Source organism: Eulemur rufifrons, chromosome 19, assembly GCF_041146395.1.
Source record: "Eulemur rufifrons isolate Redbay chromosome 19, OSU_ERuf_1, whole genome shotgun sequence".
Lineage (NCBI taxonomy): Eukaryota > Metazoa > Chordata > Mammalia > Primates > Lemuridae > Eulemur > Eulemur rufifrons.
In genome coordinates, this window is record NC_091001.1 from 27,758,956 (window position 1) to 27,880,851 (window position 121,896).

Consider the following 121,896-nt stretch of genomic DNA (forward strand, 5'->3'; position numbering starts at 1 on the left):
GTCCCCTTCATTGTAGAAATACCTGTGCAGTGGCATTTGATGTTTTTTTTTTCCTGCCAATCACTTATTTCCTCTTCTTCTGAAATAGCACCCCAATAGCACCCTTTCAGATAATTTGTCCTACCCTGGCTGGGACTATCAGCCAAGGATCCTTGCCTCCCCTCGCTGTGGCATCTACGTGTCTCCTGAGAGGGTCAGCCCAGCCGTCTCCTACATCCTGTATTTTCCAAATTCAACCCCTTCTGTTTTTTTCCTCTGATTCTGCAGCTGTTCTGTGTCTTCCAATAAATTCCTTTTTTATTGCCCATGGACAATGGGAAGGTGGAAGAAATATGGGAGGTAATTTAGCAGATTGTTAGCAAGTTAAGTTAGCAAGATAAGTGGTTTCTATTGTTGCAAGCAAAGATCCTTAGCACATATATCATTGGCAAGAGACATTGTAACCATTCTTTTTATAAACAATGAAACCAGTTAGCATTTACTGATTCTCTGTCTGGACTTTTACTATACGGTGATGTTTGACATATCTCTGCAAGAGTAGACATCATTAACCCCATTTTGCAGATAAGGAAACCGAAGACCTAGATTTTCGTGCAGGTTCACCCAGTCTGCAGTTGTGCGTCCTCAAGCAAGTCTCCAAACCTCTCTGAGTCTCAGCGTCCTGATGTATGAAGTGGAGTTGGTGACATTGCCCACCCATGGAGTGGTTTTGAGAATCAAACAAGAAGATGGACGTATAAAACACTCTGTAAACTGGTCAAGTGCCATATAAATGTAAAATTGCATTATGATTTCCTTTGACCAAAGGATACATTTTAACTCCTCTTCTTGGTGACTAACTTAAGACATTTGTTGTTCTTTCTGCATCATAATAATAATTAGCTAATTATGCATGTTTCTAAGTGAAAGCCCCAGCTAATAAGTACCCCAGGATAATGAGATCCTTTTTCTTGGGAGCAACATTACACCTATGTGGATTTCCTGGCTGGCCTTTTTCCCTGGCCAGCCCAGTCATGGCTGAAGCTTGCGTTCTTTGCTTTTCTGATCAAACTTAGAGCCCTTTTCTCTTCTTTCCCTTTATTTCCCTCCTGCCTTTCCCGATCTCGAAGCTCCCCAAGGATGAATAAATTCCAGCAGTGACTACACACAGCCTTCTGAGGGTTTTTATTATATTAGGAATAAGATCCAACTTCCTGTATTAAAACCAGGATTTAAATGAAGGTTTTCCAAAGTCTACTGAGGATTATATAAAGAGTAAGCAGGAATCATAAAAATTAGGAACATTATTTCCAAATGCCAGCATTTTTAATAGACAAATAATGCATAGGATCAGGCTGCAGTATATTAGCAAAGGATAAAGAAAAACGAGTGGAAGGTAAACATATTTCACTTGTGAAAACCAGATGAATATTCTTATTAGCCCACAGTGCCATCTTGTGGACCATTTTTAAATAGGGCTTAGTTTTCAGTTGTGATTGCATTAGCTTGACTGTTTCTAATCATGTAAAGCTACAGTCCCCAATCCCTGGGCCATGGACCTGGACCTGTACTGGTCCATGGCCTGTTAGGAATTGCGTAGCACAGCAGTAGGTGAGCTGCAGGCAAAGCTTCATCTGCATTTATAGCGGCTCCCCATCACTAGCATCGTCTCATAAGCTCTGCCTCCTGTCAAATCAGCTGTGGCATTAGATTCTCATAGGAGTGCGAACCCTACTGCAAACTGCACATGCAAGGGATCTAGGTTGTGCGCTCCTTATGAGAATCTAATGCCTGTTGATCTGAGGTGAAGCGGAGGCAGTGATGCTAGCACTGGGGAGCTGCTACAAATACAGCTTATCATTAGCAGAGGGGTTTGACTGCACAATAAATGTAATGTGCTTGAATCATCCCAAAACCATCGCCCCCCACCCTGCTCCATGGAAAAATTGTCTTCCATGAAACCAGTCCCTGATGCCAAAAATGTTGGGTACCGCTGATGTAAAGCATCCCTTAGAACTTGCAAATGATTTCCAGATAGCCCAAGAGAGCACAGATGATCACACCTGGGAGAACCCATATATTTGTTAATCTCATTCTCATCAGGTGTGGTGGAGCACCCCTCCCATGCTTTAAATAACTTTTCTCTCTTTGCCCTCTATAATAGTAGATGTGCATGGCTCTTCTCTCCAACCATTTTCATCTAGCCTCTTTCACCCAATCTATTTTATCTGTCTAACTCGTAAGGTGTGTTCTTTGCCTTTTTTTCTGCGTGTAGTGGTTCTTCACTTTTCTGTAGGTTTTTTAAACTGTAGAGAACTGGTGGTCAGCTGTGGTCCATGAACCTTCTCCCCAGAAAATGAGACTCACATGACTGTTCCCACCACACACACACACACACACACACTCCCACACAAATACCCACCTGTGCACACCCACACGCACACCTACAGATACATACCTGCTCACACATTTTGACCAACAATTTCAGGGGGTTCACAAAGCTCCTGGCTCCATGTTTAGAACCTTTGCTTTACAGTATTTCCTTCAGTGATGTTATAGAATCCCAGACTTGTAACTTTCACACCTATGAAGATGTATCTCATGTCCTTTTCTATATTCAGTCCTTCATTTTCAACCACCCTCACTATTTCTGGTGTAAACACCCTGCCCTTTCCTGTGGCTAAGCCTTCAGGCATGTTGATACCTCTGGGACATTCAAATTCTGTTCATAATCCAAGTCGGCTCATATGCTAGCATGTCTGGGAAGCCAATCTCTAAGCAGAGAGAATTAAATTTTTCTTTGTAATCTCTTAGTCCATTTTTAAAATTATTCATATATGTGGGGTGAATGAAAAATTTCCCCTTCACCCTCTGAAGGTTTGTTGAAAAATCAACTCACAAAAGGCAGATTAATTGGCGAAAAGCCATATAAATGTATTTAATCATAGTTTTACATATGACACTGGATTCTTCAGAATGAAGACCCAGAGCAGAAGTTTATACACCATCTTGAGGTTGCAGAAAGAATGGGGACTTGGATCCTGGCAAAACAAGTTATAGGAAGAGGGAGAAGAGGAATTCTGTTGGTAGCAACAAATAATTATGAAGCCCATTGAATTCTCCCCAGTAATTCTCCCATGGTTCTCCCAAACCATGGTCTGGGACAATGTCTGTTGGACCCACAGTTTAACAAAATTCTGCCCAGTTTTGTTGACAGACTTTAGTCTTCCTTCTTGCAATGTGGGTTTAGTTAATGAAAACTCAGGGAAGGTATCAGCGGTAATTATTGTTTTCTTTGGTAGGTCTAGACTTTAGGCAGATAACAGAACTTTAGCCTAAGCTTTGAGAGAGGTAGAGGATTGAGGGGAGGGGAGGAAAAACAATCGTTCTTGGTGGCTCTGTCTGGTCTTTATGTACATAGAGAAAAGTCTCTTCTATCAACTGTTAATTTCTGATGACACTTAATTCAAAAACTCATTACACCAGGGAGCCATATTTTGGGGTAAAGTTCCCTGCCCTCCTTCACACAAAATATTTCAGACTTCCTACTCTTCATAACTGCCTGAGCATGTAAGTTCTTAAGGAAAGAGAACATGTCCAGTTTAGTTTTACAGCTTCTGTCGTAACAGGGAAGGGCCTTACCTTGTAGCTGTTCCTTTAAAGTCTTTGAAGCTGGAAGACTTGGTTTAATTTCTCACTCTACACCTTACTCTGTGGCTGTGAGCAAGACAGTTAAGCTTTCCAGGCCTCAGTTTTTCATCTGTACGTAGGGATCTGATGTTTCCTATACGTGGGGTCTGTGGGAAAATTCAACGAGGCAGGGCATATAACGCACTTTGTACATTTTCTCGCACACAGTTGGGGATCGAAATATGTTTCTTGAATAAAAGGCTTCTCAGAGAACAAAAAAGCAGCCCATGTGACTGTCTCCAAAAAATGTCTTCCTATAATTTTGGAATCCAGGGGTTTGTCTCTTCTTTCCATAAAAGTAATTAAGAAGTCCCCTAAATGTAAAAGTTCCTGAGTTAACTACTAAGGGTGCAAAGATGAGTTTTCTCTAATAGGTCCAATCTTTGAAACCTCTCAACCAATATTGGGATGGCAACCCAAGTAATTTTTTAAAGCATTGTTTTATTTAGGCCTGTGAGACTGGCTTTTTAGACTGAGCTCATGGTTAGAAAGTATAATCTACGACAGTTGGCTTCAGTCTTCTGGCACTAATGGTTTTAACAGCAACAGCCAATTGTCTGTAGTGCAGTAGAGAGAGTACTGAAGTTGGAGGTAGAGGGTCTGACCCAAAGAATGGGTTCTTTCTTCCACATTGCCCAGAGAATAAACATAAACTTCTACCGTTCATTGAGGTGCTCTTGCTTATTGATAGATATAAATTCTTTTATGTCCTCCAGCATGGTTTTGTGCAAAAAAAAAATTGTTTTTATATAACTTTATATTTTTAATTAAAATCTTTTTATTTTAAAACTTAAAAATAGTATCTTCCTGGATTCTGTCATATGACTCGCCAAACCACTCCCCAGAATGTTGATCTAGTTACCACTCCCAGGGGCTGAAATGTGAAGCGTCCTGCTTTCCCTACTTCCTTGCCATCTTTGTTGAACTTAATATCCTCCAACAATCTGATTTTTGTTAATCTGGTAGGTGTCATGTGGTATCACGTTGCTATTTAAGTTGGACGTTTCTATGATTACGAGAGCAGTTGAACTCTTTTTCTATACTTGTAAACCGGTGGAAGTTCCCATTCCATGACTCCGCTACTCTTGGCCTTTGACCATTGAGTTGGTTTTCTTGCTTTTTTCTTGTTGCTTTGCAGGAGTACTTAGTACATTCTAAATACTAATCTCATTCAAAAATTCTCCCATTTTTTAAATTAGTGGATGTAGTGGTACGCGCCTGTAGTCCCAGCTACTCGGGAGACTGAGGCAGGAGGATGATTTGATCCCAGGAGTTCCAGCTGACAGTGAGCTATGATCGCACCACTGCACTCCAACCTGGGCAATAAAGCAAGACTCTGTCTCTAAACAAAACAAAACAAAAAGCCTCCTTTTTATTATTAGCTTAGCTTAGTTTACAGCTGTATGTTTCACATCGAAGTCTCCAATTATCTAAAAGTTCTTCCCTTTGTTTGTGGTACAAGATAGAGATCTCTATTTTTCTCCTTAACATGAGTCTATTTCCCAATATTAATTTCTTAAAAATCTGTTCTTTATCCATTGACGTGTCTTGCCACCTCTATCATATATCAGGTTCCTAGATATATATGGATCTGTTTCTGAACATTCTATTTCATTTCGTTATTCTGGTTGAATATTCCTGCAACAGTACTGTTTATGTTTTCATGGCTTTGTAGTATGTCTTCACATCTCCTAAGGAATTCCTTTTATTTGCTATTTTTTTGAATTAACTAAGCTATTGATGGACTTTTAGTATTAACAACAAATTTGAGTTGAGTCTGTTTATCAGAAAGTAATGCTGGACTTTTTAAAATTGCATTTAATTTATAAATTAATTTTTAAAAGATTGACTTAGTTACAATTTTAAATCATTCATCTATGAACATAATGTTATATTCATGTATTCAGGTCTTTATCTATTTCCCTTAATAAAGCTTTAAATTATGCTCTGTAATTATGTGTTCTTTGTTAAATAAATTCTTTCTTAAATATTATTTTATTTTCCATTATATTTCTAGTTTGCTGTTGCTGGTATAGAGAAACACTATTGATTATAATTTGATATAGTCTCTGCTACTATTACTCATATGTCTTATTAATTCTAACAGTTTGTGACTGAGTTTTTATGTAGTTTATCATATCATCTTCACTTAATGTCACTTTTCTCTTCCCTTCGGTTCTTAAAACTTTTATTGGTTTTTCTTGACTGCTAGGAGCACACAAGACCTCCACAACCACGTTCACAGCAGCAATAATAAAGGGTTGCATTCTATTTTCCTGGTATTAATGAGAATGATCAAAGATGTTTCCATTAAAGATAATCCTGGCTGGCTGTGGTGGTTCATACCTGTAATATCAGCACTTTGGTAGGCCAAGGTGAGAGGAACACTTAAGCCCAAGAGTTCAAGACCAGCCTGGGCAACATAGCAAGACTGCATCTCTACCAAAAAAAAAAAAAAAAAGATAATCTTTACTGTAGGGTTTAAGTGTGTATCCTTTATCAAGTTTAAAGAGTTCCCTGCTAGTCCAGGTTTTCTGGGAGATTTTAACATACATATATGTTGAATTTTATCAGATTTTTAAAAATCTATTAATCATATGATTAGTCTTCTTTAGTCCATTTATTTGAATAATACCTAATTAATTTTTGTGAATATTTCTTGAGTGCTCAAGGAGAATGTTATTCAATTATGTTTTTATTTTTTGGTTATTTATCTGCTATCAAATTGTCTTCTACTGCTTGAAAGTCATTCTTTCTACTTTTACAATACTTACCCTAATTACTAAGACCTATACTTGTGTTTATTTTTCTCTATGAGTTTCTTTTTTTTTTTATTTATTTATTTTTTTTTTATTTCAGATCATTATGGGGGTACAAAAGTTCGGGTTATATATATCGCCCATGTCCCCCCATCCCCCCGAGTCTGAGCTTCAAGGGTGTCCATTCCCTAGACAGTGCACAGCGCACTCATCATGTAGGTGTGCACCCATCCCCTCCCCCCACCCCATCCCCCCTAGTCAGAACTTCAAGCGTGTCCATTCCCCAGGCAGTGCACATCGCACTCATCAAGTAGGTATACACCCATCCCTTCCCCCCAGTCCCCACCTCTGTCCAATACCCAATTGGTGTTATTCCCAAATGTGCACTTAAGTGATGATCAGGGAAACCAGTTTGCTGGTGAGTAGCTTTAACTCTATTTTCTCTCCAAACAAGACAAGGACTTTAATATTCTCTTCACTCCTTCTGATTCTTTTTTGTTTTTTGACTTTATAGCATCTACTAACCAACTCATCTGTTGGGTGCCCTTACTTCAACTATCTATTTCTCATATTCTAGTTTTCAAGCTGTTTATTCTTTACAACTGCTTGTTCTGGCCTTTATTACAAATTCCCTTGACTATCTCTTTGAGATATTTATCATATCTATTTAAAATTCTTTTTTTTATTTGCTCCATTCATTCTACTTCATCTGGTATAGATTATTTCCATTTGTTTTTGTTTTGTTAATATTGATTGAGCTGTCAGATGTCTCATTATTCTCCCTGTGCGCTCATATCCTCTGCAAATATGAATTGCTGCTCCGGGTGATCTGTGCCAGGAGAGGCAAAAGTCCAGTCCCTGGTTGCCTTCCTGTAAGTCTGAGGAGGAGAAAGGACCATGCCTCAGGTCATTGAACCTCTGGCATTACAATCGAAACAACTCAATATACACCTCAATATACACCAGGAGCGTGGTTTCAGTGGGATGTAAACATGAAAACTTGATCATTTACTTTTCTATAGTCATTGCTTTCAGTTAGACTCTTTATAATGTCCTTTGATATCCTGGAGAGACATCTCAGGCACATGCCATAACTTTCCATATATATTCAGTTATTAAAAGTCCAGACCAGTTTAAAACTTTAGACTTAAAACACTATTTAAATCTCATCTCCTCTCTTCCCCTCCTCAACACTACCCATTTCAGGCTGTTTTGATGCCATAAAGGATTAGGATAGAGTTGGGAGCTTTGTCCTCAGCAACCCTGGAGCCCTTAAAGAGGAAGGAGAGGTGTGGTCAGCTCTGAAACACAAACCTCCTTCTGCTCCCTCTTTTGAGTCTAGCTCTCCTGACGTTGGCAGAAAGTGGGGAGGAGAAAGACTTATTGGAGGGGGTGGTGTATGGTGGATACCTTTTGAGGTAACTACTAACACATGGTGACATGCTGGTGGTGCAGAGATGTCCCCATTTGGATCAGAATGGACTAAGACTGACTTTCTAGAAGACAGTGGTTGGCTTCATCATGACACCCTCTATTAATGAGGACATCGTCAGAAAAGTGCCTGTCTTTCCCTTGGGCCCTGCCTATGATTCTCTCCCCAGCCTCCTTTCTGGATGAGGAATCTTCTTACTTCACCAGAGTCCTGGGGATCCCCTCTGCACCTGCTCATCCTCCAATTCCTGTTTCCCTCATGCAGAGCCTAAAGGGCTAAGGGTCCTTATTCTGCATCCTCTGGGCCACCCGTTAAGGAAACTGGGTGTCTCTCTCATTCTTTTCTTCCTAGGTACAGAACACTCCAGACCCTACTTGTCCAAAAAGCAGTCAATGGCATCTTGGATCATGTGTGCCTCCAGGGGACACATCATTGTCTCCCAAGAACGCCTTACCACTGTCCACGCCACTCTTTGATGGCAGCACCAGGTGGGCCTACAGGTGCTCCTACACCTCAGCAAGCTACCAGGAGCAGTACAAGATGACAGTCTGTCCTTCATGCAGACAGCTCTATGCTCCACACATATTTTCATCTCCTGTCTCCTCTGCCGCCTCCCATGTAATTGTTGGAAAGCTAAGAACTCACTTTTCTAACTTTCCTTGCAGCTTGGTGTAGCCATATGATAATGTTCTGGCATGTAAACAGTTTTCTAGAGTTGGAGTTAGCCTCTGGGAAATGTATTCCTTTCCCAATTAAAAAAAAAAAAAAAAGAAGAAGAAGAAAAAGGACAAATGAAAGAAGTACCATCTTTTTCTCCTTCCTCTTGCCTTGAATGTAGACTTGATGGCTGAAGCTGTAGGAGCCATCTCATAACCATGAGGAAACAGCCAAAAGAATTATATACATGTCAACCCTGACATTGTTGAGCTCCTGAGTCAATACCAAACTTATGTGAGAAAAATAAACCCTATTAGTTTCATCCCAAAGTCAGGTTTTCAGTTTTTTATAGTTAAAAGCATTTGTAAGTGAAACAATTGATTCTCTATCTGTAAAATGAGTTTACCTAATTCACGTGGATATTGAAAGATTTAAATGAAATCCTGTATGTAAATCACTTTAAAGTCAGTAGATGTTCAGTAAGTGTGAGACCCCAAAGACAAATTCTTTGCCTTTCTTCTCACTTCTGCCCCCATGAATTTAGGGAGTTTTATCTTAGCCAACAATTGCATCATCTACCACAGTTCTCTACTCTTCTTGCCTTTTCCCATTCATAGTTCCAACACCTAGAAGTGACACAGCAGAGTGGATAAGTACTTAGACTTTGAGTCAGTGATCTGGGTTCAAACCCCAGGTCTGCCACAAATCAGCTATATGACCTTGAGCTAAGTGATTAATAATTTTTGAGCCTCAGTTTCCTCATCTGTCAAATAATATCAATATCAGAGTATTATGGGAATTATTGTAAACAGTAATTTGCTTAGCACAGTGCCAGGCACATGGTAAGCAGTCAGTATGAAGGATGGCTGTTTCTGGTCCCAATAATGTGTGAGGGCCAAAAGGATGGGACCATGTCTGACCATGTCTGACTTTTGACCCCAGGGCCTGACACAGAGTAAGTACCCAGTATGAATGGGCCCAGTGAATAAACAAATGAGACACGATGCTGTGGGAAAGTAAGTCCCATCCATCCTAGATGACCCACATCCAAGACGGTTCTCGGGAAATCATGAGAAACCAGTATTTGCTGAGTGAATTTTTGGCCTTTAATCAAAGTGAGTCTCCAGTTAAATAATGGAAAGCACTGAAAGATGAGATTTAATATAAGAAACTTCATTTTCATGGTCCTTTCAGAGATCAACCTGTTTCATTAATCTGGAGATATTCAATCTTGATGTGTCTTCCTTTGGAAATTAAATGTAAATAAAACTCTGGCATATAATTTCTTCCCTATAATGGAGACAGACAATAGCAAAAGTCATGTTAATAAGTTACATTTGGTCATTTCCTCCTATTGGCATAAACAAATGTCTCTGTGATATAGCCTGAATTTTTAGACCTATATTTCAAATATTGCTTTCTTATCCACTTAGTTACTGCATTTTGTGAGGTTCATAATCTTATATAAAAGACTTTTCAAATTCACTAATTTTTTCTGCCTCTTCATTTAGTAATACTATGTGCATATCCCCCTTTAGGCCCTTCTAGTAGATATTTCATATCTGAAATGTTAGCAGGGCACCCCATGAAAGGTAGTATGACATATCACCAACATCACTATTCTCTGTTTATTTGAATTGAATCATTGCCACTGGCTTTTAAAATATACTGAGTCTTTTATAATGTTTAATTTTTCTACCATTATGTCTCTTGTTCTAACATAACTGATTTTGCTTTCTCTTTAATTTTCCAGAACCCATCCTAGAATTTTCCATTGCCTTTCAATTGCTCTGAATTAAAAATAATATTAGTGATTCTCCTTAATATTTTATGAGAATAAAAAGGAATGATTTATTTATAGCCTTCAGTGTTCACATTTTGCCCAAAGAAGTAATCATTTTTATTTAAAGAAGATTGTTGCCATTAATCATCTCTGAGTCATAATTCAAGATGCCTATAATTTAATCACATAAAATTTAAATTATACCTGAAACTCACTACTTATGCCAAGAAGTTTCCAATATTTAATATCATTATAATCATAACTCATATTTGTATACCCTGTTTGAATTTACAAAAGCATTTTCACAATCATTATCAAATTTAGTTGACAAAACCACTCTGTGGGGTGGGAATTGTTTTACCAATATGGAGATAAGAGAACTTAGGCTGAGAGAGGTTATCAAAATACAAACAGAAAAGAGACAAGCCAGTTTTTCTGACACCAGCTCTGGAACTCAGTCCACCATTATTCTAGAACTGCTTCATGGAAACTAAAGAATGGAAGGAATTTAGAGAAAGTTGGTGGAGGAAAAAATGGCTACAGAACAAACAGACCTGGTGCTGAAGTTAATTTACTTATTCTACAAGAATTGATTGGAAGTCTACGAGGTCCATAAAGGGATGGAAGTCGGTCTATAAATGATCCAGCTTCCCTGTCCCTTAGTGGAACAATTTTGCAGCACGTTCTTCATGGTTTCTCAAAGAGTCCCCGGCAGAACCGAGACCCAGTTGCTCGAGCGGCACCTGCTGATTACCTCACCTTTGCAGTTTCCTCAGTTCCAGCTTCAGCTGTCTGAAATTATCTCCCAAATAAGCTAGAGGCCAGTATGAGGGAGATTCCAAACTAGGATCATTTGTATCTTTACCTTTTCTCTCTCTGATGGATAATTCCCTCCACAATCATGTGTGTTCTACTTTCTCCAATCTTAAAACAAAAACTTTCAGCATGAGGCCAAGTCTTCATCCAGTTAGCAATCTATCTCCTCTAGTTCTCAAACTTCTTGAATAAGTTGTCTACTTTTATTTTCTCTATCATTTTCCACCTTCCACATACTCTCCAATCCATACCAATGCGACAACTTCCCCAATAACACACTGAAATGGCTCTTGCCCAGATCACTGATGACCTACAGGTTGCTAAATCTGAGATACTTGTAATTCTTGATCCTCCTTGATCCTTTGGTGGCATTGGACACTGTTGAAAATTGCCTTCATGAAAACTCCCTCTTCCTTTGGCTCTTGTGACACTATACTCTTCTGGTTTGCTCTTTTCTCTCTCTCTCTCTCTTTCTCTCAGCTACTTCTTCCTGGTTCCTTTTGCTCTTTGTTTAGATGTTTATATTTCTCATCTCTTCTCAGAACATTCAACCCAGGCCAACGGTGTCAACCCTTCCCAGGGTGTTAGTTACCATTTATATTTGTTAGTTACCATTTGTATTTCTAGCCCACATTGCTCTTCTGATCTTCAAACTCATATATATAACTATAAAATGGACATCTCCATTCAGGCAAATCCTCAGCCTTGAAGCACCATCTTTTCTCCCAAACCTGCTCCTGCTTCTCATCTCAGTAACTAACACAACTCAGGAAATAACTGCTCTACTCAGTTACTCTATTCAGGCCAGAAACAGGAGAGTCATTCTTGCTTCGTCATCTCCTCCCCCCCTCCATATCCAGCCATCAGTAACCTGATTACACCTCCTCACTTCCCTCAGTCTGCACCACTGTCCACCCAGTCCATACCACCACCCTCTCACACCATGGCTACAGCCTCCTACCTGCTTTTCTGACTGGCATTGTACTTCCTGTATCAGTTTCCTAAAGCTGCTGTGTGACAAATTATACAAACTGAGTGGCTTTAAACAATAGAAATTTATTTTATCGGAGGCTAGAAGTCTAAAACAAGGTGTTGGTCAGGCCATGCTCCCTCTAAAGCATGTAGGGCAGGATCTTTTCTTACCTCTTCCAGTTTCTGATAACCCCAGGTGTCCCTTGGCATGTAACAGCATCACTTCAACCTCTGACTCCTTTTCACAAGGTCATCTTCCCTCTGTTTCTGTGTGTTTCTGTGTCTTCACATAGTGTTTGTTCTCTTCTGTGTCTCTGTTTTCCCTCCTTATGAGAGTATCAGTCATATTGGATGTGGGCCCACCATCATTGAGTATGGCCTCATCTTAACTTGGTTACTTCTGCAAGGGCTCTATTTCCAAATAAGATCACATTTACAGGTATCGGGAGGTAGGAATTCAACATATCTTGTTGGGAAACATAATTCAATCCATAACACTTCCCTTCAAATTAGCTTTCGTAGTGCCTCAAAGTCATCTTAGCAAAAAGGAAGGTATGATTCCATAATTTAGCTATTGTCTTTTAATTCTCTTGCTGAAAATGTTAAACAAAAGAAATGAAATCTGGTGAGAATAAGGCCAAGTATTTATACTTATCACAAGCTTCTATTTCTTAACTAAAAAGAGAGTTAGTCACAGAGCATTGTACCTGGAATCTGCAGATGATGGAACCTTTCATCATCTGCCCACATTTGGTGACACTCAGCAGCTTCTGCCAAAGATGGGTAAACCAAGGAGGACAGGACTACGCCTCTGATTTGGACAAGGCTGCAACAAACCCAGAGGCCCATGAATAATAATATTAAAGACAGCAGCTGATGCATAGTGAGAACAATGTCCCAGGGACCACACAGTGTGTCCCACATATGGTATCTCATTTACTTACTATGATAGAAATAATTGTCCCTACCCAACAAAAACAACAGAAAAAGGAAACTGAAGCTATTTGACTCTAAAAGCTGTTCTCCCTTCATTATACGTTCCTAATTACCCAAAGAGGGTATAGTATGGCCCTAAAGTGCCCCCCAAAGACTAGGTTCACTTGAAGGAGCCCCAAATTCACAGTCATCCCTGGTCCACATTAAAACACGCACCCAGTCTTTCTGCAGATGTCCAAGATGAACCCTTAGACCTGTGTAGTAGAGGCTGCACATTTGCTCACTGGACTCAAATGTGCAGAAAAAAATAACTTTCTTCCATCTAATATCTGTCTTCAATATAAAACTTCACCCAATGGATAATAGGAAAATCTAAATTTGCTAAGTCTCTTGCAGTTTTAAACAATGCAATTTCAAGTAAATAGCCCAAATTTCATATGCCAAAACACTGAAACACTTCTAATCCAAGCTTCCCATCATTAAAACTTAGCCATGGAGCTGAATTAAGAAAAAAGAGAACGTGATTTAGGGAAGTCAGATGCCCAGTGCCTGCCTCCTCTAGATGGAGTATACCAGAGGGAGTCCTGGGAGAGGGGAAGGAAGAGAATAAGAAACCCACCCTCCATTCTGGTCCCAGGGAATACAGGGGGACGTGAGGGGAGACCCACAGCCAAAGAGACGGCGTGGGCTCTTTCCCCTTTGTGGGCTCTGGGTGGGAGAGGGAGGATGCATCCAAGAATCGGGGGATGCTGAGGGAAGAGGGCACTTGCCTCACTTATATCTGGGGCTCTGAGAGGCGATCACCTCCCAGGATGTCCACCACAACAGCAGAAGAAGCCATTTCCAAGCACCTTCAACATGTACTGATGCAACACATCAGAGAACCAGACGACCTTATTTTAGTGGCATGAACGTGTGTGTGCACATGGATATGGATCATTTTATTCAATTAACCTTTCCCCCAAAAATAAAAATTTTAGAGATTAAATAATATTTTAATTGCACCAGGGGACTTCAGGATTTAAAGATAGTTTTAAAGAAGAATCCTTTTGTAAAGTGAAGGTTAAGTCCCCAGTGGTTTGTTTTGTTTAGTTTTTAATGCAAACTCAGATTTTTCCTATACTCCATTTGGTTTACTTAGACTACACATACACAGATACACACACAATATGTCTCAATTACCTTGACAGCCTATGATATTTGTTTTCAGGCTTCATTTATCAGACTAGAGGAGGGAGAAATGTAGAAGAGAGAAGGACAAGATGGGTAATTTGCACTGTTAAATTTTTAGATGAAACTTCCCTAGACCGATCACAGTTGCAGTTTACATTGTTTTTCTGTCCTATGAGTGGTTTCAAAACTAAAAAGAAAAAAAATCAGAAAGATGATGGAACAAACTGAAACATTGGTTTAGAAAATGACCATGAGTTTAGTGCAAGTGTATTACTATACTTCCTTAATTCTGCCATCTGGCAAGGTTTTCCATGGGATTAATGAGTCACCACTGCACAACATTACCAGAAGGCAAACAATTCCAATTACCGAGCGAGCTAAACCATAATTACCATGCAAATGATTTCAATAATGTAATAGAATGGAATATCTGGTCATTTCAGGGCAGACAATTCACAATGTTAATTGGGGTTAGTCTGTTTTCAGAGAGTAAATAATATTAACAGTAAAATAAATCCAAACTAATATTAGGTTTGACTTTGCTTGTAATCAAGGGGAGTAGTCTACTTCAAAAATTACATTTACATTACAAAGGCAAACCATACTTGCTTCAGTCTCTATCATAAGGAAAATAATTTGAATCAAAAACACTAGGTGCTGACTCGGGAAAGGGGGGGTGGGGAAAAAATATGAAACTATTGTTTTTAAAAAAAAATAAAAATAAAAATAAAAAAAATAAAATAAAATAAATTAAAAAAAAAAAAAAAAACACTAGGAAACAAAATGATGCTGAGATGAGATTGAGGACTTGAGAGGAGAGGTCAGCAATTGAAGGCCTTTCTGCCAGAAGACAGATGTGGAAATGGACAACCTTGGTTTTCCAGAGTTGCCTAAATATATGTGGGGCAAGAGGTGATGGTTGAGAACCTATAGAATAGGGGGGAATAAAGAACAAGGAAACTGCTGGTAAGGAACCCTCTTAAATCCTATTTTTCTTCCCCATTCTCTCCTCTGTTACCGCAGTTTAAATATTATATTACCACCTACCGCGTTTGTAATAATGATTTTCAAGTCAATTTCCTTCTCACTTCCGCCCCTTCCGCATTCACATTTATCTCTTCCCCGTTCTGTGCTGTACCAGGAGTAAAGCATGAGGTTCTTCCCTCCCACTGCTAAAGTCCCTGCTTCCTACCTCTGCTCAGAAGTACCAGAAGCTCCTTCCACCAGAACTTCCCTCTCACCCTCTGCACAGCCACCCGGAAGCACGTGACCTCGACTTGGCCATTCAGATTCATTCTCCCAAGACACCCCAGACTCATACAAAATGCGGTTTATTGCTCCGGCAGCAGTGCCCTGAATTTTTGTGGCATTTCTGCTGCTTATGCTGCGACAGCAGACACGGTTTCTTTTAGGGGCTCCTCTCATCCTATTTTTAACCCAGGTTCTCTAGTTTCCCTCCCATTCTCTGATCCACACAACCATCCCTCTAACAAACTCCCCTTTTATATGATCTTAGCCAGAGTTCATTTTTGTGGCTTTCCCAAGAGGAACCTTAACTGATACAGCTCTCCTAAGAAATTTAAGCCAGATCCACATGGCATCCCTCGGGGATAGCGGAGGGAGAGCGTCATGATTATCTGGTAAACTGGGGCTGTTTCTCAAGATTGCTTGTGGTCACTTTAAATTTGAACACATCCTGTGAGCAGATGACATAATCGAATGCAGACGAAGTCGTGGTTAAGAACCCAGCTCCAGAGCCAGACCATGTGGGTTTGAAGCTTACTCCCTCCACTAAATAGCAGTCTGACCTTGGGCAAGCTGCTTAGAAGCACGATGGAGAAAGCAAGAATACATTCCTTCTGAGATTGCTATGGGAATGAATGAGTTGTACATGTGGAATTCACAAAGCACAGCCTGAAACCAGCAAGCATTTGTAAGCATGCAAAATGTGAGTATAAAGGCTTCTGAAAAAACAGCCTACTTGGGTAAGCAAATAAGACGTTTAGATTCAATGAACTACCTGACACTTGTTTACAAGTGGTTGTGTAGCATCCAAAGTAGTCTCCCTGGAGCTACAATTACTTCTATGATATTGCAATTATTCAATTTTATTTTAGAATTTCTCCTTCAGAACTTTATTTAGAGCCTGCCATACATAGGTGTGATTGTCTTTCTTCCAGCTAGAAAGGGATTTAGTTATTAAATGTCAAATAAAGGAATTATTAGGATAGCAAACTATGTGCAACCATTCCTCCTTCTGGTCATCCAAGCCTCACCTTAAAATTGGTGCTGCAGGTAACTGCAGAAGTGAGGGACTGTGAATCTTTTGCTCTCACGGGCCCCACTTGCTTGGGGAAACCAAGTCTGTGGAACAATCTCAAGTGCTTGCCTGTTCCCCAGCCCTGTCCATAGCACTCTCTCGGGCTCTCCAAAGGTAGCCAGAGCCTGTCATTCATCATAGCCCCTGACACAGGTTAACTTGAACCAGTTCCCAGGAGCTGCATCCATGGGGTATCTGAGGGCCCACTCTGTGCCTTGCCAAGGTTTAACCCTCTGCACAGTTCATGATTTTAAGGTAGTGCTATAGTCAATGCTGTGAGCGAGATACTTCAGCTACCAGCTGCCAATAAGAACAGGAAATTAAAAAGTCCATAGGCCTCCAGTACAGGCACTAGCATATGCTGTGCTTTGCAATCAGAACTCCCTCGTTTCTACAAATGCCTTGGCGGAGGTGTAGTGGTGGTGGCTGTCATCACGGCACAGGTGCATTTCAATGCATGTGTGAGTCAGAGAAACAGTAATGGTTGAATAGAAACTGGCCTTGACAATCCTGTTTTGATCTCAAAATATGGTCCAAGTCACCAGGTCCTACCGTGGACACAGGTGGTGGAGCCATCCTCCAGTAGTAACCACTCTTTAGGTGGAAGCGGATACTGGCCCTGCAGGGCTGCAACCTGGGAAGGCTCTGAGCCCAACTGGTCAGGCTCCTAAATGAAAGCTTCTGTGGTTCCCACACATGGGCACCAAGTGCAGCTCCATGAGTGAGGAGAGGCTTGGGAACACATGAGTGGCTAAACCCCTCAGTAAAATCCAGGACTGCTCAGAAACAAGGCCACAGCTGGGGCTCTCCCGTAGAAGGCACAGGCTACAGGGAGATCCATCTCTGCTGGTAGAAGCCAAGCAGGCCCTGAAAGGGAGGCAGAGAGCCATGGACGAGGCCCATTCCTAAGGGACTTTGGGATCAGTGTCCCCACCACGAGACTCCTTAGAGACAGATGCAGCACTTAGGAGCCAGAGCCCAGTGGGTTGCAATGGGAGCAGGTGGCAGAGGTCTTCCTCCACGATGTGCACAGAGCGCCTAGCACCACCTCAGCACAAGGTGCCCGGTAGCCAGCATTCTGAGTTCTGAGCGCTGCCAGGTGTCGGGATCAATGGTCTCTGTAAAGTGCCTACTGAGCAAGGTCATGTCAACAGAACGAGCACCACCTCCACCTCCACACATCCGCCGATACAGACATAGGATAGGGCCAGGGAAGAGGGTAATTTTATGGCTGGAATAAAGGAAAATTTAGATTTTGTGGCGTGCCAACCTGTCCTCTTTCCTTTGAAGACAGGGACAATGTCTCTTATTCACCATTCCTCTCCGGCACCTAACGCAGAGCCTGTCATCCAATAGGAGCTGGGTAAATATTTGTTCAGGAACAGTCTTAAAACAGTATTAAGTCTTCAGCAAAAGACTCTAAGAGATAGAAAGTGTAGTTGGTTTTTTTTTTTTTTTTTTCAGTACTATTAGTCTCAGTCCATTTCTAAGTTGAAACAAAATGACAATCAGAAGCTCTTTTGTCCTAACTTTTAAAACATCAATCCCAAGAGATAAAATGTATAGTTAAAAAATGAACAACACAAAAGAGGACATGATTAAGTGAGCTCCGTTGTGTTCAGAGATAAACAAGAACAGGGAGGCCTTGGTTGTCTCTCACCCATTTCCATCGTATCCAGCCTAAAAAGACCCATCTCAAATGAAACCACTTCCATGACGTTTTTCCCTACGCCTCCTCGTTCCTGAAATAAAGCCTGCACCCTGTCTGAATCACCAGATCTCCATGGTACAATCTGGTTTGGTTGCTTTGGTTTTCTGCTTTCTTCTATTATTTTTTAACACTACAGAAAATAAAAGCAATATAGAAATGGATAAGATAAAAACTCAAAGTCCTCCCCATCCTCAACTATTATTTTTATTACTCTTATAAGATTTCTTTACTTTCCTTTTTCCTGTAATACATTAAATTTTGACTTGCCTCCCTCTGCCTTTCAAGCACTTAGAAGTTCATGGAAGGAAAATAGTGTGTTATAGTCACCTTTGATCTACTTCAGTAGTGATAAGATTTGAGTTGAACCTTAAAGAATGGATAGGTTTGGGTATGTGGAGAGGACAGGGCGAAATATTTAGAGCTAGCAGTGTCTGGCACTTAGGAGGAAAGTTATAAATGTTTGTTGAATGAATAAGTGAATAAGAGGTCCATTCTCTGTATAGTAATGTGATGGACTAGATAAATTCAGGATTTATAAAGTTTATAAATATAACGTTTCCCAAAAGAAGCAAGAGGAGAAGAAGAAAGTAAAAAAAAAAAAAAAAAAAAAAAAAAAATCAGTCTCAGCGACCAAGCCTTCAAAATGTTGCTAAATTTAAACTAGTACAAATTAGGAGTTTTTATTTTCTAACTTTTGATACTTTCTCCTTCTTGAACTACTAAATCTTGTTCACATGTATACATTGCTAACTATATGTATTAGTGCTTTCCTTTAAATTTTAAAAATAGATATTCTTAAGGAAGATTGGTCAATATATTCACTTCTCATATTGTCTTTGTTTTGTTTTCTGGGGAAATTAGCCTTATAAAATGAATTTAAGAGCTTCCTGTCTTTCTCTAGTCACTGGGACAGTTCGCATAAGCTAGTGAATAATCTTGCTTCATGATGTGATAAACTTAGTCTTGAAAATTGTCTGATCCAGGTGAATGAGTAAATGTGTGTGTGTGTCTCTTTTTGAACTCCAATTCGATTTTTTAAATATTAATTGGACTTTTCAGATTTTCTATGTCCTCCTAAATTCTTTTTTGTACTGTACATTTTTCTACAAGCTTAATGAACTATTTCCAAATTTTTTGGCATAAAGTTGTTTGTGATATTCTCTTGTAAACATCTATAATCTTCTGGAGCCCATTCTTCTAAGTGAAAACACCACATGTACTCACTGGTACTAACAGTTGAATTGGTACTAACTGATCAACACTAATGTGCACATATGGGAAGTAACATTCATAGGGTGTTAGGCAGGTGGGGGCGGGAGGAGGGACGGGTAAATCCACACCTAATGGATGTGGCATGCACTGTCTGGGGGATGGGCACACTTGTTGGGTGGTGCAAAGGCAATTTATGTAACCAAAGCATTTGTACCACCATAGTACTCTTAAATAAAAAATTTAAAGAAAAATCTATAATCTCTTCTGTATCTGTGGTCATGAAACCTTTTTCATTCCTCATGGTAATTATCATTTACCAATGACAAATGACTAATATCAATCACCATTTCTGGATGTTTGGCTATTTTGTTAGTCTTTCCAAAGAACTAGTTTTAATTTTTGTTGATTGTCTACTCTTTGTGCCTCCTTTTTAATTAATGTCTGCTCTTTACTACTGCCTTCTTCTCTTGCTTTGAGTTTATTCTGCCATTCTTTTTCTAACTACTTGGAGTAAATAGTTTCTTTTGTAATTTTACATCTTCTTTTGTCTAATAAATGTATTAAGCCCATAAATTTAAAGTATTGCAATAGCTAAATTCCATTATCTTTTATGTGTACTGTTTTATTGTTATTCAGTTCTTAATATCTCATAATTTTTATTATAATTTCTTCTTGAGATGTACATTATTAATTGATAACTATGAATTTTTTAATTTCTAAAACTGTGGGGATTGTTTTTAGTATCGATTGCTAGTTTAATTGTATTTTAGTCAGACAACTTGGTCTACAGTATATTAGTTTTTAGGTAATAAAACTTTTTTGTAGCCTAGACTTTTCTGTGGCTTAGTATATTATGGGTATTTTCTAACTGATAGGATCAGGGCTCTATTATATTCATTTCACTGTATTGTTCAAATTGTCTAAATCCTTGAAAAACATTTTGTGTATTTTGTTTACTAGATTTTGAAAACATACATTAAACCCTCCCATATATAGTAAAAATATATCCATTTCTCCTTGAGATTCTTTCAGTGGTTACTTCAGTATTTTGAAAGACAATGTTCTTAGGTACAGATGAGTCAGAACTACTTTAGTTTCTTATTTATTGTATTGTTATGTGGTGACCTTGTTTATCTCTAACATTGCTTCTACTGCTATGAAAAAAGTATAATAAACTAATATGAATAATTAATAATTAATAGTAATAATTATGCTACTATTTATATTGCTATCACAACTTTTAGGGGCGGAGGCTTGTACAGAAAACTCTTTGTTTGCAGAGTCAAGGAAGATGGTTCAGACTTCCAGCCCGTGAGCCCAGCACCCCTCTGCTTAGGCCAGCCCCTTGGTGACAGGGGACAGAAGCCTGTCCTGGAAGTTCAATATTGTCTCTCCGTGCCCTGCACGCCCTGGGCGGGGGCCGGGGAGCCCCCACAAGGCCAGGTGCATAAGACTTTGCTGAAGATCACTGCTTCATGGGCCACCGACCCCTGCAGGCACAGGTGTTCCAAAGCAGAGGTGCCCTGCTCCGATCAGGGTCGTCCTACTTCTCCTACTGTATCGCAGCTCCTCTCTCTCCCAGCCTTGACCAGTTCTCTTACCTAGGACAAGGACACATTCCAGTGTCTAGAACACTCGGCCATCAAGACACTTCAGCCTATTCTCAGCTCTGCCATGAAGAAGCTCAGAGACAAGGGAAAACCACTTGGCCTGTCTGGGTATATGTTTCTTCTGTAAAGTGAGAGGGGTACATTTTTTTAAGTCTGGGGTCATTGCTAACTGACTACGAATCTATAAATCTAATTGTAATAAGTGACCCTGCTTTTCACATATTGGGAATTTCAATTCCTAAGTGCTTTGCTGAGAAATGAAACAGTTCTCCAGAACCAGGCAGGAGAAGGCTTGGTGATGAGGACCAGCAGGAGGAGCCACAGAGAACAGAAAATACTTACTGGGTGGATCCTGCTGGAATAGGAGCAACTTTCTTTAAACAATCTAATGATAACTTTTTCCCCAGGAAATTTCCTTTTTTCTGAACTTCCACATCTCTGAAAAAAGAAACATGACAATTTTTCAAAAACAAAGCAGCTATAAGTATGTATTAAACAAGTTAAAATTATACTATGCCTTTGAATTTTATCTTGGTCCTCCAAAAATCTAGCAAAGTAGCTACCTATTTAAAAAAAAAAAAAAAAAGACTGAGAACATACATATCTTAGAGACCTCCCATATTCTAGGAAATCTTACATATATCAGTGTTTTCACCCTAGAGTATTACATAATTTGGGAGAATCATACCACTTACCAAAATTCAGATACAAAAAGCACAAATCTGAAATCACCAGCATAGCTCTCCTTCCTATCGTCACACCTATGACTTTCACTAGGTGGCAGCATGGAATAACAAATAATGACAGTGGGCGCTTATAAATAGTAAACCTGAAATGCTACTTTAATAGTAAATGTCAGCCACACATAAAATAACAGAAAGAGCTTTAGTCCTTTTTCAGCTTAACCTTAAAGGATGGTGGATCTGTTATAGGCATTTTTTTCCATCACACATTTACACATTCTATTTTAAGTAAAAATTCTTGAAACTAAAAAAGTATAGTGGATAGGAGGACTGGGATTCTTTGAGACATCTTTTCTTCATAAATACTTAAATAAAGGAAATGAAAACTCACCTCTAAGCAGAAAGAAGTTTTAATAGATGCCAACAACCAGTTATAATTAAGTGTTTCTCAAGGGCAGATCTTATTTGGCAAGATCAAGATTTTATTTGGCAATTAATGATCTGGAAAAGAAAACCAAAACTTTAGCTCTACAAGAAACATACCAATGCAACTGAAATATTTAAGGCCATAGGTAGCAAACTGGTATTCTGCAAATTCAGGGCATGAACATGCTTTGCGTGGCCTGAACTGTATGTGTGTGTTTGTACATTAAAAACTGTCCACATTCAAATTTGAACTGCTTCATACAAAACGGAGAGAAATTAAAGAACAGGTAAACTGATAGAGCGTCACTTACATTATCAAGATGTCAATTCTACCCAATCAAAATCCCAGCAGGCACTTTTGTAAAGATTGACAAGCTATTCTACAATTTATTTGTAAATCCAAATGACATAGATTTGACAAAATTCTTTCGATAAAAAAAGAGAGCAAAGTTGAAGAACTCAAACTTCCTCATTTCAAAACTTACTTTAAAGCTGCAATAACCAAGACACTGTGATATTGCTACAAAGGTAGACATACCAATCCATGGAAGAGAATAAAGAGTTTAGAAATAGATGCAAACATGTACGGTCCATTGATTTTTGCTGAAAATGGTGAAATAAATCAATGTGAATACAATAGTCTTTTTAGCAAATCATGTTGGACAACTGACTATCCATATCCAAAAAAACAAACCTCAATTTTTAACTCACACCACACATTAAGGTTAGTTCAAAATGAATGAGACCTAAACATAAAAGCTATAACTATAAAACTTCTATAAGGTGAAAAACAATTTCTATAAGAAAGAATAAAAGAAAATCTTTACAACCTTGGAGATAGGCAAAGATTGCTTAGGTAGACCACGAAAGGCCACACTGTAAAAAAAAATTAACAAATTTAACTTTATCAAAATTTAAAACTTTGTCCTCTTTAAAAGACATGATGAGGAAATGCAAGAACAAGCCTCAGATTGGAAGAAAACATTTGCAATCCATATGACAAAGTACTTGTACTCAGAGTATATAAAGAACTCTTCCAACTCTATAACAAGAAGATAAACACACACCCAATAAAAAATGGGCAAATGATGTGTACACTTCACAAAAGAAGATGTATGGATAACCAATAAACTCATGAAAAGATTAAACAACATCATTAGTCATTAGGGCGGTGCAAATTTAAACCAAAATGAAATACAACTACACACCTTTACAGTGGATAAAATTTAGGGATCGGCAATACTAGGAACTGGTAAAAATATGAAGTAACATTGCTGGTAGAAAACAGTTTGGCAATTTCTTATAAAGTTAAAAATACTTACCATCTCACTCCTCAGTATAGACCCAAAAGAAAGAGAAACCAAAAGAATACTATGTCTCTGTACATGAATGTTCAGAGCAGCTTTATTCAAAATAGCCAATTGTTAGAAACAACCCCAATGTGTGGTTTGATTGAATAAATAGACTGTGGCATATTTATACAATGAAGTACCAATCAGGAATAAAAAAGGAAGAAATTACTGAGACACAAAACAACATGGATGAATCTCAAAAATATTATGGTGAGGAAAACAATCCAATCTGGTACCATTGACACAAGCAGTCAAAACCAATGTGACATTCTGTTCTAGAACAGGCAAAACTAGTTTCTGCTAACAGAACCCAGATCCATGGTTTCCTGAGATTGGAGGTGGGAAACTTTGAATGCAAAGGAGCATGAGAGAATTTATCAGGGTGATAGAATCAAAATTATGTCTTACTTGTGCTGGTGATTACGTAAGTGAATACATTTTTTTTTAAACTTATCGACCTGTGCATTAGAAGGGGGAAGAGGAATTCTTTTATGTAAATTATACCACAATAAAGACAACCAAGTTAGTGGCCTGGCAGTGAAAGCAAAGGGACTATAGAAGGAGGAGCCCTCATAATTGTACCAATGCAGCTGTCTGCAGCTTGCCTTCCATGCATGATACATGCACAATTCTGGTCGCCATGCCTCATGCTTTCTGCACTAGAATGTATTAAGGATTCAATACAAATAGCAAAGAATTCTCAGTCTCTCCACCTACAAATTTATCATTCTGCATTTTTGCACATCTGCTTTTCTTTTTGTCATCCTGACTTTTGCACTAGTCCAAACACACCACTGCTGTGTGTGTCTATGTATATTTTTTCAACTGGCTTAACCTAAAATCCAAGCAAACATAAGCCTAACATAGCAGAAACTGGGACTATAAAGCCTAACTTCCATAAAATTAAGTGCAGAGACTGTAAATGTTTATTTCTAAGAAGTTGTACTTTCACCAGATGAACAGGGCGAAGTACACATGCAGGGAAATTGGCCTTGGGAAAAACCCAGGAACACTACTCATTGAGATAGGAAGGAGCAAGGACTGAAAATAGAGATGTTTTGAGGGGGATGCTACAGAATTGACAGCCTTGTGTCTCTCTGTACAGCAGGAGTAAATGGGGTTGGGGTGGAGGTGAGGCTGGAAGGAAATAAGCAAAGTTCGCAACGGCCACAGTGAGGAATTGGAAACAAGATGACCACAGAAGCGTGGTATTGGGACTGCTTAGTGCCAGATGTGGCCAGAAGTCACTCCTTCGTGACTATGTCAACAAGTCTTCAGGCCAAAACGTCTGGTCTGAGAGTCCTGGTTCTGTTCTTTCACATGTAGGCATTTGAGCATTTGGAAAATGAAGATTATATATATATAATGTGTGTCTGTGTGTGTGTATATATACACACACACACAAAGACTGTCCGGAAAGTATCCAACCATGTAATATGAAAAATATGGGCAACAACGGCTGGATACTTTCCGGACAGCTCTCATATACATATCTCACATTATACATCTCTGGGTAGTGTGAGTATGGAGGTGTCACTGTCTTTGTGTTACTATGTGCCCCAACTCTTTTCCTTTCCAGTTTAACATCTCAACCTACAACCATTCCTCAAAGAGCACTTATTTTGCCATCTTGGTAGTTTTCTCTTGGAAATAGATAAACAACAACAAAAAAATGAATAATTCTTCATATTACTTTATGTGATGGTTCACTTTATGTGTCAGCTTGGCTGACCACAGTGCCAGATGTTTTACCAAACATTATTCTGGATGTTTCTGTGAAGGCATTTTTTGAATGAGGTTCACAAAATAAATTGGTGGACTTTGGGTAAAATAGATTGCCCTCCATAATGTGGTGGGCTTCATCTAATCAGTTGAAGGCCTTACTAGAACAACCACTGACCTGCCCCAAATGAAAAGGAATTCTGCCAGCAGACGGCCTTTGGACTGCACCTGAAACTCTCCCCTGGGTCTTCAGCCTGCTGGCCAGCACCAATAAACTTTGGACTCACCAATCTCTACAATCACATGAGCCTAATTCCTTAAAATAAACCCAGGTAGATAGACATAGATATAGCAATAAGGACAGATATAAACATAGACATAGGTGCAGATATAGACATATGTAGATACAGATATAAAATCCTGTTGGTTCTGTTTCTCTGGAGAACCCTAATATACCTTTTAACAAGTGCTTTCACATAAGCTATCCAGCAGGTGGATCGTGGAAGCCATTGTGCCAACCACCTTATAAAGCGTTTTCACATTTCTTTCACTTGGAAAGAGACATAAACATATAATCCCTTCTCCATTTATTCTCACTAACAGTAACTTCCAAACTCCCAATCCCACAGAGGCCACCAAATTTTTGTGATATCTAGTCTATTAATAGAGATTAAAAGAGTTACACAGAGATAGGTTAAGCCTCAATTCCATAGTAGCATTTCAAAAAAATAATTAGCAAGCAAGAGCTTGTTTATATACCAATTTTCTCATTATCTTCAAATAAATTACTTTTATGCCAATAATACATTGTTTCCAACATACCAATTGTGAAGATTATTCCTTAAGTGGATTTGAAATTTAGCATCTGATTTTTCTGGAATAAAGATGACTAATAATTGTTATCAAGACAGCAACAGCTAGGCTGATGCCATTGGCAACTCGCCCACATATTTCCAAAAACGGCCCCTCTTTTAGAGATCCATGGTATAATACTAGCACCCTTTTCCTCATGCTGAGCTGCTGGGTCTTTTCATTGATGCAGTCCATTGACAGATCATTACTTCCAAGCCAACAAACCCTTGTGCCTGTGTTTAGGATGGGAAGTGAATTGGGGGACAGTACACATGGGATATATTCTCTCTCCTTTCAACTCCAGTTATGTAGCATTTTGTTTTGGGAGTGGAGCTGCTTTAGATCATAAGCACAGCACAGCCAACCCGGACATTAAAATAGAGAAACTGTTTCGTACTTGTTGGAAAATGGCTGCTACCCTGCGCAAATCCCTCCACCTCAGACACCACTTCCTCTTCCCTGGCCCATCATTAGGATATCTCTGAGACCTTCCCACCATTTCTAACTAAAGGGATAATGCACAGTAGAGTTGGGGCCTTCGGAACCCTAATATGGAGCTATGCCAGCATTGATTCTGGTCAGTGTCCATGCCCTAGGGATTGCTAAATATTCCAAATATCATACTTGACTGCCAGAGAAAGTTTTGAGCATCTTTCCTTTTTATTTTAGATCATAGAGAGGCTTTTTATTATTCAACTGTTTCTGTTGAAAAACTAATATTAAAATAAGAAGCAGAGCATTTTTACAGCAATCTATACTTTGTGGCTCTTCCAATACATTGGCCTATTCAATAACTATTTATTGAGCCCTGCCATGTTCTAAGCACTGCAGTTGGAATTTACACAAACACACACACATGTACACGCACATCATTTACTCCTCATGACAGTCCTGTGACTTAGGTAGTACTATAAGAATGTTTACCAAAAACCATACTAGCTTAAATTATTCTGTATGTTAGATGACAGGCCGAGAGCACTTTACATGGATTGGCTAATTTAATCTACAACAATGTTATGAGATGTACTCCTTAATCATTTCCAATAGATAGATGAGTCAACTAGGACTGTAAAAAGTTAAGTCACACCCTTAAGGCTAAAGAGCTGATAGGAGCAGACCAAGGACCCTCATCCAGGTTTTCCAATTCCAACTTTCCCCTGCTTTCTCCACTGTTCCATGCTCTCTTGCATTAGGAGTTGATATTGGCAGAAGTATTGAACAAGTAGCTTGAGCTCTGACTTTCAGCTTTAGCGTTGGCATCTTATATTTTTCACATTAGAAAAGTGGCAAATTCATACTGAACCCAGCTGATTTCTAGACAAAGCTCTGTTGTAGTTTCATTTTGCTAATTCTTATCTTTAAAGGATAGGCAGGTTCCTAGCCCCTAGAGACTTGTTCTGTGTTTTTCTTACAGATTGTATTTATTATTTAAAATGGAGATATCTTTCTCTGGATATTATAGAGCAGAGGGGGAGACTTGGCCTTGTCCAGGGCGGAATGCTACACCCTAACCTCTGAGGACAGGAACTATGTCTATTTCACTGTATCCCAGGCCACCAAGCCAGTGCCTAGAACATAAGAAAATAACAAATATTCTTTGAATACAGGAATAGATGTGAATGAGAGGTGGTACTTTTTAAATGTCTCCAAAAGATACAATTGTCCTAAATATGATAACCACGTGTCTTAGCTCCCACAACATTCTTCAGGTTAAAAATTCACCATACCCAGTGTATGGTACCTAGCACTCGGTTCTCTCTTTATTCTTTTAAACAAATACTTACTGAAATATTCATTCATTTATTTAACAAATATTTGCTGAGCACCTGTTATACCCAGGCAACGTGCTGGCTTCTGGGAATGCAGTGATGAATGAGAAGGTAAGCCAGGTCCCCTCCGCGGGGAGCCTCCGTACTAGCTGGGAAGAGGGGGCAGGGATGAATACATCCAATAAACAAGTCAAAAATAATAAACAAAATAATCACCGATTGTGTGAAGGGCTATGAGGAAGGTAAACATGGAAAAGAGACGGGGTAGCTGGGAACAGTGATGAGAAGGTGACCTTTCAGTTGAGACCTAAAGGATGAGGAAGACGCAGCCGTGCAAGGAGAGGAGAAAGGAGCATTCACGAGTGAATTCACGGAGAGAAGCGAGTGCAGAGGCGGCGCCCCGAGAACAGAAGGGAGGCGGCTGCTGGGGTCCAGTGGACAGTGGGGAATGAACGGGAGGGCTCTGTGGTGGGGTTTGGATTTTACTCTCAGAGCAGTGTAAGGCCAATGAAGGGGAACAAAAAGAATTGACTCTTTACTTAAGAGTGGAGAGAGGGAAAGGTAAACAGACTTTTGGCAGGTGGCAGAGGAAATGCAGAGAAGTGGATGGATTCCGGCTCTGCAGCAGCTGGGTGTATCAGATGAGGGGAGGGAGAGGACCTGGCTTAAGCTACCTCAACACGGAAGGGGAAGGCGGGAGCAGGTTGCAATCAAGAACTTTCATTCTGTGCACGTGGCTTTGTTTTTCATTGCCTGTTAAATACCCAAATGGGAATACCAACAAGCGGTTGGATATACAAGTCTTCAGTTCAGGATAGAAAGAGAGCAGAGCTAGAAGCAGTAAATTTGAGTATCAACAATAGGATGGTATCAAAACCAAGCTGCTTCTCTAAACACCATTTATGAACCATGCTCATTCTATTATCTTGAGCAAATAATCTCTTCACATCTCCATTTTCTTGTCTGTAAAATGGGAATGAAAGTACCACTTCTTAGGGTTGCTGTGAAGATTAGTAAAATCATCCATGTGCACTAGTACCTGGATAAGCACTCCTGGAAGGTTAATGTAACTTATATTTTTTCCCACAGCTGCCTCCACACGCACTCTGGGTGTGACTGTTATAAGACAAATAAGGCCTGAATGCCTTCCATGGGGTCCCCTCAGACATGCTTGCTCCATCAACCTCTGGAGGTCCTGGCTGGTCCCTTTGCTGGCCTATGTCTTCACTGGCCATCCCAGGCAGTTCAGCCAGCTTTGCATGCTCAGAATTCTCCAGGCAAGAGAAAGCCATCAGTTTCACGAAGAGATATGTTAATATTTCCTCATGGCAGACATCTCCCTTCTAGGTTTGCTTTGAGGACTGCCCTAACTTGGCATAAGGGGACAAGCCTTCTTTTCATCTCCCAGAGTGAGAAGCCAGGAACTGTCAAAATGCACTTACACCTATAAATCCCCTTGAAGTACCTTCCCAAGCCTTCTATTTGATAGTTAAAGGTGACTGACAAAGTTGGCAGTCAAAGATTCTGCTTGGTCATCTCTTAGTAAGTCCCAAAGAAATATATCTAGTGTCACTATTTATAATGTGGAGAACTTGTACATGTAATCAGCTTTGGGCTTCAGCCAAAATTCAAAAAAAACAGGAAACATCCCTTTTCCCATTATATATATGTTATTCTAAATTTTTTTCTTAGCATCAAATTTATTAACCCATATGATCCCCATGCAAATAAATACTGGTCCGGGAATCTGAAGTTTAAAGAGATTTAGGATGACTGACAGTATATGATTTTGCCTCTTCTTTCTATATGCTTATGATATTGAGTTACAAATATGAACAAGGCATTATAAAAATCTGTATTATAGAGCAGTTTGTAAAAAAAAAGTCATCTGGTTCATTTTTGTGTTGAAGGGAAGGTGACAATGAACCAATCCTTCTCTTCAGAGTTTAAAACTAATTTAGAAATAGAGTCCGATGCATGGAGGCCAAAATATCAGCCTTATAATTTATAAAATCTAGGCTGGAGGATGTAGTTTATCTCATAGTAAAATGTAGGCTTCCTACCCCTGCCCTCCACTACCAACTTAGAAATGCAGGCACCATGTTCAGCAAGATTAAAACTGGTCCTTGGCTACCACGCAGAGGTGGGAGAGGTGAATGCATGCTTATTGTTGGCAGATGGTTCCCAGAGAGGGAGCCACATGACCTATTTTGAAGGGAGGGACAATCAGAAGCTTGGATCAAAAATGTTAGACTTTTCCCGCCTTCCAAATCAAAGTGGCAAGAAAGGAGACAGATGCTAAAAGAGTTCCTTGCATCTTTTTCTTTCCTTTCTCTTCTAAGGAAAGGAAGGATGGGGGAGAAGAGAACCCCCTCAACAGGAAAAATGAAATGCTGTAAAAATAGAGACTAGAGAAAGATCACCCAGAAGTGGAAAAACCCAGGAATAACAGCATCCGTGGACGCTCATTTGCTCTGAGCCTGGAAGGTATGATTTTTTTTTTTTTTTTTTTTAAGGAGAAAGTATGCAGGAAGCAATCTGTTCAGAGGGAAAGTGTGAATGAAGGACAGGTAGGGAAAGGCAGCTGGGCTCAGGGAAAGATGAGTGGGCTACACGGACTTGAAAATCCAGGGTTTCGATGGGGTAACAGTGGGAGACAGTGAAAAGGCAATCTGGAGCCAGGCCAAGGAGGGTTTGGTCACAAGCCAAGGAGTTTTTATTAGGTCATTAAACATGAAATGTCCAATTTCACATCAATAGTTTAGTTTATTATATCTCAAACAAGAAGCAGTACAATTAATCAAAGTATGACCCTAAACTATCGACACAGTTTTGCCATCTTAAGAGTAGCTTGTTTCTGCCAGCAGTGAAGAAGCCTGGAGAGTGAATGGCAATGAAATCACAAAAGGCATTTTCCACAACTTGTTGAGAATTGAATATTTTTCCTTGTGAAACATGGTATCACAAAGCCTGGAAGAAGTGGTAGTCAGTTGGTACAAGGTCTGGTGAATACAGTGGATGACAGAGAATGTCCAAGTCCAGCTTCTGTAGCTTGAGCAGCATTGTTTTTTTCGATGTGTGGTCTTGCAAGAGGATTAGCCTGTCTCTGTTGACCAGTCTCAGCTGCTTAATCACAAGCATCCGCATCATTTCATCCAATTGGTTGCAGTAGACATCCAATTGATGATCAGGTTTTTGTAATTGATTGACCAGGTTTCATGAAGCTGTAGTGGATAATACCAGTGATGGACCACCAAACAGACACCATTAGCTTTTTTTGATGAATATTTGGCTTTGGACTGTGTTTTGGCACTTCATCTTTGTCTGATCATTGTGCTGAATGCTTGCAATTGTCAGAAAGAATCTAGTTTTCATCATATGTAACAATATGGTGTAAAAATGGTTCAGCTTTATGTCATGACAGCAAAGAAAGGCAAGTTTCGAGTTGATTTCTCTTCTTATGCTGGTTTAATTCACGTGGAACCCATCTGTCTAGCTTCTTTACCTTGCCCATTTGTTTCAAATGGTCCAATATTATTGAAATAGTAACGTCAAACCTTGCTGCTAATTCACATGTAGTTTGAGATGGATTCACTTCCACTACAGCTTTCAGCTCATCATTATCCACCTTGGTCTCAAGTCACCCATATGGCTTATTTTCAAGATTAAAATCACCAGAATGGGACTTCTCAAACCGTCAACATACCGTGCATTCATTAGACACATTAGACACATCCTTCCCAAACACTTTGATGATATTTTGAGCTGTCTGCACTGCATTGTTTCCAGGATGGAACTCATGTTGAAAAATAACATGAATTTTTGACTTATCCATGGTTTCACAAATATTGCTTTTAAAAAAATGTGAAATATAATCACAAGCCAAAACATGTGTTTGAAAGACTGAGGATGTTCCTTCACAATAAGGAAAAAAAAAAAAAACCCAAGAAGTGTCAGAGTGAAATGTCAGAGACATCAACTGTCTTAGTACTTGAGGAAATCGGACATTTCATATTTAATGACCTAATATATTATTTGGCCAGGAATTGGAAAGCAGTCAAAGTTTTTGAGCAGGAGAGGAACATAATTAGAACAATGCTTTAAGAAGATTAAGTGGGAAGCAGGGTGTAGAATATATTATCTGGGGAGGCTTTGGAAGCAGGAAGATCAGTTAGAGGCTCCTGTACAGATTGGAAGTGGAAGTAACATTAATTAGTGTCATTGCTGTGGGACTGCAAAGCAAGTGACATTCATGTAGTGCTTTAGAGTTTACAAAGTTCCTGTTGCATTAATTACCTCATTTGATACACCACTTGTGGGAAGTACCTCAAGGATAAACACACTGTAAGACAGTTTGCAGTCAATAAAAGTTAATTGAATAAACAGAAGGAAGACTCTAAAAGACCTGATGACTATACATAGGAAGGAACCTGAGTGGGGAGTCAAAGATGGCTCATAACCCTCAATAACTATTAATAGCATAATTCACTTATTCTCCAAATATTTAATGTTTACTGAACTCTTACTGTAGGTCAGGAGCTGTTCCAGGTGCTGGAGTTGCAGCAAAGAACATTAAAGACAAAGACCTTATCTTCAGGGAGCTTATGTACTAATGAGAAGAGAGAATGATTAGATATATAAAGAAATATAAACATCAGCTGGTAAAGTAAAAAACAAATCAGAATAGGAGCATAGAGGGTCATGGAGGTGCTTTTTGTAGATAGTGTGTCAGAGAAGCCCTATTTCCAGAAGTGACCACTGAGCAGAGGGCAGAAGGAAGGGAGGCAGTGAACCACGTGAAGTTCTGGAACAGAAGTGTCTGGCGCAGGATGAATAACAAGCAGAAGCCCTAAAGTGGGGACCTACCTGGTGTGTTCAAGAGGCAGCGAGGAGGCCTGTATAGGCACAGCGGAGTCAACAAGAAGGAAGTGGCAGGAAATGAGTACAGAAAGACAGCCAGAAGCCAAATCCCGAAGGGTCCCATAAGCCAGGTTAAGGACCACCTTTGTATGGAGGAACCATCTGGAGAGGGCGAGAGTGGACAGACAGAGACCAGTGAGAAGTCACCACAGGAGTCGAGGCAAGAGATGATGGTGGCTTGAACTAATGGTTTTGTTAAAAAAAATGAAAAATGGCCAGATTGCAGACCTGTAGTAAGGTAAAGCTTATAGGATTTTTTTGTTGGATTTTTTGTAGAGTGGGAGAAAAAGAAAACTTAAGGATGCTTCCAAGGTTTGTGCTCAGGGCAGCTGAATAAATGGTGGTGCCCTTACTGAGATGAGGAGCAGTGGGCAAAGGCATCAAGGGCTTGACTTAGCACCTGTTCAATTTGATAAGCCTGCTGTACATCCAAGTGGAGAGATTGCAGAGGAAGGATATGATACTAGAGTTTAGGGGAGATGTCATGGTTAAAGATATAAATTTGAGATGGCTTCATCATCATCAAAAATAGAGAAGCCAGGAGAGAAAAGTTGGTTCACATACTTATTTAGTACTCATTAAGTATGTACTATACGTAAAGCACTTTGCTAGGCCCTCGGGGTGCAGAGATCAAAGACATAGCCCTTCCCTTCAAAGCGCTCACAGTTCAGTTGGGAATCTAAGCAGGTAAATCCCCAGCTACACCACAGTGTGAGAAGTTCTAGAGCAGAAGTTTACAGGGAGTGCTACAGGAGACAGCAGGGGGACTCTGGATCCATGAGTTCAAGGAAGCCTTCCTAAGGAAGGCAACACCCAAGAAAAGTTTTGAGAGTTTAAGAAGGGTTGTCTGAGGGAAAAAAAAAAAGAAAGCCAGGCCCAAGGAGAAGGGTGTTTCGGGTAGAGAGAACATGGTTTTCAATAACATAGAGGCATGTGAAACATGACGTGTTCATGCAACTGCAGTTATTTGATATGGCTGGAAAAGAGGGTGCTTGTGGGAGAGTGGCAAGTGATGAGCATAGAAAAGTAGGAGATAGATCAGGAAGTTCTCTTGAGCCCATCCTAAGGAGTTGGAGGGGGAAAAAGACAAGTTCCATTTTAGAAATTCTGACTTTGAAATACAAGTGGGATATGTCTAGAAGGTAACAGAAAATGGAAGACCAGAACTCCAGAAAAGGTCAGGGCCAGATTTCTATTTCTATTCTACCTATATCTGTGACATTTCAGAATCTCCCTCGTGAAGATCATTGTTGAAGCCATAGAAGCAAATTAGGTATCCAAGACATAGAAAATGCAGAGAAAAGAGGGTCAGTAAAAGAATAGAGGTGTGGGCAGAATCCACAATGAGAAGACTAGGAGAGGAAGAAGAGTCTGGATGGAATTCTTGAGGAAAGAACAGTCAGGAGCATCCAGCACATGGTCACCATAGCCAAGGAAAGAGAAAGATGCACGAAGGAGACAGTGGTTGGCAATGTCAAACGCTGAGAGGTCACGGAGGGTAAAAATGGAGAGAAAATCACAAATGTCATGATCAAATGGTCTCTTGGGGAGAATACTTTAGGAAGAGGTGGGGGTAAATGTCAGCAGCAAGGGGGTAGGGTAATTAGGGTGAGACTGAGAAAGCGAAAGCAGAGAAGGCAGACTTCTAAGCCTTCTTTGTCAAGCCTGTTCCATTTTCCCGCCTGCCTGTGGTACTCTACCTTGACTTGCCCTTTTCTCCGGGCATGTTGTCTTCTCTCTCTCATCCCCACTGTCTTCTGTCCCAGCCTGACAGCATCTCTTGCCAGCAACAATTCTAGCATTCAGCTAACTACCAGGTTATGAACTGAATCAAGTAGACTTTATCAGATAAGGAAATAGGTGAAGGGTTATCATGATGTAACAGCTATCATAGATTCTGCATAATGAACGGAATCTCTCTAAGGACACTTTCGACTAGAAGAATCCCCACTAGTCTGTTAAAATTGGTAACCCCCCAGGGTTTTGGCCAGTAAGAGGCTGTGGTAAGAGAGGTATTTTCATTCTTACCATACACACCACTTTATTATTTTAAGTGGTGGTGGTGGTTGTTTTACAACAAAAATGTATTGGTTTTCTGATTTTAAGTATTTTGGTTAAAAAAAAAAGGCATGTCCTCTATTCTTCTAATCTGCAGAGGTACCATTTGGGTAAAATTGTAATATTTCTTCTTCTTGTCTCATGTTCTCCTCCCATAGTTCTTTGGCAGCCAGAATTAACTCAATGGAAATGTTGGCAAACTCTCGAGTCAGTCATTTGTTCTCTTTAATGTCATGGCCATGTCTAGGTAATTGTTCTTCTATATCAATTGATATCTAGCTTTTAATGTAATTGGATATTTGAATATCCAAAAGCCACTTATGCAAATTAAAACAATGACTCCACTCAATAAGCCGGGAAGGATAACCACAGTTATTATTAAAGTAAGTGAGGCTAATCAAAGCCCCATCTTCATAATTTTCTTTTTAGAAACCAACAGCTGAAATAAGTGGAATCAGGAAGGGAATAATTGGTCACTTAGCCTAATCCCTGCTATTTATAACAATAAACAGCACAAGTAGCAAACAAATGAACGACTGTTCCCCCTGAGCCAATCAATTACCAAGTTATGACAACTGTATCTCCTACTTCTTAAGTCTTTTTTTTCTATCACTGACTCATTCAGGCCACCTTTCCTCTCTCATGGACCATAATGATAGCCTTCCAGCCTCTATTTTTGTTTCTCTTAAATATATCTTCCATACTGGCCACCAGAATCTGTTCTCAAATACAAAAACTAAGCCACTGCCTTGCTTGAAGCCCTTAAAAGGCTCCTAAAGCATCATGGCATGGCTGATTTCCATATTGGAACATGCGAGATTGTTGGTTTCCTGACTCCGACCTGTGAATCTTATGGACTCGGATTCATAGTGCACCATACTGAGCTCTGTCACCAGGAGTGGGGGCTGTGGTGTGGAGTTCAGATCACCGCCACATTCCATTTCCCCTCGTGGTGAGTTGCCCTTTGGGGACCTTCCTGTCCCCTGCTATCATTGCACCTTGGTCAAGACTACCAAGTGCAGACTTCCCTAAGTTTAACATTTGACAGAAGGGATTAGTGCCTCCCTTCCTTCTCTTTCAGAAGGCTTTTAGGATCCATACGCAGAAGCATTCACTCCCTTCCCAAACCTCTGCAAATGGAGGAGAAACCTTTGCTAAGTTAGAGAATTTTTTTTTTTAAAAAAGGTAATTGCACACCATTTTCCAAAGTCAAGACATGCCTCAGTTCTTTACATAAAGGATGCTGCTCCTATATGACTTTCTATGTTCACCTCTAAATAAAAATTCCACCTCACTAGGCACACTATTACAAATATATGATTGGATCTGTATAAAATTCAACTCACTATAAACATGCACATATATCTTAAAACTTCATATCTTTGCTTAGTAAATTACTATTCCGACAACATCCTATTATTATTGCAGTTTTGTAGATGGCCTAACAGATAATTTCCTGGTGTCAATGGCACTAAGAGCAGAGTCTTCTCTGACTTTAACCAGAACCCAAATGAATGAACCATTTCAATTAACTGATTATTATTTCTTCTGCACCAGACTTCTGAAAGAAAAAAGGAAGAAGCTAATGACAGATTTGTCAGAGAACATTTCAGGAGCTGTTGAAACAGCTTCTGCATCTATAGACCTCAAACATACATACACACACAAAAATGCCTGTAGTTCTTGGGATCTGTTGACATTTTGGAGGGCAAGGTTTTCAAACTTGGCCCATTCAAGCCCTTTCATCATGTATAACCCCACCTCTGGAAAATCTTACTCAGGCATGTAGAAAATGGTGACTGCAGAGATAGGATTTTCCACTGAAGAACAGATGGAAGAAAACTTTAGTGGAATAATGCTGACAGCAATAGAAATATCTGTAGGGTCCCACAGACACACAATTAAATAGCAAGCGATGGTCTTTTTTAAAGATCCTTAACATATAAAAATACAAAAGTTGATCACAAATATGTCTTTAAGTCTTGCAGCTTTCTGAGCTCATCCATTCTTAAAAGCCCAAGTTAAAGCCAATAAGGACCTAATTTAAGGGCATTAGGCAGCTCTAAAGCCTCTGGGAGGGCCCAAAGCAGTCATGTCTGGAAACCATCCAGTGAGGAACAATGTAAACCAAGTTATGTAAGGAGTCTGTTCGTTTGGCTCCAGATTATTGGCAGAGATTAAGAAAGTTTTGGGTCCTTATTCATATTATAGCTCCTTTTTTTCAAATAGTAAGAACCTTATAACTCAATACTAAGCCTCTTTTTGCCTTAGCTCTCAGGGAACACAGAGCTCAATTCAGAGCTCCCTGCAGTAGCCCCCCAACCAAAGGCTTGGCAGCATCCACTTTCCTTTTGGAATCACCTTGTTTATTGGGTTAAACTCTATAAAACCAGGGTAGACATTCCAAATAATTTAATTAAGTAGAAAGCACAATATCACCACAGTTAATTGCTGCTAGCCCAAGATACAGACACAGTATGGCTATGGCCTGTTAAAGAGACCCTAGATTATCAAAAAACAAATGTCTGCTGCTTCACTTTTGCTAAGTCCTCCTGTCTTCCAGAGTCATCACTCCTTAAATATCCTCATAAGATTGCCTGAGCCCCACACCATTGGTAAACTCTGTGACCACCTTCTCCCAACACAGACTCCCACATACAGGCACCACATGCACATACTCAACCCATCCTCATGTCAGTAACTCCAAGGTGCCCCAAGGAGGTTATGTTTTGAGTAATCGGTTCATCCTCTGGGGTGTCCTCCTTCCCCACTTCTTTGCTCCAAGATTGTTGGTGTAGTGCATGCTGCTGGTTCTCCCTTCGTGAGAGAATTATCTCAACAAAACAGGAACTGCCTTGTCCAGATTATGCCTCCTCCACCCCTTCAGAGAAGGCAGGAGCCAATGGCTGACTGACACAGGGTCTGAAAACCACACCCTTCATGCTAAGAGGAGGCCAACCCTGTGGTGCAATTCATGCTTCAGAGAGCTCTCCAAGGGAGCCTGCCCAAGTTAGTCCACAGCCAAAACCACATCTGTGCTTGGCTTTCCTCTCTGCCCCTGTTCTCTCACTCCCCTTCTGAGAACACCCCCCCAGTAGATCACTTTCACAACAACCCCTGTCTTGGGCCCTGCTTCTTGGGAAATTTTCCTGACACAGTTGGATTTAGTAGACTTTTCCTGAAAAGGAATAACAAGTCAACGTAGAACAGCAGCAGTTCAGATTTGAGTACCAATGCTACGTTGGTGAGAGAAGGGGCATCGGAGTGAACAGCTACATTGTATGCAGCCTTCTTCTCTAGACAGAGTTTTGTAACCCAAGAGGAAAGCATCACACCTATTTTCATGTATCAAACGCTTTTATTCTGTCCTCTCTTGACTGCCTCCCAGGGAGGAAAGTGAGAACAAAAAGAAGAGGAAAGAAAATCCTTGGGGCAGGCAGCTCCTGGGGTTTAACACCATACTTAAAAGTTTCTGAAAGCTGTTAAAAGAGACATACAGCATAGGAAGCAGATAATTCAACTCTTACAGATTCGCCCTTTCCCAAACTCACTCTACTCACGTTCTTTCTCAACCACTCTTACCCACAAACGAAGAAACAACTCCTTTAGGGCTTGTGATAAGAGCTACCAGAAGGGATGTGTGATGCCACGAGGGAGGGGACAGGTGACGTGATCACCAGGAGTCCTGTGGGAGGGAGATGCGCAGGTCGGGCATAGCTCCCCCCTCTATGGGGTGTGGGTGGTGTAGGGTGCAGTGCACGTCCGCCAGGCTGCTGCAGGGTCCATCAGGTGGGTGGTCTACGTTTGAGGGATCCACAGGCTGCCACGGGACTAGAGAAAAGGAAGCAATCAACATCACTTGGTGAGGAGAGGGGGAAGGTCAGCAAAGTCTTCGCTAAGCATGAGACATCTGATCTGCACTGGAGAGGATAAATGGATTACCCAGGAGAAAAGGAGAAGACGGAAGTCCCAGGCAGAGAGCCTCCACCGCACAGAGCTGCGGATGCAGACGGCAGTGCCCAGACCAGGTAAGCACAGGTTACCTGTTGGAATGTGGTGGTAGATGAGGTTGGGGAGGTAGCCTAGAATCACCTTGAGAAGGTCCAGAGGATGGCGAAAGTTGCTCCGGCAGGAAGTGCTTTCTTCATGTGCAGCATGAAGACCAATCTGCCCACCAAGTGGGATATATAGATTAGAGAGATGAGATGGCAGCAAAACCAGTCAGAACGCTCTGGAATTGATAACTGGTGCCCATTGTGTACTTATTACATGTCGGGCATTGTTCCTAGCATTTTTCCACATTTCATTTCACTCTGACTGAATGTGACAAATGCTCTTACGCATCTCAAATAAGGGGAGGAAACTGAGACGCAGGTTATGTAAGTTGCCCAGGGAATCAAAGCTAGTAATTACAGAGAATGAACTAAACTCAAAGAGTCTGACTCCCAAGTCTGCAGGTTTTTCTGCTCGCCTATTGTGAAATAATTCAGGAGAAACACTGAAGGACTATTCTAGGGCAGTAATAACTGGAATAGAAAAAAGGGAACAAAACAAATGACATTTTCAAGTTGAATGTAGGTGAGGCAAAGAGATAAGTAAAAAAAAACCTAAGGTTTCCCACTTCAATGAAGCAGGGAAGGGGATTAGAATTAATAAGAGAGGGAGCAGCAGCTTCAGGGCCAAAAATACTAATAATATCAAGGTTTGAGGCATTATAAGTTTGCAGAGATCGGGAGACATCCTGGTGAAATGTCTGAAAATGTTCCTTCCTCCCAGCCTCACCTTCCTCCCTCACTCAGTGGTAAGACACCCTCTCCCATCGTCCGTAACTCAGTATCATGTTCACTCTGTCCGTTGCGCTGTCAGTCTGTTCTCAAGGCAGTGCCTGGTATAGATGCTGTTTACACATTTGTGCCAGTGAGTTCTCTCTTACTGGGTGGCTCTGACATCAATGAGGAGCTTCACCCCTTGTCAAAGGAATAAGTGAAAATGAAGAGAATGTAATGGGGAGGAGACCGCCTGGCACTCCTGGAGAACCCACCTGTCTGGGTGTGAGACAGTCAGCCCTGCCTCCCAAGACAGAACCAGACATCCACAAAGATCAATCCATTACCGGATTCAGGTAGCTCCGGGGTCCTCTCGCCAGGCACACAAGCCACAGGGAATAGAGACACTTTGGAATGTCAGCTACTTCCCTAGAGTATCCAGACCTTCTTTCAAAAATGTTCTTGTTCTATTTTTTTTTTTTTTTTTTTTGAGACAGTCTCACTCTGTTGCCTGGGCTAGAGTGCCATGGCGTCAGCCTAGCTCACAGCAACCTCAAACTCCTGGGCTCAAGCGATCCTCCTGCCTCAGCCTCCCAAGTAGCTGGGATTACAGGCATGTGTCACCATGCCCAGCTAATTTTTTTTTATATATATTTTAACTGTCCATATAATTTCTTTCTATTTTTAGTAGAGACGGGGTCTTGCTCTTGCTCAGGCTGATGTTGAACTCCTGAACTCAAACAATCCGCCCGCCTCGGCCTCCCAGAGTGCTAGGATTACATGCATGAGCTACCGCACCCGGCCTGAAAATGTTCTTGTTCTTGATAACCTCGTGCGCATTGTGTGTTTATTACATACCAGGCACTGTTGCCAGCATTTAACACATTTTATTTCACTTTATCCTCACTCTGACTGAATGTGACAAATACTTTTTTTCTCTCCCCCCTCTCGTTCTCTCTCTGTCCTCCTGCCCTCTCTCCTTATTGTTTTTATTAAAAGAAAATGTTAAAATAAAAAACTGAGGCACAATACAAATTTTAGAGTTTATTTGAGTGAACGATGGTTCATGAATTGGGAAGCACCAAACTGCAGGAGGTTCTGGGCTCTGTCAAGGGAGCATAAGGGGCAGGCTTTGATAAGGTGAATTCAGAAACTAAAGAAATATTTGATAGGTTACCGTTATTCGGTTCTGTTTTTGGCCTATCCTGCTGAAAGTCCCTAGTTATGTAAGTTAGTTGGCCACTTCTGATTGGTTGAGTGTAAGTTTTTCTCTAATATAATATCTATAAGTAATGGCCCAAGTTAAGTTGTGCTTATGCTTGCAATTTAATCACGGTTTAGGCTATTTTCAAGGCCTAACTGGTTTTATGTACTCAGGGATTCTTCAGTCCCGGTCTCCATTTCAGTTTGCTTTTAGGTCAAGCTGAGAGGGTGACCAAACAGTGCAGTGTTCCTCTGAGTTACCACCACTGAGGAAGCTGACGTAGTCACTGGGACAAAGAGTCATGTAGACATTATCATCATCGATAGTTGCATCGGAATGAAGGGTGATATTGTCACTGTCAGTGGCAACTCTAGAGCCATCGCTGGCCAGGCAGTTGTGTTCCTCCAGTTGCCTGATCCTGATGGCAGTCGTCGGTGTGTGAGTGGCTGCTGGAAAGCCTTTGAAACCCTTGAGAGGATACCATGCACTGAGGAGGTAAACCCAGTGACTATAAAGAGAGTAACAGCCGGGGATTTAAAATTTCCCTAAAACAGAGATTCCCAAGAGCCAAGACTTAGCCAACTAGACAAATCACTGGAAGTAGCATCACCTATTTGATGAAAAATGTGTATATGCTCTTTAAGATCTTTTAGATGTTTGGGCCACAGTTTCTGATTTGCTAACATAGAAGCTACATTTTTCACCAATAACAGCACATGCACTGTCCTGAGTAGTCAGGGTGTACAGGATTCATCTATTTTGCAAAACTACCTAAGCAAGGCTAGAAACCTCAGTTTGTAAAGCTTAGACAGAAATGGAAATGTCATTAAAGCTTGGAAAACCAAAGTCTTGGGGACCCTTATGCAGACTTTTCTAGTCAGCAGTGCCACGGAAGGAATCGATGCTCTGACAAACGAGGAAACCCAGAACTGCATATAGCAAGAGAGTTAGCGCCACATGGATTTCTCTCACAAGGAGTTATTTTGTGGACAAATGAGCCAAGAACAACAGTTTTGTTGCAGAGAAGGTATTTTGTCTCTGAACATTAGAAGTCACTCTAGTCCACAATAACCATTCCAATTTGGAGGTAATTCTTATACAAGTTTGTGTTGGATTGGAAATAAAGTCCTGTTCTTATTAAGGGTAAAGTTAAATTTTGAGGTTCTCAGTTTGGGCAAGTCTCAGATCTATCACCCTAAGTTCCTTAAGAACTAGGGAGCAGCAGCATTCCCAATTATGGAAGTTAGGTGAAAAGAAGTTTGCTGTAGGATATGGGACTGGGAAACAGCCAGTTCAGGAAAATCTATTTCAATGACAGTATTAATGAGTAGAGGCAAAGAAGGATTCTGTGTGGTTACACTGGGAAAGTCTAATCCAAACAGTTTCAACACATAATTGAGAAGTGATAAATTCCAGAGGAGAATCAATCTAATTACTAAAAATACATAGAAAGCATTTTTATTTCATTTGAGGATGGGTGGAGTTTATAGTTGGGTAGGACTAGTTAGTTAGGCTTTGGGAATGTGTCCATATCCGAGTAGGTTGATACCAGACTATCTTATCAGCTGCATACAAGTGTAAAAATATATCATGTTCATCTGTGGGCACAAATCCAGCATTCTGACTGATTAGTTTTAGATGCTATTTTTCTGTACAGTATCCACTAAGGAGTATTTGCAATCAATGTCAGTAAAGCCTAATAAAGCTCTTAATAACAAAAACATTTTAATCATGGTACCAGTGATCTTGCATCATTGACAGACGCAAAAGACTCACTATTTATTGTGTCATTATTTATACTAGCAGAAGACTGAAAGCAATCCAAATGTCCATTGATAAGAGATTTATAAACTATGATATGTCCCCACAAAGCTGTTTATGAGCCTTGCAGAAGAAAAGTGAGAAAGATCTCTATGTACTGACAGGGAGTGATCTCTAAGGTAAACTGTTAGGTTAGGTGCAAAAATCAAGGTGCTAACCAAGATAAATAGTATGTCAACTTTATATATACATGCATATAAATATATATGCTTATATTTGCAAAAAGAAATACTGTAAGAATGAACCAGAAACAAAATTAGTAACCAGTAGGCAGCTGAGTCAAACAGGGTGCAGGGCACAGGCTAGAAGCAAGAGTACCCTGGGTCTAAATGTATAATTTTGACTTTGGAATTACATAAATGTTATGCATATTCAAAAAGTGAAATTCAATTTTAAAAAAGCATGAACACATCTCATGCAGACATTAAAAGGAGCTATTTTAGGGAGGAGTCAAACCAAGGTATAACCATGGTGTGTGGCCCTCGGAAGAACTACCTCCCAAGTAGGGTAACCTACTTGTGCCTGCTCAGCTCTCTAGATGGCTTTCTGAAGATAAGCGTGAAGTGGATTGAAGGCCATTGACAGGGAAAAGACAAGGCATGAATGGATAGAAAAAGGGAGACCACATGGCTCAGGAAGAGTGAGGCCAAGAGGAAATGACAAGAGAACAGGAAGAAACAGCACAGACAAGACACGGCTTCCCCAACCACTGCCCCTACCAGTCTGCAAAGCCTTCTCCCTCAATCTTGCCAGAGATCTTTGTCATTAGCAAATACTGTTTTTGTAATAAGTTAAAAATATTTTTTCTAACAGACCCAGTTATTTAGGGGAGACTCGCTCCTCTGTTAGCACTTTCGCTTGTGTGGCAGGATACTATTTGAAGGTGTTAAGTGTGTTATTCTTTCTCCCTATGTCTACCTCATTTTGCTCCCTGCTCCCCTGCTCCCCATCTGAGCAGGAGGCACCTATGTGTTCCTTGCCTCGGGAAGCAGACGCGGATGGTATAAAATAAAAGCCTGTCGGTCTAACATTCACTGTTCCTTCCACCTCCTGCCCTAGGGAAGAGGACGGAGGAGGGAGAAAACAGTATCTGGGGTCCTGAGGACGGAGAGGCTCCAGCTACCATTCCTACAGAGAGGGGAAGACATGCGGGAATGATCCCGTGCCCACGGCCCTGTAGGCGAGGAAGTTTGGCCGGAAACCCAGAGAGACCCACTGGGTTTGAAGGGGCTCTGCAGAGAGGGACCTGCAGGGACCGTGAACAAACACTAGATGGGCCCCCACCCATTCTTTGGCAGGGGATAAGCTCCAGGAACTGTCAGACACAATGCCAGAGAGAGAAAGAGAGTGCTGGGAAGAAGTGAGAGTTTCTTTTCCTTTTCTTTTCCCAATAGCCTACCATAATGTAAAGTTCAAAGGTAATATTAAAGGGGTTCACAGACCATTTGAATGTAGTGTTTATTGCACACTTTAATTTTTAGGGTGACATTTATGCCCATTATCTCTGATTCTTTCTCAACCTGGTCAGATACCCTTGCACGACTTGGTGCAGGGAAACAAAAACAAAATAGAGGCTTGGTGCAGGCTTTCCCCAGGGTCTCCCAGACCCTCGCTGTCCCCTGACAGTGTCCGCCCCACACGGGGTGCCAGTGCCCCACTGCCAGAACCCAGAGGCAGTGGCACATCAGAGGAACCAAGAAACAGCAAAGCAAGCAAAGACAGAGGCTTGCAGAACTTGTCAGAGAAAGATGCAGATTATGACCTCTCTTTTCACCTTTATTTTGTTCATGAGCCCAGAATGAAATTCCACAGAGGTCAAACAAATATGCTTGACTCAAGAACAGCCAACAAAACTGTCCTGCACTTTTTCCCAAAGGCAAAAAAAAAACCAAAACTAAAAAAAGGTCAGACAAGGGACAGAGTGGAAGTGGATGCTAGCTTAAAATACAAAGGGATTCAAAGAGAATGCCCTTTCTTCTATGTCCTGGAGATTCAGTAGCTGATCTTGGTTGCTACATAAGCAGATGTGTTTTCTTAAAGGTTAATCGCAGTCCTGGAACCTATCCACCCCCTCAAAACAGATGTAACCTTTGGAGCTTTGTGAACTGGCAGGAGAAACAATTACATTAGGATAAGAACAGTGCATTTCATAGGTTAACTGAATTCACCAGATTGTTATAGATTCTACAAAAAAAAAAAAAAAAAAAAATTGGGCAATCTACCAGTCTCTCCTTACTTAGACTAACTGTTCTTTGCCTTGCCCGCTTTTCACACAGTATTGCAGCAAGAACTAACTCATCTGCTGCACCAGGAGCTCCCTGAGGGCTTGGACGGTGTCTCTTCATGTTTTAACCTCCATTGCTTACCATGGTGCCTGGTGCTAGGAAGTCCCCAACAAATATACAGCCAAGGCACAGATGGGTGGTTAGATGAGCCCTCAGCAGATGGAGAGATGAAGCATTATCTGTGGGACAGCCCAACTTGGTAACTTGTGCCACCTCAGGACAAATGCGAGGAGCAGGAAATGGGCAGGATCACAGCAGTGTGTTTTGTTCTGTTTTATCTGACCTGTGGGTGGTAGATCTGAGTGATGTGGTGAGCTCCCAGCTCACAACTGGGGAGAGAGGGTATCAAAGTGTATCTGATGTCCTGGCCAGTACGTGGCAGCAAGACTTTCTCAAAAGCAGTCATAGTGAAGGGTCATGGCAGGTGATAGTATCGTGGGGTTAGGGACAATAGGTAAGACCCCTCAACGGAGGATTTTGTTAAGGGATATGCAAGTAATAGCAGTTCAGGAGAAATCTCCGGGCCCACTACGGAATCAAGAGGATTAATAGGAACCCAAAGTAGAAGCCCAATTAGATGGACTGGACTGATGATGGTTACATTTTGTTGGCACATGGCTGCTGGGGAAACACTAGATATGGAGATTTAGGCAGCAAGACTGATGCCAGATCCCACCCCCCTGGAAGAGACGAGGGTCTCTGGGATCCCATTCCAAGTCTCCTGTACATTCACCCTCTCCCTTCCCAACCATCAGCACCTAACTATGCCCAAGTCTCTCCCATATTAAAAAAGAAACAAACCCATCAACATATAAACAAACTTTCCTTCTCACTCCTCTTTTGTGCACCCAGCTGGGTAGCCCCTTCTCCACTCATTAGACTGCTCTCACTGAGGACCTGTCATTGTTGCTAAATCCAAAGGACACGTTTCAGTATGCATTCTCTTCGCAGCACTCAATACTGTTGACCACTTCCTCTTTCTTGAGGGTTTCTTCCCACCTTCTATCTCCTCTTTGTGAACTCCTCCTCCTCTGCCCATTTCTTCCCAGAATGTCGGTGCTCCTCCTGGTTTTCCAGGGTGCTCTTTTCTCATGCTATTGACCCTCTTATAAGATGTCATCCACCCCCTTGCCCCATACCTGGACGCAAATGGCTCCCAAATCTATTTTTCATCCCAGATTGCTCTCTAAATCACCATACCTATATACATGCACCCATGTCCTGGACTTCTCCCCTTGGCCATTCCACAGGCTGAAGTACGCCGTTTTGATTCTGTCATGCTGAGGCAGTTTTGATCTTAAGGACAAAAACAAAACTGACAAGGGCTAAAATGACACACTGCAAAATTTGTTATAGACGAAAAGCTGACTTGAGATTTGCAGATCATCGGTAATTTTTTTACTTTCAAAATATTAAGGGGTACAAATGTAAGGGGTACAAATGGACCCCTTGTTATTAAGGAGTACATGGACTGCTTTTATAATGCTTGAGTTGTGGCCATAGGTGTGCCCATCACCCAAATAGTGTTCATTGTACCCATTAGATAGGTTTTTGTCCCTCCCTTCCTCTCCTCTCCTCCCTGCTTGATTTCCGCTGAGTTTGTAAATTTTAAAATTGTAAAAACTGTCTCGCAAAAATATTCGGCTTGGTAAACAAAAATGTAAAATACAACTGAAAATACCAAAAATAGAAAATGCTAAAAATTATTATTGCTCACAAATTAATGAAAAATCAGAGAGTTGATAAAAGTTTAGCGGTGCAAAATTTGACATGGTAAAGATAGTGGAGCTAAAAGGAAATTTACCATGAAAAAAATTGTATCTGTAAAAGTTGGATAAAGATGAAGAAAAAGAAGTTGATAAATCAAGCCTTCATTGTAAAAGGTACATAGCAAAGATTTTATCCTGATGGAAATAATGTTAGTAAAATAAGAATGCCAGTGGAAACAATTGGAAAAAGTTTAAATATGCCATATGGAAAATGGTTCAAGGGATTAAAATGACTTTATGGAGTTCACCCTGGAATAGATCTTTGCCACAAAATTCAACAGAGTTGATAGCATCCTGATAGAAATGCTTATATTCGAGAACAAAAAAAACCCAGCAGGGTCAAAACATTCAAGATGATGAAGTCAAAATGCCCTGCACCCCTTGGATACCTGAACTCCACAGTTTCCAAACTGGACTCACTCTCCACTCCCCACCTATATCCTAAACCACTTCTATTGCGTTTCCTATCTCAGAAAATGGCACCGTCACCCTCAAGTCAAAATTCTGCACATTCCCCTGAAATTTCCTCTCTCTTCCTTACTGCCTTTCCCCCACCTCCACGTTAGATCACATCCTGCCTTTCCTGACTGCTAGGTATCTCTCAATGTACTCTCTCCACCCCATTTCCACTGTGAGTCCTGCTGCTGGGGCTGTTATCACACATGGGCTACAGCCTCTGAACTGGTCATACCAATTCCCTTGATGCCCAAACCACTCCACATGCTGGCAAATAAAGAGACCTTCTTTTAGGAAATGCAAATCTGATTGTCTGCTCTTCACAGATTCCCTCTGCCCTGCGCCTGGCATCTAAGGCTTCCTGTGATATTTACATCTCCAGCCTCACCCCACCATCAAAGCTACATGGTGACTCTCTCTGTGTCTTGGACTCACCATGCTCTCTCTGGTTCAAAAGCATTGCAGTGGTTCTCCTGCTATGACAAATCCTGCTGCCTTGACCCCAACCCCTAAAACCCCGGGGCTAGTGAATTCCTACTCGTCCTTCAAGAATTATACAGCAACTGTCTATTTTCTGCTTTATCTCTCCCACTTAATCATAGAATTCTTAGGAAAAGATCACCTTTGTATTCTTAGTACTAAGTACAATAAAACTTGTAATTACTGACATGTAATAGGACCTCTTTAAATATTTGTTGAACTAATGGATGCTACTTACGTAATCATCATAACAATCCTGCATAGCTGGTATTACTACTCTCATTTAAAGCTCAAGGGAGTTAAGTAATTTGTCCCAGTCCCCATAGCAGGTAAGTGGCAGTTTGGATTTAAACGTCACTTTATCTATAAAGTGCATGTTATTTCTATTCCATCACACTGTGCCTTTCAACTAGATGCAACCAAAACATGGAGATGAGGACACACAGCTCCTACAAATACGGCATTGAGAGTCAAAAGAGAAGAGCAACACATCAAAAAATCATTATAACACAGTGTGGTGTGCAGTCACAGATGCATGGACCACAGGTGTAGTAGAAAAGAGAATGGCCACGGGGATGAGGGAGGTTAAGAAAGATTATGAGGGGGATATTAGAGCTAGAGTTTAAGAGGTGAGAAAGATCTTATTGGTGAAGCTGGGAAGAGAATCCTGGGCAGATGTAGAAAATAAGTTTACTTTTCTTATACATCAGTTGCTGCATCAGAATAAGCTCAAGAAATTAATATTCTCTCTGAGTGTATAGATGACAAAGCTGCTAATGCCAATATTTTGACATTTCAAAACTCTGAAATGATTAAATGTACAAGAGTATAAATGCTAGCGAGGATGATTTCTCAGAAACATCAAGCATTATACTGAAAGCGTCTTTCTTGGACGCTGTCAGAGTCCTCGGGCAGGCCATTATGAACGTATTTCTTTATGTCTTTTGCCTCATCAATGTATTCTGGTGTGTTCCAAGTGCTAATTAAAATTGCATGCTCACTGCCAAAGTAAAAGCAAAAACACTTACATTAAAATAAGTGTCTAAATTAAATGGCTCAAAACAGAGAGTCTGGTTCCAAATTGATATATAGGTAATTTGCCACAGTCCCCATAGCAAGTAAGTAGCAGTTTGGATTTAAACTTTATCACTTTAACTATAAAGTGTATGTTATTTTTATTCCATCAGGCTGTGCCTTTCAACTAGACGCAACCAAAACACGGATATGAGGACACAGCTCTGACAAATACAGCATTCGGAGTCAACAGAGAAACTAATGCATTAATCCTACCTTACCCTACCCCATAACTGGTGGGGGAGAAGGCTGAGACTCAGACATAAAATTTAATAAATAGTATATTCTTCCTGATATTTCTAATTACCCCAAATAATCTAAAACTTCAAGTTTACAAAAAACAGCTTCCAAGCCATCATCATTCCATTATATCCTTTCATTAGCCTAAAATGGTTTGATTTCAGATTTTGAGGCTAAATCTGATATTCTATATGTGAAGAATACATTGCCTATCATTAATATGTATCTGTGAGTCCCTGTCAAAAAGAAATTTAATCCTTAGTGCATGATTCATTGTCTTATAACCAAATAAAACAAATAAAAATTTGTTCTACAAATGTTAGGCTGAGATCATTTTTCAGGGAAAAAAAGTAAAATTTATTAACTAACTAGATATTGGATTTGGACACTGAGAATAAGACTTAACACACAGTAAATGCTCAGTAAACACAGACTAATGTTCTAATTGGTCTATGCAAAAATGTTGGGTAGAAGTGCAAGCAAATTCCAATATATACCAACTCAAAAAAACAAAAAAAAACACCTATGAATTATTCTTCAACTTGTGAAGACAGCCCAGAGGTAGTGTTGGCAACCTATGAATTCCCTAATTCCTCATTTCACTTCCTCATCATGCTTGCCAACTCTTCTGTCTAGTCCATGCCCCGCCACACCCGCCATTTGTTTCCTATTTTTCAGTCCTGGAAACTGAAACTCAATCTTGAAGTTCCACTCAAACACCATGCATCTTCCTACCTCTCTTCTTCTGCCCATGCTCCAATGTCTGCCTGTAAGGTCCTTCAGTCGCCTTCTCTCAGCCCCATTTTCCATCTGGCAAACACATCTTTCAAGACCCATTCAAATGCCACTTCCTTCTAAGCTGTCCTGGCTCACCTTAAAGTAGAATTAATCAACCTCCCCTTTGAACTACCATGTCACTTCATTCGTTTCTCTATTGTGGTACTTGTCACATTGCAATGTAACTACTTTGCATAGAACACACATCTCATTTATCTTTGTTACTCTAGGGCTGTGGACCAGTAGCTGGCACATAAAAGCCAGTCAACAAATGTTTGCTGAGTAAAAAATACTAAGGTCTGTTGACTGAAGGTAAGCAATTTTAAGATAAGCATTATAATTTAGAGTAGGGTACTTGAGCTCACCAGAAGAAAAATATTACAAGTGAATGCCAAGTCAACATTTAATGCTGGCCTAAAATAACCTGAGAGCTACCTAAGAATTACATAATTCTAGAGCTGAAAGGAAACTTCAAGACAATCTAGCTCACCTTCTGCTCCATGAATCAGAAACTGTGGCCCAGAGTGCATCCAGGTTTCATAACTAGTAAGTAGCAGGCTCCCTAACCCAGGCCTCCTGACTCCAAGTTTACAGCATTCTCCATTATACTCTGCTATCTATCTGATGACCTTTTCTAGCTTAGTGCCATCATGTGAGATGACATTTTATGGTCCAGTCCCAAACAAATATTTCACCTACTTTGGCACAGAAGCAAAGGAACAGATTGTTTTGAGATAACTATTCATTAGTCAAAAACAAATGCTTGCATGGGTGAATCCACCTGTTTGTTTATATATGTCCCTGAGGGATTAACGGATACTGCCTTTCTAAAAAATTTAGTTTAAAAAAACACATATGCAGAAGAAAAACTCTTGCTGATAAGTTATTCTTTTAAGAAAAAAATACTCCTAATGCAAAGAAAATTATTTGCTTTCAAGGGAGAAGCCAGTTACACTGTTCATAAAACAGAACACTGTCCATAAAACACCAATAAAGAAGCCTACTCATACCAATTAGGCATTCTCTACAGAACATTATTAAAATGCTAGAGGGAAACAAATGACAGATTTGGAGTAGACATTAAGTTGTTCAAAGTCAAAAGAATCAACTTATTTTTGTACCTTTAATTACTTAATATGAGACTCATTTTGTTGGCTACATTAAGATAAAGGAAAAACTATGTAAGTGTGTATGAAGCTTGTACAAATAGAATCAAATTGCAAGAAACTTAATATTGTTCAGAAAAAGGATATCTAGCCAGCCATGTCAGATCATAAATACTAGCACTGTAATAAATATTAAAACTGAATATTTAAAAATGGTTTGCAGCACTAGGAATGAATTTTTATTTACACAACTGGTGTTACTGCATAGATGAATATATAAATGAAAGGTCAGAGTGTAAGTTAAGAGATAATAAATAATGACCAGCATTTAAATTAGCCTCAGTTTTTTAAGCAAGCAAATATTTATGTGTGAATTATACATGCCAAATTTTTAACCCCAGCATATATCTGTCATCGGTGGGCATATGCTCAGGGGAATGTGAATTAATGTTATAATCAGCTTAGGCAAAGCATAATTAGGAGGATAAAACTGTCACAAGAAAATAATGCTTGCTAAAGCCACAATATGTTTTCTTTTTTATTGCTGTTTTGAAAAATTAACCACAGTACTATTCTGTTCCATGAAACTATATACCTAAGTTATAGTATTTATTAAGCATCCATATAGACGACAAACAGGAAAAAGTTGTTCATTATTTGAAATTGATACTAAATTGGAAAATGTCAGAAACAACAGAAGCATTTTACATATAAACATAAATTTAGAATTGAATAGAAAAGGAGAATATAATAGATAAATATAAAAGAGCAATTTGAAAATCTAAGGCCTTGAAATCAGACAAACAAATTTCTAAAACCCAGAAGGCAAAAACTCTGAGATTACTTTGAGAATCTGAAAATTTATTATGAATTTGCAATAAATTTTGGTAATCAAGACAAAAGAAATACAAATACATGGGTTTGCATAAAAAGAGATAATACTTAAGTAATAGATCTTTGTAAGACCCAGAGAATGAATTCACTTTTCAGTATCTCAGAAACATGGAGGAGAAAGAAATGAAAACACTGATTAATGAGCAGAATGATAGCTAATTACAAGATGGTGACAGCCTAAATTTAAAGGACATGGATGTAAAGAGAAAAATTAGTTATTTTAATCCATGAGACTTCAACTAGAAGCACTAGAAAAAAGTAAAAATTTACTCTACATATCAAATAAAATCTTCCAGTTACCAACTACTATTTGATGTGCAGCCAAAAGAAGCAATAAATACTTCACCATTGGGGAGTAATAAAAACAGGATAATATAATAATTCTGAAAGGCAAAATCCAAAAGGACTAACAACATAAATTAGGTGGTAAATAAAATCTCCTCTGTTTCCTGAATTCTAAAATTAAAGTCTTTGCTAGCTGGAATTATAAAGAAGGATTTTTGACAGTTATCAAAAAATTCACTGGAAAGTCTTAGTTTAGTCTACAAATAGATTCTTGTTAATTAACTGACTGAATAACTAAAGCAGTTTCAAACATGACATATCTATTTTTTTTATCATGATAATGAGAAATGAACAATGTTCTTTCTCCTCAAAGAGAGAAACCTGGAATGGAATGCCTACTGAGTCATTATCAGGGTCCCTTTCATCAGCGTTTTGGAATTTTCCAGAGATTTAAGATCCAATAGAAAATAAACCTTATATCTCATCGTGAATAAAAGATTCTATTAGCTAACAAAACACACATTTTTATAAGTTCATATACTTTTATTACAAAATCAGAACCTATGTTTAGGTCTTTGGAACAGAAATCTTTTACAAAACATCCCTTTTAACAAAGTATAGTTTTCAAAGAAGTCCGATTTACAACGGTTTCAGTTATATATTCTCGTGCCAAAAAACTGTTTTTAGAAATAAGATTTTGCTCATGACTAAGTTGTAACAGGTATATTAGAATCAAAGGCATATTATCTACTCTGTGTTACATCTTCCAGAAACAAACTGAGCTAGTGTCCTTTAAAAATCCATGGAATAAAGCCCAGAGAAGATAAAACATAATGAGTATCAGTCCAAAAATGATTGCCAAAGATGGAAAATATTATTACTGGAACCCAGAGATTCAATAAACGCACATAAATTTAGTGCAAAGGCTTGCTCTGGGCCCAGCCATGTATTTTATTTCTTTAGAACATCAGTTGCAAAGCTGTTCAGATTTTTTAAAAACATCAACTCTTATTTTTCTCTTTGAAGACAAAAGGGTGAATAAATTAAATTCAGGAGTACAGTCTGTGAATACAGACACATGGCATTTATGGTTTGGAAAATAGGAGTCATGTAATGCTCAGGTAAGTTTTCAACCGAGAAATACAAATGTAATTCAAACTGTATTCTGTGTCTGAATCCATACTACAAAAATTAACTGTACAATGATTACTAAGTAATCGTCTCAAATACCACTTCAGGTGTTGCTTAATGCCACCTGAGAGCAGTGTTCTCAGACTTAGGATATGCATGGAGTACAATACAGGAAACTTGTTCAAAATACAGAAACCCTGAAGCCTGGGGTGAGAACGACAGCCTTACAGTTCTGGAAGGTCAGGGAGAACTCATAACTTCTCGTGCCAACGGATGATGGAACAATGCACAGAGCGTAAAGAAGGTGCGTAAAGACTTACATGCCTTTGATGTGGTATCAACAGTTACTGCATTTGAATTCCCTGCATTCAAAATTTAGACCCAATTACAAAGTGGCTCCCCTAAGGATTTCATACTTTTCTACAAATCTTGATAGTGCAGATCTATCTACTATTTTTAACCCAGGGTTCCAAGAATCTAAAAAGGGGTTTGCATGGATTTTAACACAATATTTGGGAGCTAAAAGAGGCAATCAGAACCATTTAGTCCAATACTCTACAGGTGAGAAAATGAAGTAGAGAGAGTGGTCACCTGTGCTCCTTTGGTCAAAGACTTTAGTTGGAGGGTGAGAGAGTCCTGGCCTTTTCATGATTCAGAGTTCTTTCAAGTTAACAAAGCAACTTTGATGTTTTTGTTACTCTGGAAAAGTGTATGAAACTAATTTCACACATATTTTAGGGGCACTATACTAGAAGTACTATCAAAAGATAAATTGCTTTGTAGTTGGAAAATGAAAACTATGTAGTATAAATGAAAGGAAGCATTCAAAGTTACTGCTATGGAGAAAGTAAAAAAGAAAATCATTTATTTTTCAGCTCCCATTATGGAATGGGTATTGCTCCTACTTACCAAGGAAAGACACTGACGGCCCGTGTGGTTGTCTTTCCAGGGTCACATAGTAAATATATACCCAAGACAGTGTCTTTCCCAAGGCTTATAACTATAGGCCCAACATTTTTTGTATGACATTGTGCTATTCCTAGGAGAAAAGAATGCAGATATACAAACTGAAAAACATCACTTATTTTAAAACTCTCGTTATTTCATGAAATGGTAGACCATAATGATTTGGCTTGGACATTAAGCAATAAGAGTTTATAGGCTTCATTTTGAAAATATTCTGGACCTTTGAATTCATAGTTTATATTCAATGTATTTTGTTTAGTCACAAAATCTCAATTGTTAAATCTTTAATTACTGAAATATGAAATTATGTAGTTTAGTTTTGAATGTTGTATATACTACTCACCAAATTTCCATTCTTTTAAAAATGATATTTTGTGTTTTCCAACAGTAGCCACATAGTGGATGTAACAACTGTAAGATTCAACCTCTCATTTCTGAACACATATCCAATATTCATCACTTTCCTTTATTGAAATTATTTCCCACCAATAGAGTATTGTTTTTTCTTTCACTAGTACTTTTGTACTGTCAGCTAGTACAATGACATGCTAGAGCACACCATTTTATTGTGGAATAATAATTCACAATAATTCAATGTTTAAGTTGAATTTCTATAGCTCATTGCTGTCTGAATCCTGGTTTTATCTTATAACTTAGAATGTTATTTGATATCTGCCTAATGGCTAGCTTTGCTATGTGTTTTACATACTCTTGTTGTTTTCTAATGGTAGTATCATAAATTTAAGTCTATATCTTTCTTTTTACAACTAATATAAAGTGCATGATGATATTTTAACTATTTGTCTTAGAGAACTGCTGGTTCTACCATGTTGTATAAATATTTCTTACATTTAAGATTATTTGTAACTTAATATTTTGAAGATTCAGAATACATACTTGAAAATACCCTTTCCTGACTTCTGAAGAAGTTGCAGTAAGTTGAATTAACTCAAAGAAAACAACTTTCCACATACAATAAGCTACCTGATTATCTAATTATCAATATCTATACAGGGGAAAATAGTGTTAATTAAAAAAATTAATGTTTGTTTTAAAAATGCTTGTTAGTATGTTTACTTCAATGTGGGTTTGAATTGTGCAATTTCACAACAGTCAGATAAAATAATGCAGCTCTAGGGAAAAGACCCAAAAGATGAGAAGTTGCAAATCCCTCAACTTTTCCCCATTTCCAGTTTGCTCCTTTTGCTGGCCGTAACACCTTCAGTACTCAGCCTAGACAACTGCTGCTCCCTTCCTCTCCTTGCTATTTCAAAGGACAGGCACAGCCTTTGGAACACAATGTCTTTCCCCAGGCCCGATACAGAAAATGAAGGAAATCCATTCCTACCACTGGCTACTGTAGGAAATAGAATTTGGGATTCCTTCACTTCCAGCTCCTGCTGAGTGAAAGGCAGGTGCAATAACCCAATAAATGTGGTGAGACAGTAAATGGAAACTGACATAAACATAGCAATAAAGCCTACTTCATTCTTGACAATCAGTACTTAATGGAATGGGGATGATGTTTCACTATAAAAGATCAGAGAATAGAATTTGAGCTGAAAGGAACCTTAGAGGTCATAACAATTTTGCATACCGTTTGATTTTCAAAATGATTTTGAAGATTTGACCAGAGCATTTGTTTTCTATTGGTTCAGGAAGGCTCAGTTTGGACCAAACACAACCCAAACAGAATTTGATGTAGGATGGTCACAGGAATAATTTAGAAATGTAATCCTATGAGCTGTCCCGTTTCATAGAGGAGAAGGAAAAGGAGGTTCCTTTCCACCAGGCTGGGCCACGGTGGGCTCCCAGCTGCTGGGCTGTTTTAGTCCATCTTGGTCCCCACCCCTGCCTCCAGCCCTGCTGCCAGACTGCCAGGTGGTTGTGCAGCCCAAAGCAGCCCTCTCTTTTTAGAACTTGCTGAGCATTTACCATCAGATAAGCCGTTAGTGACAAAAGAATCCTCAGGGCCTTTCTGATAAATCAACACGCACCCGATTTTGCTCTATTCAGGCACGTTTATAACTGGTTCTCAAGTTTGGGTCTAGGGAAGTTTCCAGGCAGCCTAGTGTTCGTGGAGGAATCGGTTTTGCTTTTGCAAATCAAAAGGGTAAAAGGCTCAAGTGACTACCCAAGTTGGGAAATCGAGGTACCACTGTCCCCCTCACTGGAGTGCACAGCACTCATATGGGAAGCGGGTGGCCGCGGTGCCTGCGCCTTTCCGAAGCCAGGGCATCTTCGCTTCCACCGCCCCAGCGCCGGGTGGTCTTGACACAGCGGTCGGTGCAAGGGCCACACGCCAAACTGGCAAGAGCAGATTCAGCACTAAGTAAAATGACGGAGCAAGGACACGGTGGCGGACAAGGGCCATCTCCTAACCCTAATCCCAAAAGGCAGTCTCGAATGTCCGCGGGCGCGCTAAACGCATAAAGCACTCTGCTCATCCAGCTGAGTCCCCAGGCCGGTCGCCTCCCCTCCGCGCCCCCACCTGTTGTGAAGCTCCCCCAAGCTCCTTCATGCCCAAGTGATTTGGAAACTGCCAACGGACACCCAGAGGCCAAGGGATGTGACGGACGATCATAAATATGCAGAAGAGACGGAACCAAAATAGCGGACACACGGGGCCGACACTCGCAGGGGTCGGGGACCTGGAGCCCGGCCCCCGCCCCCGCGGCCGCGACAGCGGTGACAAGGCCGGGCGGGCGGCGCCGGCGCACTCCGGCCACAGAGCCTGCAAAAGGGGCCCCGGGCGGGCTGCGGTAAACCCAGCAGACAACGGGCAGCGAGCGTTGCGGCCGCCGCCCCGGGGCTCAGAGGCCGACCCGCCGCCCGCCGCCGCCGCCGCCGCCGCCGCCGCCGCCGCCGCCGCCGCCGCCGCCCCCGACCCGCTCCCGCCGGGCCTCCGACCCGAGCCCCGGAGACGCTCGCTCTCCCCGGCCGCGCGGCCCATCTGCATGGAACCAGGCGCGGTTCCCCGGCCGGCCGAGCCCGCCACGGGGCGGGAAGCCACCGCCCGCCACAGCGAGAGCAGGAAGAAGATGGCGGCGGCTGTAGCGGCCGCGGTCTCGCACACGCCGCTGACGCCAATGGCGCGCGCCGGTCGGCGGGCAGCGGATGGCGGCGGCGGCGGCGGCGGCCCGGGCTCCGGCGAGGGGCGGGGCGAGGCGGGGAGGGGGCCGGCCGGAGGCGGAGGCCGGGCCAGAAGCTGGAGGGAGGCGGCAGGGACAGTTTGTTGTGCTCGGAATATGGCGGGCGTCGGCAGCGCGGCCGCCCCGGGAGAAGGCGGCGGTGGCGGCGCGGACGGCCAGGAGCGGGACGGCCGCAGCGAAGCGGAGCAGCCGGGCGGCAGCGGCGGCCAGGGGCTCCCACCGGTGCCTCAGCACACGGAGACGCTGGGCTTCTACGAGAGCGACCGGCGGCGGGAGAGGCGCCGCGGCCGCACAGGTGAGGCGGGCGGTGGCGCTAGGCCGCGGCGCTGGTCCCGAGGGGCCGGCCGGGGACCGCGGGCGGCGGGGATGCCTTGGGACCCCGGCCCGCGAGCCCCGCGGCCGCCGCCGCCTCCCAGGGCCACCCGGGCTGTAGGCGCGCGGGGCCGCCGAGGCTGCCGAGGCTTCGCGGCCGCTGACAGCTCCTCGGGCGGCTTCCACGCGCGGCCCCCGGGCCCCCGTGGCCAGCGCCAGGCCAGGTGTGGGAGGGCTGCGGCCGGGGAAGTTCTGTCCCGGGTCACTTTGCTCTGGAAAGGCCTTTATGTTGGCAGGCATCTCTCAAGTCTAAGGGAGCTCAAAAATGAGAAGCCCACGGCTGATTTCTTAATTATATTCATGCCAAGGTGACTTTTTTATTCTGTATTTTAAGAAAACTTGAGCCACAGAAACCTGTTAACGTGCCCTCCAAATAGTTTTTTCACAGACATAGCTAACAGTGTGATAATGACTGAAGTTCAGTAGTTTTGCCCGGAACAGAAATATTGAGCACCCCTTAAAATGTTACATGTGAACTTTTCCTAAACTGAAACTTAAACCAAAAAAAAAAAAAAAAATTTGCTACATAAGAAAACGTGTACTTCTGAATTCTTTCAATGACTAGTTTTAAACATATTGTTAAAATGTTACAATTTCTATAGGCTATAGGATGTTATTCTTGTTTCTAAAGAATTTTTTGAAAATTGCATTTTATTCATATTGCAGTTGCATATTAGGTTCAAAAGAAATAGGAAGATTTTGAGATGTATGTTACATATGTAGAGTGATCCCAATATTTTAATTCTTACATAAGTCTAAGCTTTGAACAGCAACTGAACCATAGCTCCATTAAATTTCTTCCAACAAAAAAATTGTTTCTAATACTTAATATGGGTTGTGTTAGCCGTTATTTCCTGCAGCTCATGCAAATAGATGTTTTAGTTGTAAGGCTGAGTCCATCATTGATTGATTGTACTGGGGTATTGAAATTGTAGGAGTTGAGGACATAAAGCTGATCTGATGAGTTCCTAATTGATTTGCTGATTCTCAGAGCAAGACATAGATTCAGTTTTGAAGCAGCACATTATCTTTTTGAAAAATTAAATACAAACTGTGCCTTGTTCAGTCTTTTTCAATTAACCACTTAAAAATTCTCAACCGTACTTTATTTGGTTTAGTGTTCAGTTAAACATTTGCTTGCAAGAGTATTTACTTTCTGAATTGGCAGGATCTTAGTAAGGCAAAGTATTAAATCTCTTAGCTGTCTGTTTACTTAGATTTGGATATTAAAAGTGCTCTGTTGCAAATAGAAATGGATGTGGCCAGGTTTCACTATAGTTTCTTTAAAATATTTTAGAATTGCAGGAAGGCCAACAATTTTAAAGCTTTTTTGTGTTGTTTGCATGGAGAGGAGATGAAGTTGTCAGTAGCCTTTTTTGATGAGCATTGATCTTGTGTTCTTGCAGTAATACCTAGCACTCTTCCCTGGCTCTTTCCGGATGGCTGTGGATACCTGGACTTCCAAAGACTTCATCACACCATGCATCCATTCTTCATCAACATGGTTCACTGAGCATGGTTTACTTAACATGTTTAAAGCTGGATGTTTAGCCCATGGTTGCCAAATGTTGTTATTAGGGGGACACTTCCAGCGTTAGCTGTTGGGGTAGTCCTCATTGTTTTCCCAGTTTCATTGGTTTTGTCTGGGGAGAGATGACAGTGGCCACTCTTGTTTTGCTGGGTAACACTAGCCTTGGGAGTCAGGCATTAGGTGAGACTCATAAATAAGACATTTGTTGATCAGCCTTAACAGCCTAAGATTCCCTAAATGAATATACATATTAGGTGCTTATCCAGTTTCTCTGCATCTGAGTAAAATAAATCAAAATAAAATGTAGTGTTTGAGGTTCTTTTTGTGTTTTATACCTGTCCTTGTTTAGAAAATAGATATGCATATTGGTTTATATAAACTGCTGTATATACCATATATTATACATGTATCTACATCAAGTATACTGTCACTTGGTTCTCAGAACTCCCTTTTTGGCTTTTACATATGTAGTCTGACAGTAAGCTGAAACTTACCTCAGATGCTAGTACTTACACCTGAACCTAGTTAGAATTGCATCTCACACTCATCATTCCTATTTTCATTTGCTGTCCAGAATGGTCATTATGTATTCCATTGTTGTCTGTGTGGTCATTGGCCTTGGACTCTGGGTATAGTGTTTATCAAAAACTGCAGATTCACTTCTTCTGTATTCTTTTTTTCCTGCTCTTAAAAATACGACCAGCTTCTATTGTCCTTTTTGACATAAGACGAAATAGGTACATAATATCATGGTTTTGTGCTTGTTCCTCACCTGACTCATCTGCAAAAGTTCTAGGTGGGAGAGTATCTGCATAACCTTATTTTCATTTAGGCATTTAGTTCCAGCAAGCCAACCTTGGACTAAGAATTAGGCAATCCGTATTCTTGGCTTGGTTTGGTTGTTGAATTGCTTTGTAGACTTTGTACTTGCTTAGAGTGCTTGCCTAATCCATTTGTCTCTGTTTCCTAAAGCCACTACTAAGTCGTTTAGTATCAGGAGCATCTAAGTTGGTTCTAGTCACTGTGAAGGCTTAACAGAAGGCAGAAGGCTTGGTGCAAAATAAATGTAACACCTACTGGTGAGGATGAAACAATACCTATGTAGTACAGGTGCTGGAGATGCATAGGAATAGATATTGCTTATAAAACAAAAGAGCTTGAGTCAGATACAGGTGCACAATACTGTTTCTAATGGTAATGGTGCCAGGGGACCTATTTCTTTCCTTCTTTAATGGTGACTCTTCCATCTCTTTTGCTTCCCTTTTCTGCCTTTACCCATTGTTAGACTTCTTCTTGTTTTACCTCCATAGACTGAGCAGAGGCAGGAAGAAAAATTGAAACCCAGAAAAGTCAACAGAATTTTTAGCAATTCCCACAAAAGATTTCGAGCAGGACAAAGTTTTTTAACTATTCATATTCCCTATTTTCTATTATTTGTGTTCTTGAAATTTTGTCAAGTTCTTCTTACAGATACCACATTTTTAATAAAATATGTTTTTGTGTAACCAGTATTCACCCTCCATAGAATACATTATATAGTTATCCCTATGGCCCCAGACTTAACCTGACGGATGATTAAGTGCTGACTGATACTGAAATTATGCTCCAGAGTCAATTTCTTATTTACAAATAAAAATAATTATAAAAGTGGCTGGGAAATTAGGTGAGTAACTACAACCCTGATACAAAGTAAAATTAGCTGCTTCTCTTCTGACAAACTGTTACTCTGCTTTTAAAATTCTCATTTGCTTTACTTAGTATACATAAACTAAACAAACAATGAAAAGTTACTCATTTTGGTCTTTGATCAGTTCAGTATCTTAGCTTTTTAAAATGGTTAACTTCAACCTAATTTACCCTCTAGAATTCAGTCTTAGCAGCTCATTTGTCCTCCAGTTTAGGGAATACTTGTATAAAAGAAGTCTCTAGAAAAACTATATTGCGTTGAGTGTCAGCTTAATAATAATCTTTTTTTTTTTTTTGAGGCAGGGTCTCACTCTGTTGCTGCAGGCTAGATAGAGTACAGTGGCATTGTCATAGCTCACTACAACCTCAAACTCCTGGGCTTAAGTGACCTTCCTGCCTCAGTCTCCCAAGTAGCTGGGATTACAGACACGTGCCGCCATGCCTGGCTAATTTTTCAATTTTTTGTAGAGATTGGATCTTGCTCTTGCTCAAGCTGGTCTTGAACTTCTGGTCTCAAGCAAGCCTCCCACCTCGGTCTCCCAAAGTGCTAGGATGACAGGCATGAGTCACTGTGCCTGGCCTCTGTTCCCATTTTTAATCCTTTGCTTCATAACCTTATGATCTTGGAAAATGTCACTACTCTTTTTGTACTTGTTTTCCTTCCATAAATTCATAAATATTCTACCTGTTCTTTACTTCCGTAAATGACACTATAAACATTTTTTGAAGGTCTTAAAAACTTGAATATACTGTGTAAAATGGTTCCTTTCCTTACATTTGAGTTAGACAGAATTGGTGTTGTATTATTGATTCTGAGAAAAGCTGATTACTGATTGGCCTTAACAAGGGTGTGCCTGTATATTTGTTTAATAAACTTAAATGTAATATTTTGGTGTAATCCTAGTAAAGTTTATTAAAGTTTTACATTATTTAAGACTGAAGATTTGCATGTTTCATATTTTCCTAACAGTTAACCAATATCGTTTTCCATCTTTTTAAATGTTCAATGCTATTTTAAGAAAGATATATTTAGACATATTACTGAACATACAAATATATTTATGATTACTCATTGCCTTTAATTAATACTTTCTTATCCTAGGTTCTTGTTTGTAAAATAAGCTTTCTCGGAAGATAATTAAACATGACAACAAAGGAGGTCTACAGAAAATCCATAGGCAAAATATTTTTTTTAGAAGATAATTAAACATAATATTTCTTTTAGTGGTGAGGAAGAAACAATATATATCATACTTTTTCTCAATTTAAGGTACTGGATCACAGAGCAATTTTGTAATAGGAGATGAATATTGAGTAAAAATATGCTGGAGGAATTGATTTGGATTTATAATTGGTATTATTTCCCTTATATTAAATATTCACAGTTGATAAAACTTAGTTCTAATATAGAAGCATTTATGTTATAATTAAATAGTAAATACTTGTACTTTTAAAAGACTTTTACAGAGTGATATTTTTATCTAGTAAGATCTAGATAAATGAACTAAAACTGGTTGACATCTAAAAAGTTGTCAGTGTTCAGAAAATAAATATTTGTGCAGTGGCTCACACCTGTAATCCCAGCACTTTGGGAGGCTAGGGAGGATTGCTTGAGCCCAGGAGTTCGAGGTTACAATGAACTGTGATCAAGCCACTGCACCCCAACCAGGATGACACAGTGAGACCTTGTCTCTAAAATAAAAAATAAAATAAATATCTGGCTTATTTCATTTCAGAAAGGATTTGCTCTTAAAATGCAAAGGCAGATGTTTGACATAATGAATGAGAGTGATTATTTTGCTAAGAAGGAATGAAACATCACCAGAGTCTGGAAAATGTTAAGATGTAGTAACAGAGTTCCTGAAGAGTGGTATCCACAGATAAAGAACAGTAGCCTTCCTAAATAATTAGCCAGGCAAGTGTACCCAAAATCACAGGACAAATAAGTTCAGATGGGTCTGTAGAATGCTAGAGAACAATGTTTAACAAAACAAAAACACTGAAACACAGTACACTTTGGCACTGAAGATTGAGTAGCCTACTGTGAAATGTGACCTTCGCTAGGGAAAGTTGGGTGTGGACCAGACGAAGCAGCAAGGCTCACTTGATTGCTGGGAGGACCAGGCAACTGAACCCGGCAACGCATTCTCCTTCCTCCTCGGCATGAATCAAAGCCAGATTAGGGCTAGGTCATTTTCTCTTGGTATAATTTTCAGATAGATGGATGATAATTATGATGTTGGGGAGAGCACATGCTAAATTGTATTCTCAATTTGCCCCTTAACTTTTCTGTATCTTTGGACAAATCTTTTTACCTCTGTGAACCTCAATTTCTATATTTGCAAAATGTGAATGCCATTAACTGCTCTCTTTAGAACTCATAATTGTGGGAAATGTATAAGGTAATGTGTGCAAGACCTTTGTAAACTCTCTTATGCCATAAAGTGGAAGGATCCTAATCCCTTAATCAGAGCCACTTCCCCAGGGGTGGGTGAGAAGGAGGTAGGATAAAGCCTTCAAGATATTTAACCCCTTGAAAGCTTGGTTTTTCTTTTTTTTAATATTGCTTTATTGTATCTTTAAAGCCATTCCCCAGCTCATTGGCATGGCATTAATAGTGTGTGCACAAAGACTACCCTTACATTCAGAACTCACTGGGGGCTAGACTTGGGGAATATCGAGATACATGCTACCTGCTCTTAAAAAGTTTGTGGTCTCATAAGGGAGCCAGCTACTTAACACTGTAGCTTCACAGAAGTAAGCCCACGGTGCTGTGGGAGCACAGAGAAAGGAGGGGAAGCAGAGGTTCTAGTTTTCCAGAAAGAACACACAGTGGCCTGTTCGCAGAAGTGTTTGAGGCGATGATAGGCAAAGTAATCTAATGGTGAAAAGTACACACTTTAGTGATAGACTGCTTGACTTTGAATTCTGGCTTTACCACTTGCTTCCTGTGTGGCCTTGGAGACCTCCTTAGCCTCTCTGTGCCTTGGTTTGTTCATCTGCAAATGGGCGTAACATTAGAACCTGCTTCATAGTTGTGAGAGCTTTGCATTCAAAATATGTTAGCTGTTTATCATTTGATTTTTTTAAAATCTTGTAGAATCTAAATTGGTGTTTATAAGTAAAATTCTTTATATATCTAGAAATAGAATCCTGACACAACATTGTTTTGTATTTATAGTTAAAACACTTTCATGTGTTTATGTTGCATCGTAACCTATTTATAGAAAATTAGTTACTTAGCTTATGTAGTTTGTTAAATATACTTATTTGGCATATTACTTTTTAACCATAGAACCAGTATTGCAGAAATAGCATCAGTAAACATTAGGTAACCACCAAACCAGAATTGGTTAATACTACAGAACTTGTGAAATTAACAGTAAATAGTTTAATATATTATGTCATGCTTTGTGGTTTTCATATGCTTTCATATAAATATTCTCTTAGTCCCTCCTTGCCTTGTGGAAGGCAAGCAGGTAAAAGGTGTCAAAAAAATTGCTCTTAGCTGGGCGCGGTGGATCACCCTTGTAATCCTAGCACTTTAGGAGGGCAAGGAGGCAGATTAGCTTGAGGCCAGGAGTTCGAGACCATCCTGGGCTACATATGAGACCCCTTCTCTACAAAGGAAAAAACAAATAAACAAAGAAAACACTGTAAGCCTCCACGTTCTCGTCTGTGAAATTGGCATTTATGACTTGACCAGGGTCACAGGGCTACTGTGTGAGAGAGCTGGTGCTTGAACTCCCTTCCTCTGGTTGCTAATTCCGTGTTCTTCTGTGGATCATGACAAAACTCTTACTATGGTAAAAGCTGTCATCTGTAGTCACCAGAGAAGACACTGTTATAAAGGATGATTTTCTAAATAAACTTTTTTAATTTGCTTTTTTAAATTTAAAATTATTGTGCAATAACCTGTTTCTATATCTCTGTAGCCCAGATGACACAGTCGTGGGCTGCCCAGATTTTGTCCTTGCACTCACTGTGGATGTCCCCAACCAGGGCACTCACAGGCCGTGACTGCATCATGGCACTTTGTTCTCTGGAGGGGGCGGGTGGGAGGGGGTGGGGTTGAGGTTCAGCTACCTGTTGGGTTTCCCTTTCAGTCCCCCATTCTATGGCTGCTGCATTGAGGAGTGAAGGAGTGAAGCTTTTCACCCTTTCCCTGCTCACTCCTCTGTTCTCAGGACAGTTTTGTCTCAATCATGGTTGTTTATTAAGCAATTCTATTAATGTTGGACATTTTGATTAATTCCACTTTTTTATTCATATAGATCATCTTTCAATAGAGAAATTCAGTGTTAAAGAAAAACAGGAAAATGCCAGAAATTATATCAGAAAAAACAAATCACCCACCTGAAAGTTTAACCCAATTTGCCCTTTGCATCGCTTTCTCAGCTCTCCTAAGCCTTGGTTCTGTTCTTTGCTGCTGCCTCCTAAGGGGACTGTGATTTGTCTGCTCCATTTTGTGTCCTTGTAATTCTTAACTCAGTCATCTCTCTTTCCATTTCATCTTTAGCTTTTAACTTGTTGTTTCTGTTTCTGTTCTCTCTTACCATACTCCCCTCTGTGGTGGTTGTTGTTGTTGTTGTTGTTCTTCTTCTTCTTCTTCTTCCTTCTTCTTCTCTGATCCATGTATTCTTTTAGCAAACATTTGTTGAGCACCTATTAATGTGCTGGGCGCCGATGATGCAAAGGTGGATGAGAAAAGCAGACAAGAAAATGAGTTTAGGCCGGGCGCGGTGTCTCACACCTGTAATCCTAGCACTCTGGGAGGCTGAGGCGGGTGGATCGCTCGAGGTCAGGAGTTCAAGACCAGCCTGAGCAAGAGCGAGACCCCCGTCTCTACTAAAAATAGAAAAATTATCTGGCCAACTAGAAATCTATATAGAAAAAATTAGCCGGGCATAGTGGCGCATGCCTGTAGTCCCAGCTACTCGGGAGGCTGAGGCAGTAGGATCACTTAAGCCAAGGAGTCTGAGGTTGCTATGAGCTAGGCTGACGCCACGGCACTCACTCTAGCCTGGGCAACAAAGTGAGACTCTCTCAAAAAAAAAAAAAAAAGAAAAGAAAAGAAAATGAATTTAGTTTAGCATGCTGCAGAGAGCACGGGCAAGTGCAGGCTCTGTGGGAGCTGAGCAGGGGAAAAGACGCATTCTGCACAGGGAAACTTAGAGAAGTCTTCACGGGGAAGGTAACATCTGAGCATGTTCACTTGAAGAAACCTGAACCTCCTCTTGGGCCAAGGAGCAGTGTGAACTCATTGATGTGTCTGGAAGAAATGAAAAGTAATATAAGCAGACAGTTACGACCTAGAGACTCAGGAGGCAGGTGTGAAGCATGACTGGGAGGTGGCTTAGGGCCAAGTCATGGGGCATCTGGTGTCACCAGCACTGAGGAGGTAGGACTTTATCCTAGAGGTAAGGAAGGGCCAGGAAGGGTTTCAGCAGAGTGATAATCTGTGTGTGCATGCTGACTCTGGCTGCAGGTGGAGTTTGGATTGAAGGGAGAAGAGATTGGAAAAAGTCAGGAAGCTTTTGCAGTGACCTGAGAGAGATGGAGAGGACCAAACTAGGATAGAGTATAGAAAGAAGGAGTGGGTGGGGAGGAGTTAATAAATGTTTTAGAGGAAGAATTAGTTGGGCTTGGTGAGAAGAGAAAGATTATCAAGATTGGCCTTGGGCCTCTAGTGTGGGAGGTATATCACTTGTGAGTCCAGGAACTAAAGTCAGGACCGTGGGACAGGCACAGAATCAGTGGGGAAGGTGGTTTGTGGGGTATCCAGGTGGAACTACCCAGGAGGCAGTGGAAATACAGCTCAGGGGCCACAGCTGAGGATGCGGTGGCTTCAGGATTTAGATAGGAAACAAAAGAAAAAGAAAAGGTGGCAGAGGACACATCAGAGAATACTGGTGTCAAAGGATGGCCAGCGTTTTACTATCGTGAGTAGAGCACCAAGCCAGCAAACAGTTTAGGGTCAGGAAGAGGAGGAGGAGTCATCTAAGAGACTTGGGTCAGAAAAGTTGGCCATTGGAGAGAGAAGAACACCACTGACAGGAGGGTTGGGTGGCAGGGAGGGACAGGGAAGCTGCCTAGTCAGATGGTGCCCAGAGAGTATGGGGAAGTAACCTCTGGGGTCAGTGAAAAATTGCATATGTGAATCTCTTGTGCTTTCTGAGTGTCCTGTTCTCGGTTTTTACATGAAAGAATTGATATTTATAGATACTAGCTAATCAAAACATTCTTTTCTTTCTAATTGGAAAACTGAACTGAGTTTGGGTATAATTTTGATCTTTCATAGTTCTTGTTTGCAGCTCAGAAGACTTTCTTTTTCTCCCCTTTGAAGAGCAGGTCTTGTTCCGGTTCTAGCCAGCCTACAACATACTAGAAAGTTCCTAACCAAAAGTTTTACACTACATGAATCTGTTTAGACTAAGGCCTTTAAGTCTAGAACAGTAGACTTTACATCTTGTATACATTTAACCCACATGACTTCGACTATAAGCGTACTGAAAGGAGAAAGTACAGTGCACATAGTGCATTTGATGGTTCCGTCTGTCCCTGCACTAGACTGGTGTAGGTGGAAGGAAGTCTGCTTTTCACTCTGTTTCATCCCCAGATATCTCTCATGGTATCACTAACTCTCCAAGCAGAATATGAATCTGGTATTTAAAGAAGTGTGTGTGTGTGTACACGTATAAACATGATATAAACCCTAAACATAAGGAAGTGTGTGAATATGCATATACATAACATAAACCCTGACCATGAGTAAGCAAGCCCCATGACATGATGCTTAGAGAAATAGGGATCTGTTCCAGTACTGGAGGAGGTAAGCTATTTTAGATCTTTTGTTTAGAACCATAGTTAAAGTCTGCTTCTAAGTCTTCCTAAGGGCTTTTCAAGGATATTTTTGACTATAAACTGTCTCCTTACATGCAGACTTTAGATCCCAGCACTCATAGAAGGTGCAAGTACTTAAGTAGATACACAGAAAGGAAATCATCCTTCCCCCTCTGTCATTTTTTTGGAAGTAACATCTATGCTACATTTGGTAAAAAAAAAAAAAAAAAAAAAAAACCCCACAAGGCCAACTCAGAGCAAAGAGGACAATTTGAAACATTTTGGTAGCCTGAGTTCTGGAAGAGTTTGGTGTCCTACAGAGTAAGAGTAGGAAGGTGTAGGTGAAGTAAGAGGTGCTGAAGGCCACTGAGCATCAGGGAGGTGTAACACAAAAAAGGTGGGCTCAAGCACCACAGCCTTAGTTTCTCAGTTTGAGTCTCCATTGTAGCTGAGTGGAAAGAAAGCATTTAACTTCCTTTGGCCTTACTTTCCTCATCTGAGATGAGATGACTGTGGAATAATTTGCTTCAGAGGAACAGAGGAAATGTGGGCGAATGGAAAGATCCAAGGAAAGGGAGATTTTTCAGATCTGATGGAGGTTCTACTTTGTGTAACTATTGTGATTATTGTGTTGGTAAGTTTTCATGTAGGGAAATGGCATTGTTTAGACACTTTTGCAGGCTCTCTGAGGCTGAACTAAGAAGGGAGTGGTAGTTCACCCAGGGTAGTTCTTGGACTAAAGCAATGCCTGTTAGGTGACGTGGCTCTCTTTTGACTATTTAGATACCTACTTTATATGTATTTGGTAGCTACTCTTTTTCCCTGCATCTCTCCATCAGTCTAGGTTCTATATCGCGTCTTGTTAAGATCCAGAACTGAGCTCTCAAAAAATGCTTTTTTCACTATCCTAGCTCTTAGTAATCATTCTCTTCCATATCCCTGTGGCATTTTCAGTTTATACTACACAGAACAGTAATTTTCTCAAAAATATTTGCTGTTGAGACCAGGCTGGGCAATAGCAAGATGCTGTCTCTACAAAAAATAGAAAAATCAGCCAGGCATGGTGGCATGCACCTATAGTCCTAGCTACTAGGGAGGCTGAAGCAAGAGGATTGCTTCAGCCTAGGAGTTCTAGGCTGCAGTGAGCTATGATGATGCCACTGCACTCTACCCTAGGCAACAGAGCAAGACCCTGTCTCCAAAAACATATCTATATCTATATATATAGATATATCTGTATGTAGATATATATAGATACATATATTTGCTATTCATTTATGTGTAGTCATTCAGTTCTAGGCACAGAATTATAGACTACTTTGTTTTGGTCTCTTTGTTTTATATGTATATTACCTGTGGCCCCAGCTAGCATGTAAGTTCCTTGATAAATACTGTTCTTTTTTGTTTTGTCATTTTCTTTTTCTGTAGAGCTTTCATTGTTGAGGTTCCTCAGTGCTGAACTAACAAGAGGGTACTTCCTTGAACATAATGAGGCCAAGTATACAGAAAGAAGAGAAAGAGTATACACTTGTATGCGAATACCAAGAGAATTGGAAAAGGTACTATTTTTTTTCATTACCAGACATCATTTTGAAAGTTATGTCAAAGTGTTAATTTTGCAAAAAAAATTGTGAACAGCTAGAGTTTTTAAAATATTTAGAAATAATGTAATAAATAATTAAATATATTGAAGAAGTAGGAATTTCCTTATAGAAAGAGGCTTTAAAAGTTACATTTTTAGTGTAAGACCTAACAAAAGTATCTTAATAGATTTTATCAAAGTCTTAACTTTTGCTACTTATTAAACTTATCATACTTCCTGTGTGCCACATCCAAATAACCCTTTTCAAGGAATTAATGTCTACTTCTGTACTTTTTTAGTTCTCTTCAGTTTTATTTTACTAGAAGCAGTTGTTTTTCCACTGAGCATGATAAATTATTTAATTTCAGCCTTTTTAAAAGTCTCAGTTTCTTGGAAGCCCCACATATTTAAAAATATAAATGACAATCTCTTCAAAGAAGAAGATGATTTGTTTAACCTTCATCACAGGACGCATCACAGTATAGGGTGAGCATAGCAGTGACAGCACTAAATCTTCACATCTCTCTTCCTCTAACTGTGTCTTGGCCTATCAAGACCCATCAGACAGGACAGGAAAGCAGCTGTTTTTCCTCTAGGCACTGCTAGAGTTGGTGAGTCTGAGCAATTCTGAAATTTCTTGCTAGAAGAAAAGGATTAAGAAATAATTCAGGTTTAGCTTTATTGAAACATGCTTTCATACTTTTGTAGTAACATAAAACTTGTAATAGTGCAGTCATTTACTTAGAATGATACTTTCTGTTAGAGTGGCTATCAGAAGAGTTTGGTCGGTTGGCTTTATCGGTGCATTGTAATCACAGGTGTGGTAGGCAATGAGAAGTAAGGACCCAGCTGGTTTAGCTGATCTTTTATTTCTGACAATCCATCAGTTTGGTAGAAGGAGAAGAGCCAGGTGTAGAGTGACGATTTCAGAAATTTCAGAAACATTGATTTACCTAAGTTCTTGGTAGAGTGTCACTTGCTGAAGTCGTGGGAAGTTCTGTATTAGGGTAAGGTTTAGAGAGCTGGTGAGCAAGCAGAGGTTGGAGAGAGAAAAATATGATGATGGTTTGAATGCCTTTGATGAGGATCATTAAATATGCTTAGTTATTACTGTGTTGCTGCTTTTCTAGGGAGGACTAGGGCTCCACAGCAGAGCCTGGGGTACTGACAGATGAGGAGGGGTGTGGGGGGCTCTGCAGCACCCCTACCCAATGCACCAGCAGCTCTAGTTTATGTATTGGGGTTTATCTAAGATTTTGGCTGGGCCTGGGCTGGGGAGAGGGCTATTTCTTCTCTTTTAGGTGGTTTTTCAAAGCTCACTTTTTTCTTGTGATAAACCATGACATTGGAAGCATGAGGACATGGGGCAGAAGCAGTGGGAGGGACAGTCTGCCAGGGCCTATTTTTGAGCAGCATAGTGCCAGCCACCTTCAGCTTCTGTCCACCTGGCCTCAGCCCTCCACAGGGGAATTTGCTTCTCCCACCTGCCTGAACAATTCTGCACTCCCCTTTGTCTCTGGCAAGGACACACAGGGATTTGCCTGCAACCCACAGCCAGACTTCATGAACACAAGCAGGGGACCACTTCAGCGGTGGGTGGTGTCTGGTCTGACCCCATTTATTACCTGTCCTGTGGCAAAACTAATGAGCAGCAACACCCCCCCTCATTCTGTTACCTCATCAGAGGCAGTTTTATTGCTGGCGCTTTCTTCTTCTTTAATGCAACATGGAAATGACAGGCAATGTTTCTGGGTCGATTCCTCACAGAAACCTTTAAACATTTCATGTTTGTTATTGAGAGTATAAATTGTCTTCTGGGGAAGACACCCAGAGGTCTCGATGAGACTTAAGTATAAACCAGTGTTTTTAATCTATGGACCACTGTGGGACCACTGATGGGTCAAGTAATCAGTTTGGTAATTTGCCATTGGGATTTTTTTTAAGAAAAGAACAGAAAAAGTGTCAGCATTGCCTGTATTAAGGATAAATATTGTTCTGTGAAACTTTGATTTCTTTTGTACGAATGTAAAACATGAATGTCAGAAAAGTTGAATTAACACTGCTCATACACAATTGTAATAGTTTTCTTATCATTTTTGTTTCCCATGAAAGCTGCTTTAGTCCTATTTGGGAAAATTTGATTTAGTGTCTTAGAACAACGTGTCAGAAGCTTTATAGCTTAAATGTATAAAAGAATGTCATATTTTTCAGTTTAGAGCAAGTTCTTCTTAACTTCTAAGCAAGTGAAATATAAAGGAAATCAGTTATGTTTCATTTTAATTCCAGGCTTAAATATCTCCCATAACAGCATGAATTTGCTAATATCCTTTATTTTATGCAAGTAGGGCTTCACTTACAGTTTTTATTTATTATAAGAGCTGAGAGTCTATCTAGACATTCAAGTTTATCTAAATTTTTTATTTTTGAATAGGTTTTTCTTTTTATTGTAATTACATCGTCTATTCTAATATGGAATACTTTACTCATTTTGTTTTCTTGGTTTTTGATAAATACTGTGATATTTTTGCCTAACCTTTTCAGGAAGAGAAACTTGAAAATTAATGAGCACTTTGTTTCTACAAAGGTTGTAAGTACTATAAAACACGTAACTAATGTTTATACTTTAACGTCAAGGGAAAAGTCCACTCAGTATCTCTTACTGAATCTGTTTACCAGTGTAAAAAAAAAAAAAAAATCCCCAAATTTTTGTGGAATACTGTTGGATAAACACGTATACTTGACATTTAGTAAAGGTGAATTGCTTACATATTTAAAATAGTATTTTCAATTATTAGCACTTTATTTTCACACTTGAACTTCTTATTCTAATAATGTAGGGGTGTTATATGGGCTTGTGGGTGGCATTTTTTCTCCTCCCTCTGTCCCCACACACCCCTTGAGTTCTTATCCAAGATCTGCCACCAGCTACTTATATGGTCCACTTTGGGAACTTATTCTTTTCCATACTGCCAAGGAGATTGAACTACACTTTGTCTGTATTCTAAATTGAGAGGCAGGATAGTGAAGTGTTTAAGGGCATGAATGCTAAAGCCAAACTGCCTGGTTTTGAATCTTGGCTCCACAATTTATTAGCTGTGAGTCCTCGAGCAGTTCACTTAACCTCTCTGTGCCTAAGTTTTCTCATCTGTATATTAACTACATGGTAAGTCCTATAAAAGTGTTTTAAAATCGTTTATAGTTTGTCACCTCAACAAATTGAGGGGAATGCCTTATCCTGGTGGAACAAGAGGAATTTTGAAAGGTCCCTTATCCCTAGATTGCATTCCTGTGGATGTCTCTTTGTGGTGGGGTAGCTTTCTTCTTTGGGCTGTGTACAGTAGGAGGTGATTGGGACAAACCCTGGTTTGTAGGGTTCCCCTGTGTCCTAGTTTTATCTCACATTATACTTTTCATCTTCCTGCTTTGCTTGTCACTGAACTTAGGGGCTTCGCTAATCCTGGAAGGGGCATGATTCTTTGACTCTCAGCCCTCTTGGATTGCTGGCCACAGGCAGAAAGGGCCTCTAGGAAAGCTGTTTTTTTTTCCCTCTTTCCTTTTAACCAGGCTGTCTTGGAGTAAAGCTAATCTCTTTCGTGAAAGATTTAGCAGATGGCCATAAGAGATAAAACACCCTAGTTTTCTGCCAAGCTCATAGAGTCAGGCCTCAGTGGCTCAGGTTAGAGCAGAGACAGGATAGTTCAACTAGATGCTTGGCGAAATCAGGGGCAGGGATCACCAGTTTGCTAGAGAGGAAGTTCCTGGTAAGTGATTTTGCACTGTCCCATATCCCACCTTGACTCAGCCAGATACACCCCACCTCTGTTATCCGTTTCTGTGTGAATAATAAAACAAATAGCATTTGTCAAATAAGGACTAGGTGTTAGGCACTGTCCTAAGCACTTTAAATGCTTAACATGCATAAAATCCTCTCACCAACCTCCTGAGATATATGTACTAAAGTTCTGTTTGCTCTACCTGCACCGGTGTGGCAATCCTATATTGACTTCCAGAAAGATCTCACCTTCAACCCATGTTTTGGTGGAGGTGTGTATATGCTACTGTGTGCTCTGCATTTTGGTCCCATAGGAACAATTTACCGTGCATCGGGTAAATTGTCCAAGATTAATTTTGTTATCTGTGTGAATCTAAAGCTGCAGTAAATAGTAAAGAAATCCTCATATAATATTTTCTAAAATCCCCTGATATTTAAGTGCTAATTTAGAGAGATAAAGATCACTTGTTTTCTTAATAATTAATTTGTTCTGTTTTGAGTACTTACAATGTTCCAGGCACTTTTGCAGTATGGAAGTACAGGGATAAACAGGACTCAGATCTTAGCCTCGTAGAGATAGAGATATCAGATCCATAAGTAATTATAATAGAAGATACAAAGTGATATTTATATAGTATAAATATAGTATATTTATATAGTATACTATTTATACTATAAATAGTATAAATAAAATGCTATGAAGAATTTAGAGAAGGGAAAGTGTGCTTAGCAAACAGCGTGAAGAAGATGTTATGGGAACGATTTGTAAAGGATATGGCAAGAGAATGAGAAAGAGAGGGAGGTTTTGTACAGGCATTGTAGGGTCAGGGTGGGTATGCTAGGAAGATCCACAGGTGGGAAATTGTTAGTTATAGGCAAGAAACCACCACACACTATGGAAAGATAGGCTGAGTCCAGATTATGTTGAATGGTGAGGCTAGAAAGTTTAGAATCGAGGCTGTGGAAGGACACTATTAAAGATGTATTTCTTGAGAATGCTTTTAGTTATATGGATCATAAAACCTAACTAACAGTGGCTTAAACAAATAGGAAGCTATTCTTTTCAACAAGTCTAGAGGAAGGAGGTCCCAGTTGTCCCTGCAGATTAATGGAACCATCGCAGACCCAAGTCCTTTATATCTTTATTTTGCCATCCTTGACGAATTGGCTTTTGGTCCTCTTGCTTGTTACCTTCTAATAGAAAGATGACAGCTGCAGCGTCAGCATTACAATCAGAAGGGGGGTGGGCAGTGCCACCTTTTGGACTATGCCTTCTATAAAGAATTAAAAGCTTTCCCAGAAGTGGCCCTAGAATACTTCCCCCTTCTGTCTTACTGGCCAAACCGAGTTACATAGCCATCCCCAGCCGCAAAGAAGACTAAGATAATGAATATTATGCTTTTCTAACGGAGAAAAAGATTGAGAATGGTTATGAGGTTAGCCACCCCTCAGAGCTATACTTCTGAAAAATTAGTACTGCAATATTTAACATGGATTGGAATTGAGACAAACAAGGAGAGCTCAAGACCCTTCCTTTACTTCATTGTTACCCTGCCTGGTACATTATAGTTATTTAATACATTTTTCTAAAAATTGAATTTGACTACTTTGTCTTAAATGGAATTACCTAGTTTTCTTAAGAACTAGCAAATTTTTATGAGCCTTAAGTTTGTCAGGTTGAAGGTATGATGTATTGCTGGATAGGCATAGAATATGGTTATTACTAGGCATAGGCTATTATTATTGTTGAGAGGGAGAAAAGTTACTGTCACACAGGGGAATTATTTATGATCAAGCATCAACAACCTTAGCTTCTCGTCTCAGGTCTGTTTGTAACGTCTGAGGCCTGATCAAAGCATTGAGTCTCCTTTGGTGTTTACTTTCTTAGTCTAAAGTTAGAAGGTTGGACCTAGGTCATCTCAGGAGGTCTAATAGTCCATGACAATTGAATGAATTTGCTTATGAGGAACAGAGGAAATGGGGGTGAATGGAAAAATTCACAGAAAGGGAAATTTTTAAATATTTAGTGCAGAAACTTAGTGGTGCTTTTTTTAAGGGTCAGAGGAGTTAACATTTAGGGAAAAAATAATCCAAAAATGCCTTTCAAAAATAACAAACTTAGTCAAAATATCATCTTTCTGTTGTTTGCCAGTGTGAGGTGTGTGGTAAGCAAATGTAGTAGTAGCCATTGTTTCACCTTCATTTCAATAGCAGAGTCCTGGGGTTTCACTGTGAGACTAATAGTACTTACTCAGACCGTATTTATGGCAGTGATTTCTTGGGCATACTATTTGGTTTCAGATTTCATGAAACATGTTTAGAGAATCAATTCTCTAAATTCTCCTCATGATGGCAGGTCTTGTTTGTGACATACCGTTGCTCAGTCGTCCCCGCACATGGCTGCTGAGAAGCAAAAAAGACGGTGGGGACCCATGCACCTCAGAATCTCAGCAGCCTTGGCTGGGGTTCCTCCCCCTCCACTCCAAGGCCTACTGCACCCTGCTTGTGGCGGTGGTGACAACAGCTTCCACGTTCCTTCTGCAGCTGTCTTTCTTAATTTTCTTGGGCATGTTGGACCCTTCAGATAGTTCTAGGACAAGCCAGTAAAAACTTCAGGGCTCTACTCCATTTATTGATGTATGTTCAAGACAGTTTGCGAACTTGGCACTGTGGGGCTTTTCTTTTGGGATCTGTAACTTATTTCTCTCATGTTAGCTTTGGAAAGTCCTAAATCTCTCTCCTTCTCTGTCTTTCCATAGTCCCCTATCAGTCCATTGTGATCTCTCACTCAGATGGATATGCTCCTTCCTAACTGTCTTTGCTTACTGTCAACCTGCTGCAGTACTGCTTGCCAGGTGATCGAGCCTAGATCTGAGCTTAAAAGGTGTAGGATCGTAGCCTGCAAGGGCTCCCCTTTCTATGTGGCAGAAGCTAAGCTCTTCCTTAGGTGACTTTCAGCCTTGCCATGGGGCCCTGAGGGCACACCTGCCCCATGGCTTGTTTTGGGAATTAAGTAAGTTAATGAGAGTGAAGTGCTTCAAATATCACAATATTTAACTTCAACATGGATTGGAAAGAAGAGAAGCAAGAAAATCTCAAGATCATTCCATGTGTGTAGTCTTTCTACAAATTAAAGTCTTCAGTTGATGTATTTACCTTTTGTGAAATAGCCCTTGTGTTAAATGTATATCATATGTAGACTGTGATTATCATGAAATCATTTATCAAAATTACTTTGTTTCCATGGTTTCGTATGTTAATGTAACCTTGCATATAAAAAAATAACCTGGCTAATGATAATCTCTTTCCTAGCCATCTCCTAGAGTATAGAGTTTCTGTGGCATGAATTTTTTAATTCAGATGAATAAAATGATTTTATGTATAGGAATGACCTTGAATCTGCAGTAATTGCGTTCAAAGTCAGTCATTTGTAAACTTTGTTATTGATAGCCTTTTCCCCTTGACATTCTTCTAATAGTTGACCCCATGTGTGGGTTTGTGAAGAATTTCTAGAACATAGGATAAAACTTTGAGCTCCTTAGTAATTAACTGAAGGTCGTTTTTATCCCTCTTATATAATGATTATATTCCAGCCTTACAGTCTGCTACTCATATTGCACCTGTGCATGATCTTCTCTCTGTTTGGAATTCTGTTCCTCTTGACTCTGCCTCACAAATCTAGTGCCCATTTTATCTCCTCTGTGGGAGACTATTGCTAGCTGTTGCTCTTCCTTCCCTGGTGCCACCGCCCACCCCATTATAGAACCTAACCTCTTCACCAGTGCTTCCAGAACACGTCTTTCATCTGGCACTTACTACACGATTTATATCCAGCTCACTAGACAGTGAATTCCCTGGAGAAGGTATCTTTCCTAATGACCTTTTATCCCGCCAGTGTAGAATTAAGCAATGTGTAGTCTCTGCTCTTACAGGAGTAGACCCACAGCTTTATTAAAAAGTGAGACTAGGGGCAGGAAAGAAAACTCTTTTCTAAGCCTGTTTACTCCTGCTTTCTAACTGACACCCCAGACCAGTGATCTTCGATGAGTGGGTGGTATTTGATGCTTGTTCTGAAAGAGGTGGTATTCAGAATTTCCAGAAGACAGATTGTGTAATTCAGAGAAGTGTATACTAAAATCATTGTGTTTCTTTCATTTTAGCCATAACATTTTATTTATTTTGAAATTTCAAATGACATTGAAAGAGGGGTGGGAGATTTTTGTCATAAAAGGAAACAGTTTTTTTTTTTGTTTTTTCTTTTTTAAAAAAGGTTAAAGAACCCTGCTTCATGCCCCATGGAAAGAGGCTGGCATTTTTATTGGTTTATTTCTTTTGGGGCAGGTATTTTTCAAATGGACAAGAGCAATAGTAGTAGGTTCAAAATAACTGTGAGAAAAGCAGGTTGTGGAAATTTTAACAAACGTAATATTTTGATGACCACAGCATCACAGAATAATTTTCATTTTGTAATTTTCTTCTTTTTTTTTTTTTTTTTTCCCCGGAGCAGGATCTCATTCTGTAGCTCCAGGCTGGAGTGCAGTGTTGCAGTCTAGCTCACTGCAACCTCAAACTCTTGGGCTCAAATGATCCTCCCAGTTCAGCCTCTCTAGTAACTGGGACCACAGGCACGTGCCACCACACCCAGATAATTTTTTTTTTTTTTTTGTAGTGATGGGGTTTCACTATGTTGCCCAGGCTGGTCTTGAACTCATGGCCTCAAGCAATCCTCCTGCCTCCCAAAGTGCTGGGATTACAGGTCATTTTGTAATTTCTTAACATTGAAGTTCATGTGTTAAAAACTTATGTTAAATCTTATAAAATGTGTGTGTTTGTATGTGTATATAATGGCAAACTGGTAGTATATTTGAGGGTAAAAGGGTCAGTGACAAGTGTCACTATTAGAAATAGCATTTCAGTTTTCTGCAGCCTGGAATCCTGGCCCCGCCTGTCCTCCTCAAGAACTTGGACAAGCTCCCTGTCTTACTACACAGTGGGGTGATGCTCCTGCCTGTAAGCATGGAACTGGGTAGAGGCCACACGCATAGGTGGGCTCTAAGCCCAGCAGTGGCCAGTACCTGGTTACATTGCCCAGGACCTATAGGAGACTTCTGAAGTCCTTCCAGACAAGATCTCCTGGAGACAGGCCAGTGAACATTCGTGTCCTTTGATTGTTTTCACTTACAACTTTTTTATTCTAAAGAGGAATCATAAGATTATTGATTAATCAGAAGATTATTTTGAAATAATTCTTTTTTCATGTACATTTTGGTAAACCTCTGCTCTGAGAATGAATTTTAATAGAATATTTTTAAATTGAATATCTACAATTTGTAACTCAGTGCTTTTAATTTCTTTCTGTACAAAGAACTTCTCCATGTGTTCCAACTCACATACCCTCTGCAAAGTTCCCTGTAGCCAGTTTGAACTGTTTTCGCTGCCTGTGGTAGCCCAGGGAGGGAACTAAATTTCCACCTGCCTGTCTGAGGACAGGATTTTCAGACTGTGAGTTACCACCCTTAGTGAGTCATGAATTTAGTAAGACCAGTATTGTTTTTTTAAATAGAGAATAGAAAAATATTAGCCTGTATTTCATAGAGTGAAAGCAAGAATGGTTCTCTCTCATAAAGCATTTCTTATGTTTTTTTGAGGGTGTATGTGAATCTGTGCATAGTGAATAGCAGTTAAAGTATATATCCAACTGTGGGTTGTGGTCAAAGTTTGAATTCTTTTCTTTGGGCAGCAAGCTCCTTTGCAAGATTTTGACCTTCTTAGAGCAGTGAACATTCAGCTGTCTCAGTCTCTGCCACATAAGATCTGTACAGTAAATGTTTGATTAAGGGAGGGATGGAGGAACAAATCAAAGAATGAGCCAGTCCTATGTAGCATTTTGTCTTCCATTCCTGGGAAAATGCATTTCTACCACAGAATGGTAAGCAGGTAAAAGCCAAGAACTCCAGTGTATGATTTCTTCTTGGAGTATTTTCATTATGCTTTGGTTCTTTGCCATATTTTGGTTTTCTGCTTTCTGTTGTATATGCCAGTTCAAGGAGATAACATTTGTCATAAGGCCTTCCCTGTAAAGGTGAGATACATGTAAAGTAAGATACAGCATTCTGCAAGATAGGTAAGGGAAGGTGAGACTAGAATGGCAGAGTCGGAGGAGGGAGAAACGGGAAGAGCAAGTGAGGAGGATCCGATGTGCAAGGTATGACTGTCAGCTAATAGGACAGATTGTCACCTATGATTCAAAGAGGCATATTCCAAAATCATTGTGCTGCTTTCCTTTTAGCCACACACTGTATTTATTTTGAAATTTCAAATGGCATTTAAAGGAGGGAAGAAGATTTTTTATTTCTCAAAAGGGAAACAGTGTCATATGACTCAGATTTCACACCTTGTATATTTAGGGGGAAATTTTTGTTAGCCATTTCTTAAGAATGCTTGAATACTTTATGATTATTTGCTCCAAATAAAAAGGAAATAGTACTTACCTGTTTTATTAAGATGCTATACAAATTAACTGAAGGTGTGAGAGTACATGTTGTTCTCATTAATAATATATTCAAAGCTTTTAATTCTTAATAATATATTTTCAAAGCTAGCAATAAATCTGTGTGGAATTTTTGTGTCTAAGTTTGAGATTCATTAAATTCCTATTATTTTGCATTTTTTTATGACACTAGACGAATTGGCAAGATGAGTTAGCACAAAGGAAACTGCCTTAACCTCTATACCTAGTAAAAATAGTAAGATCTTTTTGCTCTGCTCAAACTGCTTCAAAGAGAGAGTGTAGTGGCTTGGGTCAGAGAGACCAGGGCTTGAATGCTGGGTCCTTTCTCTGACCCACGGCCTTGGGCAGGCATTCAGCCTACAGAGCTGTGGTTTCCTAGCGTGGCAAGTAGGGGTGATAATAAACTACCACAAAACACTGTTAGGAGGATGAAGTAGTAAGCACTTACCCCTTCCCTGCAATAATGCCAACACAGGGGACAGTCTTTGCACAGCCCCTCCAAATCCCCGGGTCCCCATGTAAATTAAATGGGATGTGCAAGTGCATACATCCCCCTGCGTGGAGCCGGGCTCACACCACACACAGCCTGAGTTTCTTTACATCCTTCAAGGATCAATCTTTTCAGGATCACATCTTGTTTACTTTTTTAAGAAATTTCCTCATTTTCACATGTAAGGAATTTGAAAGAGTGAGGTGTTTTATGAGAAAGTGTAACATCAGAACAATAGGTACAGTGAAGCTGAGTCAAGTTTCCAAGATTCCAAGACCTGAAAGGCATGCCTGTTGCTTTTCTTTTGTATTATATATTCTTACATACGTGACTGATTTCTTTTCACCCAGTTGAAACGTCTTTAGGTTGCAGCCATTTGCTCTCTTTCCATCTTAGTGTTGAGATCTGTTGCAGTCACAGCTCCAGGGAGGCCAGTTTCAGGGCCAGCGCGCAGTGGGAGGAGATTACTGCCTGCCCACCAAGTTTATGCAGCTGTTAAAATGTGAAGGGGAGGGCCTGTGAGACCTGGGTTACTGTAGTGTACCATAAATAATACTAATGCAAATTCCTCTAAGCCAAAGAAAGGTGACTGTACTTTTATCTTTATTTTAAAGGGAAGTTTTAGTCTTCACAAGTATTTTCCACCTCCGTGCTCTTGCTCTTGCTTCTTCTGCCTGGAAGTCCTCCTCTTCCTCCCTGCCCTCACCCGCCTCTCCCCTTCTGCCTAGTCCACCCTCTCTGTGTGGCAAATAGCCCTTGTCTTCCTCTGATGCTGTTTAAGGGTCTCCTCTTCTATGGAGCTTTTTCTCAGTCTCCCCAAGTTGGTTTGGCCACGGCCTCCCTTTGTTCCCTGTATACTTCAGGTCTGTCATATAGCTATTAACATTGTGCCAACCGCTTGCTGGTATTTCTTGTGCTAAAATATGAATAAGGTTTCAGAGGGCAGGAACCGCTTCCTGGTGTCCTGTTTGTGTTTGTGCCCAGTGGGCTGAGCACGTTACTTGGCCCATATCAACAACTTAGTACATGTCAGTGGAATGGGTGGATAGTATACTCATCCTCAGCATAAGCTCATGAGAAAGACATGACATATTGTCCTTCCCAGCATCCTGTGCCCTCATGCACACATACCCAAGTACCTTCTGAGGACATTGGGTTTCTGGCAGTTTCTGCCCTGTGTGCTCAACCAACAGTCCACTACAAGTAGGGAAAGACTTGTTGGTGACAGGAAAAAGCTATTTGGGTCTATATATTCAGATTAAGAAATCTGACCTCTATATATAATATATTTTTGAGACATTCTTGTCAAAAATTAATAAAATTTGTTCTTTCATTTAAAGACGTGTGTTAGTTTCCTAGGGCTGCCATAAGAAAGGACCGTACACTGGGTGTTTTAAGCAGACATTCATTGTTTCACAGTTCTGGACCCTGGAAGTCAGAGTTCAAGATATTGGCAGGGTTATTTTCTTCTGAGACCTCTCCTTGTCCTGTAGATGGCTGCCTTGTCCCTGTCTCTTCACTTCTTTCCTCTCTGTCTATGTGTACGTCCAAATTTCCTTTCTTATCCAGTCAAATTAGATTCGTGCCCACCCTAATGTCCTTTTCTTAAAACTTAAATTACCTCTTTAAAGATCCTGTGTCCAAATATGGTCACATTCCGAGGTACTGGGGGTTGGAATTTCAACATATTGTTTTGGTTAGTGACACAATTCACCCTACAGCAGTGTAAATTTTAGTATCTGTAGGTAGGGCAATTTATTGACTAAAGATACATGGAGTGTTGTGGTAAGGGCATATATATCATACCATATTTGTGTGTCAGACATACAGAAAATCACCACTCTTAGAGTAGCAGAGTTTGGTAGCCTGGATGTGGCTACTCGTCCAGGCTATCAAAAGACACCGCCCTCCTTCTGTGAAATACAGTCCTAAATGTCTAATGTTACCAAAAGAAAAGGAAGGGTATGGCGAGTACACAAGAAAGGGGGCAAGACAGAAACATTAGCGGCTAGTCCTGGAATTAAGAATAAGGGCTTCTAGGCCATTAACACTTATAATCCCATCACTTTGGGACACTGAGGTGGGAGGATCACTTGAGCCTAGGCTTTTGAGGTTACAGTGGGCTATGATCAGGCCACTGCGTTCCAACCTGGGAGAAAGAGCGAGACTCTGCCTCTAAAAAAAAAAAAAAATGAAAGAAAGGAAGAAAAAGATAAAAAAAGAGAATAAGGCCTTCTGAGTGCAGCAAATTTCAGTGCACATGAATTTGTGTTTAAGCTGGTAATCAGTTTATATAGTTTTAACATAAACAATATTTTGACTCAATATATATTGCAGTCTTTCCCTTCATTGAATCACTCTAATATGAAATAACAAAATTATGAAGAATAAAGTTAGAAGTAAAAAGTTTTATCTAAAAGGTTTTCTATGTTGTCTTTAAAGTTTAAGGAAGTACCCAGAAAGCCACATCAGATAGGGCATAGCTATGGCCAAGGGCCACTTGTCTTTTGAGTAATTGACTTCTGTAGGTGGTAAACTAAAGACTCTAGAAGTACAAACTTACACTTTGAAAAAGAACTTTCGTTAAAACATGGCTCATATATACAAGTATAACTATTAATTTTTTGTTCCCAGAGCTAAATTATGAGAAATTAATTTCCCATAATGTTTAGAAATTCCCTGATTGATTGAAATTTTCATCTACAATTATTTAAAGAATATTTTACTTTTTTTTTTTTCTCTTCTCTCCTTTTCAAATCCAGCTGATGGTTTTCGGAATCTTTCTGTGCCTGGATGCATTTTTGTATGTGTTCACCCTGCTTCCTTTAAGAGTTTTCCTGGCACTATTCAGGCTCCTCACTTTGCCTTGCTATGGCTTAAGGTAAGTTTAAATTAACTATTTTAAATGTCTAAATTATTTTATTATTTTTACTACTTGTAGATTTTGCAGGATAAGATTAATTTGTACAATTTAATCCACACTTTGGCCCTAAATGCATAAACTAATTCTGTTTATTTTTTAATGGGTATTACATTATATTATGGGTAATATTTTTATATTCACTTTTTTTCCCAGAATGGTTTTGGACCAAAGCTTTGCTTTAGCTAGTAAAATAATATTAATGCTGGAGACAGAGTAGAAAGTAGCAGAGTAGAAAGGGCTGGGGACTGAGAGTCAAAGACCTGCTTACCACTCTCCTAACTCACCTATGCCTTTATTTTCTCAGAGTCCCTGGGCATCATCTATAAAAGAAAACCAGGTTCTAGGCTGGGGAGGTGGGAGGTGGGTGGTGTCAGAATTTCCTGAGGCGCTCTTACCACAGGGGTTCCTCCTCCATTTCACTTGAGAATCACTGTTGTAGTGGCTCATGGAGCCTTAGTTACTGATTGTAGGTAAGACTCCCTGTGACTCGTGATCGTGGAGAAACTCTTGAAGATTGTAGTCCCAGTGGGAAGAATCAGACAACCTAACCCAACATTGACTAGCTGGTGAGCTGTGGGTAGCTACCTGATTTCTCTAAGTGTGTTTCCTCATCAGTGAAAAGGGGATATTGAGGAGCATCTTTTACCACAAAGATTGGGGACATGTAAAAAGAATTCCCATCATAGTGCCTGCTTCATGGTAGACAAAAACAGGTATCAGTTTCCTTCCCTTTCTTCTCTACCAAAACTAGAAATACTAAGGTGAAAATGTTAAGCTACATGAAGCTTAATGCTTTATTGGTCTTGAGGTTAGAAGGAAGTTTGGATTTTACAGTTTTCTTTCTTTGTATGGTTACGTCAGTATGTCTCCACTCTGTGCAGTGACTCTTTATAGCATTATTGTTTAGTTCTTAGCAGTTATCCAAGTACTAACATGCATCACTTTTCTAAATACATTTCATTCTGCAAAAGTTTTAAAATGCTGAAATGGACAATAATATGTGAATCTTCTTTTAACTATAGTGACTATTCCATGGTATATAAAATACATAATTAATAAAATCATAGAAATTGATCACAAAATTATTGGTCAATATACAGAATTATATATTGTTTTTTTAAAGACTTAAGTCATGGAAGATTCTCTTTTAGAGTAATAAATGAGCACATACTTAGTATTTAGTAATACATATAGTCCCTTTAAAAATAAGCCTTAATCAGTTTTGATAAGAAATCCTTCCAATATAAATTGGAATAATTGAATGATCATGATGATCGTATTGTGAAAAGAGTAAAAATTCTTTGCAAGATTGCATGGAGTAAAACAATTATAAAAATTTAGCTCGTGTTGTTACTATATATGCAATACTTTATATTCTGTAACCTTACTTGCCTTCCAGGATAAGAGTGAATAGTGTTACATATTCTATTAATCACAGGTTAATCAAATGGGAAGATGTTTTTAGGAATTTAGTTATCCACTTTAAGATATTTTCAGAACATCTTTTATACATTTAGGAGAATTTTTAAGAGGCCTTATTCTTATTAAGAAACCTTTTTAAAGACCTTTGTAGCATGATGGTTTATTATTATTATACCAAGTGTAACCTCGGTATACTATTTTCTTTTTATCACTGTTGGGAGCTCCACAACATCATGGCATTTTAGTTACCTTTTCAGAAGACCAAAATAAAATCTAATAAAACAGTACTAAATATAAATCTTTATGTGTGAGTGCATAAAGAGAATGGACATACAGAAATTTAGATAAAGTCAGGTGAAACTGCCTGACATAGAATAATATCATGTAGAAATTCTCCCATTTACATTATGAGCTAGATTGGTTATTCTTTGATCAACAGTGTGAGGCAAGTTTGTGTCCTAGCCATCCTTATATGAATGGCTTTCAGAAACATGTCATGCTCTAACCAGCTGCTGGCATGATGAGATAAATTGTTAAAAGGATATATAACCTAAAGACTCTCTTCCTTCTACATGGTTTCTTCCTTGGGTATGGTCAACACACACATGATGTCCCCAGTGACTGTAGTGATTTGCCAGTGTTCCCAAGGGTCTCTCTTTGGGGGCACTTATTTGAAGATCCATCTTGTACAGGCATCTAGAGCTATGTTGCACTCAAGTTCATTTCTGTATGTCCCCTGTCACTTGGGGGGTCAGGGCATTTAAGTAGCATTTAAAAAGTCTTTCAGTGTTTGTTCTGAAAACTAAAAGAGGTGTTGCAGTGAATTGGAAAATCTTAAATCTACTCCCATTTGTGAGTGGTTGATCATCCCTAGACCCAATCTCTTTTAGATATTTTAAGATTTTTTTTTTAGTGCATAATGTAAATGGTTGCTTTTTTCTATTAATTTGAAATACTTTTCATTCTAAATTAATTTGAGAAACATTTGAAAATAAAGTGTTTCTATTTCTAAAATCTATGGCTAAAGTGACACTAGAGGGCAGCGTGTTACTACATTTAAGACTCCATTAAGGTTCCGTCTGTAAATATTTGTATGATATATATATAATATAAAACACAGTTAAGATCATATAACAGAATTTCAGTAATTTTAAATACTCTTTGTGAGAGTAGACCAGATTACACAGAGTATGAAAATACTGCCTTAATGTCTTAGTGCCTTAAGTATGCTTTATCAAAATTGAGTAATTTGTCCTTACAGTAATATGGGTTGCAATTTTTGGTTTCTTTGAACAATTTAGAAAGAAACGTCTCTTTGATCATTATTTTAAAAGAATAAAAGTTGGCCAGGTGTGGTGGCTCACACCTGTAACCCTACCATTTGGGGAGTCTCTGAGGTGGGAGGAAATGAAAAAAAAAAAAATTACTCAGATGTGGTGACAGATGCGAGTAGTCCCAGCTACTCTGGAGGCTGAGGTGGGAGGATCACTTAAGCCCAGGAGTTTGAGTTTTCAGTGAGCTATGATCACACTGCTACACTCCAGCTCGAATGACAGAGTGAGACCCTATCTCTTAAAAAAAAAAAAGCACAACGCTTGAAGTATTTGACAGTGTGAAAAGTTATATTAAACAAAGCTATTGTTAATATTAACTCTAAGACATTTCAAATATTTTAGGAATATAAAAATACTTTTTATTTTTACAAAATGATTATTTAGAAATAGCCAAATTCTGCCTTCTCACAGCTTTCCTTCCAGTGTTCGCTACTTCTGTTAAAGATTATTTGATTTGTCCTGCCTATAGTGATGCCATGTTCCATCTTTTTCAGCAAGCAAAAAGTGCTCTTTCCTTCAGTCTGACTTATTTTTTTCAAAGAGATAAGAAGAAATTAAAGAGACCAGCAAAGAAGTTGATTTTATTCTTTTTTTTAACTAATGTTTTCTCTTTCTCATTCTCTTATATTTCAATCTTCTTTCCATAAAAAACTTGCTGTCTACCTAGTCTCTTAGTTCTTTGAAAGTATTTTGAAAACAGGGGGGAAAAGCCTATTTGTCAAGCTAATCAAGATGCTGACATAAAAACAGTAACTGTTTGCAGTCTCTGGTACTATCTATTTCAGTATCACCTCAGTAATAGAGGTAATATTGTTGCCTTCTTTTCATAGCTGAGATTAGTGTTTCCTCCTCCTCTGGTTGCAGAGTTTAGTCCAGTATGGCATTTGTGAGAGACCTTTTAAAGCAGTTAGACCCCCAGGTTTTCTGCTTTGTAATTTGATCTTTGAACCTATTTCTAGATCTCCTTGCACACTTGCCATGGTTTTTGGCTTTGGTTTTGTTTTTTTGCCAGTATTAACAACTAAGTAAATAAAGACTTTCTGCCTTTCATTCACTAAGGCTGAGGACAAGCACCTTAAGTGCTTCTTGTTTCTATAGCATCTTAAGTAAACCCAGCTTTCATCAGAATTGCTCAACCAGAAGGGCGTTTGGCCAGCCTTTGACCCTGTTGGTAATAAGCATTGTTCATTTTGAGATGGTAGGGCAGCTGTCTCCAGTTCATAGTTCTGTGTTGTTTGCAGAGAATACTCTGCTTCTCTAAAAAGTTTACATCTGTCCTAGATCTCAAGAATACTCAGCTGAAACTGTTTCTGGTCAATTAACAATCTTGAAAAATCTTTGTCTCACTGAAGTTTTGTTGTGGACAAAAAAAAAAAAAAAATCATCTGAATTCCTTGAAAGCAGACTCATTTATGTATTTCTTCCCTCTTTCCAAGATAAAGCAGTGTCATTTTAGAAAAACATTTGAGAAACTTCTTGGATTACAATAATCTTTTTAATGATTGAGGACGTAGAAAACAGAATTAAGTTTGATTCATTTTATGAGGTATCTGTTTCTTGGCAGAATGATAGGATTTTTTTCAGAAAAGCAGATTGATCTATATTATGTTAAAGAGGTATCAAATATCATTTTTCCAATTTACTTGTAGTATAAATAAAAAACAGCCAATTATATGTCTTTTTAATTTACCTGGCATCTTTGTGAACCCTCTGTTCTCCTAAAATTTGTGACTTCATTTTTTGTTTTAGAATTCTCAGCTATATTTGAGTTAATAGTTGAGGGAGATTATAGACAAAAATGATACAATCTTGTCCCAAGAACTAAGTTGTTATTGAAAAAACTGTACTGAAACATTTTAGACAGTGGTTAAGTTAGTTGAGTAGGTTTTAGTAATAGATGCTAGAGTATTTTTCTTTTACTATTAAAGCAAATAAAATATGTATAAACAAATTTTCTGATCCCTTGCCTCCGTTTTACATATAACTCTTATTTGAGGCTTGGTGGACTTTTGTTTGTTTGTTTGAAGAGGCGATAGTGTCTTTTTCTTTTGAGTTTATCCCATAGGAAAGCTCTTAACTCCCAGAAGAATCATGAATTTCAAATGCTTGAGAGTTTCTTAACCTATTGAGTTTCCTCTGTATGCCTCTTCTTTTGAGACTGTTCTACCCCAAGTTAACTTCACATATATGTTATAAATAGATTTTTCTCTTTTTAGGCAAAATTAAGCCTTGATTTAGGCTTAAGTGATTAATGCCACCACTATAGCACATGTTAGGGAGAGCTCTTGGTAAATTTGGGGAAACAAGTGTGCCTGTTATTTCTTCTTACCAAGGCTGATCCATGTGGCTTATTTGTCAAGAGCAATATACTTGTTATATTAGAAAGTCTTCGTAACTGTCAGGTTTTGTTGTCCCTGTTTCCTCACCATGGCGCTCTAAGTAGCGTAGCAACATTACAACCTTCTCTCTTTCTTTCTTTCTCGTAAATCAGACCGAAGGGAGGAGCACTTTCACTTCCTTTATAGAATGGAATGTGGTGGCACAGGGACTCCTTGTGGTGAGTAAACCCTGATTTTTCCTTCTATACTCTTGGCCAAAGTGACATCACTACAAGCGAATACCAGTTAAATGCAAAAGTAAACAGCAGAGGCAGACATAACCATTTGGGGATGGAAGCATATTGAAGAAAATGTGGTTCCCTATCTTTTCTTTACTTGGTCTTAAAGTTTTGTCCGCAATTATTTATAAAGGATTTGGCTATGATTTCACCTAATATGCAAATCACTCAGTAAAATCTTTAATTTAATTGCACATGTTGGTTTAGGCTTAACAGCAAATACTTCATCCCCAATGCCACAGGAAGTTGGCTGCATTTAATTGTTTTCATATAAGCAGTTTTTATTTTACAGTACTCCAAATACTAAACATAGCTTTAAACCAGTTATTTTTTTTTAAGTCCAAGGAAAGGTTTTAATCATTCATTTTAAGTGTTATGTAATTAGTTTTCTACTATATGTCAGGCAAACTTGAGATTGAAAATATTCAATTTTCTCATTCAAGAAAACATCTTGAACTCACTACTTTATTCCAATTTACTTTAAAATTATAAAGTAACTGCTCTTTCAAAAATGTAAACCATATTAAATATTTTACATTTTTTGTTTCAATGGTGCTTGTATTTCTCCACTCTTTCAATTATACCGCAAATAGCTAAAAATCTCAGAGAGAGAGAGAGAGATCTAGTCTGTGTGTTTTATAATAAAATAACTCATGCGGATACCTTGGTGTGTTTCAGTTAACTATGCAGGGGTTCTCCCATTACTCTTGTTAATTGTCGTTGCTGCCTCTTCCTTCCTGATCTTCCTGTCCATTACCAGTTTTTGCTTTAATCCTAGTCAGCATATTATCTTCTGCTAAAGAGGAGGAAGAAAAAGCTTACCCTTGATATCTTTCTTTTCTACGTAGTTGTTTGCATAAATTTATGAGTCATTTGAAACAACTGGAGACACGCTAATTGGTAAATTGTACAATGTAAAATTGTAAATTGTACAACTGCTAAAAATATGATAGAAGTATTTGTGTGAATAAAAGATTAGAATGTAGAGAGTTTGGTTTCTGTAAGGGTGGTTTAATTTTTTAAAATTCTGTAGAGTGTCTTACTTTGAAAAATTTTTTAATTTCTCTCAAATATGTTACTTCAATATTGTCTTGTGATGATGACACACAGACAAACCTGTAAATTAAATGGGTGGGTTTTTCACTTTGCCCAATAGCATGTTTCACTTGTTTATGGTTTCTTATGGGATTTTCATCATCTGCAAAATGAATTGCCACTACCTACCATTTAATGGCCATTTATAACAAAGAACTTCAGCCTCAAAGTATTGTCCAAAAGCCAATTTGGGGTTGATTGGCAAGATCATGGATAAGCTTCTTAAGGAGTTTGAAATGCTTCTCAGATCGTCACCTAAAAATATCATGGCAGAGCAGGAACAATTGCTGTGATTGGTTGAAGTTGTTTTAACCAGGTAAACTTATTTGTAGATTATATCTTTTCTTAGAGATAGACTATGATGCATCCAGATGTCTTTTAAGATACCACCTTAGAAACAGGTTTTTATTTTGGCAAAATAAAAACAAAACAGGTTTTATTTTATTTTATTTTTCATTAATAAGGACATTTATATGAAAACAAGACTGTTATTTCTTAAAAGTGCTGCTTTTAGTCTTTCTTTGAGTAGTATTCTTTAATTTTGAAAATTACTGTCATCTCTGTAGCAACCAGTTATGATGTTAGCAATGTAAGATTTTCACCAGAGCAAGGGCCACAGAAAACAGTGGATCCAATGGAATATATACAGTCCTGTTTTTCTGCACGCATTTTTAGAAATAAACAACAAAATGATAGATATATATTTTTTCAGTATAATAATTTTTCTAAATGAGATCACAGTACAGTGATAAATTTTACTGAAAGATAAAAGGTTCTGAGGTATTGATTCCTGTACATTTAGAAGTTCTTTTTTAAAAGTCTAGAATGTAGGTGGTTGTGGAGAGCTAGACTGCCACAGTTCTGATCCCTTCTCTGCCACGCAGCAACAGTCACTGTGCAAACACAGGCACGTTCTTGACTACCCCTTGGCTCATCTGTGAAATTGGGATGATAATGGACCTTCCTTTTAGGATCATTGTGAATACTAAAATCAATATATGTGGAGTGCTGCGAACAGTGCCTGCCACAGGGTAACTGAAATGTAGTGTAAGGTGTTTCTACAACTTTTCTTTGTTTTTACAACCTGGTCTAATCCTAGGTAAGATAAAACTGAATTAGTTTACTCTGAATTTTTAACTTTTGACTTCTGGGTTCAAAAAGTGTGGTATTATATTATTTTGGGATATGTATTTTTGATGTTTGGTAGATCTCTAATTTCTAACAATGACTTATGTTAAATATAATGGACCTTTATTGATATACTAATACATTGTTCTTTTGTTGCAAATATGTTTATTAAGAAATACAATTGGATGTATACCAAAAAAGCCCTTTGTCTCTTAAATAAAATCACTTTGGTTGAGATTACCTAACTAGATGCCATCTAGTATCTAAGTATAGTTTTCTACTTTAACTATTTGTCAAAATCATTTTGATATTTAAGGCAAATTAATTAATACTACCCTAGTTTTCGTTCCTATCATTTTCTTTAATTCATAAAACATGACCTATAGTTATTAAATACAAAGACCCATGGCTATTGGTGACGTGTGATTTTCAGTATATGCTGAACTGTGCCCACACTTCTGGCGTGGGATGGTGTACAGCCTCTTAGCTGATGCTTCACAGTTTGTTCCTGCCATCCGAGCGGAGATAGTCACACATGGGCCAAGAACTCAAGAGTGTTTAAAACGTCTCCTCTTCTCAGTGTTTGAATTAGAGGTGTGTTTAAGTGATCAAGATCCTACTCTTGATAGATGTAATAGGTCTTCCACTGTCAGTCTTGTGGGGATGGGGATAGGAAATTACCTTGATAGTAAGATAGCCCTTGGCAGAGGTCTGCGCTCTGGGCCAAGTGTTTGGGAGCTGGGAGATGAAGATCACTCTGGAATCCATGAGGAGACAAAGGCCAGCGTCTGTCTGGGAGGGAGAGGAACAACGCTGGAGGAAAGAAAGTCAGTGTGGCAGAGAAGTAATGATAGATGCTGATCAGCTTTGTCCTTGATGCAATTTTGCCCAAAGCCCTAAACTTCACTTGGTTTTTCAGACCTGTCTCAAGATATCCGCGCATGTCATGACTTACACATATTCTCACCTGTCTCCTATTTAGGCTCATTGGTTCAACCCAGTGTATTTCCAGCCATCTTCAGCCCTTCCTGGGCAGTCTTCACAGAAGTTACCTCTCCTCTCTTCGGGACTTCTGCAGTATCTCATATTCTGTCTGTAAACAGATCAACCAAAATTATACCTAACTGAAAACAATGTACAATATAGTATACATTGTAGAAAACAAGGATGAGGTTCTATAACAACTGCTCGCAGAGGTGATATTGCATCATCATTATCTTGTAAAGCAGTGTTTCAGGTAACAATCTGGAAGACTTACAGATTCCCTGTTGAACTCTGCAAGAATCTTTGGAAGAAAAGAGCTCCTGATCTGAAAGTAGGCAAAGGTTAGAAAAGAGCTCCAGAGAATAGGTAGCTGAGGAATACCAAACACATAGATGGCTCATAAGGCCAGTGGCCAATTAGAAAATGTGCTCACGCTCTATATTGTTGCTCAGAATATTGTCACAGTTGGTGGAAATTAACAGATTCTGCAGCTCTTCAAGAAAATACTTGGCCATTTTATTGATTGCACTATGCATAAAAGTTGCCAAAACAGGAGACTGAGCATTTTTGTCTTGAGGAATTGGGCTGCAACAGGTAGAGAGGCAACATCTTTCCTTTTCTTGTCACAGGAATTTTAAATCCAGTGAAAGAAATCTAAAATTTCTACTTTTTTAATGTATTTTTTACTCTGTCTTATTAAGGTGTTTCCTTTCACAATTTATGTTTAGCTCTCCTTGCTCTGACTTTGGAAGTAAAGAATGATTCTTCTGCTCATATTAGTTACGAAAAAAAATATTTCAACTCAAGTCACAGAGGACTAACTTCTGTAATATAAAAGCTATCCTATAAACCAATACAAAAAAGATAGGAAAAGAGAATTCACAGGAAATATAAATAACTGTTAAATATATGAAAAAAGATGTTCGGTTTCCTAATGATAGAAATTAACATTGAAACTACCCTAGGTACTGGTTTTCACAAGCTTGGCAAAGATCCAAAAGTTGATCCAACAGTGTATTGCAAGCGCTTAGCTATAGGCTTTCTTGTAACATTGTTAGTGGGGGTGTCAACTGGCACACCCCCTACAGCGGGCAGTTTAGCTATTTCTATCAAAATGTCAAATGAATATAACCTTGAAATTTCAATTTTAGGAATTTATCCTACAGATATACTTTCATGTATGAGACATGTACATTGCATTGTGGCTTTTAATTACAAAAGACGGAAAATCTGTTAGTGGTATGTTAAATAAATTATGGTTCACCCACCTAGTGGAACACTACACTGCCATAGTAACATGAATTCCCAATGAACTGATACGGCATGTTGTGCTGTTAAATAAACAGTTCCAAGTTGCAGAGCAACGTGCATAGAATATAACGTGTGGAAAGGGCTGATCTGGTGTGACTTCATGACTAGGTTAAAGGCTTGTGTCATAATCACGGAAATCCTTTGCTTTAAAGTACCTATCAGCAGATGCCTGCCCTCTGTGTTCACTTGTTAAGATTACCAACTTCTAATAGTAATTCTGATTTGATAGCTTTATATTCTTTTGTACTTGGACAGAAAATTTCACACTATTGAGTAATCATTCAGTATAAGTTTCCTTGAAGTTTTTAAAATATCAACCTAATTCTCATTTTTACCTCTGTATGCCAGTGTATGTCTAGTAAAGATTATTTATTTTAAGAACTCATAGTTATTTATTTAAAACTTTTACTTCCTTTTTTTAATTTTATATTTCTATAGATTTAGGGATATAAGTGGGTTTTGGTTACATGGATGAATTATATAGTGGTGATGTCTGAGCTTTTAGTGTTCCCCTTCCCTGAATAGTGTACATTGCACCCCATAGGTAGTTTTTCTTCCCTCACCCCGTTCTCATCCTCCCCCTTTCTGAGTCTTCAGTGTCCATTACCACTCTGCCCCTGTGTACCCAAAGCTTCCACTTATAAGTGAGTACATGTGTTACTTGGTTTTCCATTCCTGCTTTACTTCCCTTAGGATAATGGCCTCCAGTTCCATCCAAATTGTTGCAAAAGACATTATTTCATCCTTTTTTTTATGGCTGAGTGGTAGTCCATGGTGTATATATACCACCATTCTTCAATTAATGGGCACTCAGATTGATTCTATATCTTTGCACTTGTGAATTGTGCTATGATAAACATACAATTGCAAGTGCCTTTTGTTATAATGCTTTCTTTTCCTTTGGATACGTATCCAGTAGTGAGATCACTGGATCAAACGGTAGATCTACCTTTACTTCTTTGAGAAATCTCCACAGTGTTTTCCATAGAGGTTGTACTAATTTACATTCCCACCAACATAAAACTCATATTTTCATTACTTCTTGTATGTTTCAGGGACAGACGTTTGCTTCAGCCTGCCCAGGTGTGTGACATTTTGAAGGGTGTCATTTTGGTAATCTGCTATTTTATGATGCACTATGTTGACTACTCCATGATGTACCACCTGATAAGGGGGCAGTCTGTCATCAAGCTCTACATCATCTACAACATGCTTGAGGTAAGGACCCTCCTGTACCTTGTGCGATCAGTCTAGCCCCACGGCCTCCACAGGCCGGGTCGGTGTGCGCAACTTCAAGTCTTCCAGTGCAGAAGGTACTTGAAGGTCAAAATATTTTCTACTGACTCTGGTAATGGTGCTTCTGACCATTAATGTGTACATCACACCATCTCTTGGGAATCTTGTTAAAACGTGGATTCCAGCAGGGTAGCTCACACCTGTAATCCTAGCACTCTGGGAGGCCAAGGCAGGAGGATCGCTTGCGCTCAGTAGTTCGAGACCAACCTGAGCAAGAGCAAGACCCTGTCTCTACTAAAAATAGAAAAGTTAGCTAGGTGTGGTGGCGCATGCCTATAGTCCCAGCAATCCGTACCCCAGCTTCCTGATTCCAGACTCACTGCCCTTACACTTGCTTTGCCCCACCAAGTAGGTTGCCAAGGGGTGGGCGGGCATGGAGTTTGTGAAGCAGACTGGCTTACCTAAGTTTCCCCCCGCCCCTTATAGAAAGAAGAGCCCAAACCTTCTCCCTCCTCTCCTCTGCTGTTGGAGTTGCTCTTCCTACCGTGCCAGTCTGGTCTCCTTTACTGCTTCTCCCTCTTAGGGGTCTGCAGGGGGCAAGGGTTCCCTCCCACCCCCAAACTTAATGTCTATGTCTTCTGACTTACAAAGCCCTCTTACAAAACTACAAAAGGTAGTTTTATTATTGTTACTAGCAAACAGGCCAAGAGAAAGGATCCATGAATTGTTGCTTAAAATGGTTTAAATACTTACTCAGTTTGTAGGCTATAATTGGTGACATGGCTTATGCATAGCAGACAAGAGTCCAGGCTCTAGTCAAGAGAAACCACCTCCAATCAAATCCTGGCTCCTTCCCTTATGACCTAGTTATCCTGGACACAGTTGCTGGTTATTGAATATTGCTAATCCTCAAATTCTTATCTGTAAATTGGAAATACTAGGGGGATTATGAAGATAAAGTACACATTACACAGAATGGGTTTAGCATAATGTCAGGCATGTGGTAAGAGCTCCCCCTGAGTGGTAGCTATTATTCATTCAGCAAATATTTAATCGGCACTTCCTGTATGCCAAGCACAGTCTTGGACCCTGAAGATCCATAGGCTAACAAGCCTGTTCTCGTGGAGCTTATATTCTACAGGTGAGAGATAGATAGTAAACAAGATGATACTAGGAAATGATAAATACTGTGATGAAAAAGAACAGAGTAACATAGTAGAGACCACAGGAGCCACAGTAGCCACAGATGGTCCAGGAAAGGCTCTCTCAGGGTGTGGCATTCCAGCTGAATCCCGAATGATACCATGTCCTCCTTTTCTCTTTTTTATGTGCCTCTTTTTGGGCGTTATACCATATTCAAGGAGATCAATACTTAGAAATGTCTTCAGGAAGTAAATCTGCATATTATATTCCATTTAATAAGCCTCAAAATACAGCTAGCATTATTTATAAATATTAGGTAAAGTGGGTCAAATGATATATTTGTCCTAAAGAATTTAAGTTTGAATCCTGAGTTTATATTTAAAGTCCTAAAACCAGAGGAACCATGATTTTGATGTGCCCACCTCCTTTTATTTTTGCCACTACATAAGACGTTTTTTATTACAAACGGCTAATTAGACAAAGTCTAATTCAAATTCTATAAATATTTGAGCACTGTGTGTCAGAGAATAAAGAAATATAAGTGAATAAGTAAACAAAGATCTCCATTCTTCTTTAACTTACCTTCTACTGGGATTTGAAAAGTCAAATCTCCAGCATTTGAGTTGCATCTGAATTTTAGTAACATTTAAATGCAATATTAAGAAACAACTTTCCAATAATTTCTTTCTTTAGGTAGCTGATCGTCTGTTTTCATCATTTGGACAAGATATATTAGATGCTCTCTATTGGACAGCAACAGAGCCTAAAGAAAGAAAAAGAGCCCATATTGGGGTGATTCCTCACTTTTTCATGGCTGTTCTCTATGTCTGTATCCTTTTAGACTCATTGGAAGTTCCAATGGTCAATGTGTATTCTACCGTATTTTATTTGGTTAGCTATTTCACAGATTTAAAGATACATATGTATGTATATATTCTGAAGATTAATGTGAAATACCTGCTTTCTTTTGAGAAATTGGCTGAAATAGTAATTGTGAATTAAAGAACCTCTTGTGTGCACAACGCTTTGTGCTGCTAGAAAACAGTTCTATTCTCGGTGTAACTGAGTATGAGGAAGGAATTTATAATGAAGTTATCTTTAAATCTATGAATTTTTTGTTATAACCTTGGGTTTAAAATATATGAATTCATGTAGAAGTAAAATGTGAAGTGGTTGGGAGGAATTTTGGAGAAGAGGTATATGTATGTCCCTAGCTTAAAGCTTCTCTTTCGGAGAGTAAATGCTTTACTGTATAAACGGTGTGTGCTTGTGTGTGTCTGTGTATATGTGTGTGTGGGTATATACACACACACATACACATACATACCTACTCTGAAGTTCCATTCGTAGTCAGGACTCATTCACAGGAATGTGTCATTTTTTTCTTATCTCTATAAGAGTTAATGCTTGAAAGAAATTGGACTAATACTTGGGAAGTTAAGGGATTAAGTTGGAAAATATGAAGTTAAAAGCTTGTTCCAGTGTTAATGGATTAAAACAATTCTTAGATACAAATCACCTATTCTGTATGTAATATGAATATAATTCTGCAGCTTATGGATATTTGCAAAATGACATGTGAAAAAGAATCTTAATTATCAGATATTTCTTATCGTCTTACATTCCACGTCTTGTGAAGAACTAGAGAGGAAAACCACTTCCAAACTAACTGTTATTTTGTGTTCTTTTCTTTTTCAATATATAAATTATCTTAATTCAGAATGTATATTTCAAAGTCTTTCTTTCAATATTTACCATTTATTTAACAAATTTTGGGGAGGTCCTATTTCCCAAGCACTGTGCCAAGTGCCAGAGATACAGAAAGAACAAAACAATCCTGTTCTGAAGGACTCAGATAAATGGCTACGCAGAGATTCATTTCTACTTTTGTTTGTCTCATAGGGATTACATATATCTTATGCTGTCAAATTTATATCAACTATAGCTAATAAGGAAGTTATGAAGATAATAAAATACTTATGCTTGATTTGGAAAACATAGTCAATTTTTTCTCCATTGTTCACTTTTAAAAGTATTTGAAAATATTTAGTATTATCTATTAATAATAATATGAAAACAAACTTAAGGTTTTTCCTTGACATACTGTTAGTTTTGCACGCAATTCTTATAATGGTTCAAGCAACAACCCTCAATGTAGCTTTTAACTCACACAACAAGTCCTTGCTTACTATCATGATGTCCAATAATGTAAGTTGAAATTTTATTTTATATTTTTGAGGTTATATGGGCACTTTTTAGCAGCAATATTCTGGATCGGATAAAATTCTTTGTTCTCTATGTTATTTATTCTCTAGGAAGTTTTATATGTAGCAAGTCCAATTTGAAAACTGTTACAGTGATAAAGATGATATTTCTGTTTACTATTTCAGTTTGTTGAAATTAAAGGAAGTGTTTTCAAGAAGTTTGAAAAGAACAATCTCTTTCAAATGTCAAATAGCGGTATGTACAATTAGATTCTGCTTGCAGCTCTATGCAGTATTATTTTGCAATTCCTTCTGAAATCCTAATGTCACATTTCCTGTGGGCCACTGTTTCTTTGACCTCTCCCCTACCCCAAAAATCAATGCATAGTGGTTCATAGTCCTACACAATGCTAAAATTATAAAATTTCTAGAACAAAATAAAGGAGAATATATTTACAACCCCGACATAGGCAAACATTTTTAGAGACCACACAAAAAAACACTAACTATAAAAAGAGAGAAATTGAACTTCTCCAAAATTTAAAACTTACACAATTAAAAAACTGAGAAAATGAAAAGGCAAACCACACTACTAAGAGGAAAGATTTGAGATGCATAGATTTTTTTTTTTGTTTCCTGACACAAGAGTTCTTTTTTGTTTCCCAAATATATAACAAACTCTACCAATCAATAATGAAAGGATGGTCCAATTTAAAAATGGGAAGAGGCTTGAATAGACATTTTGCAAAGGAAAATCTAGAAATGGCCAATAAGCCCATAAAAAAGTACTCAGCATTACTGGGGAAAAAGTCATTAGGGAAGTACAAAGTAAAGCCATAATGAGATATCGCTACACAACCACCAGAATGGCTGCTCTTGTAGCCTGACAATGTCAAAAGTTAGGGAAGATGTGGATTAACTGACTGTCTCATGCATTGATGTTGTGAATATAAAATATTACAACAGCTCAGGGAAACTTTTTGGCAGTTTCTCATACAGTTAAATGTTCGCCTACCCTATAATTCAGCACTGAGACCATATTTTCACAATAGGGCTTGTATAAGAATTATTATAGCAGCCAAAAGCTGGAAACAGCCCAAATGGTATCAATAGGAAAACAAATTGTGTTATAGCTATACCATGGAATACTACTCAGCAATTAAAAGAGAATGAATGAAATGATATGGTCAACTATGTAGATCTTAAAAGCATTATGTTGAGTGAAAAAAACAGACACAAAAATGCACATACTGGATGATTTCATTTATATGAGGTTTATGATCAAGCAATATAACCTACGATGATAGAAATAAGAGGAATTGCTTATTGGGAATGGGAATTGATTGGAGGAGGTGGGTGCGAGGGAGCTTTCTGGGTGATAGAACTCTTGTATATTTTAATTAGGGGATTGGTGACACAGATTATGCATTTATCCAACATCACATTTTGTACTTAAGATCTATACATGTCACAGTATGTAAATTTTACCTTTATTAGACAAGGAAAATAATGGCATATGAATATATTAAAGCAAACAAATGTTTAGAATTATAGGAGATTTGAAAACTAGGCAAGGAACAAAAAAGGGAAATGAAAATTTAAAGTCTAGATGATTCTTTGGGGCCATGATGAATCCTGGGTCATGGATCCCAGAGCTCTGAAGGGCAGTTTGTGCTGTCTTTCTTCATGTTTATGTTCTTCTCTTTGCATGCTGCCAAGCTCTGTGAATTTGAAATGGAAGAGGACGGAAGGGTCTAAAATTATAGAATTTTTTGTCCACTTTTGTAGTAACCATAGAATATAGTGGTTCAACTATAAAAATTTCATCTGTTGCATAAATCACATTTTTTATTAATTTATATTAATAACCTCCTTTGAGTAGGTGTTCTTTATAGAGCTTTAAACTAGACATGCAAATTTTAAGTTTTAAGAGTTTTCAGTCTTTGTGTATAAGAGCGTTGAAATTGTGAGGAGGAGATTATGAATGGTTTCTAACCTTATCGTCAGCTTGTTGATATAATTAATATCCCTTTTCTTTCTTTTATAACCAGCTCCCTAGAATTACAACCTCTGACCTTAGAAAGATTAAGGATTCAATATTCGAGTTCTAAGAAAACTCTGAAAAAAATAGTATATTGATCAAGTATGCATATCAGCTCACCAGAAATTCAGTTTATTTTGGCTTAAAATGGTATCAGCACCAATAAAATATTACTTTTTGTTGTAAGTAAATTAGTTCAAGTTATAATACAAGGTGGTTTCCATTGTACCTTTTAGATTTTATAAGTAATTAACTTGACCCTAATGTAGATTTTAAGACCCATTGCCAAGTAAGGAAAAAAATCCATCATAGACAGTCCTACTAGTATGGCCTGTTGTACTCAGATATTAAAGGGACAGATGAGGGATCCCCAAGAGCTGCATTGTACGCTTACTATGAGGGCAGTGCCTCCTTTGCACTCTTCAGGAGCCACTTAATGGGAACCAGTTAGCACTGGTACTCACCTATCAGCTTCTTTCTTCTTAGGAATTTTCCGATGAATTTTTTCTCCCTCAGAAGTTGTTGCCAAATACATAGTATAAGGTTCAGTATGTTGTGCTGGTTTAATGCGGAAGCCTTTGTTTGGAAATTTTAGAGCAATATTATCCCTTTCAGTATTATCTAACTGTACATTCTCTTTAGAGGAATTGCCTAAGGACACATGAAATGGAGTTTAGTTAATAAAACCAGACTTTTACCAGTTTTTTTCACTTCATTGTAATGTAAGCACCATCTGAGTGTAGAACCCATGGCTTTCTGATTTGCATTCTTGAGATGAAAAATTTTGTGTGTTTATTTTACCCATTGATAATGTGAACTATGCATTCAGAAAGATCCTTCAGGGGTTAGGTTGTCTGAAGTAAGGTTCTAGCTCAGGATGACTCTATTTAACACTCCTTTTTTCTTTTTTTTTTTGAGATGGAGTCTTGCTCTATTGCCCCAGCTAGAGTGCAGTGGTGTTATCATACCTAACTGCAACCTCAAACTCCTGGGCTCAAGCCATCCTCAGGCTCCTGAGTAGCTGGGACTACAGCCACGCTGGCTAATTTTTCCTATTTTTGGTAGGGACGGGGTCTTGCTCTTGCTCAGGCTGGTCTCAATCTCCTGACCACAAGCAATCCTCCTACCTTGGCCTCCTAGAGTGCTAGGATTACAAATATGAGCCACCACACCAGCCTCTATTTAACGCTCTTAACAGAAGCCTGTATACCTGCAATACATTTGAATGACTATTGGAAATAAAAGTCACTCATTTCACGTTTAAGATGTGAATGTATGTTAAAGTATATCCCTTTTAGTGGCAATGTAGTAGGGAAAAAGGAGCTTAATAATCTGAATGTCAGAAATATCTTGAAAGCGTTAATCACCAGTGTTTTTAAGTTTTTTAATAAAGGTTAAGATAAAACCTTCCCATTTTTGTAGAAGTTTTAATTTTTAATCAATGTAAGAGTTCAATCCTAATCCAAACCCTGACGTTCTGAATATGAGATATAGTATAAATATGTTGTTGATTGCATTCTTTTTCTAATATATATAGGTTATCAGTATTAGAATCTATCATTCTCGTAAAAATTTTATTTCCAGCCAGGTGTGGTAGCTCACACCTATAATCCCAGAACTTTGGGAGGCTAAGGCAGGAGGATTGCTTGAGGTCAGGCGTTCAAGACCAGCCTGAGCAACATAGTGAGACCTTGTCTCTATAAAAAATAGAAAAATTAGCTGGGCTTGCTGGTGCACACCTGTAGTCCCAGCTGCTGAGGAGGCTGAGGCAGGAGGATTGCTGGAGCCCAGGAGTTTGAGGTTGCTGTGAGCTATGATGATTCCACTGCACTATAACCTGGGCAACAGAACAAGCCCCTGTCTCAAAAAAAAAAAAAAAAATGTATTTCCTTAAATAATATTTTATTTTATTATGGAGAAACTTTAAAAATTTGGGTAAACTTATAGCTCACATTTTAAAAGTCAAATATTGGCTTCATAATACCTATGTAGAACATTTAAATGTAAAAATAAAACTGAAAATATAAGAAAACTTTTTTAATATTCATATAGCATCCTTATTTTCATAGATTGATACATGAGTGCTGGAAATATGTACTTATTTTTTATGATGTTACTTTTCTTTGTAATCTTTAAATGTATCATCCTTCATCTTATAAAATTACATTTACCTACCAGAATTTATCAGTTTTTCTTAACCTCTACCACAGGTAGATATAGTCTGCTTTTCTAAAATCTGTTTTGCCTTAAATATCCCCCCACTAAGATGGGCCAATATCCTTAGAATTGAAGTTATTGCAGATTTTCTCTATGCTGGCAACTGCTGTGTGTCCAAGGATCAGATATAGTTAATTTAAATACTGTGATTGTTTTTATATTATTATAATAATATTAGAGTTCACAAAAATTACTTTGGCTTATTCCAAATAGTGTTTTTAATTTCTCAAGGAAATTTTTTTTCCAGGAAATTCTATAATGAACCAAGTCCATACTATATATTCATACTTAGTGGTAGGGTCAGAAATAAGTATATTTCTTTTTCAAATATGTGGGAATTTGAAAGGACTTAGGACACATATAAATACAGCTTTGTGAATAATTGTACAGAATTCCAATTAAAGGTACATTGACAAATTTAATTAATCCCATGATTTAAGATCCACAGTTAGCTATGGGTAAGTAACAGAGAATATATTTTGATGAGACTTATTCTAGAGTAGACTTTTCTTAGTTTTCTTATGACTTGTATCCCCTTTTGCAGTCACAAAATAAATAGAGCAAGTGATCTAGAACTAGTCAAAACGGCTCCGCTCAAATTCCGTATGTCCTTCCTTCCAATTGGGTCATGCCTCTTAAGGGGCTTATCTGTGCTCTGAGCTTAGGCCCCACAGTGTGGTGTTGCGTAAGGAATAACACTACAGTTTCATAAGTAGAAGAGCAGGTTGTGACCACTGGGCTTCGAGGGAGTGAAGGTACAGTTCTGACCCAATACAAATAAGGAGCTGAGCTACCCTGGAAAAGAAGGTACCAGCCACTGCCTGGAAGAGGTTAAGGATTTAGGGACAGCACAGAGAGTAAGACCACCTCACCAACAGAGACCACGTTTTTCCTGTGGAATAAAAGTCCCAATCATTTTGCTTTGGAGTAATGGAAAAAGGTGGAAGCAGGAAAAGAGGAGCAAAGACAGTCCCACGAAGGACGTCAGGGTGAAATTGAAATTCAGAGCATGTGCAGGAGGTGCCACAGCTGACTGGCATTGGTGAAGCCCAGAACTACCACGATGGTAGAGTCGTAGGGAAATGACAGCAGAGTGTATAAAAGCTTTTGAGGTAGTTTTTATGTGACTGACTGTTTCTAACCACAAGCATTACATAGACACAACTTGTGGATGTGCCACACTTACTGCAGACAGATTTATTCCATTTCTTGATTACATGGTATCTTAGACTCTATGAGAAAATAACAGCTTAAAAAGTGAAATGTATAAACTGGCCTTTAGCAGTTCAGTTATTTGCTTTTATTAAATTTATTGAATTTTTTTTTTTCAGATATTAAGGAACGATTCACAAATTATGTGCTTTTGCTGATAGTATGTCTAAGAAACATGGAACAGTTTTCTTGGAATCCAGGTAACTAACTCATAATGGATAAAATGTCTTGTAATTTTAATCTTAAACCAAAATCATTCTTTTACATGGCATAAAATGAGTATTGCAGAAAATGTCAGAAGACTTTGTTCCACTGTTTGGGTATTGAAAAAACAGTCATCTGCCACATAATGACGTTTCGGTCAATGACAGACTGCATATAATAAGACAGTGGTCCCATAAGATTATAATGGAGCTGAAAATGAAAATTCTTATCACCTAGTGATATCATAGCTGTTCTGACATCATATTGTGCAACACATTACCTTTTCTATGTTTGGGAATGTTTAGATACACAAATACTTACCATTGTGTTACAGTTACCTATAGTATTTAGTATGGTAACGTGCTATATACGTCATAGCCTAGGAGCAATAGGACATGCCATATGGCCTAGGTGTGTAGTAGGCCATACCATCCAGGTACACCTTAGAGTGTAAATACACTCTATGATATTCACACAGTGATGAAATTGCCTAACAACACGTTAGGCGAGACCATGCTTTGCATTGCATTTATTATTCTCAATATTGTGCATGTTATAGGCATTTAGGAACTTCTTATTTATTTATTTTAAATCATTGCTAATTTACCTGGGACAAATCAGAAACATATAAAATAAGATATATGATTTTGGAAATATATTTTCAGAAATTATTTTCTTAGAGAAACCATAAGGTCAAATGATATCTGTCAGTGGCTTGAGTTCTAATCTGAATGGATCCAAAGGCTTCTTGACTTGTGGTAGGAAAGCTTCTCCCTCCACACACATCTAGATTCTTTGTGTACCTGTTTTCTTTTGGTGAATGTTGGTATATTTGTTTATAACTAAGTCAGCTAACAGGGTGTCCATGAAAGGCAGGGTGGACACATGTGGTTGGCCCTGGCGGAGGCCTCATGGTATCAGCAACCTCAAAGGAGGGCTGTTGAACCAAGGGACAAATGATCCCTAAGCCTCCCAACAACTAGGTGTTTGAAGTCATATTCTCATTTATACCGCGACTTTAACAAATTATCTTAAGTTTCCTTTGTCAGTTCTATAGCAGATAGCAGGATAAAAGGAGCACTTGCTTTGGTGATGAATTCATTGTTCTTTCACTCTTTTTTCAGTTTGTATTTTTTAGTTTCCTTTTTAAAAAAATGCTGTTTATAGAAACTTGCTCTCAGTTCACAGATCATTAATAACATAAAAATAATACTAGCTATTTTGTGTGTCAGGCACATTGCTATGCAACATTATCTCCTTTATTTCTCATAATAATGCAGACACTTTTATTATCCTTGTTTTATACATAGGAAACTTGAATTTAGATAATTAAGAAACTCGCCCTTTGCCAGTGATGCAGATTCAAAAGAAAAGAAATATTGCAGTCAGTGGCAGAGTTTTTCGTTGAAAGCAGTCCCCGATGTCTAAAACCTAGCGTGATGCCAGACTCACAAAAGCTGCCTGTACTGTGAGCATGTATGGTCCAGCTGCCAGCGTCTTGAGTTGCTTTAGGTCCTTGTCAGCATTTCTAACCATCTTTTTCTTGCTCACTCTCATACTTACACCCTTCTTCAAGGTCGTAGGAGGTTATCTATGGGTGTTTTTTAATCAGGTACTTGGTACTGAATTGATATTTTAATAAATGTCATAAAAGTGAGCAAATTTAACATCTGTATGACAGTGAAACAAGTCATTGATCAATATCTTTAAATTATAGTGATCAAAGAGGGAGAAAATTCCTCAGTTGACTACGGGAGGAGCTGTACTGCTAGCTATGTACTGTCAGGTTGAGACAGCTGTAGAATTAAAGGATTTTCTAAGGAACCTGCTTAACCTAGTCATCCCACCAGCATGTAGGTACGTAGATATGTAGACACACGAACAGGTAGGCATGTAGGCTGCATGAAGCCAGGGCTCTGCTCACCACAGTGGTCTGCACAGAAAGCAGTGCTTGGCACATAGAAAATACTGAATAAATATTTTTTTGAATGAACTATCCTTTAACTTGATGTAGTGTAGCTGTTTTGACAAAGGTTATATTAATAATTGAAAGCTACTTTTGTATCATATATTAAAAATATAGTTATGGGGCCGGGCGCGGTGGCTCACGCCTGTAATCCTAGCACTCTGGGAGGCCGAGGTGGGCGGATCGTTTGAGCTCAGGAGTTCGAGACCAGCCTGAGCAAGAGCGAGACCCCATCTCTACTAAAAACAGAAAGAAATTATATGGACAGCTAAAAATATATATAGAAAAAATTAGCCGGGCATGGTGGCACATGCCTGTAGTCCCAGCTACTCGGGAGGCTGAGACAGGAGGATCGCTTGAGCTCAGGAGTTTGAGGTTGCTGTGAGCTAGGCTGACGCCACGGCACTCACTCTAGCCTGGGCAACAGAGTGAGACTCAGTCTCAAAAAAAAAAAAAAAAAAAAATATAGTTATGGTATGTGGAGGTTTCAGATTTCTTTGGTAGCCTGTGATATAGATTCTGTTCACATTAAGAGATTTAATTGTTTTTCTTTTTTTCCATACTTTATAGATCATCTCTGGGTATTGTTTCCAGATGTCTGTATGGTAATTGCATCAGAAATTGCTGTGGATATTGTAAAACATGCCTTTATCACCAAGTTTAATGACATTACTGCAGATGTATGTATTTTGATACAAAATTCAATGTTTAAAGTTTACTTCTTAATATTATAAAGTTATAGAATAAGTTTACCATAGTTATTAAGATAATAGAAGATTTTAATACTTTAAAATTAGAATTACACAGTTTTAAGTTTCTAAACATTATTGTGCTACTGAAAGTATTTTATTTGAATATTAAGCAGTCCCAGTTCCATATTTTTGGTGGAAATATAGACCAGCCAGTAGTTGAGGTCAGTATTACTAACTCAAAATCATTGTAAACCACTAATATGGTCATAATCTGTTCACTTAAAGTTTTTAAAATCACATTGTTTCCATTTTAAAACTTAGACCATCAAAAGTTTTCTTTCTGGCTAGGTTTTAAAAATATTTAAATATGTTTAAATATTGATTTTTTTTTCCCCTGCAATTATGAAGAGGTTCTTGATAAGTTCTAGAAGATAAGAGCCTTATATTTTTCTAGTGAAAGCTTTTGATGAAACTTTGAGAGATTTGTTTTATGTTGTAACCAGATATTCTGTAGAATTTCCAGAAATAGCTATGTGGCTATAGGCTCATGGTCTATAAAATGTAAAAGTTTCCTAGTGCATTGCTCATTCCTAGTTCAGTCTCAATGAATATTATTAGTTAGCAGTTTTCTAGATTTTATTGGGTTGTACTTTTAATAATAGTCTTACTCTGATACTTCTTTCATTTCAAAAGGCAATGGTTTAAGATAGAAAGCAGTTGTAACAGCTAAAATTTGATGATTTGATTATGGGTTTCTGAATGCTTATAATATACTAAAAGAAAATATGATTTTTCACTTTTTTGTAAGGCACTAATAAAGTAATTTCACCATTTACTTTCTTGGCTTTCTCAATATAGAATGATTCCCTTTTCATAGGATCATTTTCTCAGCATCTAAAGTCAAAATTAATAGGCTTGATTTAGATATTTGTGTAATTTTTAGTGGAAATGACATTTTATAAGTGCCTTCATAACTACTGTGTTCCCTAGTATAGTAGTTGTATATTTTTTTTAGTATCCATTTTTCTAAGAAGGTATCATTATGATTAGGTACAGCAATAATAATTTTTTAAAACTCTTCATTTAGGCCGGGCGCGGTGGCTCACGCCTGTAATCCTAGCACTCTGGGAGGCCGAGGCGGGTGGATTGCTCAAGGTCAGGAGTTCGAGACCAGCCTGAGCGAGACCCCGTCTCTACTAAAAATAGAAAGACATTATATGGACAACTAAAAATCTATATAGAAAAAATTAGCCGGGCATAGTGGCGCATGCCTGTAGTCCCAGCTACTTGGGAGGCTGAGGCAGTAGGATCGCTTAAGCCCAGGAGTCTGAGGTTGCTGTGAGCTAAGCTGACGCCACGGCACTCACTCTAGCCTGGGCAACAAAGTGAGACTCTGTCTCAACAAAAAAAAAAAAAAAAAAAAAAAAAACTCTTCATTTAATTTAAAATTTCAAAATTATTTTATATGTATTATACTACTTAAAATAGTCACCCTTCCCAAAATTCCAAACTCTCAGGATCATAATCATTGGATATTTATTCTTTTTTGAAGAAAAACCTTTAAAAGATGTATGAATGTTCACAGTTCAGGGGAACCGAGGTTATGGTTTACCCTTACTATAGGAAAACAAGTAGAGAAACCATACCTGGATCTCTGCTTGGTTATTAGCACCTGTTCCTGGTCAATTATTAAACATTTTTATCTACAGAATTTTTCTTGTGATATATTTGCACTATATTACTTAATATTTCATTCTTATTTGTCTTTAGGTCTACAGTGAATATAGAGCCAGTCTTGCTTTTGACCTTGTTAGCAGCCGACAGAAAAATGTAAGCATTATTTCAAAGGCATAGTCTGAAATTAACTAACAGTGGCTTAATTTAGCATGGAATATTAGGTAAGGGGGAGCTATATGAACTTAAACTTCCTATTTATCTCTGCTCTCAATACTAAACATTTACAAATTAGTAATACTCAACATTAAATAGTATATGATGTTTACAGCATTGTAACAGTTATTCAACTTTATATTTAAAACTCCTCATGAACTTTTGGATTTCTGCAGTCATTTTTCTAAATTGTATAGTAGGTGCTGATTCTCCTCTTGCTCATAGCCTCACCTGTTTAGAACATTTGCTGGTAGTAAGTGAATATTACTTCTTAAATGCTGTTTAAATTCCATTAATCGGAATCCTTTTCTCCTCTCTCTGTTCAGGCATATACTGATTACAGTGATTCGGTAGCACGAAGGATGGGTTTTATTCCTCTCCCACTAGCTGTTTTAGTAAGTCCATACTTTTTTATGTTTTTGATAATGAGATAGCCATCATTATAGAATATTAGTAGATGGATTATCAGTAAGATTGTTTTAAAAGGACTTGGTATAAAAATTAACAGTAAAACTTGGGATAAAGTTTTGTTTTAAATTATAGCAGTGTCCCTTTGAATGTTGAACCATCCAACAGATAAGTGATATTAAACCATTTTAAGTAAATGGCTTTCCTAAAAATGAGAATACTATTTTTTGCTCACTCATTTAGCAAAGATTTTTCTTTTTTTAATGGAAATACTTGAAGGTGGCATTGGCGTGGCCACTCTGATGCATATGGGTGGAAAGGTAAATGGATCCAACATTTCTAAAAGTCAGTTTGACAGTATCATGCTTTGATGCAGTCATTCCAGTTCTACGAATTTATCCTAAGGAAATATTAATAGTTCTAAAAGGCATACAGTGACTTATGGGCAAGGCTGTTCATTGTAGTGGCATTTATAGTAGTAAAAATTCAGAAACAAAATAGGTTATATAAACTATAGTACACCTAAATGAAGACATATTCTGTTCCCATTGTAATTGCTACTTTTTTTTTTTTTTTACTACTTTTTAAAAATTTTTCAAAGCTTTTACAATGAAAATTTCTACTGTTATATTCAGGAAATGTGTTTTGTTTTGTTTTGTTTTGTTTTTAAATAAAAATGGTACTAAAATTTACTAAATCAGTCCCAAAAAAATCAACTTTGAATATTTAATGAATTGTTCAGAACAGCCTTGCAGATAGTTATTAGCCACATTGGGTTGTATTAATAGTAATTAAGAAGATTTGCTGCCTGTACTTATATTTGATTATGTTTTTTCTTGACTGCCTATTCTCACATCAAAACAAATTCAACTATCTTTTTTGCCAAAGAACATCTAGAGTTCTATAGATGCATTCTCATGCAAATCAACTAAGAAAGGTATAAAGAAGACCAGCTTCCCTAATTTTTTTTAGATGATGAATTATAAATAGATTTCATGTTATTTAAATTTCAGTGTGGCTTTCCAGATAACCACATCCTAAACATTTTCCAGTTATATTAATAGCATGTTTATTATATAATAATATAGCTTTCTTTTGCTTGGGAAAAGGAACTCCTAGAATTTTGAAAAACTGGAGGCTTTTAAAGAATAAAATTATTTGTTAAAGGTTTAAAATATTGATAAAATAAAATACTAAATTTTTCTACATTTGTTTCCTACAACTGGAAACACGATACATACAAGTATGAGGATAAACCTAGACTGCCTGATTCTTTTCTTTTTAAGATTGGTTAAATGGTTGGATTTAAATATGGCCTTGCTTTGCCAAATAATAATCGACTTGTCTAGTCACTTGTCAGAAAACTCAATTCACAATTAGTATGAGTTTTTAAATTCAGTATTTTAAAATATTCCTCTGGTCTTTGTTTTATTCTTTAAATAAGTTTCTTTATGGTTGCTATACCAAAAGATTGGTGTGTAATTAATGATCGATTAACAGAACACTTCTGGAGAACCTCCTGTGTGCTGGGAGGGGATTACATAGCTAAGTGGTGATCAGTGGGTTTCTTCGGCAGCACTTCCCTCACAGAACCTCACCGTGGTGCCCCAGCTTTGGCAGACATCCGAGAGCCTTGAGGGGTACACCGAGGCCTCTATAACAAGTTAATTCTTTAAGGCACAGAATGACAGTGTTTTCTTCTAAGTGTTACCTTGGGTCCTAAAGTGAATTAATATGCGAAAAAAAGGAAAAGAAATCGTATGTAGACTTTGGGCGTATGTATCTTAAAAGTTACCTAATAACATAGTAGATAAAAATTAAGTCATTTAAGCCTTAAATGTGATCATTGGTTTGCCTTTCATGTTTATGAAGACAATCCTAGAGCCATGTTAACTTCTGTTTCAAATGTCTGTACAATTGTCATTTCTCTGTTAGAGACTATGACACAGTTGAGGGCTTCCATTGTGAGTTTTCTCACAGGAAGACTTTATTGAATATATGACAACCCATTGTCCCACCTCCTCGCAATTGTTCTTTTATTAGAAGCATTTTTAAGTGACTTTTAAAATGTATATTATATTTAAGACACCTTAATATACCCTAATAGACATTTGATAACTTGACATTACAGATAAGGCCACTTCTCCCTGATTCAAAGCTGACCCCCTAGACCTTAATATATGGAAATAGCTATTGCACCTATAATGTGTGAACATTTTCCTTTGACTGGTCCCACCAGATTTATTCAGCAGATTTCCAAGGATAATGTTGTTGCCCCTACATTTCTGTGAATTAAATAAGAAAATAGATATGTAACCATAACTATCCAAAAGAGACAGAAATTTTTTGACCTTTAAAAAATTAATTTTTAATAATGTTTAGTTTTTTTAAACAGTACAAACCTCCTAAGTTTCCCTTTACTCTGTGCTCCCCGCAAGTTGTTGGGGGTTCTTAAAAGAATCAAAAAACAAAGAACAGGGGGGAGAAAAGCAGGAAAAGGGGCCATGAAGTGATTCTAGCTCTGTTACGGCACATGTAGCAAGATGAATTCATTTGCACTTTACAGAATAATTTTTTGTTGTAAAAATCAGCTGATTTGCATCTCTCTTAGGTATAACTGCATGTGTCATTCATGAACTAGGTATAGTGTCTGACCTCAGAGAGTCAACAGCAGCCAAACTGTTGCCTTAGCCACAGGCATCCTGGATTTGTCTGAACAAACCCAAATCTACCATGAAAGTTTTCACTAGCAAGCAGGTTTTCATATCAATCAACAGATCTAGAACTGGCTTCTTGGATTTAGACAAAGACCACAAGTGTGTACCTAAAATGTTAAAATCAGCATGGAGAAATCTTTTATTTAAATATTAACTAATAACTCTGTGGTTGTGTGTTCTGTTTGTATGTTTTTGTTGTTTTGGTTTGTTTCTGGCTAGCTCATCAGAGTTGTAACAAGCTCAATTAAAGTGCAAGGAATCCTGTCTTATGCCTGTGTCATACTCTTCTATTTTGGGTAAGATTAACTATTCTTGAATATGTTTTTGGTTATACAGTAAAGTATAAACGCAAAATGTAATGGAAGTTAACAAGCACCCCAAACATCCTACTCCCACTCTGTGCCAGGGGCTCCCTTTTAACAGCTTGTACCTCCAAATGTATTTGTGAGTCAGTTAGATTGACTGCACTGCTATTTGGTAGTAGTATTAACAGTACTTTAGATTTTATTTTAATCTTTAGTGAATTCTTTTACTTAAAGCCCTTTTTGCTTAAGAATTAGGTTTCACCCATATTTTCTTTTTTGAAAAAAAAGTCGGCCACTGCCATCAGACATTTTTCCATATTTAAAAACATCTTTGACCTTCTAGTATGTTTGCCACATTTAACTAATTTAGCACACTGTAGGCCTATGTCATATAAAGCCTAAGGTGATACACAAGTGCAGTTTCTCTGCCTGCGGCTGGCTGAACTTGATCTGCAAGTGTGTTGCTCTCATGGAGCTTACATTCTGGTTGGGGGAGACAAACAGCAAATGAACAGCTGGAACAATTTAAGACAGTAATAAGCGATATGAAGAAAGTAACAATATAAAGTGATCTTGCGTTGTTAGTTTTCTCAAGAAGTGAACTGATGATAAAGTAGCCCTGCCTAGCATTCAGTTAACTTACTGAAAAAGAAAACAGGGATGTTGTCTCATTCTTGCTTACCTAGGGTACTTCAGGAGTTGTGCTCCAGGAATGGTGTCTGTGAAAGAGATCAGATCTGAATATCTCTAGAGGAAAAAAGTGGGGAGAGAATAAGCATAGCAGTAGTAAGTTCAGCAGTAGGTTCACTTAATTCTTCCCCAAGGATGAGATCTAGTTTCCAGAAACATCTATGGTGTTCGTTCCAGTTTTATGGTTTGAGTATGGTTTTCTGCAGTGTTTTCTGCCTGCGGCCTAGTGTGCTGTCTGGCTCAGGACACTAGGCCCCCTCAACGCTCAGGAAACTTCTCTCAGAGCAGCATGGGAACAGTCACTTCTCATTGTCTGCACTTTCTGTTCTTTCCTGAGCACCCTGCGTGGTGGCTGTGCTTCCCAGCTCGTGCAGTGCCTGTCTCCGGCCCTTGCCCTGCAGAGCTGTTTAAGAGGGGGTGGCTAATTTCAGCGGTACCCACAGCTAGATGATCAGGTTGTGCACCACTTCCTGTTTTCCATGTGAATGTATCCATAAATGGTTTCCTACATTAAGGTAACTCTTTTTAGACATTAAAAAACATGAGACCCTCCTTTTCCGTTATATATTCTCATACCGCTCCTGAAACTTCTTGGCATTGTGCTGTGCTTATCAAGCGACATTGCTGCAATTATTCTCATATTTTTTGCCATAAATAAATTAGGAAATGAAGCATGTATATGCTACACCTGAAAACCTTTGTTCAGTTACGGTTGCCTGTGCATAATCCACCAAAGGGGATGTGTTTCATCTGAATCACCTAAAATTCAGGACCTCGATCTCCCCTCACCCAGTGTGGCACCTCTCTCCCAACATCTCAGGGTAATGCCCAAATTATTAATATCCTCTCCTCCTTCAGAAACTTTGCAAAACCAGCTGGGCCACGAAGACTTTTTTATTCGTTAAACTCCACCAAACCCAGGAATCTTCCTTCAGCAAAAACAAATCAGAATTCAGCTGGGCCACCTAACATAAAATGCTATACTTTTTTCCCCACCACACCCCGTTTCATCCCTTTCCCTCCACACTTACTCTTGCCAGCTGTGGGGGGAAGACTTGCCAGCTTCTTCCCTTACTGACCAACCAGCACTGCTCAGGGAGCATCTGCTGGGCACCAGGTGCTGGTCCCAGGCAGGTCCAGGGGTCAGCTGAAAAGAAGACAGACAAGTGCCTGGGCTTGTTGTTTCTGAAATTTCTAGACATCAACCAGAAAAAGAAATCGCTCTGAAGTGATGGTTGGTAGTAAGTGTTATGAAGAGAAGCACAGTAGCGTGAGATAAAGAGTGGCCTGAGAGAGGGGTTGGCAGGGGTGGCCTCTCTAGTGGGCTGGAGTAAGGAAGGGCCATGCAGCCGCCTGGGAAGAGAGCAGGCGGGAAGAGAGAAGGCGCAGGGGCACAGCAGGAGCCGGGGTGGGAGCCATGGGGGAGGAGGGCCTGCAGAGAAGTGCCCTGGGGAGGGGAGACCACTGGAGGGTCTGATCAGACAATGGCAAGACCTAGCGGGCTTTTTGCAAGGACCGCTTAGGCTACAGTGTGGAGAATACACTGGAATGTGGCATGAGGAGAAACAGTCAGGCCAAGTCAGGGAAAGGTGACCAAGGTTGGAATTGAAGTGGTAGCCGTGGAGCAGTGAGAATTTGTCAACTGTGTATATTTATATTTTGAAAATGGAGCTGGACAGGACTTATTAATGAACTGATCAGATGCAAGGTGGTAGGGAAGGAGAGGAATCAAATAGGATCACCAAGTTTGGGGCCCAAGCAATTAGAGTAATGGCATTGCCAGGTACTGTGATGGGGAAGCCTGCGAGAGAAGTGTACATGGGGTTGGAGTAGGGGGATAGCGTTGGAAAGAGGGTGGTGGTGTAATCGAGATTGTGGTTCAGATTTCATAAGTTTGGAATCCTATTAGATGTCCCTGAGGTGGTGTCAAGGAAGCAGTGGAAGGGATGAGTGGAGTTGAGGGGAGGGTTGGAGTGGGGATAAATTTGGTAGTGTTATGCACACGATAGTTACTTGTAGCTGCAAATCTGTATAGGTTCTTCCATGTTCATATTCGTAGCTCCAGGGGAGGCTGGGGCCCTGTGGGAAACCTTGTTTGCTTCTCGCTTTGACCTGCTTCAGGTCCCTCCTCAGACTTGTCCTCACTGACTTGTAACTTCATACTATTGCCAAGATTCCATCTCAGGCACAAAAAAACCATCATCTGCTTATTCGCCTACTGTAAAACTGGCATTGAGTCCTTGACTCTATGTTATCTAAGGTCCACTATATGTGAGACAATACCAATGTGAGATTTTTTTCCCCCATAATTTTTTTGGCCGATTTATATCAAATGCCTTCAAATATTATATATCTTTTGACCCAGAAATTTCATTTTTGTAATTATAGGTACCTAGGAATTTATCTTAAGGAAATACAGGTTGAACATAAGTTTTCTTAATGAGAAACTTTTTAGTAGAAGCAAAATACTGGAAATAATCTATCCAGAAATAAGTGTTGTTTGGGTCTTTGTTATATGATAACTTATACAATGAAATATTATAAGGCCATTTAAAATAATGTCACTGAGGAGCATCAACTAATATAGGAGAATATTCGTGCTATATTGTTGTATAAATAACAATAATACAATAACAGAATTGCTTGGCATTTCTGTGTGCCCAGCACCGTTCTGAGCACCATGCCCAGGTCCCCCGTCTCTGGCCGGGCTGGCTGAGTGGCTTGCCCAGGGCCCCACACACACACACCGCCCCAGAGTCAGTGCTCCAGCTCCCAGCTCCGCTCCCTCCTGCCTTGGATTAATAAAATAGACCTCGTTTCTGTACAGCAAAAAAGTACAAACAGGTGTATACTCAGAGCAGATGACTGGAAGATAATATATCAGTTGTCGCAGTGATTATCACTAGGGTGTGGAATTATATTATTTTCTTGTTTTTTTTATTGTTCATCTGCATGTACTAAATGTATTTGTTTTGTAATGAGAATAAATGTTAAATTATTTACTACCAGGAAAAACTTCTAACCCATATAATTTCTTATAATGAGAATTAAGGAATTTAGCAAAGTTTTCCCTCGTGGTAAAGAAGCCTCAGGCTTTGTGTAAGGAATTGGACACTTCAACCCCGGTCCTCTGACTCCTGGGCCTGTCCCCTTGTCACCAGGCTCCACCGCCTTCTCCTTAGCAGTGGTAGTAGGTGGCATTTACAGTGATTTAGGTTAGTTCCAACAATGGTTGTTTGTTTTGTTTCCGGTTTTAGGTTGATATCCTTGAAAGTACTTAATAGCATCGTGCTGTTGGGGAAATCATGCCAGTACGTGAAGGAAGCCAAAATGGAAGAGAAGCTGTCCAACCCTCCCCCCACCAGCACTCCGGGCAAGCCATCCAGCAAATCACAGAACAAGTGTAAACCCTCTCAAGGTAGGTTTGGTTCAAAGAGTTAGATCAGCGTTCGGTCAACAGTTAGCAATGCTTTAGAGATTTGGTTTCACTTCACCTAGTTGTTTTATAACTCCTTAAATTTTTTAATAGACACATAGTAATTGTACATATTTATGGGATACATAGTGATGTTGCAATACATATAATATATAGTGATCAGATCTGGGTAATTAGCATATCTGTCATCTCCAACGTGACCGTTTCTGTGTGTTGGGAACATTCGGTGGTTATAGTTTAGCTCTCATCTCACGTATACATGACCCGGTGCTCCAGGTTTTTCCCTTTATCCATTCACTGTTCCATAGATGATGACTGAGCACCTATTACATGCCAGGTCTGGGTGAGGACACAGCAGTGGTGAAAAGGCCATATCTCTGCTCCCACAGGGCTCATTCTAGGTTGTCGGGAGGAGGGAAAGAGAGAAATAGGCAAGCACTGTATCAGGTGGCAGCGAGTGCTGTAGAGAAAACCAAAGCAGGATTGGGGGTGGGGAGTTGGGGGCGCTCCCCCAAGTTTGAGGAGACGGCACCTGAGCAGAGCCCGAGGGTGGCAGTAGCCAGCCTTCCAGGGAGAGCGGCTTAGGCAGAGGATGCAGGGACATGCCAAGACAGGAAGGTGCTTGGTGTGTAGAAGGACAGCAAAGGCCAGGCCAGGTGGCTAGAGTGGCCCAGTCCCAGGGACAGGAACTTGGAGAAGGAATCTGAGGGGCCCCGGAGGGCAGTTGTGAGGACCTTCCCACTCTCAGTGGGAAGGGAGACGTTGCACCACTTTGAACAGAGGAGTAGCATGGGACAGATGACATTTTAAAAGTATCATTCTCAAGCTTTATGGAAAACAGACTCAAGAGGGGGTGCCCAGAAGTGGGGACAAGGATGGAGGAAGCTGCGTGTAGCTCAGAGCAGGGGGAGTGGTGTGAGCAGGGACAACTGGCTGGGTTCTGGGTAACCCTGGGAGATTCCAGCAAAGGATTTGCTGATGAGTGGGTTGTGCAGTGTGAGAAAGAGTCTTCTCTTGTTAAGGACGAGTCCAAGGTGTCTGGCCTGGAAGATTTGAAGAAAGAACCGAGACACTGACTTAATTTTTATTGTTAGATGGCAGTTCCCTGTTCACATGGCTATTTGCTCATATGACTTTTAGTTTAAATGGTTTATTTTTAAACGTATGGAGCAAATGTGTCACATAGGAGATGCTGGTGATAGAAAAGTAAAGGATGCCCTCAGGGCCTCACGTACCCACAGCGGGACAGCACAGGGGGACCCTCCAAGTAAGTGAGCAAGGGGTTGAAAAGGACAGGAGAGGGCTCTTCCTGGAGGTGATGATGCCTGAACTAAATCTTGAAGAATGAGAATAGGACAGGGAAGTCCAGTGGAAAGGACAACTTTTTCCTTGAGGAAGAGGGCCAGCATGAGTTAATTCACGGAGGCCTGAAAAAGCATCCCGAGTACTCTCGGCTCAGTACTCTGAGACTGTAGAGTTGGCTCGGGACAAGGGCAGGAGAGGAAGCTTGGGCTGGGCTGGAGTCCAACCTAAGGTGCAGGGCAGGCTCATCACACAGCTGCACACGGAGCGAAGATAAGGAGTGTATAATCACTGGGAGATGAGGTACTACCGTAACATGAGGACTGCATTTGTTTCAGCCACCTAGGTAATTCATAGTGGGCCTGTACGTGTCTGCTACGCCATTCATTAAGTTAATCAGTGTTTGAGGATCCAGTCTAATGAGGGGATGACACCTCAAAGCACATGCTGTAGTGCAAGGCCGTCAAATCAAGGGTGGCAGAATGAGGAGTGCATTCAGGATGAGTGTCTGAGTGTCTGCACAGCACGGCTTGCTGGTCAGGACGGAGAGCATCAGGAGGGTGTTGGAGTCAGGCCGAAAAGAGGAGGCCTACTCTGAAGGCAGTGTCGGGTTCATCACATTCTAAAAGGAACAGAGACAGTAGTGGGGGGCATATATTTTTTGCTTATGGTATGTATTTTTTGCTTCAAAAAAGCTGTTCTTAATAAGGATTGAATGTATAATTCAGAGGGTGGTTCTAGGCCTTAGCCCAGCTATCCCCAAGGCCAGCCTCCACGATCCTTGTGGCCTAAAATAGACATTAGGGGTTTTATTTGTTGGTTTGCTTGTTTTTACCTCTCATTTGGACTCCTAAAGATGATGCCTAACTAAGTCTAGCTGAAGTGGCTACAAATGAGAGGTGGAATGCGGGAGAGTCTGCCTGGCCCACTCCCTAACGGCCTGCATACAGGAGCCAGCGTTGGTTTTTCAGGACTGGCAGCAGTTGTATCAAGACTTGGTCATATAGGAGGCAGTTGTAATGTAGGAGTTTGGATTTTCCCACAGTTGGGTGATGGTGTTGTTTGTGTGGTGTGATCAATGTAATAATGCCCGTCCATAAAATTTTGGATGCACAAATGTAGGTGATTAGCCTCTAAGTTTCATTCATAAATTATGGCTGCTTATATATAATAACGTGCTATTTGGTTATCATTTGCTTTATTTAAAAGTGTGGATAATGGGCAGCTTTTTCAGTATCTCTGTGTTGGTGAGCTCATATTTATTATAATTTGGGGGGAAATCTTTTTCTAATTCAGTGGATCTATTTTATCACAGGCCTTTCCACGGAAGAAAACCTGTCTGCCTCGGTCACCAGCCAGCCTGTCCATCAGAAGGAAAACGTCATACCGTTGCTTGTGACAAGCAATTCTGATCAGTTTCTGACAACTCCAGATGGTGATGAGAAGGACATAACACAGGAAAATTCTGAATTAAAACACAGATCCTCAAAGAAAGATTTGTTAGAGATAGACAGGTTCACAATTTGCGGAAACCGAATTGACTGAACCTGTGGCTCCAAGTGCTGGAAGAGCTGGGTCCTGGGCAGCGAGTGCTGTGCTGCCAGGATGGACAGAGGCTGGACGTGGCACTTAAATATTTATTTAAAAACTTAAATTATTATCGGCAAGCAAATCTTAGTATCTTTCTTCCAGTAACGTGGTCTGGCCGAAGGTCAGACCACGGAATCACAGCGGCCTCCGGCCTCGACTCTCTGGGAAACTTGATGGATTATAAAACCTTCCTCCTGCTTGGCCAGGCAGCAGCGTCACTTCCAGACCTGACCAAGGCAACATCAGAGTCTGTTGTGCTTTGTCACGCTGGGCTTCCAGAATGTCCAACTTTGCCTCAAGGCCTCTTCAGTATAAGGATATACCTGGAAAACTGTGAAGCTTTTACCACATTACCTTTCCAGTCTCATACCATTTTCACAAACAGTTTTCAAACTTTACTTCATCTGCCAAAGCATTAAAAAAAATATTAAACATAAGTCAAGATAAATGTTCTTACCACCAGAATAATCCTTGAAGATGTATCTGAATTAATCAGAATTAAAGGCTACCTTAAATAAGACGTGATGAATAGTAGCATTTTGTAGGAAAAAAAATAAACATTAAACCAGTTCATTTAAAAAAAATTAATGAATGAAGCACTGGGAAAATGTTTCATAATTTTTCAATTTATTCTTTAAAGCAAAACGTAAGCTATGTGTCATTTAATTGCAGTGGATAAAATAGAAATTTCTTTACAAAAAGGCACTTTTTATACCGAAAAAAGCAGAGCAGTGTTAACTTTAAGGTATACTTAACTGGTTTCGCTTTAAAACTAATTGCTTCATAAATTATTACAGCTAAAAGGATTTGGTGTTGAGTAGGCTGAAAAGTTGTCAATGTACAAGATTCAAAACTGTCAACTTTAACTGGATTTTTTAAAGTAAATATTCTAAGTGGATTGGGCCACATCATCTTGCTTGGGCTTAGAAGATGCATTAGTTCTGTTTGGGTGGTCAGTGCGCCTGTGCTGGGGTGGGGTGTGCATTCTATGGGAGGGTATCTGTGGGGACGTGACTGTCTGGGTGGGCCTGTGCTGGGCGTGGGGCAGGCCCAGGTTGGGAGAGGACCTCGAGTGAAAGTAAATGGAGTGTTTTAGGCGTGTGGGTGGCTGGCTGGGTGTGGGGAGGCATTTGTGTATGGCTGTTGGGAACAGCAACCAAATGGTGCTTTTTGGTTTTGTTTGAGAGCCAGATTCCATTTCTGCTTAATTACTAGTTTGTGGCCTACATCCTAGGACAAGTTATTTTCCACCCATTGTATCTTGAGAATCCTTTCTGCATTTCTATAAAAATTTTACAACTTCTGATTTCAGAACTGTCCAGAAGATGGTACTGTTAACCATTACTTCTTTTGATGTTTGATTTTAAAGTTCAACTCTCATGCCCATGTTTCAGGCATATATGTATGCAGTAGGCAAATTCTAGGTGATTTGTCTGTTTCCTGGGTGAAATATAAAGCAAGCTTTAATGCTTTGGCTGTTCATTTGAAACATAAAAGTGAATTTTAATGTTTTACATTAATTAAAGAAATCTGAAGATTGATGTAGAGGAAATTGTATAGACATGCCTTTGTGAAACCAGGAAGTATTTTAAGTTACAAATGAGGAGACTTTTAATTCCTTTGTGTGTGTTTCAGTGGAGCCCCATTTTAGAATGATTATTCTTTTTTCCATGTCCTTTTCGCCAACAAAAGGAACATGCCCACAGTGAATGGCAATAGTTTGGGGAAAGCTTTGCCAAACATAGCCCTTTGTCAGAGCAAGAACATGGTTTGGGTATATCTCTTTCAATTCTGCTTGAATTATTCTGTTATTGTGCTGTCATTTGGGGGGAGATTTTCATTTCCTTTGCAGATGCTGTTGGGAGTGTGGGACGATGTTCATTTCTCCTGTTATAATGGCATTCAATACTAATTTTATAAGTGCATCTTGTGTGGAACTCAATAAATTCAATTTTGTAATCTTTTTTAAAAAGGTCACTGAATTTATTTTAATAATGTTTACTGTTGTATTTGGCGAAGTGGATTTCCCACTCTATAATAAGAATTTATAAGTGATAGAACTGTCTTAATTTGAATTATTCTTTTGGTCTTAATGGTGGCAAAATGTTTGCCTTTGAAAAAAATAGACTAAGTCTTGATCATAGACCATTCAATATCTCAGCAAATGAAGGTGTATTTGCATTTTACAGGTGTTTTGAGTGTCACATAATATGCTTTTCACACCTGGGAGTTAAGTTCAAGATAGTGCTTTGGTTTTTAAAAAATCCAATTAGGACACAACATAGGTCAGACCCTTACTAGCTTTTCCTTTGGAATAGAAGTATAAAAACCCAGCATCATTCGTGAGCTTGTCCAGACTTCCTTGTGGACTTTGGCCTGCATTTAAACTTTATTATACATAAACATGAAAGAAACTTGCTATAATCACATTATTAAAATATATCCTACCACTCCTGCTAACTCACCAGAGGAGATAAATTCACAAAATAATTTAAAATCACTACATTTTTTTTATATGTAGTAAAACTCATTGCTTTTTTTGGTTTTATGTTTTACTTTTTATTTATGTCAGGATATTATGGGGGTACAAGTCATAATAAAATCACTGCATTTGATATGTTTCAATTGCAGCTGGTTTTTCAACAAGGATTTGTTAGTCATCTATGTGTCAGGGACTGTTCTAAATGGTGGGATTGGCCGTGAACAAGGTAAGGTCCTGCTGCTCTGTGGAAGACTGATAGTAACAAGTCAATGAAATAACATCTGCTGGTCACAGGTGTCCAAGGTCCAAATGATTTCTCAGGCTTATTTCAGTTCTAAAACACGATTCTTTAGCATTTTTATGTAAATGTGATTTTTTTTTCTAATGGATTTTCTTAAAAGAAGATAATTGTATAGCAGTTTTACAGTGCTTCTATGAAGTAGAAATAAGAAAATTTTTTTTTCCTAAAGATTGCTAGTTGTCCTCCAGAATCTGTTCTTCTGTTCCCTAAGCGTAGAGCTGTAGCTGGGCACGGAGCTGCCTGTTGGCGACTGCATCGCCCAGCCCCTCTTGCTGTTAAGTGGGGCCAAGTGGTAATTATCCCCAAGGGATGTAAGTTGAAGGGGTGTATGGCATTATCGGCTCAGAACCCTCAAGGCAGTGGGTGGGCCTCTTCACCTATCCCCTTCCCACCAGCTGGAACCCAGAGAGGGTCGTGACCTTGCCCCAAATACACAGATAAACGTACAGTGTCCGGAGGGCAGCAGAGCCACGACAGAGAAGGAACCTGGGTCCCTGAACGCCTCTGCAGAGCAGAGTTGCCGGTCAGCTTGGAAGACCCAGCTTCACTATACACAAGAGGGAAACAAACTTATAAAATGCCTTTGTTTCTAAGCCGCTGAATCTGGACGGTCTGTGTTCATGCAGTTAAGCCCACACTAATGCACTAGGAAATCTGAAAGGAACTATTTAGAGAGCTTTACATAAAAGGAGTGAGTGAGGTGGTAGATCTAACTCTCTAAAACACATACTTCTGCAAATACTCTTTGGGTACTCATTTATTATTTACTGTTTGTAGAGAAAAAGATAAAGATTACTCTGCCTCACTTTTTCAGAGGTCAGACTGCCAGTCCCCTCGGCCATCTTGAACTGAACATTAAACTTGCTCCTAAGTGGCAAAGTTCTATTTGTCATATAGTCTATCAAGCAGATCCTTCTTGCCCCTTATCTCTCGGGAAAGTCTGTATGCAGTAAAACAGAAAATTATAAATACAGCCTAGGAGCAAGGAGAAGTGGAAACAAACAGTTAATAAATCAAGAGA

At 39.2% G+C, this 121,896-nt stretch overlaps 1 protein-coding gene and 1 pseudogene across 1 annotated transcript; one reads left to right on the forward strand and one right to left on the reverse strand.

Moving 5' to 3' along the window:
• Positions 1-56,507: 56,507 nt before the first annotated feature.
• Positions 56,508-57,045, reverse strand: LOC138399430 (spidroin-2-like; annotated as a pseudogene).
• Positions 57,046-57,312: 267 nt separating this feature from the next.
• TAPT1 (transmembrane anterior posterior transformation 1) lies at positions 57,313-118,402 on the forward strand. The gene is made up of 14 exons (XM_069495029.1): positions 57,313-57,533; positions 69,099-69,229; positions 82,788-82,906; positions 93,895-94,057; positions 95,912-96,047; positions 97,329-97,426; positions 97,609-97,678; positions 103,012-103,092; positions 105,633-105,742; positions 107,525-107,584; positions 107,971-108,039; positions 110,989-111,065; positions 115,022-115,182; positions 117,818-118,402. The coding sequence occupies exons 1-14, from the start codon at positions 57,335-57,337 to the stop codon at positions 118,045-118,047; spliced, it is 1,704 nt and encodes a 567-aa protein (XP_069351130.1). The 5' UTR covers positions 57,313-57,334; the 3' UTR covers positions 118,048-118,402.
• Positions 118,403-121,896: the final 3,494 nt, after the last annotated feature.

What these genes read in the sequence shown, in the direction of transcription:
- TAPT1 (XM_069495029.1), top strand. Translation starts at nt 57,335, where the DNA reads ATGGCGGGCGTCGGCAGCGCGGCCGCCCCGGGAGAAGGCGGCGGTGGC. An exon ending in CTCTCCCACTAGCTGTTTTA is followed by an intron (nt 108,040 to 110,988) that starts GTAAGTCCATAC and finishes GTTTCTGGCTAG; the next exon opens with CTCATCAGAGTTGTAACAAG. An exon ending in GTCATACTCTTCTATTTTGG is followed by an intron (nt 111,066 to 115,021) that starts GTAAGATTAACT and finishes TTCCGGTTTTAG; the next exon opens with GTTGATATCCTTGAAAGTAC.